This window comes from Aptenodytes patagonicus, chromosome 1, assembly GCF_965638725.1.
Source record: "Aptenodytes patagonicus chromosome 1, bAptPat1.pri.cur, whole genome shotgun sequence".
Classification (NCBI taxonomy): domain Eukaryota; kingdom Metazoa; phylum Chordata; class Aves; order Sphenisciformes; family Spheniscidae; genus Aptenodytes; species Aptenodytes patagonicus.
Genome location: NC_134949.1, coordinates 164,802,708 through 164,924,603, shown reverse-complemented (window position 1 = coordinate 164,924,603; position 121,896 = coordinate 164,802,708). Strand labels below are relative to the sequence as shown.

General features: G+C 41.8%; 5 protein-coding genes and 1 long non-coding RNA gene across 19 annotated transcripts; 4 read left to right on the top strand and 2 right to left on the bottom strand.

Annotated features, from left to right (window-relative positions):
* Positions 1-256: 256 nt before the first annotated feature.
* LOC143172161 (uncharacterized) lies at positions 257-6,965 on the bottom strand. Its single transcript, XR_012997308.1, has 3 exons — positions 5,866-6,965; positions 3,611-3,752; positions 257-2,612 (listed from the first exon to the last, which is right to left on the bottom strand). It is a non-coding gene; the product is annotated as an uncharacterized LOC143172161 (long non-coding RNA).
* A 284-nt stretch (positions 6,966-7,249) lies between these two features.
* Positions 7,250-14,382, top strand: TEX30 (testis expressed 30). Of its 6 annotated transcripts, none has more exons than XM_076361402.1 (6): positions 7,260-7,330; positions 8,212-8,430; positions 9,269-9,499; positions 11,006-11,057; positions 12,613-12,818; positions 14,002-14,382. In XM_076361402.1, exons 3-6 carry the CDS (start codon positions 9,377-9,379, stop codon positions 14,173-14,175), a joined length of 555 nt encoding a protein of 184 aa, XP_076217517.1. In that variant the 5' UTR covers positions 7,260-7,330; positions 8,212-8,430; positions 9,269-9,376; the 3' UTR covers positions 14,176-14,382. The 6 variants fall into 6 exon arrangements, with proteins under 6 accessions (XP_076217503.1, XP_076217497.1, XP_076217517.1 ...); XM_076361410.1 differs by lacking the exon at positions 7,260-7,330 and adding an exon at positions 7,355-7,449; XM_076361388.1 differs by lacking the exon at positions 8,212-8,430 and having other exon boundaries at positions 7,250-7,330; positions 9,327-9,499.
* A 2,015-nt stretch (positions 14,383-16,397) lies between these two features.
* Positions 16,398-28,205, bottom strand: POGLUT2 (protein O-glucosyltransferase 2). 2 transcript variants are annotated; one of them, XM_076361368.1, is made up of 10 exons: positions 27,853-28,205; positions 25,407-25,612; positions 24,783-24,988; positions 23,966-24,043; positions 20,261-20,433; positions 18,756-18,993; positions 17,964-18,173; positions 17,526-17,615; positions 16,883-16,987; positions 16,398-16,666 (listed from the first exon to the last, which is right to left on the bottom strand). In XM_076361368.1, exons 1-10 carry the CDS (start codon positions 28,029-28,031, stop codon positions 16,649-16,651), a joined length of 1,503 nt encoding a protein of 500 aa, XP_076217483.1. In that variant the 5' UTR covers positions 28,032-28,205; the 3' UTR covers positions 16,398-16,648. The 2 variants fall into 2 exon arrangements, with proteins under 2 accessions (XP_076217483.1, XP_076217490.1); XM_076361375.1 differs by having other exon boundaries at positions 25,407-25,578; positions 27,853-27,986.
* Positions 28,206-32,082: 3,877 nt separating this feature from the next.
* Positions 32,083-46,742, top strand: BIVM (basic, immunoglobulin-like variable motif containing). 2 transcript variants are annotated; one of them, XM_076361348.1, is made up of 11 exons: positions 32,083-32,146; positions 33,510-34,113; positions 35,599-35,725; positions 36,642-36,737; positions 36,830-36,934; positions 38,805-38,899; positions 40,181-40,313; positions 41,434-41,505; positions 42,375-42,458; positions 44,420-44,516; positions 45,449-46,742. In XM_076361348.1, exons 2-11 carry the CDS (start codon positions 33,624-33,626, stop codon positions 45,737-45,739), a joined length of 1,590 nt encoding a protein of 529 aa, XP_076217463.1. In that variant the 5' UTR covers positions 32,083-32,146; positions 33,510-33,623; the 3' UTR covers positions 45,740-46,742. The 2 variants fall into 2 exon arrangements, with proteins under 2 accessions (XP_076217463.1, XP_076217471.1); XM_076361356.1 differs by lacking the exon at positions 41,434-41,505.
* Positions 46,743-48,257: 1,515 nt separating this feature from the next.
* Positions 48,258-63,832, top strand: ERCC5 (ERCC excision repair 5, endonuclease). 2 transcript variants are annotated; one of them, XM_076361328.1, is made up of 16 exons: positions 48,258-48,322; positions 48,788-48,908; positions 49,551-49,726; positions 50,242-50,357; positions 50,462-50,554; positions 51,387-51,447; positions 52,370-52,513; positions 53,443-53,650; positions 53,927-54,877; positions 55,288-55,520; positions 55,902-56,021; positions 57,756-57,969; positions 59,676-59,820; positions 60,647-60,849; positions 61,775-61,857; positions 63,174-63,832. In XM_076361328.1, the coding sequence occupies exons 2-16, from the start codon at positions 48,821-48,823 to the stop codon at positions 63,735-63,737; spliced, it is 3,399 nt and encodes a 1,132-aa protein (XP_076217443.1). In that variant the 5' UTR covers positions 48,258-48,322; positions 48,788-48,820; the 3' UTR covers positions 63,738-63,832. The 2 variants fall into 2 exon arrangements, with proteins under 2 accessions (XP_076217443.1, XP_076217451.1); XM_076361336.1 differs by lacking the exons at positions 48,258-48,322; positions 48,788-48,908; positions 49,551-49,726; positions 50,242-50,357; positions 50,462-50,554 and adding an exon at positions 50,567-50,902.
* A 1,688-nt stretch (positions 63,833-65,520) lies between these two features.
* Positions 65,521-83,320, top strand: LOC143172051 (protein-lysine methyltransferase METTL21E-like). Of its 6 annotated transcripts, none has more exons than XM_076361309.1 (6): positions 65,727-65,814; positions 66,499-66,607; positions 67,534-67,618; positions 78,640-78,797; positions 81,324-81,441; positions 82,358-83,320. In XM_076361309.1, the coding sequence occupies exons 3-6, from the start codon at positions 67,549-67,551 to the stop codon at positions 82,780-82,782; spliced, it is 771 nt and encodes a 256-aa protein (XP_076217424.1). In that variant the 5' UTR covers positions 65,727-65,814; positions 66,499-66,607; positions 67,534-67,548; the 3' UTR covers positions 82,783-83,320. The 6 variants fall into 6 exon arrangements, with proteins under 6 accessions (XP_076217403.1, XP_076217393.1, XP_076217424.1 ...); XM_076361295.1 differs by having other exon boundaries at positions 66,499-66,633; XM_076361301.1 differs by having other exon boundaries at positions 65,761-65,847; positions 66,499-66,633.
* Positions 83,321-121,896: the final 38,576 nt, after the last annotated feature.

The following is a 121,896-nucleotide window of genomic DNA, read 5'->3' as shown; positions in this document are numbered from 1 at the left end:
ATTGATTTAGAAGTGCTGAGGAAAAGAAGTGCCAAACACGTCTGGGACTAAAAGCTGTCACGTGGACTCCAGTAATTTGTTGCCCCTGCAGCATCTCATGGAAGATTTTCCACTTGGCACTAACAGAGTCCTTGTAAAAGGAAGGCAGATTTTGTGACATGCAACCCATAACTTCAAGTGGAGGTCAGGATACCTGACATGGTTAACTTCACATAGCAAGAAGCTCAGAAAAGAAATAGGCCAGGACACATTTAATGGTGTACCAGAGAAGCTCTTACGAGGCTCAGCTTTATTTAAAATCTGGATTTTAAATGAGCCACTTGTACAATGTGAGTGTTACTACCTGCACCATTCCCAAATCTTCTCTTCCAGCCTATCAAAGTCTTTGCAATGGCTGTAAGAGCCATTCCTGTACAATTTTGTAACAGCTTTGATCTATAATTTCAGCTGAGTTCCAGATGACTGACCCCAGCATGAGAAAAAAACTAGCCTAGTCTGACCAGGTCTTTCAGCCTTATTCAAAGAGCATTCTTCATTTGGTCAACATACAATATTCCATTTTCTACGCATCTCTTTCGTAGATTTTGCAACCAAAACTACAGAGCACAAACAGGTGGGGTAGCGATCACTGACACCATGCTTAACCATTGCTTTTCAGGTAGCTGTGAAAGTTGTGAAGCACACTTGTAAGAACTGAGGTGACAGTACAGCTGATCGGGATTGGAAGCTCCTGAACAACATTGTTTCTGTCTGGCCTTTCCCTGGGAGGGAGATTGTGGAAAAGAAAGGAGGGTGAATGTAGGACAGCTGAGATGGAAAAAACACAGTATACAGAAAGTGGGGAGCTTCTGCTCAGTTGAGAGTATGGATACAAGGACCCTAGAAAAGGGTAAGGGAAAGGCTTTTCGGCTAGTGATGTGGCTGAGAACGCAGGAGGGCTGTAAGGCAGGACATTGTCTCTCTACAGTTGATTTCTCCTGTACTCAGAAGAGCAGGTCTTGTAAATAAAGACATTTGCACCAAAGATACTTGACTCCAAGACAAATGTCATCTCTTCAGATATGCTCAGACTGGTTTTAGATATGGCAGTAAACGCAAGACTTCAAGAATGCCCACCTACTTGGACTACCAAGTGCAGCAAGATGTGAACTCCTGAAAGCACTGATGCGTGGAGCACACGCAGAGATGAATTCAGTAGTTTGCTGAGCACTGAGCATAGGTCTGCATGACACCAGGAGGATTTAAAGTAGCCGGCAATAGCCATGTAAGCGTTCCCCCACGTAAGACTTTGTGCATAGTCAGGTCATGTCCGAACTGTCCTTGGGGCACACTGTGAGCTAGAAGACAGCTCTGAGCAGTACCAGGACTTCTGGCTGCCTAAAAATTAGACCTTTCAGTCTAACTTCAGTTCCCAGGCTCTACTAAAGCAAATACACAATCTTTGTATACACTGAAATCTACTTAAAGATGAACACTATCCAGAATGGATTTGCTAAGTTGTGTCAAACCAAACTATTTTTCCTCCTACCCCAGTGTAGCAGATTTTGTGAACAGCAGTAGACGTTGACTTTCATAAACTTTGCCACTGCTTCCGTCTATCAGACTAGAGAATCGTAATATAAATTAAATTTCCAGCAGCACGCGTGCAAAGCCAGCAAACACTTCTCAGTGATGCAAGTGACATCCTATCAGAACAGAAGAATAAATCAAAGAGGGTTCCACGCGCTCCTTTCTGGAACTCACTATGTTTAGAAGTGTCTTGGATTACGGAGTAGATAATGTACTTCTTAAACGTACAGGTAATGTGAGGCTGAGAGGGATTGCTGGAATGCTTCGGAGAACGGGGTTAGAAGGCAAACATCTGCAAAAATGAAAGAAATGACCTGGAGGAATGATAACTGAGGAAGGCACAACAGACATCTGCAGAGTCTCAGAGTTACTCTGCAGTTGCTCATGCTCTGACAACTTACGGATAAACAAAGGGCTTAATTTTCTAATTTGTGTGAATCTGTGTGAGCTAAAGGTAGAGAGAGGTGCAATGTCATTTTCTGCATCTTAGAATGAATCAATTTACTAGTGGAAGTGAAAATGGCCCAGGACGTTGCAACAGGATGCAAAATGTACTGAGTTCCCACATTCAGGGGCTGTAACACGGTGTTTATAATTATAAATAGCAATAATCTCCAGATAAGTAACTCACTTGGATGACTGATGACATGACTGCAAAGGGTATCAGTTTTTTGGACTGAGAATTAAATGTTAAAGAGTTTCAGATCTTAACACAATGTTCAAAATAAAGGTAATCCTAGCAGTGGCAATAACGTTCTTTACCATCCCTAACCATGCTAATCTTCCGAAGAAGCAACAGATACAAACAGAGTGAAACTTCAGAGTGAAAACATACATGGAATTGAGTTCATCACTCAAAGATTGTACCAACATGCCAAAACTATTAATTCTTCCCTTACAGCAGTGGGAGCAGAAAGGTCTGTTCCACTGGCTCCTGGCCAGGTCAGTTCACCGTCAGCCAAGGGGAGAGAACAGCCAGAGCCACCTCCCGCCAGCAGTCCCCCGTGCAGTCCCAGCACACGAACGAGTTGTAACAGCTGTCACTGGAAAACAAAGTGGTTGCATTTATCAAGAACAATGAGGGAATACAAAATCCCTAACAAAGACCCTGAGAAATGTATAGCATCCCAAAGCTGCCATCCAGAAGCACGCGTTATGATGACACCTTCCTTAATTAAACTAAGGACCTTCCATTTAGCACTACAATTACAAAGCCAGAAATGTTCCCAAAGGGTCTCGTGCAGTTCAAAAAGGAAAGTTTTTATGCATTGCACATTTGTTACCTGACGTTATCCGTGCTCCCAGAGTTTGTGATCAATATAATGCTACAAAAAGACACCAGTCCCCCCAGTACGTCACAGTTTCATAAAAATCAGTATCTAACAGATACACATTACAGTAAGTGTGTTACTGATATGTTACAGTATGAATAGGCTAATTAATGACGGATGGACACAATGAGAAAGCTGAGATCACAGGAAAAACTAGAATAATAAAACAATGACATTGTTACCGATGTCAAATGAACAAATCACCTAATAAATACATTTTATCAGCCCGAGTTACAGAATTACCACTAATAGAAATGGTTTCAGTTTGGTTTGGGTAATTCACCTTCTGACTAGCCTAAGGTCCCAAGGGAAGTTACAGCCAAGGCAGTTTCTGACCTCCCTGGCGGGCGACATCCACCTCTGCAGAATGCGAGCACCTGGCTTGCTCTTTCACCCTTCCCGGAGAAAGTCGTCCAATGCAAACAGCCGAGTTCTCCTGCTCATCGTAAAGACATGGGGATTTACACGCGCCATGCTAAAATCCTGCATTTTTCTGCACCTTATAGTGGTTCTGCCGTATCGCCTGCCCATCACTTCCTCCTTCGCAGAGGACCTCAAAATCTTTTCAGACCCTCAGGAAGTACAATACAATAGCTAAAATTAGTCAGCGTTTTGGTTATCACTACTTTTTAACTCAGGAAACTCTACTGGGTAACCACACAATAGTTTGCTGATCACTTTCAGAAAATTAGTAAAGGTGCTTTTGATACCTGTGCACACAGCATGTGCGTGTGGTGCTGTGTATCCACATCCTCAGGAAAAGAAAAAATGAAGGGTCTTGGTCAAAAGTCAAGGTCACTCTCAATTTAGAGTGAGAGTTGAACTTTTTAAACAAGCACGTATGTCTCCGGCCTAAAACAAACAAAAAATATTTTTATGTTCTTTTATTAAGAAGTTTGAGAAAAGAAAAAAAATGGTCTGTTTCTGATCCCCACATGCCCTTCAGCCTTTAGTTATTTTGCAGTGAACTGCAGAAAAACACGTATTATTTTATACTTTTATAATTATTTTTATACATTTTTCTAAACAAATCTATTCCAACACAAGATTAGTGGGAAAGGTCATCTCTGTTGATCCTATTGCGCATCAATCTAAGTCTCTGGTATGAAAAGCTGTATTTATAAGCCAAGGAAAAGAACAGGGATTGTCTGATGCACTACCGAAAGTTAACAGGTCCCAAGTTTAGATTGGGGATAATGTCATTCTTTGACAAACAGCCACTGTTTCTTCAAACCCAGCTGTCTTCGGCATATCAAATCTGTCAGAGGTGCTTACAGGAGTGTATAGGTTATTACAACACACAACATATATTCTCATTGAGACATGTCAAATCACGTACCTTTCATAATTCTCACATTTGATGACAAATTTAGATTATTACGCACCATATATTGTTTTCAGAATAAACGTCTATTTCCAGGAGCGATGTAAGGTTAAAGTTATAAAATGATGCTGTGCATCTAAGAAACCATGTTTTCTTAGATGTTTAATTAAAAACACTAATTCAAAAGTTCAGAAAAGATTTATAATTGGTATTTTCAAAGGTGGGAGCTTAAACTTAGACTTTTAATTCATATTTAAGCATGTAAAGAAAAGCATTATGATTTTCAATGACTGCTGGCAGTGAATACTTCTAGATTCCAGAAGAGTTACTCAGCACGCCTGAAAATCAACCAGAATCTATTTAAATGTCCCCCTAAAACCACAGAAACCTAATTTTGGGTAGCTAGATGAGCGTTGCCTTATGTTGCAAAATTAAAAACCAATTCCTTCACATTTAAATCAACAGATTTCATTACATATGCAGAAATTCATAAAAACAGAATTTATCCATAAAATATACACCCATGAGTTGGAATCTAATATATACATATCTAAAGTTCCTAGCCTTTGACATTTTAGCAATACTTGGGCCACTATAAAGGACCCTTATCTTCCAGAAGGAAAGCTATTGCAGAAAAAGCATGGCACAAATAGACTGCTCCGACCCTATTCCCATGGACCAGAGGATTAAAGAACAACGGTCTCTCCTTCCCCCGCACATTCACACGTTCATTTGCATTGCTCAGGTATTAGCTAGCCTACCTCGAACGCTGTGCTTATGCAGAGACGAGTTTTAAGTATTGAAAGAAGACCGGGGCTAAGAAAATGAACAGAGAAAATAGAAGTAAACTGGTAGCAGCTCGCTGTATGCAGAAAGCATAAGAAAACAGTTTTCCAGTGGGAAAGGGTTACACATGGGAGAGATTTAATAGGATACGTGTTCCACAAGGCCTGCTCTGGAAACAGCATGTGAGTAACGAAAAGTAGGAGAAATGCAGCAGGTGGACTAAAGAGTGAGGAAAAATAAAAGAAGAGAGAATGCAAAAATCAGACCAAGAAAGAACCAGACCACCACCAAAAATATAAACTATACCAGACCACGTAAGCATCCATTAAGTATAGGAGAGAAAGCAAAGAAGAAGAAAAAACTAGAAAATTAATACGAAGTTTTCCTTAACTCTCCTTCTTCTTTCCTGCATTCCTTTGTTCTGAATTGAGGTTGAGGTTGTAACTGCTTTGAGAGAACAAATCTTCTTAGTCCCCTTTTGCCAAGTATCTCATTCATAAAGCCTTAATTGGTGTTAAGTATTAATCGGAATAGTGTGATCTCCACCCAAGATAAATTAATCTGGCATTACTCTGAAGCATTTTCTTTCCCCTAGTCTGCTGGACTCCCCGAATGTGAGCTATGGCTCAAGGAGCCGCTACCTCAACACCGTCTGCAGTTCAGCTCCCAGTGACCTGAAACGCGTACAACGCGTACACGCAGGCTGTGCTGGTGGCTTTCACTCAGCTTTACGCTTCCGCATCTCACTTTAGCTTGACATTTTTTAGGCAAGGTGGAAATTTAGACAAATAAAGCGTCCTGTCTTTTTCAGCTTGATTACAGCTAAACTTCTCCACTTCTGTCCTTAACACTTACATTTTTACGGTAATAAGGCCCGGGCCGGGAAATTGCCTGCGAGGCTGGCAGTCCTCAGGCGGCAGGGGTGGTCACTGAGATAGCGGGTACGTCCGAGCTGCTCTGCTGGGTTTTCTCAGAGGGCCGCAGTATTTGGATCCCAGCGTTTGACAACATGCAGCCGGCAGAGTGATGGCGAGACACTCGGAGCACAAGCCAGAGCACGCTTATTTTCCAGCAGGTGAACATGTGAAAAACAAAGTTCCACCTGGTGATGGCATCTTCAATCAGCTAAGTAATAAGGCATCCTAATTTATATGAGTTTTATAAACTGATAACGGAAGAAAACATGGTATCTGATTATATACCTTGCCATAGAGGATTTTAGAAGGGTTTTTTGATGTATCTGTGAAATATCCAATATATAAATACCACCAGCATTGTTGTAGAATATTGGTGCTGTCTTCCATCAGTTAAAGGCTGTGTTTCGAACACACTAGTTTTTTTTATTGTAAAGCACAGCCCAGGGGACCGCTGTATGTCGGTACCTAAAACACCAGCCATGTAGCCTGCCTCTCCTGCTTCTGAATGCCACGTAGACCCCGTGTGCCGACAGCTGCCAGAAAAACCACCCGATGTCGCTCTGGACATCCGACTCATAGTAAGGGTCGTATCCGTACTCCCTGAAGTCGGCAGGAACCTGATTTTCCAAGCGACTGCTAAGCAACAAGTGCCTGCGTTTCTTCTGAATTACCACTAGCAGACTGTATTTTCCACTTGTGGATGAATAAACACTCTTCACGGGCAGTGGCGTGAACTCTCCAAACAGCATAGCTCAGACGTAATTAACTCAGCACCTACATAACCACCATTTTTAAAATTCCCTCTCCAGTCACTATGATTATTAAGACGTTTCTTCTTGATAGACCAACAGTTTTTAAAAACGTAGTTACTAGTGCCCGATGCCCCCACGATGCGCGCTGAACCACATAACCTGGTACTTCAGGCACCGTCGACACCCCACAGTCACCGGGCGCTTGCCGGACGCGGCCCAAGCGCTCCGGTTTCTCTCGAGGCCTAGTCCAGGGAGGCCTCCCGCCGCCTCCCCGCACGCCTCAACCCAATCCCCGTTCAAAATTCTCTCCGGCGCAGCCCCCGCCTGCAGCCAACACCTACCGGTGCCGCTGCCGGTGCCCCCTATCCCCCGCCCCCGGCCAGGCCGGCCGCGCACCCCGCTGCCCAGCTGCCGCCAGCCTCCCCGCCCCGCCATTCTCTCTCCCCGCAGGCCCCCGCGCGGGCCGGCCGCCTAGCCCCGCCCTTCGCCCTTCGGGGCGGGGCCTTGCACACCTGTGGGCCAATCAAGCACCGCGGCAGCCACCCTCCGGAGAAGCCCTCTCAAGCGGCGGGGCGGCGATGGAGCGGAGGGCTGTCATTCGCGTGGCGTCACGGGTGCGGGGCCGGGAGCGGCATGAGCGGGCAGGCAGAGGTATGGCCGCCGCTGTCGTCGTCGCGCCTCCCGGCGCGGGGCCCGTCCCGCCCGGGGAGAGCTGAAATCAGCTGCCCCTTCAGCCGTGGAGGAGGCCGGCGGTTAAGGGCGTCTGGCAGGTCGAGAGGCGGGCTGCTCTCCTCGGCGAGGGGTCCGTGAGGCCCCGAGCCCGGGGGTAGCCCGGCGGCCCGGCGGGCCCGGGCGCCCCGCGGGGTCACCGGCACTCGGGGCGGCGCCGGGCTGCTCTGGGGTGGCCGCAGGGTGCTTGGTCTGACCCAGCAGCTGCGGCTGAAGGCAGAGCAATCGCCCGTGTGCCTGTTTTGCCTTCGGATGTGTGAGGTCCTGCAGCCCGTGGCGACTGCCGTTCCGCTCTAAGGAACCCCCAGAGCGGGGGAAGGGGGGTGGGGTGGGTGTGCTGCCGCCTCTGCCTTCCCAGGAGAGGTGTAAACGTGGCTGTTGGCCAGCTGAGCCCCGCCTGGCCGGGTGTCTTCACTGAGCAGCGGCCTGGTGGTCAGGGAGCAGCGGCTCTGGCTGTTCAGGCTTCTGCCCGTCTCTGTACACACGCGTAGGGCTGCTGGCTGTCCCGCAGGTCTGGCTGCCGCTCTCTGGCATCCTCCACCCGTTTCAGCTGGGCAGAGACTGTACAGGTAGCAGCTTCGTGAGGCCACTGACAACCTCCTCCTTCCCTGTGCGCGGTGCCCCTGTAGGACCACTGCCAAGGAGAGCCTTTGGGAAGCAGCGGTGGCACGAAACAGTGTTTCATCCCAGCCCCAGGGTGTTTTCCTTTTTGCTTTCAGAAGCTGCAGCACGTTCAGGGCCACATGTGCTGTCCAGTCCCCTTTCATTCAGCTCAACATCAGCTGGTCTTGTGTCTCGTTCAGCTCCTCTTGATGTCTGTCGTGACTGGAGGTCCTCCGCCAGCCTGAAGCTGGCTTCGTCTGAACTTGTGCCGTCTCCCTCCTGTCCCTGGGGAAAGTTCAGTCTTTGACTCTGTGCAGGCTGCCGCTCCGCTCAGTGGTTACCACTGTGTGATTCGGAAATGCTTGCTGGGCTGTGTCTTCATGCCTTCTATTTCTGTGGTTTAGGCTGCTAGTTAGAGAGTAAGTGCTTTGCTTATCTTAGAGTATCAATTATACAAATAAATGAAATATTTATCTTGTGGCATCTGCCAATATTTATTATTGAACACTTAATGAAAAAAGTAATTCCTGTGGTTTTTTTTCTTGTAGTTGCATGTAATATCTAAAACTAGTGTATTCAAATCCATTTTTCATAATACTCTGTTTTGGTCTTTTCCCTGTGTAATCAAGCTTGTACATGGATCCTACAGCTACAGGATTAAACAGTTGCTGTCAGCATGGAGTTCTCTTAATCCTATATACTCCATATGGCTCTATAGACCCAAAGTGATTTGGTTGTAATAAATCTTTAGAAGCTTCCTTAATTCTTTTATTTAAGAATGTCTGTGATAGATGGGAGATAAAAATACTTTTTCCACTACAGGAAGCTGTAATTGTAGAAGAGTTCATATTTCCTATTTATTTTTAAGTCTTAGAGAAGAGTTAATTTTTCTTATTGTGGAAGACTTAATATTCAAGTCAATTATGGTAGTTAGCTCTTGAATAGCTACATATAGATATATAGAGAAGGTAAGAAGCATTTCAGTTTATGCCTTGAAGCATCCTTTGAAGCTAGGGATGCTTCATTTTCTAATGGAGAAAATAAAGTGTGGAGTGATGAGGTGACTTGCCCATTATTGCGTGGAAAATCTTTGAGCCAGAGGTAGAGTTACTCATTTAGTGCTCTTAAACAGAAGAAATAAAAGTGGACTTGCAATTTGGGTTTCTTTCTTAATTGTCCGATTTTTCTTCATCATAATGTGTAGACTGGGAGCATGCTTTCTTTTTTTTTTTTAATTACACTGTTTTTTGTTTCTAGGTTAAAGTGAAAATACCTTTTGGAAACAAGTATCTTGATGCTATCTTTTCTGTCCCAGAGAAGAAATCAACATATGGAGTGATTCTTACCCATGGAGCTGGCGGAGATATGAATTTCCCTCACTTAGTGTCTTTGGCAGCCTATCTTGCATCCCATGGAGTTCTGTGCCTGCGGTTTACTTGTAAAGGCCTTAACATTGCTTATAGGACTAAGGCCTTCAAAACAGTTGTGGTAAGAAGTAAAATTATGCCAAAGCTTAGATCCGTGGGTGCACAGGATTTAAAAAAAAAAAAAAACCCAAATCCTGTCTGCTTCTGGTTTTCTTAAATTACCATCAGCTATTAGTCAAGCAGCAATGGGAAAATTAGAAATGATGGTTAGCTGGATGGAGCAGTGCCCATAAGCAGAAACAGCAGGAGCAATTTTTATACTGGCAATAGCTAGAACAGCTGCAGCAAATACATGGGTTAGAGTTCAGGGAGAGAAGGAAAAACTTGAGAAAAGAATGTGAAGAAAGCAAGTATGTCTTGTGGAAAAACAGCTGGAAAAAATGAAATATTTAGGATGGAAACAAGAGCTAGGTGTTCTGGGAGGGCTTGGTGAGGGGAAGAGGGTTAGGGGATACAGCTTTGGGAGCGGTTTTGAGAGGAAAGAAGCTGACCTGGGAATTGTGCTGGGTATCTGAGGGTTGGCAGCTGGGAGAACAGGACTTTGGGGAAAGAGTAGGGGACTCTGGGTCGCAGGAGGAGTTGAAGCAAGAGAGATTGGGAGTACCATGTGGGAGCCCTAGAACCTAAATAGTCTTTGATTTCCAGATCAGTTTAAACTGTTATATGCGTGTGTTTCTCTCTTGCTGCTGTTGCTGCTACATTATTTAAGATGCTCTTGTATACCTAGATTTTGTTAAAATGAGCAACCTTTGTTATAATAGTATCAGCTTAGAGTATCTTCCTGTTCTGGAGTGCGTAGGAAGGAGTGGAAATTTTCTCCTGATTAGCCACTTTTACTGTGGCATGGGAAGGTAGCATTGAGCATCAGACATTTTTATCAGGGAACTAAGTCCAGTTCTTAAGGAATTCATTTGTATGATGTCATTGTGATTATATGTACATTAATTTGAAGTTAGACTTTGCTAGCTTTAATGGGGATCTGTTCTCCATTCTTTTTTGAAGAAGCATAACGTTGTTAGTGAGTTTATGTTAATATGCTGCTGTGTAAAGGTAATTTAAAGGCCTCTGCTAAGATAGTATCTGATTAGTTATCTCCTAAAAACTGAAAAATTTGTTGCTGAATTTTATCTTCTCTGTCAGACATAACTGATTGTGTCTTAAACTGAAACATAACTGATATGTGACCTCAGCCTCAGTGAAGGGCATTTTTGCAAACTTATTTTGCCTTTTGACGGTCTAAGAGTGTGCATGCGGTCTGTCACTAGAACTAAGTTGATACACAGTAACTGTTTTACCTTTTGGTAACTTGATAGGGCATCTGAAATTTTAGACTTGCTGAGAACTAATGTGAAATTGCTTATGTTTGTTATGTTGTTACTGCAGAATGTTATGAAATCATTTGTGTGAAAAAACAAGATAGCAACTTGTATGTATCTGTTCTTTGTTTAATCTGCAGTGCTGAAAGAGTTTCCCATTTTGTGTTTAGTAGCTGCAAACAAAAAAGATCCCTGCCTCTCAGCTGCCTTAATTCTGACTTGCAATGTTTCTCTTCATCTTATTTCTTCAGGAATACTTAAAGCTTTCTGATGATTATAAACTTTTGGGTGTCTTCCTTGCAGGTATTGTTTTTACTACCTATAATTTTCTCTCTTATACTGCCTCTAATGATAGCAATCTGTAATTACTCCATTTTTTTTAAGTCTGTCCCACTTTGGTAAGAAGTGAGTGAACAGATGTGGATGACAGGTTTCGGTTTGAGGTGGGCACTAAAAGCTTGCTGTCTAACTTGGGAACAAGCTGAATAAACTCCCACTAGTCAGTATTGCCTAGGGAGAGCAATTCAGCTATCTGCTGGGAGGACCTCCTTTACAAAGAGTTGAATGCTCTGTAACCTTCATTAACTGATTAGCAGTCCACTGGCTGCCACGGGAACGCAAGTGCCAAGCCCGCTTACAGATCTGTGTTCGGGTGTCTGAAAGCCACCAGCCCTGTAGCCGGTGGCTGCGCGGGGCGGGTGTGCAGCTCGGCTCTCTCGCGGCTGGCTTGAGCAGCACTGCTTCTCGGGTCGCAAATGGGAACATCCAGCCTGCGGCTTTCACCGCGTTCTCTTGGGGGCATGGCTGTCTAGACTTATTCACCCTCCTCATGGTGCCACAGATCTCGCTCCAGAAGGAGGAAGGAAAGAGCAATAGGCCATGTTTTCCAGGAACTTTGCGAGAAAACTTCCTTGTTGCTTGTAAGTGACAGGGCATGAGTTCTCCGATTATCCGTGTGTATTTTTTAACTGTGGGTCTTGAAGAATTTTGGTTAATGGTAAATGGAAAACCATTTTGCCAAAGCAGGTTTTGGTAGATAAAACCTAGTGGCAGATAGAAAATCAGTTCTATTTATGTGAAAAAGGGAAGTAGATGGGTGTGATTAGCGATAACTTGATACGGGAAACCCTGAATATTCTCTGACTAAGCGAAACCAAATCTGCGCTGATGCAAGTTAATCCCACTGGAATCAGCCACTTCTAACACTCAATTACAGAGCATTGTCAGCTCATATGCCTCTTCTTTGAGGAGGTATTTTGATATCCCCTTGCTGTTACTGACTGACCTCATGCTACAACTTCACACTTCATTTCCCCCCTCGCCTCTGCCTTCTAACTTTTACTTTTAGGCTGAAGTTTGAGGTGTGCATACACACTTGTTGGATTTGTTTTGGGACTAAGGCACGTAAAACTTTGTTTTTAGTTTGAGCAGATTAAGGTTGCGTGAAAAAAATGATACAAGATAATAGCATTGCTATTTGGAATTTCAAGGGTCTGGAGCATAGGACCTGTCCCTCTCTTCCTCCTGCCCCCAGGATGGGCTGTTGTTCCTTCCAGTATTGCAAAGGATCCTCCTCCATTTATCTTATCTTTTTTTGTTTGTTTGTTTTGTTCCCTTCTTTTTTTAAATGGGGATGTGAAAACATAATATAACCAGACAAATATTTTAGCAGAAAATATTGAAATTAGGATTAATATTTTTCATGGAGTAGATGAATAAAAGCATGCCTAGCATCTTGTACTACTGGTACACTGAAATACACTCAGTTACATTGGGTTTTGGAGTTGTTTACTCGAACAGAATGTAGGTGAGGTGACAGCAGATACACTTTTTTCCTTTATTTTAACATGGGAGAAAGGCCGTTCCATGGGCTCACGAGCTGCTGCCTCTGTGATACGTCATCTTAGCCAGGAGGACGATGATGACTTCATTCAAGGTCTAGTATGTTTATCTTACCCATTGCATCGACCAAAACTTCAGTCCAAGCTCCGGGATGAAGATTTGTTATTTATCAGGTGTCCGGTGTTGTTTGTCTCAGGATCAGCAGATGAGATGTGCGAAAAAGTGAGTACCCTTGTAAATCCTGCTATGAAGGGGCAGTATGGAGGAATAGGAATGAGTCTGAGTGACGTCTGTACTGGTATAGATAGCTGTGACTTTGGTTAACAGCCTTTTCTAAATATATATATATTGTCTGAAGGAAGCCTTGGATAGGAAACTTCATCGGACATAAGGAAGCCTGGCGGTGCTTTCTTTTGCTGCTTAAAACTTCTGGATTGTGCTTGATCATCTACTTTAGTAAACTCATCTTTTGGCCGCTAAAATACTGCTAATTTAAATGTTGTCTTTTTTATAGGATAAGATTGTACAAATTAACTCGCTCCTTCCATAGGCCACTTTTATTTGCTCTTCTGTTTTAACCATTTCAGGTTACAAAACACAAACACTGTGCTGTGCTACCAGTCCACATTCGTCACGTTTTCATGACAAATTCTAGCAAAGCAGTTCTACCCACAAGTCAGACTTCTGTGGTAGAAAGTGGTATTTTTGTAGAGATGAAGAACAGGTGTGCAGAGATCAGAATACAGTGGTTTTCTGCCTTGTTTTCTTGCAAATAGGTATCTGTTGTTCTTGAACGGTTCAACTTGAATTTGGGACTGTGTGCAACTGGCATTTTCCATGCTTGGACGGTTTCTAAGGAGTCATAATGCTTTCATGAGGAGGCATCACCAAAATAAGTCAGGCTAGCAACCAGCAGATCCTTGGAGTGCCTTCTTAATAGGGAAATCTTTAAGACTTGCGGAGCTGGTTCTTAGATCTGTTTGCTGAGAAAGTTGAACAGAGTCAAAGCCAGTCTCTAGGGAATTGTATTGCTACTCTGCCACTGTAGACAAATCTGACGTCAGAAGTTCTGTCATTTTATTGCTAGTACTACCCGCTGGCAGTAAAAGTGGATTCCTTCATCCTTCCCCCTTCGGGGGGAAGGAGCCCGCACAAGGTTGTGACCTTTAAGTTCTAATTTTCTGCTCTTCTGTGTTTGAGTGAGGGCTAACCTTTGAGCGAATTCCATTACTGAACACAGCATCATCATATCTTTTCTATCAACATGTTTTTAATGTGCACGCAGATCTATTTTCTTTTTAAGAGCTGCCTATTATGTGTTGCACAAGCAAAGCGAGAGATATCTGAGTTGCACAGTTTGTAGCAACTGACTCTCTTAACTTTTTCATTCTTATTGTCTCCATAGCAATTGCTAGAAGGTGTGGCAAGCAAAATGAAAGCGCCTAAAAAAATCCATTGGATTGATAAAGCAAACCATGGGATGGCAGTCAAAGGACGAACAACAGACGATGTCATGGAAGAAATAAATGCGCAAGTTTTTTCTTGGCTCAGAGAGAATATTGAACTGGAGCACATGTGACTTGCAGTGTTTAAGCAGTATCTTCATTTAGCTTTTCCTACATGCAGCCAATTAGAGTTCGTTATTTCTGAGAGGTATTTTTTAAAACACGTATTTTCAGAGGTCTAAGTGTAAGTGCAAATAAGATACTTTTGTGTGAATGAAAAAAATGATGCAAAACAATAAAGAACTTGTCGAAGGAAGGACAGAAAATTACCAAACATTTAATACCATGGCAGCATTGTTTTCTGTGTTTCTATGCAAATAACTGTATATAACACTCAGTGCTCTGCATTAACAACTAAACGCTTGTGACTGATATTTGAAGTAATATATGGGAAAGAATCTGTTTTGACAGCAAATCTTTAGATGCATTTCATTTCTGAGTATATTACTGTTGCTATACTTGTTTGAAACTAAAACCTACTGATCTGTAGAATCCTGCGAGCAGGATCCCCTGAGGCCGGCCAGCATGGGTTGTACTACTCTGCCTTGGTGCCGTATCCTGGTGCTCCAGTGTGCTTGAACACCTGTGACACAGGTAGAGGAATCTCTTGTCACTTACAATGTCGCTACCCTAAGGAGCCAGATTCTCGGCCTGTGCGGGGTGGAGGAGGAGGAGGTAATGTAGGCACGGTTGTGCATGAGGAGCAAAGAACATGGGTCAGTTTTGAAAAGTCACCCTCCAGCAACTTCCCTTGCGTAAAGGACTGATGACAGAGGCCCTTTGGAGAGATGGGCATGGAAGACTATTAAATAAAAAACGATTGATAAAAGACAAATGTTTATACTGGTGGAGGAACTCTTGGAGGAGGAAGCAGTTATGACGTGTTGCACAAGGCTTCTGTCAGGAGGGCTCAGAAGAGGCAGGTGGGGGTCTGGACCTCATTACCCATTAGCAGAAGGAACTCGGGTCTTCAACTGAGCTCTGATGTTGCAGAGTGGATGAAATACTTCGGGTGTGCTTGCAGCTGCAGACATCCCCATTATGGGCTACGAGTAACCTGTTGGTATAACCAAAGGTTATGGCTATATGCTAACTGCTTTCAGCCAAGTCATCAGCGAGTATCAGCTGAATGGTGACCCTGAGATGGAATGGCTGGTTGGTCCTGAGCAAAGCATCTTGTTTGTTTCTCCTGAGATGGTGGTGTCATCTCCACTGCCAAGAGCTCCCTAAAACCTGCTCTGGTCGTTCTGCATCTTGCAGCTTGCTGCTGCAGTGCGACCAGTTGAATGCGAACAGGCAGCTTTAGCCTCAAGGTTGTTCTTGGGAGCAGCTTTGTGTGTGACAATGCAGAGCTGCTTAAATGTATGCCGAGTCAGCCCTGGTGAGCCGAGAGGATGTCTATGATGTTTTGGTCAGGTGCTTAGATCAGATAGCTTTATTTTGGGGTGCTCTATTGTCTAAAAGATCTATTTAAGACTCTAGGTTAGTATAGTTAAATTATAACATATATTGTTTACCACATGATCAAACAAACTACGCCTTACGCTTGCTTTTACTATAGTAAAAATAACAGGCAGGTGAAAGTTAAAAATCAGATACAATATTCTTCTGTTGTTTCTCACAAGATGCCTCAAGAACGCTGATCTCTCAGCAGTAGCGTTGTTCAAGAAGCACAGCACACATCTAAATGTTTGCAAAGAAAATAACCTCATGGTTTTTAAATTGACTGGCTGTGTTACAGAGAAAATAAATCCTCACTTTGGACTGGAAACATATGCGCTAACCATAGAATTCGATGAATTTAGACGACTTTAAATCCACCTACGGATCATTTTCAGATGATGTTGATATGCTCAGAAAGTAACAGTTGAATTACTTAGTATCAGCGGAAAGCAAGTGTTTTAAAAATAGACTAGACTGTTGAAACAGGGATCGGTTTAGTTTCAGTAGTCACTGCTCAATGCTACTTAATTCTTTTCGTATTGCCAAAGAGACCGAGTTTCACAGACAAAGCATCTGTGAAAAATCATATGGAACTTAAAACTTTTATCTAATATTCCTAAAGTGTCCAATAGCACGGTGTTTTTCCTTCAGGTTAAAAGGATGTATCACAAACCCCACGTCACCGTCTTTGAGAATACTGATTCTCTCAGAAGGAACAAAGTTATAGTCTGAAAAAGATGACAATTCTTACCTGCCCTTTTTTGCAGGACATGCTTGTGAATAGACCCAGTGTAACAAGCATGAGTAAAAAGTATCTGCATTTCCTAGGTATCTCAGGACAGTAACACATGACTGATACAAACATGGTTTTTATTTAAAAAAAAAAGTTATAAAAATGTTTTTGAACAAGGCTCTGCAACCACTGCATGATAAAAAGGAAATAGGGGGTGCTTGGTTTTCTTCCATATGTAGATCATGATACAGTAAACTTCATAATATCTATTGACATTATCCACTGGCATTTTAATCCAAATTTTTCTTCTTTCCTTAAGAAGGCATTCTGAACGTAGGTAAATATTCAAAGAATTATCTTATTTCTTTCTGTCAGAGTTCATCTTTGGCCTGTAGTCAAGAAAGAAGAAACGTTTTTCAGTTAATTGGAAACTCAATTTTTAACTGTCTAGTCCTGCAAATACATTACGAAATGTTTCCAAGCTCGATAGACGTTAATGGTCTGGTAACTGATACCACGGGCTATTGAGCAATGGCTGTTCCGATTTGGTTGAATATGAACCGAGGGCATCCAGCATTTTATGTTGAACAGTGTACGTACTGTACCTTTTTTCTGTGGCAAGTACATGGAAAAAGGTCATCATCAGGCTGCTGCACTTTCTCCATCCCATCTCTGATTTTTGGCTCGCTCACTTGCAAGCTGGCATATTCCTAGTTTTAAAAAAGGAAGGTATCGTTAATTCACGAACTTGTTGGATTGTACATCTGGTTGTAAACACCGCACCAACTCAGCTGAGTAATTCTGTGAAAACTCTGGGGCTACACAATCTGTTACTCCACGCTGTGTCACAGACAGGGTAAGCAGATACTTGACTGCAGACAGGAGCCCCTTCGGGTGCCTCGCTGGAGTTCTGGTATCTCGGTGCTAATGCACAGGTATTTTCAGCTGTGGTTCACAGCGTCTGCGTCTGATGTGGAATTCTTTGATCATTGTGGGAAACATATTCTTGCAGATTAGATCAACGTTGACGTGATCCGATTGCTCCTCTGAAACCGCCAGCGTAGTCTTAAGGGGTTTCATAGGAATTAACTGCATGCAGTGTTTGTAAACAAACTGAAGTTCTAACTTGCTGCTGCTTGCTTTGTGGCTTCAAGTACTGGACTGGCCAATTTCCAGCAGCTCCGTTGCCCTGAATTCTTTCTGTGGGATTTCTATTTTTGTGGTAGTAGCCGTTAAAAATACACTAACCTGGAAAAGTTTGAAATAGTAACAAAAAATGTGATCCCCCATGAGATTGTTTCTTGCAAATTCTTGTCCAGATTTTGCAATATTTTTTGCCTGTCAAAGAAAATAAAAGTTTTTTTAAAATTCTCAAAAAACTGTAGCTATTTCAGTATTGATTCTGGAGTTCAGTATAGTGTTGACAGTTTAGGATAACCTATTTAAACATTCTTAATTTTAGAAGTAAGGCATTTTTATGAAAATACTCTTAATTTTTCCAAAGTTCAATTTAGTTTCCAATTAAGGGCAGTATTACGTATTTTTTTAAAAAGTATTTTTCTTATTTGTAGAGTTGATGACAATAATTTTTAAGTCCTCCTAATAGATTCCTTTGTTTTAAAGAAACGCACTTTTTGCTCTATTTTGTCTAGAAACATTGCTGAGTACTTCTAAATGCGTATTTACCTCTTCATCATGCTCTTTTGCCCACTGTAGTTTTTCTAGTAGATCACTCAGGTCACTTTTAAACGGAATATAATGTTTCCATGGCTGCAGCTCGTTATAAAAATGCTCATAGTAGATGGAGTCTTGCTTTAGCACCACGCTGTTTCCTGCTAGTAGATAAGGCAATCTGTATGCTGCCACAGTGCCATCAATATTAATTTGATATTTATACTGGAAAGAAAATGACCATAAGTTATTAACGAACAGAAGATCCAAGTAGCTTGGATTATATTATTCTGAGGGCACTGGTATTACTGACTTGCCGATATTGAGCAATGTAGGATTGGCTAGGCAAGCATCAATGTTTAAGTAGCTTTTATTATTTAGTTTGGAATTCATCACAGTGCTGGGTACACAGAGATGCCCTCTTCATCAATTAAGTTCTCCGGAAATTCTTAGACGCTCATCCTCGGGTGTGAGGGTAGGTGTGCCACTTCATCCACTGATTTTCCCACTATGTTAGTTATGTTAGTAGTCCTGATCGCTGAATCAGGAAAAAGAAATAAAAAGGAACTTGGAGTTATATAGATTACACAAGGTTCTACAGAACCTTTAGATGTAAATCAAACATTATTATCCTCAGCGTAAGAGCTACACAGCAGTTAATCCCACTGGAGGGATGCCTGTTCATGCTTGTTATTGGTGGTGTGCTGAAAAACTGAAAATCACTTTATTATCAATAATATATACAAAGTTATTTGATAACGGGAGGCACCGAGAACCTAGTTCTATGAAAAATGGTTAGTGGCTTACCTTAAAAAAATCAAAAAATGAAATGTGTTTAACAATGGGGCCATAGAGGCTTTCATCATGTTTAAAAAAAAAAAAGTTTGTGAAAGCAGCATCTATGATCTCTGGGTATTTTCTGCTCAGTTTTACAAGTTCAAGCCTCTCTTTGCAGCTGTCGCGTCCTCTCCAGAATGCCGTGGTATTCTTGTCTTCCCATGAAGGGCCAGTATTTGCTTGAACTGACATCATATCCAGGCTGACTCTGGAGGAGAAAGAAGAGATTTAATAGTGAAGCCTACTGGAAATTTTTTGAAGTGCAATTACTTAAAGAGTTTACAGTACCAGTAGGGAAATACAAAGGATGAAAGTAAGTCTAACCACTCTTTCAAGATTTCTTTACTGAAAAAGTGGTTAAACATTGGAAGAGGCTGCCCAGGGAAGCGGTGGAGTCTCCATCCCTGGAAGTATTTAAAAGACGTGCAGATGAGGCGCTTAGGGACATGGTTCAGTGGGCATGGTGGTGTTGGGTCGATGGTTGGACTCGATGATCTTAGAGGTCTCTTCCAACCTTAATGATTCTATGATTGATTCTAAGTCATGAGCACACCCGTATATGTATTGTATCAGTATTTTTGCAGCGATAAAAATAGATAAGGAATGTCAAGTTCACAGGCCTGTGGCAAGACAGCATCAGTTCGACGACGATGTGGCATGTGGAAAGAGTACCTGTCAGTTGTCATGGAAAAAAGTGGCTGAAAGTGGATATGGTTGCCAGACAGATGAAGGTGATACAGGGTAATGCAATAACTGATAATGGTGATGAGGCAGTCATGATAGTCCAAAGCAAGGTTTTTATATAACTAGCTTAATACAACATATTTCACTTCCTTTGCTAACTTAAAACACATAAACTGGGGGGGGCAGGAGGGAGCAAATTTGGGAAAAGTCTTGATAATAAAGGAACCTGAACTGAATGCAGTGAAATAATGAACAAGTTCAAAGTCGGTAACAAACATCTCTTAGAAGCTGGCTTTGTAGTGTTTCAAGACAGCGACAGGGCAGTTGCGCGGGCCAGTTATGATCAGTAATCAAAGTGGGAGGTCCTAGGTCGAGAATGCTGGCTACAGAGGGCTTTAAAAGGCACAGAAAAAAGATTCTAGGAAAATCAGGAAAAAAAGAGACCTGGCCAGTTGTCAACATGTTCATGGGGGGGAAACAAAGCAAACAAACAAAATACCTACTCTTGAAACATTCCATCTAAGTGCTGTTTTGAGTGACTTGACCATGTTTAGATTAATTTTGATTTTTTAAATAAAACAGTTAAGTATTTTAATGTATGTCATTTACGTTATATAATACATAACTTGGTTAATGTTAAGATATTGATTACATGGTTATTGCCTACCTACAGGGTGCCAATGTCTCAATGGATAAATAAAGAGTAAAACAGTTAATACACTGCTAATACAAATATCTTTTTGGAAGATCATTCACTGTAAATTTTGCGAAAGTTTTAAGCGATTGCTTACCGTCCCATAGTCTCCAAAACTGAATCTGTCAAGTCGTATGTTGGCATGACAATGTCTTTTGACTCACTGGACCCACACCATGAGAAGATGGGGTGCAGGTTCTGTGGGGACTTCTTTTTCTCCAGAGGCCAGTCCCCCAAATTAACAAAAAATTCTACATCTGGCATTTTCACCTAAACAGAAGCAAAGTAGGCACAAATGCATTTTAATACAAAGCAGTATTCTTCTGCTGGCATCCTGCATTTTGAAAGCAACCTCACTAAGAGAAAAAAGAGCCAGGTCTCTAATATACTTAATGTACCTGTAATAAATTGTTAAAGTTTAGAAACATGTTAGAAGTACTGAGACCAAAGAGTAAAGCCTACAAGATGACAATTTTTTTTTTTTTTTTTTTTTTTTTTTTTTTTAAAGATTTGCACATAAATACACTCTCTTTCTTTTTTAAGGGATAGGAACAGCCCAGTTTAGAGGATGGTTTCTTGTTACACTTTACATGATTGGCTGCCCAATCTTTGTACCAGGCTAGCACTGGGATCTAGTAAGCAATCGTATAGTTCCAAGGTAAGTTGAACCACCTTGTTGAGTAAATCAACAGAAGAGAAGTAACAGAAATGAACAGCCACAATGGGAAGACCACGTTTAGTCAGCGCTGGAGTTAATTATTAAGCATAACATCCTCACTTACTTAAAATAATCGGTATATGGAACCATATCTGAAATCACTGTTGCAGCCAAAAAGCAAGCAAAATACTGTTGATGGCCAGGAAATGTTGTAACAGCAGGACAGAGGGCATAATTTTGCTGCTATATGAAACTTTGGTGCACCCCCATCTTCAGCATCGTGTGTGGTTCTGGCATTTGCAAACAACGTAAGAGAAGGTACAAAGAAAGGCAGCTACTATGATAGGGATGGACCAGCTGCCTTGTGAGGATAAGCTGAAAACGGTGGGACGCTTCAATTTGGAGAGCAGAAGGCTGAAGGCGACATACAGTTGAGTTTTACAGAACCCTGGAGGCATGTATAATGTCAGTGCAGAACTGATGCCGTATCTGTTCTTAATTCACCCTCTTCATGACATTAATTTTTTTAAAATATAAATCTCCACTACATCCCCCCAGTTGCCTCTTTCAAAGCAAAAGAATCCTGGTCAAATTACCTTGTCTTTGCATGCCCGAACAGCCTTCTTGCTGTGTAGTTCTTTTTGAGAAAGTGAAATGAGAACTGCACCGTTTTCACAAGATAGGCATGTCACAGATTTTATGCTGTGACATAATCTTTTTTTCTTTTGTTTTTGCCTCCCTCCTTAATAAGTCTTAATTGGGTATTTGACCATTATGAACATCTGATTATTATACTGGCGTTTTTGGAAAACTGTTGGAATAACTTCAAGATCTCTGTCCTGACGACTAACGGCTAATTTAGAGATCGTGATTGTCCAACACTACTGACACCGAGAACAGCTGACGTCCATCTTCCACAGAGCAACCTTTTGGATTATTAAAGGCTACGTTCACGTCTTCCCTTAGACACTGTTAGATGAAACAATCCCCGCTTAAATGAATCTTCATTTGTATGTCTAGTCATTCTTACCACTTCCCTGTGCAATGTCAGTGATTGAACATTCTTTCTTGAAGCATGACACCCAAAGGCAGACACAGTGGCATAACCGATCCATTACTAATCCTGAGTATAGTGGAAAGGTTACTTTACATTTCTTTCGTGTGTTTGTTCTGCTGATGTGCGTGTTTAGCTTTTCACAACAGCATGCTACTGTTGGCTTGTGTTAAATTTGTGATACTGTAACCATCACACTTTTCTGCAGAAAATAACCACTCAGTCCCTATTTTAAATAGGTGTCATAACTATATGACTTATCCAGCCTTTGTGTAGTAGCCTGCCCTCGTCACTTTATTTTATCTATTTTTCCATATAATTTCTCTTACTTGTTAAGAAAATTTTTAATTATGATGCTGTACTGTGAGGTGCTTGCAGGTTCTTTCATTTTTGTTCTCTGAAAATTCAATAAGCATGTTCTCTAGTCCATCATTCAGTCAAAATATAACTAAATTATTAAATGGGGACTGAACCTAGGACAAATTACTGAAGAATACATTTGTGACACCTTTCACCGCTCTGGAAACATTGGCAACTACTGTTTAAGTAAGGCTTTCCAAGCAGGTTACAGTAGTTTCTTCTAGGCAAAGTTTTCCTATCTCATTTATGAGAAACCTGTGAGACTTACCCTCAAAAGCCTAACTAAAATTAAGATACTTGACATCCATACAGGAAGCCTATTATCTTGTTATAGAAAGAAATTATATAGTTATTTTTTATGATAAATCCATGTTGTTTCCTACCAATTAGCTTATCTTTCAGCTGCTTATAAATAATGTGTTTATTTTTTATTAGATTTTTAAGGAACTGTTTTTAGGTGAACAACTTCATACTTCAGTAGCTCCTCTCTCTACTTTCTCTCCTTTTTAATAGACAAAGCGCTTTGTCTTTTTACAGTCAAAAATAGATATTAACTCAGATATCTTTGTATTTCGCTTACTACTCTCTTTATGTAATAATCGCGTATGTGTGTGCTGAAACTTCAGCCCTGCTATATTCTGTCACTATGTACATAATGTCAGATTTTCTTCCAAAGCTTTCCTAGGAAAGAGTCTGTGTGGTGCTTTTTGCTTGTACATTGAGGGAGTTTTCCCACGTGCCACCTGTTGGGCTTTTGGTGCTCTTTCTCAACCCTTCCCATCTTGTCTTCAACATATGGAATTTAATGGAGAACGATAGACATTCCCTATTTTTTTCAGTCATCCTGTAAAATGTACCAGCAGAGACAGAGTTTTCTATTAGATGCTACAGTACAGTGAGGCCGCACCTCGAATACTGTGTTCAGTTTTGGGCCCCTCACTACAAGAAGGACGTCGAGGTGCTGGAGCGTGTCCAGAGAAGGGCAACGAGGCTGGTGAGGGGTCTGGAGAACAAGTCTTATGAGGAGCGGCTGAGGGAACTGGGGCTGTTTAGCCTGGAGAAAAGGAGGCTGAGGGAAGACCTCATCGCTCTCTACAACTACCTGAAAGGAGGTTGTAGCGAGGTGGGTGTCGGTCTTTTCTCCGAAGTAACAAGTGATAGGACGAGAGGAAATGGCCTCAAGTTGCGCCAGGGGAGGTTTAGATTGGATGTAAGGAAAAATTTCTTTACTGAAAGAGTGGTGAAACTTTGGAACAGGCTGCCCAGGGAAGTGGTGGAGTCCCCATCCCTGGAGGTATTTAAAAGACGTGTAGATGAGGTGCTTAGGGACATGGTTTAGCGGACATGGTGGTGTTGGGTTGACGGTTGGACTCGATGATCTTAGAGGTCTTTTCCAACCTCAATGATTCTATGATTCTATGCTACAGGATGATTTAGTCTATAGAAAAAAAAAAAAAACCCAAACCCACACTCTGTCCAAATCTATCAAACTCTCCTATAAAAGCCTGCTATTCAATTAACGTTTGTGATACTCCATACACTGATCAGATAGCATTCTAGAACACGCCAACTTCAAACAAGGAAAATCCATCTGACCTTTCCATTATTAATCAAAGAACAAGAAGGGCTTTTTAACAGAAATAGCAGCAAATATGCTGAAGTATATTTGTTAAGCCCAGGCTTCTATGAAGTAGGACATACAGAATAAATGACCATACAGATGTACTCACTTTTCTTGTCAAAGAAAGCAGTATGGCATCCATGAAAATTCTGAAGCCAACATGTTCCCCATACGTCTTTATATAAACCTGAAAATAAACAAAGGTTTTACTGGTCTGGTGTTTTCATTTCAGAGAACGGCTGGCACAATTTAGACCTTTTTTAATCACTTAGTAAGTAACTGGTCAGGCAGATTGTATGGCTGTATAGATTTATGAATCAGCTGGGAAGCTTTAGAAATCTCATCTCTCTAAGTCATCACAGAAAAGCGACCAAAAAAAAAGGACAAGCTTTGCTTGCTTTTGCAGACGTTTTAGGTCTGTCTCATGGAAACAGAAACTGGTTGCCTGTTTCAGTTGTGTTCCATTGTTCTCATTTCCACACCAAACTCTACTGAAGTCAGTACAGTTTTGTTAAAGAGAATTGTAGCTCTGATCCTCAGTGGAGCTAAAAGTGGCATTTCTTTACCTCAGTATTATGCACAATGTAATTTATTGATGCATGTCAAATTAGATGATCGTGACACTCCACAGCAGTATTACTCAGAGAACAGGAAACTGAATTAGCGTTTAGGAGACTTGGGTCTGTGCCCAGTACTCACACTGATTCCTTGGAAAGTAATTTGCCTTCACTGTGCTTCAGTTGTAACGTGGACAAAAAGTACTTTACAAAGTAGGACAGATATTGTTGAGCTCATATACAAACTGCGAAGTATTCAACGACAGAGAAGCAAGCAAAGGAAGTTTCTTAAAGAACAGACTACAAAAAGCCTTTCAACTGGGAACAGCCAAACAGCCTAGTTGTATATCAGATCAACCCATTCCGTACCTCGTTGTCTTTGATGGTGTAATGACACAAGCTCTGCCTTTGTCCAAACCTCTGCGGAATTTCTTTTGCAATCTTATCTGGATCAACAATGGGAAAATTTGCTAGGTCTCTTTGAATCTGTGGAATGATTTGAGGGCAGTTCATCTCTTCCAGCCATGCACTGCTCTCCTCCTGAGGGCAGTCACAGTTTTCATGGTAAATAGGTCCTATCAGGAACACAATTATTATTTTAGTTTTAGTTAGTCACGCTATTGAGCTGTTGAGATCACAAAAGAGGGTCAGGCACTGAGCGTTTATTGCTTAGGGCCAAACCTTCAGCAACTCTAAATGGACACGTCTGAACTTTTTTTGACTCCGATGGAGTCATGCCAAGCTATATCAGCTCCTGTATGAGCCCTCTACCTGTATTTGCTAGGCAACAGCTTCACAGCATTTGTTTCTTTTTATTATTTTGAATAGTACACGCAGGATGCTTATAATGAATCCATAATTCCAATGGGATTTAATAGTCCGGAGAAGTACTGAGGTCCCGCAGAATTCTATGCTAATCCTAGAAGACATTCTGGGACAGAGTTTGTGAGAAAAAGCCACGATAGGAAATCTGTGTGTAGTGCTGCTTCTTACCTTTTAAAATATATGGAGACTTTGCGACATGTTTATCTCCAGTTTTGACTTCTATCTTCAGGTTTTTGTAGCTTGCATACATCCTGTATCTTACAAGGAAGGAACCATCTTTCCTGTCTAATACTTGCACACCAACCCGAGTGAACTGTTCATCAGGAGCAGTGATCTTCACCTGGAATGCATTTTCACCTGGTGATGAAGTGAACCTACCCAGAGAATAAGTGGGAGCTTAATAAAAAAGGAAACACACAACAGCTTTCTTAATCTGATCCATTCCTTTTCAAGTTGACAGATTTCCAGTGACTTCACTGAGCCACGCTAGGTCTTTACGGGCATATCCTAACGTTCACAAGCAAGGCGTGATTTTTCCCAAAGAGAATTTTGTTAGGCCACCTAACACGTCTCATGCTGTTAGAAGCATTAGGTATCAAGAAGGTTCCACCCAGATACTCATGAACACACCTCCAGAATCACTTGGTGCCCTACGCGTTGAACAGTGTTGGAAATACGGTCTTTGATTATATGGGAACAGAGCACCTTTAAAAATCCAGCATAGCTCTTGATTAGTAGTAGCTCAAGTGTAAAATGATAAGAAAGTAGAGAGCATGCAGATAAATGGATCTTGGTAGATATATCTTGGTGTCCTGTCCTGTAGGACAGGACAAGGGGCAACGGTTTTAAACTGAAAGAGGGTAGGTTTAGGTAGGTTTAGATTGGACATAAGGAGGACATTTTTTATGACAAGGGTGGTGAGGCACTGGAACAGGTTGCCCAGAGAAGTTGTGGATGCCCCATCCCTGGAAGTGTTCAAGGTCAGGTTGGACGGGGCTTTGAGCAACCTGACCTAGTGAAAGATGTCCCTACCCATGGCAGGGAGGTCAGACCAGATGATCTTTAGAAGTCTTTTCCAGCCCAAACCATTTTATGATTCTATAAAAAAAATACTAGAAGCTTCCCTTTAGCAGCTTAGTAAGTCTATTATTTTACATACAGAAGCAAAATGTTTTCAGATTACTTTATTTTCCAGGTATTATTTAAGGAACTAAAGAATGAAGTTAAACCTCTTAATCATTATGGTAGCTCATACAGGGGAAAAAAAGGGATATTACAGATGCCAGTGTCTTGGTAGGGAAAAAACATTATAGTGGGATCACGTAATTCAATGTGTACTTATGGCATTTTGGTAAAATTCACCATACAACAATCATAGAAAAATCTCCATAAAACCAAATAAAATAATTTGAAAAATCATTAAGTTATCACATATCATTGAGGTATTAACGAAGTTGGCACGGTCAAAATGCTGCATCTGCCAACTTTCTTCCACCCCTTTAAGCACGGTCCCAAATATGTAGGGAGAGCTTGGGATAGAGAGAGAGGTGGTGGGAGCGGCTGGACTAACGGATTACAGCCCAGCAGCCTGGTCACCTTTCCTGAAACTTGTCCAGACATACTAGAGAGCTGCCAGTTCAACTAAATGCAGGATATATTTACTCTCCAAGACAAAATGAACTGGCAGCTTCCAGACTTGCACGTGCCATGGTGCATCTAATCTGGATGACCTGGATGGAGCGCTCTGAGCTCCTGTCTAGCTTGTACAGTCAGGGTTTCTTTCCCGTAGAAATGGAAAGCCACGAGTGTCCTCTGAAAACTAAGTTTACTTATTTCGTTCCCATGAAGTTTACCTAATGGCCTATAAAGTAATTCCTAAATGACTCTACTGATCTTGTGTCTATGCGTTGAGGAGAAATACTGATGTTCCTAACAGTGGAAACAAGCAGGACACCTGAGCAGGTATATCATAAATTAAATATATTAGTTATTGTTAAGGTTTTGACAAAGCAGAATAAATCATAACTTGTCGGTTGGACTAATATGCGTGTTTTGCTGTTGAACATTTCATCCTCTTTTCTCATCTCGTCCCCTTGTGCAGTTACTTGATACTCCTAAAAAGATTAATTAGCTTTTTCTGACTGCTATACAGAAAAAGTCACGTAGGGAGCCTTCGGCCTCCCCTTTCTACAAGAAAATCCCAAGTAAATTGCTGCCTAAAAGGTGAAAGCGGTTCAGCTGGGACATGGGCAGGCAAGGCCAGCCTCGCCGAGGTTGGGGTACTGCTGCCATTCAAGGCGGGGGGGCGGGGGGGGGGCGGAGCAGGACGCTTCGCTCCCTCACAAGAAATCCAGCAATTAGGATTTGGACCCAGGGCCCGCAACTATTTAAGCGGCCGCCCAACGCGGGTGAAGTCGCCCGCCCACGCACCCGCGGGGGGGTGCCGATGCCTGGGGAAGGGCGCGTAGAAAGCTCTGCCGCTCCCCGCCTAACTCGTTTCACCCTCCTGAGCGGGAGGGGGTCGGCGGGCAGGGAACGCGACTTCTTAACCGAGCTCTCGGATTCTTTTCTGCCCACAACCTCCGTGAAAAGCAGCCGCCGCCGCCGCGCTTACCTCTGCCCTTCGGCGTCCACGGCCTGCACGTAAAAATAGCGAGCGGGGAGGGCGGCCTCCGCCCGCAGCCCGGGCCCCCATACCGCGCTGCGCTCGGGGCTCAGCCGGCCGCCCCCGCCCGCGGCGGCGCCCGCCGCAACGGCTCCCAGGGCGACGCAGAGCGGCCACAGGCCACGCATTTACAGCGCTTCCCCTGACGGAGAAACACCGCCGAGGCGCGGGAGGGAGCGCAGCCGGGACCTTCCTCCGTCCCTCACCGCGGCACCGGGGAGTCCCGCCTTCGGCGCGGCTGCATGGAGCGGGGGGGGGGGGGGATCGCGGGGCCGCTGCCGCTTCTCCCTGCGCCCGCCTGCCGGCTCGCCTCCTCAGGGCACCATCCCCGCGGCACCGCAGGGGGGCGGGGCGGGGCGATGGCCCGCCACACCCACCTGCTTCCGCCGGGGCGGGGTGGGCGGTGCCGCGCTTCCCGCGCGGAGCAGCGCTGCTGGGAGACGTAGTCCGGTTCGGCGGGGCGGCGGCGGGTTAGCCCAGGACTGCCTCAGCCCCGGAGGCTCCGAGCGGCCCAGGGGCTTCGCGGGGACCCACCTCAGAGGAAGGGGACGGAGGAAAGCCGGCTGTGCCCGTGTCTCTGACTTAGGCATTCGGACGTCTCGGTGTCGCTGTTTTCTCCGTGTCGTGAGCTCAAGTCCCCCCCACGCACTCCATTTCCGTAACGTTAGGGTGAGAAATAAAGAGCTTACAATTGGGAAAATGAGTTTTCAAACTCCTCCCCAGAGCAGCTGCAGCAGGTGCGTGACATCCGGTAGCTCAGGTCACCGTCCTGGATTGCCTGGAGCAGAGGTGAAGGGGCACCTCACCAGCCCGCTGCCACGGGGGCAATCGCCCAACGAGCGCCTTGGGTGATTCAACGGCCCTCTGCCTGCCAAATGATCCAACCTCAGGTTGCAGAAAGCTAGCGTGAAACACTGATGCTGTTCTTAACTACATTTAGAATCACAGAATCATTGAGGTTGGAAAAGACCTCTAAGATCATCGAGTCCAACCGTTTAACCCAACACTGCCAAGTCCACCACTAAACCATGTCCCTAAGTGCCACGTCTACACGTCTTTTAAATACCTCCAGGGATGGGGACTCAACCACTTCCCTGGGCAGCCTCTTCCAATGCTTGACAACCCTTTCAGTGAAGAAATTTTTCCTGATATCCAATCTAAACCTCCCCTGGCGCAACTTGAGGCCATTGCCTCTCCTCCTATCACTTGTTACTTGGGAGAAGAGACCGACACCCACCTCGCTACAACCTCCTTTCAGTTAGGTTGTACACACACATACCCAAATGCTTTTCTTTGTCATTTAGCTACAGAAGCCTCACCAAAATTAAGGCTTCCTCGTGGGAGCACTTCAATCCTAAAAGATATATTCAATTTTGCTCTTTATTGCTTTTCTCTTGTTAAGGCAAACAATACAGAAAATTGAACCTCATCATGAAGGACTAATGAATTTCAAAGAGATTTCGTATTTTGCATTTTGAAATACTGCAAAAATGTTTATTGAAAGCAGACAAAAAATAATTTGCTTTGAGAAAATTGCAAGCTGAGAAAGGACCACTTGGGTCAATGAAAGTAGTCTTTTCCAACCAGCAACCTCATTACAAAATGCCTTAAAAAATTATCAAGCTCCAAGTTTTAAAGGCATAGTTTTTGTCTCCTGCTGTTCCTATTGACATATTTCTTCAGGACATTCAGCAGTTAGAAGACTTGCAATTTCCAGTCTAAAAATTCATGCAGGCGCTATTTTATATTCATGACCCTTTAGGTCCTCTCCCTTCCCCATCTTTACTCTCTTGATGTATTTTACAGGCTGAAATCACACTCCTTCTCAGCTTATGTTTTGTTGTACGAGACAAGCCAGTCTCCTTTAGTGGAAGAGAACTTTAAAGATGTTTTTATTTAAAAAGAAATTTCATAGCTATAGAATTCACAGAACGTCCATCCTCTTCCTAGCAGGGCTGCATCGGCACATTAAAAAAAGCACAGCAGCGATGAAGTAAAGGTGACACTCTTCTACCCTCCTGCCTTTCTCTCCTCCGGCTTTTCTCCCCCACATAAGCACAGCTCGGGGAATCCGTGGAGATCTGGCACTATTTGTCAGCACCCAAACAAGTTGTAAAATAAATCATGCAACCTAATTTTAGTCCTGGCTGGCAAAGCCAACGTTGCTGCTATCCTAATGCCTGTAATTTGGCTCAGAGAAAAATGCTTTGGAGGCAGAATTGTTTAATTACTGCAAAGGCTGTTGGCCGACTAAGGCTCAACAGGCTTCCAGCTGGCGAAGACATAAGGGACGCCCTCCATTACGAGAGGTAGGTTGCCTCGGGATGAAGCCACATCAAATTCTGAATCTGATCTAGGTCTTGTCTTACTCGCGTTCAGGGGATGGCAAACTTGGCTGTGCCAACAAGCGTTAGAGGACTTTTGCACCTTTGCTCTGCCTAACCACTGAAAACTATCAAATAACCCTTAACATTTGAGGAGAAATTTGATTCTTCTTTCCATTATTTGCAGCACCTCTCACAGAAACTATTGCTGGGAGTAGGGGCTCTGTGGGCACCATGCTGTAATCACTAGCATTGAATCTTCTGTCAGCAGGACACCATGTACTTTTTGATCTTTCTCTGTTTTGGTTTGTATTTTAAATTTGTAACTACTTTGCTATAAAAGCAATCATTTAATATTACAAATCTGACTATTTAAAAATAAATACATTTTAAACAATTGTGGCAGTACCGGAAGCGCTCCACTCATGTCTTCAGTGTCACACGTTTGTTCACGGTGAAAATATGCTGACTGCAACGAAGATGAGACAGGAAATATTGCCAGCAGTTCCAGACGCTGTTGCCCGAAATAATCTTTTGTTCCTTTAGAGAGTTTTCCAGAAGCATTTTTGTTACATGTATTCTTACTACGGTCAGGGAAACCAAGAGAAACCTGGCGCAAATAAAAGGTCCGGACGTCTGTCCCTTGCTCCCCAGGAGGAATCCAACGCTCGCTTTCCCGCTCCCACACCTTCCCCACCCTCAATGGGAAGACGTAGCCATGTTAGAAGCGCGACACCAAGACCGAGCCAAGACTTGCCGTGAGCCCAGCCGAGCCTAGCCTAGCCTACTTTAACCTGAGGGCAGCTCGGGGCAGGCGCCCCGGGCACCCTGCTGCCCTCGGAGCAGCGGGCACAGCAGAGCGGCCTCCGGCCTCGCCACCAGCCCGCACCAGGCACCTGCACCGGGCTGTGCGGCGGGGCTCCCGTGCGCCACGACCCGCGGGCGGGGAGGCACCGAGCCCGGACGGGCCCGTTCGGGGAAGGCAGGTGCCACGGGGCCCGGGTAAGCAGGAGCGGGGGATGCGGCGAGGGCGGGGGGGTGACCCCGAGCCTGCCGAGGTAGGCGTTTCAGCGGCCGGCTGCCCGGGGCTGGGCAGCTTCACTCAGCACCTGCAACGCTTTGGACGGCCGTCGGCGGTGGGTGATGTGTACCGGGGTTTTCCGCAGCCGCGCACCCGTCAGTCAACACGGCTTCGCTTTGTCAAACGCACTTGGAGCTTCCCGCGCCGAGCGGGCACGGGCCCAGCGGGTAAACCCAGGCGTCTTACTGCTCTGCTCTGCTCTCCTCTCCTCTCCCCCAGGCGCCATCTCCCACTCGCCCTCCCATTTACGCCTTGCCTTTCCCGAATCCCCGTCCAACACCCGGAGCCTCACCTCGGCGGGCAGGTGAGAGCTCTCCCCTGCCCCGCTCAGGCCAGGGAGGAGCGCAGCCGCCAGCCGGCGTACGCATCGCTTCTCCCGCCGCCCGGCCCGGCCCGGCGGCCGGGGCCCCACAGAGCGGCCCGCCTTCCTGTCCGAGCTGCTCCTCCCTTCCCCCGCCCGCCCGCGGGGCAGCAGCGGACGAGACCATAAGGGCGCATACGGGGGGGACGCCGCCAAAGAGGTGCCTCTCACAGCGCCGAGGCGCGGTCGCGGCCCAGTCGGGAGACCTGCACCCTGTTCCTCTGAGGCACCGTGAGGGCCCGCAGGGGGAGCGCGGCCGCCGCCGGGCAGCCCCGCGCCTCCCCCCGGCCGGCTGCGGGAGTTGGTGCCGGCCGGCGGCGGCGCTGAGGAGGCGGGGGGCGGTGGGGGCGCAGGTGAGCCCGCGGCGCGGCACCCTCCTCCCCCCCCCCCCGCGCGCCGTGTCTGTTTCCGGCGCGCTCGTGTCCCCGCTCCGCCGCGGCCGGGGGAGGCGACGCAGGCGGGCGCCGCGCCGCGCAGGTAACGGGCCGGGAGCGCGGGCCGCGCCGCCGGGCAGCGGCCCTTCCCCTCTCCCCCCCACCGCCGCTGCGCCGCCGGGCGCCCCCGCGCCGCCGGCCCTCGCAGGCGCTGAGGAAAGGAGCGGGCCCACCCTCCCGGCGGGTCCCGGGCCCCGCTGCCGCCGAGCCGCGGCCCCTTCCCCCAGCCCGGGGCTGTTCACTCTGGAACCGACTGGCGGCAGCGCGGGGGGCGGGGCCGCAGAGCCGCGCCGAGGCCCCCATTGGCGGCGCCCCAGCCCTCCCGCCCCTCCCCGGTGCTGAGGCCGGCTGTCCCCGGCGGCCGAGCCCCCACGGAGCTGGCGAGAGCGGATCCTGCCGGGGCCGCTCGGCAGGATCGGGGCTGGGCGCCGCTCGGCTGCGTTCAGTGCAGGCAGCGGCGGAGTACGTGCGTGTGTTTTGGTGTTTCCGTGTAGCCTTTCAAGTAGAGCCCTGCCCGCGTTTGGTTGCGAGACCCGCTTCTGGCAGGGGAAGGCTCGGGCCCTGCTGGTGCAGTTCAGTGGCCGGCGGCCGGTGTCCCAGGAGCCCGCTCTCGGGGGAGACTCCTGCCGCCTGCGGGCCGGCTTTCCCGTCCGCGGCGTGCGTCTTCGCACCGCGGGCGTGCCAACTGCTGAGAGGAGGGATCACACGTACTGTCAATTCGCTCTTTAAAAAAGATCGTTAAAAGGAAGCCAGCCTTCTGAGTTTGTTTTTGGTAATTCTGGGCTACTATAAATAAAACCCGATGCTTTTCTTTCTCACATCTTGAAGAATAGGAGGCGCGCACAAATAAAAGGGGACCCTTAACAGCCGTTTGAGGAAAGCAGTGAAACAGATTGAGGGCAGTGTTGTCAATTTACAGTCAAGGGAGGTAATAGTTACTGTAATTTTCTGTAAGCTTGAACTTAATTTGCAGCAAAATTATGCAGGATTCTTGAGAATCAAGTGAGCTTAAGTTGCTCTTTCTGTGACTTATTAATTTGTATGAATTATTTTGGACTCCACATATGTAAGGTGTTGTGACTGTAAGGAGTAGAAGTGATCAACCACAAATACATAAATGTAGGAAGCTTTTCATTTTTTTTAATTTTATTTTTTTATTCGTGTGCTGGTTTACAAGTGTAATTACTGACAGTGTCTTCTTCATGGTATTACTATGGGGCTGTTGGCACCTCACAATAAAAAGTGCTGTTTGTAGAATTCTAGAGGTGCCTAGGAAAAGACACGGTGTAAGTTGTCATGTATCTTGAAGGGTATTTCAGCTCTTATTGGATATGAGTTTAAAGATAAGCTTTGTGTATATTTTATGTTGATTGAGACACCTGTACTAACTTACCATTTTCTTTCAGGTACCTCGTCAATACCTTGCAGAGGCAATGGAGGCAATGATGCAAACTCTGTTGTAATTAAAACATAAAGAAAAACATATTCTTAGCTGTACAATACTCTTTCAGTATCGTTCAATGCCTAACATTTCAGAAGATGAAAAGGAGAATGGTTCTGGAAATAATGGAAACACTGAAAACAAACCTGGGAAAGAATCCCCAGAAGCTTCTCTTCATGATCCCGTGAAGCCATACTGCATGTCAGACTCCTCCGCTGCGTCCTTGGTGTCTAGGGGAGACGGGCATTATCCATGGGGATGTCCTGTGACTCATACACGAGAGAAATTTTATACCATCTGCTCAGACTATGCTTTTTTAAACAGAGTAACATCTATTTGTAAAAGCCCAAGTGCTTCAGTTAGTGCCTGCCTGTCAGGCAGTGCTGCCTTAAACGTTGGAAATAACACACCTAGCTTACTCGGCATTCAAACTGGTGCTTCAGAGATAATCTACAGTGAAGAGACTAACTTGGAAAGCTTGCCTGGCGATCTTGGAAAGCTTCCACTGGCATGGGAAATCGACAAATCGGAGTTCAATGGCATGGCCACAAATCTGAAGAACAAAGCAGGTGAGGTGGTGAAGATTTGATGTGGTGATAGGAAAAGGCTTCATGTTTACAACTTGTTTGTGGAGGGAGCTGGTCAGCACGTGTATCTCTTGGGGAAGTGCTATAGGAGAGCCTGTACGTCATTTCAAACAATTTGCTCATCGGGAAAGGAGGGAGAGATGGAGGAGGAGTGAAAGTCAAGTGTCGCTGCCTGGGGAAGTGGCTCTAAAACAAGGCTGGCTTCTACTTAACTGTGTGTGGGTTTTTGTGGGGTATTGTTTGTGGTGACTTTTGGTTTGGGTTTGTTTTTTTTTTTTCCCTTGGGTTTTTGGGGTGGGTTTTTTTTTTCTTTTCTTTGAGTAGGACCTAGTGCATTGTGCAGTGATGACTTTCACCTGTTAAGTACCGGTTTGTCACTTGCAGAAATCTTTCAAGGTACTTCAGAGATGTATTTTGAAATTAAAGACATAGTTTATGGCAAGAAGTAAATGAAATCATTACAGTGTTATTTAGGAAAGCAGTTGTTTTCTGTAACAAAATTGTATATATTTTGATTTCCTATAGGCATACAGTGTTAGGGAGCCCATTTCTTTAAAACTGTCTCCTTTGGTGCCTCCTATGTTCTTTCTCTGCTTAGTCACAGATTGCAGCTGTGAATCAGGCACTTGCACACACACACTTGGTTTTCTTTGTCCTGTAATCCCTCTGCTTAGCTAGAGCTGGCTGTAGATTTTTTTTCCATAATGGGTTGGCTAGCTAGTCAAGTTCCTGTTTTGTCTTATTAGTGTGAAACCAGTTTAGCAAAACTTAAATACGGTTAGCAAATTGTCATGGCCTTTTCATGTGTACATGTAGTGTCTTTAAAAATAAGAAACAAATGGTAATATCTTACAGGATGGTAAGTTTTGCTAAAATATATGTGGTATATTTCATTTGGATATGATGGCTTCAAAATGGGACAGAAATATTCCTGCTCTAGCACGTGGCCCAACTCTTCATTTTCCACTGTCTTAGTGGCTTACAAAAAGGAAAAGACCTTGAGAGTGTATTATTCTCACTGGATTTGCATGTAAGTTTTCATCGGAAGGTGTAGCTGGTTACAGAGCTTGGCTGTGAAAAACAAGTGTTTCGTTATGTTTCCCTGTGCATTTAATGTTAGGAGATGGGAAGTCCGTGTTGGTCTGAGAGTCTATTTCTGGGATGGCTGATTTAACGCATTAGAATAATCAGATTGACTGCTCTCTCTAAACAGTCGGGCAGGTCATCATTCATTCTATTCAGAAAAACACGACGTTGTTTACGGAGCTAATGGCAGCTTTACAAACCTGTTGACAATCTTGATTATGCATTTGGGCTTTTTCCTTCAATTAATGTTTAGTCCCAGTTTGCACTTACTGACACAACCAGTGTCTCTATTTGAGGTGCATGCTGTTACTAAAAATATTTAAGAAGAAAGATATTAAGGGTAAACTAGGCATTCATTTGTTTCTGAAATCTGTTTTGCAGGCAACATGAAGAAACAAGTGACAAAGAAAAAATCCCTAGACAGAAAAAGCAAACAATACAGGGAGTGTCCTCAGCGTTCTGCTCTTGAAGACGTGAAGGAGAGGAAAGTGTTGGACCTCCGGAGATGGTAGTATTTATGAATTGTATTTAAGATTATCCTCGTACAGTTTGTCAGTAAACACTGCTGCTGGTTATCTGATTTCAAACTTCTTAATAATGTCTTCATGGGTTTTTTTATTAGAAATGGGGATATGTTAAGCATACATAAACTAAATCTCATACTTTCTACAAGAAGAATGAGAGCTTCTCTCCCATCTGTTGAAATTCTAAACCCATTTTTCTTTCTGAACATTTTTTTTCTTTCAATAAGGAAAAAAATTTTGTGGGGATTCATTGCTAAAAAAAAAAATGCAAGTTTGTTAGCATGGTCAGGCAAAAAGTAACCTTAAACATAGTACAGATATGTCTTACTCCTGATTTTTCTTTTGACTGGGAAATACTTGACCAGAATCTGTCAGTTCTATACAGCCTATATCATGTGAATATAGCTCACTAAATTCACTTAGTTTAATGAATCTGTCTGGTTCTTACTGTATACCTATGACATCAGAAAGTTAGAGTTAGCCTAGGGAATCTGCGACCTGGAATGACATTCATTAGTAAATTGGTAGAGATGCAGCTTACTACAAGTTCACATGTAAGAAGAGACTGGATCAAACTGTACATTTTATTAGTACAGAACCATTTTTTCCTACAGCATCATTTGTACAGAACTCCCATGGGACTGTTAGAAATTTGACTGATTTGTATGAAATAGGGTAGTAGTATCTGACAAACTTAAAGAAATTGGTTAACATATTTGCTCTCTTTTTTTTTTTTTTTTTAAAGAATGCACTCCCTTTTTTTTTTTAATACAGGTGAAGTAAAAACATTTAATATAACATGACACTTCAGTGGCATGGCATGCAGAAAAGTAGTTCAGGTTGCTCTTGTAACTAAATCAAGAATGCTTACTAACGTGTTTGGGTTTTTGTTTGTTTTAGGTATTGTGTTAGCCGACCTCAATACAAGACTTCCTGTGGAATTTCATCCTTAGTGTCTTGCTGGAATTTCTTATATAGTACACTGGGAGCTGGAAGGTAAGTCACACATAGACCGCTTTGCCTCTAGAGAGTCTAAAATATATTGCTAATTACTTTATTAAACAATACTTTTTCCCCCCCCCCCCCAGTTTACCACCTATTACTCAAGAAGAAGCTTTGCATATACTGGGCTTTCAGCCCCCATTTGAGGAGATTAGGTTTGGTCCCTTCACTGGAAATACAACTTTAATGAGGTATGTCTGATTCTTTTGATGTAGCTAAATTGTTAAGGTATGCAAAAATAACATAAAACTAAGGTAGCACTTTTAAAAATACAGTAGTAGTTCATTTATTTAAAAAAAAAAAAAAGTGGCTGACACAAGTTAGTCCTCTTAAGTTTTAGAATAATGAAGCATACCTGGGTACTCTGACAGTGCCCAAAGAAACCTTTCAAAGAGTTTTTTGCGCTAGTCATTTTGTATAGTGCAATGTTGCTACACAGATCAGGTGAACACGAAATTCTATTTGATTTTTGGTTCAGTTTGTTTAATGGTCGTGTAATACTCTAACGAATCCAGTCTCCTGGTTAGGAAATTTTTTCTTTACCCTCATTTTCCTGTTTTTGAAAATGCATGTTAAATGCTTGTTAATGTCACTGAAACAGCCTGAAAAGGCAATCGATATACTAGTAGCTTTATGTAAAAATTAATTTAAGAATTGAAAATGAGATAGTGAGTGCTGCACCTTTGCTGCACTGGAGCTGTTCAGGAGAAGGAGGGGGGGGGGAAGAAAAAAAAGAAAAGATGGGGCTGGAGTCACAGAAGACTTGGACTTTCAAATTCTGTTTCACTTCTGCTCTGCTGTTTCCTGATCTTGATCACTTGGGTCTAAAATCTTTGTCTTTTTTATCTTGTTTTATTAAACTCATAAGGAATGTTAGGATTAAACAGGGCTGGGAGCATATTGTACTTGAGCGTTGAACATCTTGACAGGGCTTTGGTATGTTACCCTTCTGTGAGATCTAAAAATTTTGCAGTGTTCTTGCCTGTTTCATGAGTTGCATTTGATCTCGTTAGTATTTTTGAAGGCAATATATAAGGTTTGGCACAGAATGTGGGTGCTGGATTTGAAAATGTGGCAGCAGTCTGTTCTTTAATGGTAGCATACTGGCTAGATCGTTGAAGAGTGTCATGAAAATTTCCTTCTCTGCCTTGGGAGACTTGGATCCAGATTTTGTATCTCTTCAGGAGTATGTCAGGGTATAGCAACCCTTATAGACCAAGCTGATAAAGTGTTCTGTCTCTTTATATCAACAGTCTATACAGCCAAAAGTTAAACTTGGCATTCTTCTTCATTTTCCCCTGTGAGTGCCCTAAGCGCTGCAGAAAAGTTACCCTTACTAGGTTTTTTCTGCCTGGTCAAATCATTTTTAAGTACTTGGCAGACTGGAAAACAGGAGGGCTGAGAGCCAAACCCGTCACCCGACATGGGTTTATGATTGAGGTATTGTCTTCAGAGAGGTGAATTCGAATCTTCTAATGTGGAAAAGTAAATATCTGAGACAAAATCTTCTTGGCAGACCTGTCCTCACGTACTGCTGCTGTGAGGAGTTGCAGTATGGGACTCCTGTAACACTTGGGCATGGTGAAGCTTACATGATAGAAGCCCAGCATGATATGCAGAAGGTCTCACTTGAAGGGTCCTGCCTTCTGATGTCTTAGAAGATTCCCTTTGTGCAGCTTACAAATCATGGTTGAAGCTTGGCATTTCAGAATGTGAGTGTCTTTCTAAAGGCTGAGTAACTGAAAGTTAGAGGTGACTGGACTGAATACAATAGGACCAACGTTTCAAATCCAGCCCTTTGGTTATTATGAATCTATGTCGGGTCTGAAAAAGCAAGATGGAGGAAAAGGCTTTGAGTATTTATATATCCCTCTAGGGTATGTTAAGTTTTGTTTGTATTAGGGTACCATGGTCATCTACAATCTATATACTACTGAGGTAGGTACTTAGTAGCACACCGAGACTTTTTTCTTAAACTGTCAAGCAGAGGAAAAGTGGGAGGAAAGACAATTGCGTTTGATAACTCTTGAGTTACTACAATCTTTAAGCTTATTGTTTCAGATGGTTTAGGCAAATAAATGATCACTTCCATATCAAGGGATGCTCCTATGTTCTGTACAAACCTCATGGGAAGAACAAGACAGCTGGAGAGACTGGTACGTAGCTAATCCTAAAGCATTCGTCTTGCGGTATATAAACTGAAAAATCCTGCAATGTGTAGCATTTGACAGGACAAATTCTGTAAGTGGTACTTCCAGTTTGAGATAAGCTATCAAATAGCTCCAAGTTGCCTGATGTTTCTGGTTTTACTTTTCTTTTGCCAAACCTTTCATTTGTACTTTTATTTATATAAAATATATTCTGTGCTATATCTTCTGCTATCACAGACCTGGAATTTTAAGGTATCCAGGAGGACACTGCACTTCCAGTTCTGTGTTGGTGTCCTGGAAGATGTGTTTGCTGTAATGTCCTGGGGGAGCAGCATGTTTTTATTTCAGCATTTTAGAAATCTATGTTGTATAAAAACTTAGAATGTACAGCACAAAAGTATTAATGTCTTTAATAAATGTTTTGTACTTTTAAAAATGCAATTTTAAAGTTAGTGAACTCATCTGTTCTGCCCGAGTTTAGCTAACATCTGTCTCCAAAAGTTAGGTGATTATGCTCAAGTAGCTTATGAAGCTGCATTTTTAATGTTTACTTTTAAGTGTGCTACCTGAAGAAAAATTATACTTTCATATACAGTTTATTAGCCTTTGGTATAGCCTGGGTAATTATCTTCCAACTGGAAGGTTCTTTAAAATGATAAAACCGTGCTGAAAAGTTTTGGGGGAGATTATTAAAGTGGGAATCCCCTTTTTGTTCATGGTATCCCACTTGAGAATTCTTTCATGTTTCAGTGCCTTTCCTAGCCTTTTCCTGAAACTGAGCACTGCAGTCACATTACAAAATATTGTGTGCCCAAGCATGGGAGGTATTCCTGAAACTAGGAAGCTCCAAGAAGCTCATGATACCAAAACGTTTGAAAGCTTTCAGGGATTTCAGCAGTATCGTTGATACGTGCTACATCTGACTTGGGGCAGTGGGACTGCATTGTGTTGCAGTGTGTATTTCCTAGGTTAAGAGATACTTTCGGTTCTTTTTTTTTTGCAGAACAAGTAATTTTTAACATGACTTTGGTCTAAATACAATGTATACTTTCTATTGCATTTCCCTAATACAGACTGTGTGGCAGATGTTATTTTTTTTGTACCAGGCAGGAAATTAAATACTAAGAAGTTTGAAATCAGAACTGTATTTTGTGCATGCCTGTCAGGTCATGTCCTCTAATTTAAAAAGCAGTGTAACTATTTTATGATATCAAATAGGTCTTTTTTGCTGAGGATGTTATGCAGGACCCGAAGCACTCTGGACTGTAACCTGATCTTTCTTTGTAGCTGCGGGGGCCCTTGCAAAGCTAACACATGGACTGAAAGATGAATCAATGGCCTACATCTACCATTGCCAAAACCATTATTTTTGCCCAATTGGATTTGAAGCAACCCCAGTAAAAGCTAGTAAAGCATATAGGTAAGATACTGTGTTTATGCTTATTTTAGTGGAGGAAATGTACAGAAGAACTTACTGCAAGTTGATACCGTTTTTCTCCCTAAATAACATGAGCATAAGAAGACAATCCCTGACAAAATTAGCAGATACCGATAGTGGGGAGTGCTAAACAATGGAAAGAGTAGGTCACTAGTGTAAGGTGAGCCTCAGTCTTGCACTTTGCTTACCAAGCAGTCTACCTTTGGCTGTGTTGAAGATGTAGAGTCACATCAAGGAATGGAGAATGCTAGCTCTACTTTTAGAGTTCAGAATGGTAATTGTGTGGAGGTAATAAAGCGTAATCATCTGAATCTAATTTGTTCCCAGTGTGAGACTGTGACCATGGGGTTAATGAAAGCTTTTAGTATATGAACAAAAGAATACAGAAGTTTTTTATTAAGACTGCATTCACTGACATGCCATGTGAGTGAGGAGAGTTTGGAAAATAGGTCCCGAACAGAAGTCCAACACATCAGTCTGATTAAATTTTACCAAAAGGTTAATGGCTTGCTTACTTGATCAGTTACTAAGAATCTGCACTGGAAGAGCAAAGTAAAAAAAAATTGTTTACTGGACCAAAAATGCAGTTTGAGAAATAATGTGGTCCAGCGTGTGGAAACTTAACATGTCTTATATCTATTTTGAATTTATATTGTTTAGTAATGACTGAGAGCAAAAATTTCAATAGTTTGCCCATGGTTGAAATGGATTCTCAGTCACTAGTGATGTTATTTTTAAGTCAATATTAGATTTTCTTCCTAAAAGCAGATCTCTTCTGACAATGTAACATGAAGTAATGACTTCAAGGAGCTTATATAGCCTTATTTTAGGCTGGAGGTCAGACCAGAAAAGCATCCTGTTCTCTTCATATCTTCTAATATCTTACTGGGAGAAATGATGTTTAGGTTCCAGAAGCACTATTAATAGGTTCTGCAGCAGTTCTTGTTTACCTGTTTTTGCATTCTAGTTACAAAGGAAAGCTTTTCTTTAAAAATCAAGCTAAGAAATGTTTTAAGTTCCAAAAGAAATGGGTAGATAGGTTGCTAGGCTGAGTTTAGGAGACAGTTCCTAGGTCACCCACAGACTTCCTGTATGATCTTAGGTTGCTGGATTTGGACTCGGGAGACCTGGGTTCAGTTCCCAGTTCAACCACAGACTTCCAGTGTGACTTTAGGTAAGTCAATTAATCTATCCTGTGTCTTGGTTTCCTATCTGTACAATGATGGCATACGTTGTTATTTTACAGGGAATTATAAGCAAACAAATTATTGCAAGCAGTAAGGCCATATGCTGTCTAATTCCCTAGGCAGAAAGATCTCAGTTTTTGTTACAGTTGAAACTGAAGTAGTTTTTCACGGGATAATTATACACAGGAAGTCACAGAACAATCCTCTATATCTCAGCAGTCTGCCCTGACGTCTGTCACAAATTTTGCCTGACAAGGTTACGGCAGGTTTTGAGTTTCTTGGAAGTTGCTCACAAACTTGAACGAGTATTGGTTGAGGGTTTTGTTTTTTAATATGTGGTATTGGATGCTTAGGAGGAAGGGATTGAAGTTACCAGTTGTCTTCATACAGGTTACCCTACAGCTGTCAGTAACAACTGTCAGCTGGGGTGTAGTTTAAAAATAGTGGAAAGGGCTCTTCCGTGACTCTGTTAGATATCACGGATGGGGAGGAAGATGTTTGTTCCACGTTCATGTGGCTTTCCACAACTCTTATTTCCATTGTTACATATATATTTATATTTGGATCTTACACTAGGCTGCCTTTCATCTGAGTAACACTATTTTTTAGGAAGATCTGTCTTTTTCCCAAGTAATAAGCAATAGCTTCTATCTTGCTTCCAGGCCTTGTGAAACAAAAAGTTTCCCTGTATGCAATTCCAAACACTATTTATAGCGCAGGAGCTGGTTTTTAGTTTGGCTGAGGAAGCAATTTTAAATGTTAGAAAATCCTAAAAAGAACAACAGAATGTTAATCTCTCTTTTTCTTTTTAGTATGCACAATAAATCTTACTAGGATTGTATCTTCTATTGAACAGAGGTCGTGTCTTGCAGCAAGAAGTAGAATATTGGATCTTAATTGGAGAGCCGAGCAGAAAACATCCAACAATACACTGTAAAAGGTATGTTACTTGGTAAAAATTTAAAACAATATATTTTCTTTCAAAACAAACTGTATTTCTCTACTAAGGGTCACCAAGCGACTTTATAGGTTTGTTTGGTTTTTTTTAATGAATATACTATAGTTCTAACAGAAACAGGTGCTTTAGTGAGAAACTTCATGTTTTGACCTCAAGGCTGGCTCTGCAATTTTATATCGCGTGGCAGGACACGTGTGGGCTGCTGGAAGCCACAGCCTGTTTCTCTTGTTTGAGCGTGACACAGCTCACATTAGTCAGGAAGAAAAGACACCTCAGCCGTCTGCGGTCGTGCCAATTGCGACGTGCAGGCTGCGTGAACTTTGGAGGAGTTTATGCCGCAGTTGAGGACGTACACAGGCTGCGTCTGGGGTGTGCACAGGATATTATGCTGCTACCAAGATCTCCTAGCTCAGGCGCAGGTACAGCCTGTACTCTGTTGCGTTATTAGCTTATCTGTGCATTAAAACAATACATTTATGGTGAGGTCTGGCTCATACGAAGCTGGTGTCTAAACTAGACATACAGACTAGGAGAGCTAGAGGGCGCTATGGAGAAAGTTTGTCGATGAGTTATATTTGTCATGCTAAATTAATAGAACAGCTTTCTCAGCTTTACTTGACGTGCTAGTTCATAATGCCTAGTATTAATTTCTGAAATGAGGGAACAGTGCAAAAGAATAGTATTCCTCAAGAAACCAATTCCGTGGCCAAAACATAGGTTTTAGCAAATAGCTTCTCTGCCACCCCTTGAGTTAATTATGGAGTGATTTTTCTTGGTACATTAGGAAAAGAGCTGTGGGGGGGGGGAAAAAAAATCACACAATTTACTCTTTGTTTCCTCTTCTTTATTCTCTAATTATTTTGAAAATTGTTTGAAAGTGATTATCTGACGGTTTCATGGCCAGTCAGATCTATCCCAGTACCTAAACCCCAGATACCTTCTTTTTTTTGTTTTGTTTTGTCAGTGATGTGATTATGTCAATAACTGTAAATAGCCGGATACTTTGGGCTAATGAGATCAAGTGCAACAACATAAAAATCACATTATGCATGCGGTTGCTGTGCTGAGAAATGGCGTACTATCCATCCTACTGACAGAATTTTGTCCTGTGGTATGAGCTACAAATGGCACAGGAAAAGGTTTCTGAATATAGAATACAAACCTTTGTAATATTATTTTTGATGGCGGAGATGTTCTTCCTCCTGCTACAGTCCCAATGAGAGCTAGCAGAAAGTTCTGTGCTTAAGGTGGGAGGACAAAGTTTGGGGTAGAAATGGATTTTCTGAACTTGGAGGGTGATGTTAGAGAGGAGCAGGTAATTGGACGTTGACAGAACTGAAAAGGCGATGTGTAGGCTTAAAGAGGTCTGGAATATGGGGATATTTGTTGCAGTTGGGCTAGAAGGAGCTATGAAACTCTGAAGAGCTGAGTGAATGGGGAATGATTGAATTGATAGTTTATTACAGATGGGAATTAAATAGAGGAGTGAGTTATGGTGAGAGCTGTCTGGTAAAAACAGATTTGGTGGGCAAAAAAACCCAAGGGTTTGAACAAAATAATATAAAAGGGTAAGGGAGGATTAAATAAAGTAAAAGCTAGTGTTTCTCCTTGCCTGAACTGCGCTTTGCTTCTTCCTTTCACAAACTGACAAATTGGTAAGGTGAGCAACGCAACTAATGACTCGAGTGCTCTTACTCATTTTGGAAGGTGTTTCCCAAGAGCAGGAATAATCACTGAATGCTTTGATTAAAAGTGACGCTTTTACGTCTAGCTTGATTTCTCTAATACTGAGGCTTTTATATCTTTACACGCTCGTTTATCTTGAAATCACTGGTAAGACTATTTAAAGTTGCAGATCTGTGTTTGCATGTGTGTGTACATGAGTCTTAGTGGTGCTGAGGTTTCATAAATGTCAGCTAAGTAGTAATAATCTTATTCTGTAGGTGGGCAGATATTGTCACTGACCTAAACACCCAAAATCCAGAATATCTAGACATTCGACACCTAGAGAGAGGATTGCAGCATCGAAAAACAAAGAAGGTAAGGTAAACATACTAAGATGGGAGGAAATTCATGGTAGATTTTTGGCAAACTTATTCATACTTCAGTAGTGTAAGATAACGTCACTAAAAGTGTTGCTGAAGACAGAAGTCAGATGTGGGTACTTACATACCAGAGTCATTTATATTTACTTGCAGGACGAGGTACAATGCAGCAGTAGCCTGGCATATGCTAGGATGAACCAGGATATCTGCCTACACAAGATATTTGGTCACAATATTTAACCTTGGTGGCTTAAAATGTAGCTGCAGCAAGTATAGAAATACTCTACAGACAAATTACAGACAGATCCTTTTGGTGCGTGGCCTTCTAGCTACATGCAAGCAGGAAAGAAAGTACAGTAGAGCAGGATCAAACATAAAAGAATGAGGATCAAACATAAAAGAATGCACGTGTCTGTTGCGTGGACTTACTGTCAATACATACAGCTTTCTTTCCTATAGATAGGATATATCTCGTGGGTGGGGGGATGTATTTTTGATTTGCAGATTGAAAGTCTGTGAGAAATAATAGGCTGAAGAGATGATTTCAAATGTGGAGACCCTATGGAAGACCGTGTCAGCAAGATGAGAAGGGACCAGAAGAGATAATTTGTGTGAAAGTGGTTGGAGAGTAAAAAGACTAGCAGGAGATAAGTTACACTAGCCCACGAAAGTTAAAAGGGATAACTTAAAAAGATGAGAAAGAAGGCAGTAACTGAATCTGGGAAACAATCAAAATTGATTGAGCCAAATTGTTTGTTTGTGGATATAGTTTTGTGGGGGGGTTTTGTTTGTTTGTGTGTTGTTGCGGTGTTTTTGTTTTCTTTTTTAAAGAATTCTGTTACCCGCCAAGATGCTAATTTTGTATATCTATGTATGTTACAAGTGCGCCTGTGTGCATTTAACGAAGAACGTTTTTACTTTGATTAGGTTGGAGGAAATCTTCATTGCATCATTGCCTTTCAGAGACTTAACTGGCAAAGATTTGGTCCTTGGAATTTTCCATTTGGAAACGTTAGACAGGATAAACAATCCCAAACACAAGGCCAAGGAATTTCCAAATCTGAGAGTGAAGACAATATCTCCAAGAAACAACACGGACGACTGGGTCGATCTTTCAGTGCTGGCTTTCATCAAGAATCTACGTGGAAGAAATCTAATCTTCGTCAGAGGAGGAACAGTGGGTATCAGAGTTACAATGATTATGATGGAAATGATTAAAATTAACTTTAGATAATAGAGTTGATATATTAAAGTTAGTTTTAATCAAGACATATTAGGGATCTTTAGTCCTAGAACACATATGAATAGAAATTATGGTATAAGATACAGCTTCATAATTATTAAATAAATCTGGTGATACGGTTGCAATGGATGAGATCTGAAACTGTAAACTGACAGATAAGCACAGATTATTGTACTTTTGCAATCAAAAGTCAATATGACAGCAAAATCAATCATTTCTTTTGAAATAATTGTACTAGGTCCTGATCCATGAAAACAAAAGAGCAGATTGAAATTAGTCAATGTAATAAACAGACTTCATTGAAAATACTTAGTATTTGAAAGCATGAAAATTTATTATATGACTTTATAAAAAGGGTTATTCTGCAAATGGTGTAAGGGTAAAAGTAAACATTGCCTTCCTTTTTAACACTCCATTTTATTAAGGCTGCCCATATCCAGTGAAAATAAAAAAATCACATAGGTTAGGAAACCCTGTCAGATTTACAAAGTGAACGTACCTTCTCCATTTAGTTCCCAGTAGACTTCTGTCAGTCAGGTAATCATATTTTGTCAAGTAGGTCTCGGTTACTTTCCCCTTCGCTGGATGCCTGTTTTAGACTGAGAGGAATCGCCTGTGGCGGGGAAAGTTCAAGGACGGACCTTCTTTATTGCTTTTGCTCTGTGGGTACAGCGGCTGAATTCTTACCCTGGAGCCTCTTGAGAGCACGGACTCACTTAACACAAGCTTGTGAAATTCAGTATTAAAAAGCTGCATTTACCATTAACCAAATGAGCCGGCTGAACACTGCGTTCTGTTGGCAGTTCTTTTCCTTGTTCAGTCTTAAAACTTCTGTCACTTTGCTGCTGCTCTTTTAATTTTCTGTGAAAGGGATGCAAGTGCCGAAAACTGCTGGCAGCCCTAATGATATTATATACCTCTCAGCCAGCAAACAATTCAAGCTTCTTCAGGTGTCTGTGTGCAGTCTCTCCCCCCCCCCCCCCCCCCCCGATTTGAAATGTATCCATTTGTTTGCTCAAACACATCTCAACAGTTGTAACTTCTGCATACAAATGTTCATACCTGCTCAAGGATTAATTTTTTTGACATAAACAGATTTGTCATGGAATGCAGGGGTTTTGTAGGTTGCTGCTTTTGTTAACCAAAAATGGGAGACTTTTAGACTTTTGTTCTTTCAATAAAATTTGTTTTCTATTTTGTTGTTTGCTTTTCGTTTGTCTCGGGAATGGCGACCCTACGCTTAGTGAAGATTTTCAGGAAAGCAGGTAAACGAAGGGTCAGAATCGCAACCCCTGCTTAGCGAAGTAATCCTGGAGGTAGGATCTCTTTGCTCATAAGGCTGTGCAGCCTCTGTGACTTAACCTCTAATATTCTTCCCAATAAACTTCCCAAATTCTGCAGGCTGATGACTGAACAACACCCATAGGCTTTGAAAATGTAGGTATTTTCCAGATGAACTATTTTCAGACTTAGTTTTTGCAAGCTGGATTTGGGCTGAGGACACAAATCTCTTTAGAATACTCAAGCAGTGTTCTTTAGGGTACTTCAAGGCTTAAATGAGTTATATAAACGTATCCAAGTTTTGCCTGATAATGATAGTTGCATTGAGGAACAGGGAGCCACCTCTCCGATACTAGCTTGCTGCTATTCTTAAATAGGTGTGTTGCAATGGACATTATTTTCACAGTCACTGTTTTGCTCTTGCTTTGGAGACCGTCGCACTTCATCGTGAAGTAGGCGGCACCGGCAATTCCTTCCAGCGTTAGCAAAAGAAGGAAGATGCGTGTCCTCAGGGACCTGCTGCTGGGACCTAGCGCAGGCTGCCTGCAGCTTTCCCTAGGGATTCCCTGGTGGGAGAAGCGGGGTGCAGCGAGGGGCGCTGGGGATGCGGTGGGAGCGGAGTGGGGAGAGCGCGGGCCGCAGGGAAAGTCATGCTTAGGGGTCTGTGCTACCTGTGCCCTCTGGCTCGTTTTGTGAGAAGCCGGGGAGGTGGCTACGCGGCTGAGCGTTGCCCAAAAAAAGAAAGGGAAAAAAAAAAAAATAGCGGCTCTTTTCGTGAGGTCGTGTTCGGTACCGCACCTCCGGGCAGGGGAGGACCCGGCGGGCAGCCGCCGGCCTACCTCGCTGTGGCCCGCCCGCCTCAGGCGACAGCGCGCCGCTGCCGTCCTTCCGCCGGGGATGTCCCGCAGCCGGCTGCGGCCGCGGGGGTCCCGCGGCGAGGGCAGAGGGACCCGCGCGCCCCTGGCAGCTGCAGCCGGAGGGGATGACGCCGGGGCGCGTGAGGGGCGAGCGGGACGGGGAAGCGGCTCCTCGCCCGGCCGGGACCCGCGCCCGCCCCGGCGCCCGGCTCCGCCCCGGCGCCCGGCTCCGCCCCGCGAACTGCGCTTCCCGGCGGGCGGCGGGAGGGAAGCGCATGCGCACGCTGCGCGGGGAGGCCGCGGGCGGGAGCGGGGCGGCGGGGGGCTCCTCGGCCTGCGGCGGCCGCTCCCCGTCCCCGCGCCGGGCTCCGCCCCTCGGGCGCCCACCCGCTCCGCTGCGCTCCGCGCCCGCCGCCGCAGGTGAGCCCCGCTCCGGCGGACGCCCCGCCTTCCCCTGCCCTGCCCCGCCGCGGCCCGGCGGCCTTCCCCTCCCCTGCCCTCCCCTTCCTCGGGCCGGGCCCCCGCGCCTCCCCGGGTCGGCGCGGCCCCGCGGAGCCCCTCAGCGTGTCCCCGAGGCGGAGGGCGGCCGTCCGGGACCTTGGCGGCCTCTGCGGAGCGGAGGGCCGAGGCTCCTGGCGCTGTCTGATGGCCGGCCGGCGAGCAGCTGTAACGCTGCGCTTGACCGGATTTTTTTAAAGGTTTTTCACGTACCGAAAGCTGAGGGAATCGTCCGGAACCGGCCCGAGCGGCTGCCGGGGCGGCGGGGCGCCCTCCCCAGCCCAGCCCGCCTCGTTGTTTCTGTTTGCAGTGACAGTGCATCCTCGTCAATAAAGCGTACGTGGATCGTATAGCCGTCGGGTTATTCCTTCTTCCTATTCCTCGTAGGTTCTTCTCTCTCGAAGCAGCTGAGAAAGGACAATGGGAGTTCAAGGACTTTGGAAACTGCTTGAATGCGCTGGGAGACCGATAAACCCAGAAACGCTAGAAGGAAAAATTCTTGCTGTTGGTATCCTTCAAAAGTAAAGCTGAGGAACCAAATTTGTGAGGGAGATTATTTTAAGTATTTCACTTACTTCTACGGGGTTTATTGTGCTCAGCTTTTTTTTTTTTTTATATTTTAAATCATGACAACATTTTGATAAGTAGATTTTATGCTTTATAATATGTGGAATGCTAAGCCTTTTTTTTTTTTTAACGTTTTAAAAAAGAGACTTTTTTAATAGATGCCTTACACAAGTGTTAGGCTGTAGGATTTTGTGCTTTATAAATAAATGCGCTGCTCTGAGTAGGACTATAACATGAACAGGTTTTAAATACTTTTGCATCAACTTTCCTATCATATATACTTGGTTAAATGCTGGAAAGATGTGGAAAGAAGCTATCCTTCATTTATTTGTAAAAATAACTGGGGGGGGGGGGGGTACTACTTGCTGCACGGTTGTTTCAACTCTGCTTTTTGTCCAGGGAGAGAGGGGCAAGAATTTATTATTCTCCAAAGTTCACAAGTATTTGGATAATCTTGGTTTCGATAAGCCAAGCCTGGAACATTGGGCAAAAGCCACTCAGTCAAATATGTGCACTTTATAGAAACTATTAATATGGTATATGCGCAAGACGACACATTTTTTCCTCTTAACGGTTCTTTAAGATATCAGTATTTGGTTGAACCAAGCAATAAAGGGAGCCAGAGATCGTGGTGGTAATTCCATACAAAATGCTCACCTCCTCACTCTGTTTCATCGACTCTGCAAGTTACTGTTTTTCCGAATTCGGCCCGTCTTTGTTTTTGACGGAGAGGCACCGCTTCTGAAGAGACAAACCTTGGTAAGTACCTTTGCTGAGTCACTGCAATGCAAAATAGGATGTACGTGTGCTGATACTAAGTAGCCATTTTCATTTTCCTTCTCACTCTGCTTATGCTTCTGAGCCATGAGGATGGAGGGCTTGAAGTGCGCTGCTGTGCAGGTGTTCCTTGCGGTCCCAGTCTCGGTTAGCTGTTTGAGCAGGCAGCAGCTCCCTTTTGATATATTCAGGTTTGATTTGCGTAGAAACCAGATTGCGGGGAGGTAGATGATGGCACAAGCCTGAGTCTTGCTCCAGAATGGCCCTGAACGCAACTCTTTCAAGCATTTGTACCCAGAAGCTAAAAACTGTTCCCGAGTCCCACAGAGGAAACCGACGTAGGGAGGTTTAGAGGATCTGAAGGCTATGTCCCCATTGACGTAGGATGAGTTAGGAGTTGCTCGTAGAGTCAACACACAGAATTATAACAGTAATTCACTGGATGTGTATCTTCGGCATCCAGCAAAATCTCGTTGGTGTTAATCGTATTTTCACAGGCTAAGCGAAGACAAAGAAAGGAAGTTGCTGTCATTGATTCCAGGAAAACTACAGAGAAACTCTTGAAAACATTTTTGAAGAGACAAGTTATCAAAACTGCTCTTATGGGCAAAAGGCAAGAATAAAAATTATTTTCCCCTGGTTTATAACTGGCAGGTAAGTTTTTATGTAGCTCTTAATCACTGGTTTGTTTTTTTTTTTCCTTTTTCTTTCCCTAAGCAATCAAGTTTTGCCCAGTATTACACAAGTTCGAAGAGAAGAAATTGATGATATGTATGTCTTGCCTTCTTTAGAGGATGAAGAGAAGAACAGGTAGGTAGAATTAAGAAAAATAGCTTAAATGGCTGTAATAAACTCAGATAAAAGTGTAAACCACATTCTTTGACGCTGCTGAAAGGCCTTTGACCCATGAGACTCCATAATATATGAAGTATATTTCTTTAATTTATATTTTATTTCAGTTTCTTTTTGGAGAGTTTGGTTTATAGCTCTGGATACAGAAGCCTTCTAGTTATTTATGGGAAAGTAGCAGAAGAAGCTTTCAGCCCACAGGTTAAATTTCTACGCCGGATTCATGTTTAAGGATGAAAGTGCTACCTCAGTCTCCGTGGCCATATCTATACGACTAAATGGAACTGATTGTTCAAGCGTGGGTAGCTGGTGTGTGGCAGATTGATTCCGGTTTGCGTCCCCTCGTTCAGTAGTGTGGGCGTGTTGAGCAGAAGTGGGCTTTGTATGTACTTGCCAAACTTGTGACATCTTCTTAAATAACACTGAGTGGGAATGCGGAGCTATCCGTTAGATTACTCTTTGCACATCTTATATATGCTTTTATATACTTTAAATGCTGACCAAGTAAGAATCAAGTAACGATTTAAAGAGCAACAGTTGTCTCAATCTAGTTTTAACTGACATAAGTCTGCCTTCTTGCTTTCTGTTCAGACTTTTTGACTTGTGTATGTATTTATACGTGTATGTATGTGTGCTTGTACGTATATGCGTATATAGATGTGCATACTTTGATGTTGTGTGTGAATTTTTGTACTTATCAGGGAAGGGATGACTAATGTCCTTTTGCTTAAAATAGGAACTTTATTTTCCTAAGTAAATATCTACATCTTTTTTTTCTCTTTGTAATTTTTAGCTCGGAGGAGGAAGATGAAAAAGAATGGGAGGTGAGAATGAGCCAAAAAAAGATGTTGCAGGCAAGTGCATCCTAATTGCCCTGTTACTGTGAACAATTCTCTCATTCATGTGCTATGCTTAAAAGACAAATGAAAAGGTTAAAAAAAAAAAAAGTGTTTGGAGGTATAGGTCTTACTATAGCATTACTTATCCAGCAAACAAGTTAATTTTCAGTACTCTATGAATTCCTACTAATGAGGAAATACAAATGTAATTTTGTCCACTAGAATACAGCAGAATAGGAATTTCTTACGGTATGTGGTTTGTGGAGTTTTTTTTCCTTTTGACTACTTTCTCTGCATGTGTGGAGAAGAAATTGTTTTTCGTAATGGTATGCATTTGTGCACATGTGTATGCACATATAAGACAGCATATTTAACAGAACTCCCGTGCTTCTCCAAATATGAATTGATGTTGAAGCACTTCGGTCCTTGAGTTTTAACAGATAAATTCTGTATTCCCTTCTGATGTCCTGATCTCATGGGAAGAGGAGAAAAGAAATATATAAACTAAGAAAGCGGCATAATGAGTAATAAAATTATATCTGCTTTCATCAAAGTAAAAAAAAAAAAAAAGCACTCTTGGAGATACTGTTTATCTTTGAAGTAGTTTGCATTCAGAAGGAGAACCTCTTTGGAAGGATAAAATCAGACTAGCTGAGGCTATAGAACCTGCTTCTGTGACTAATACTAAGTATCTTTTTGTAAAAAGAATAAAACTAAGTTTCTCTGTATAGTGTACTTCAATAATTACATACTTTATTTTATTAGGTAGTAGTTACTTTTTTTTTTCCTTAACTGTTTTCTTCACAGTATAGGAAGTAGCAACAAAGCTTTTGTGTTTTTTTTTTTTTTATTGTTTGGAATGATGCTCTAGATATTTTATTGTTCTTCCTGTGCTGTAATATAAAATAGGTGTTTATGTTGTTTTCCATTTTTATAGGAAGAGTTATGTGAAAATCCTCATTCTGTAGATATTGAATCAGAAGATTTCAACACGCTGCCTCCAGAAATAAAACATGAGATCTTGACCGATATGAAAGAATTTACAAAGCGAAAAAGAACATTATTTGAAGCAATGCCAGAGGTAATATTTAAAGTAGTTTTCAAGGCATCAGAATGGATCTATTGCCATTAATGCAGATGAAGACTATGTAAGAGTATCACGTCTGGAAAGCTTTACCCCCAGGCCTATTTAATAAGAGATGTTACGTTGAGGGGAAAAAAAACCCAGTGAGATAATGACTCTTAACAGAGCCTTCCTGTGTGTCTATTCAGAGTCCTATCTCTTGATTTCTACTAAAATTGGCAGAACTAATTCAGTTTGGCAAGAATGGAAAAAATCATGGTGTGTCTCGTGCCTCATCAGCATTATGCCCAAGATTTCAATTGTAAGAACATACTACTGGTGTGGATAAACCGGGCGGAATGAACGCAGCTTGAGTTCCAAACCCTCAGGTTGTTAGGGGAGCTGGCAGCTGGGAAAAGGCTTTTGTAACTTAGGCAGATGTGTTACTGAAGCCATTCAGAGACAAATGGGGAATCCTATAGTGCCACTTCTACAACAGCTTTTCAGAGCACAGTTAGATTTTAAAAGTACAATATGTGTCAGATCAAATGATAGTTTGCGCCCAAGTGTAAGCTAAGAACCATCATCTTAAAACCATCCATGTGTGGATTCTGTTATAATTGCATTGTTTTTAAGATGGGGACCAGCTCCGTGAGCCAGCTAAGTTTTGTTGGTCACATCATTGAGATCTCGTTGTGTTTAGCCAGCATTCAGAACTGCTTAATGGTACCTTTTAGAATTGTTGTGTCTTACTGGGCTAGTGTTGCTGTCGCTTGGGAGCATGGCAGTCGGTAAAAGACAAATGTTACCTGCTTAAAAGAAATTCTTAAAAGGCTCTCCAGAGCGTGGTAAATGAAGTTGCTTAAAAGGTGCAGCTAGTGGCATTTTATTTAAATTGATTTGGTTGTTTCATTTGTTTTTTTTTTTTTTTTTTTTTTTTTTTTAAGGAGTCCAATGACTTTTCCCAGTACCAGCTTAGGGGTTTGCTTAAGAAAAGCAACCTCAATCGGTGCATAGAAAATGTACAAAAAGAATTGAATCAACAGCACTCGGGTGAAATCCAAACACAATATGAAAATGAAGGTGGTTTTGTGAAAGAAGTGGAATCTAGGAGGGTAGTCTCTGAAGATACTTCTCACTATATCCTAATAAAGGGTACGTCACGTCTTAATTTTGTAAAACCTTATGTTTGGTGTGTGCGGTCTGCAGCTGTCAGTTATAAGAAAAACCTGAGTATTGTTTACAGGTGCATGTAGCTGATACTTTGTATGAAATGTGCATTACTGTTAGGCATAATTAACTGTGATCCATAAACATGTAGAAAACTGTTTTATTAATCTTTACATAACGAACATCATTATATAAAATGGAATGTTAGTATAAAGCAGTTTTGTACTAAAAAAAAAAAATCAACAAAAAACTTTCTTTCAGGTATTCAAGCAAAAGAAGCTACAAGTAGAGACTTGGAAGCTACTGCAGGACCCTCACCAAAAATGCTTGAATTTACTAAATCGAATAAAATCAATGAATCTCCTGCTAATGCAAAGCTAGTTGCATCTGACAAGTTGCAGACAGAGAAGGATAACAATGTGGGGACAGCACCACCCTCCCCTCGGACTTTGCTTGCTATCCAGGCAGCTATGGTAGAAAGCAGCTCAGAAGAAGAACTGGGGGATGAAGATACAGGACGATTGAACGTGGACCAATCTGTAACAGAGGAAGGCCGTGTGTCTCCAAGAACGCTACAGGCAATTCGGCAAGCTCTGAGTGATGACGATAAAAGGGAGGAAGTTGTTACTGTTAGAACTGATGGAGTGCTACCAGCAAGATCAGAAGTGAAGGATTTTCTGCTTAGTAGCTCAGATGAGGAAGATCAGGTTCCTGAAGTTAGGGAGGGAAAAAAAATACCTACATCTACAATCCATTCGTCAAACCAAGTGATTATGGAAGACGCTGAATTTGAACAAAAGGGTCAAGAGTTGGAAAAAAATCATATTACACCCAAGGACAGCAGTATATCCAGAGCAGAAAATTATTCTTGTATTGACAATACTAGAAAAGGCAAAGAAGATGCAGACAAAGAAGAAAATGGTTCCAAAATGGACTTAAATTCTTTGGGAGATAAGGATATAAACTTGTGCACGCAGAAGCCAAGCTGTTCCCCCGTACAAGCTAGTATAGGGGCTTTGATTCATGCTGAAACAACAGACCTTTCTAAAAATGAGGAAAACCTGAAAATTTCTGAAAATATAGAGGAAGTAATTTTGCAAACAGAAGAGAATGTATCTGAGGTACAAAAGGATATTAGATTTTTTCCAGAAGCAAAAGGTCCTGAGGAGGAAAGAGAAGGGATATCACAGTCTGAAGACAGTGATTCTGATGGTATGTTCTTAATTGTGTAAAAAGATAAGAAAACAGGACCTTGTTGTATTTGTAGTCAGTTGAAGTTAACCTTTTCTCCTAGTAAGGAATGCTTTAAAATACATCTATTCCTATGTATGTAGGAGGTGGGAAGAAAATCTGAGCTATGTTTTTCCCCTTGGTGTTAGGTTTTATCATTGAAACCTGAGTATACAATACGGAGAGTCAGGAAAGCATGCTGTTGTGTACATTGAACTTAACTGGTGTATTAACGGTCAACCACTTGGTTTCTGTAATTTCACAATCCTTATATCTATTTACTGCACATAGGGGGGAAAAAAAAAAGAATCACTTCCCAAGTTAAAAATGCGTACAAATACTTCTTTTTAAACAAGCAGCAGGAAGCTGAAATCTTTATTTTCCTTTAATAGGAAGCTTTATTGAAGTGGATACTGAAATCAGTAATGAGGCTGAGTTTCCCGCTAAATGCGATGAAAAACTGGGTGACGAAACAGCACTTCCGGAAGTGGAGACAGCCAGACGTGATATTGTCACACAGGACTTGCTGAAGGAGTCTGATGAAGTGCAGTTGGCAAATGATCAGAATGTTGAAAGAGATGATGATGGTAAAGATGCAGCGGATGAGTGGCAAGACGTCAGTTTGGTAACTCCTTGTTACTTGTTTTGAGCGAGTAATGAAGTGCTCTGTCCCCAAGTAGTTTTTAAGGAAGACTATTGGACAGCTTCTTACTGTTTCATTGCTTTCTCATATATGTATCTAATTTTATGGGAACTGATTTTTCTTTAAAGATGATGGTTAACCATAATGTCTCTGAAATCAGAGGGGAAACTTTAAGGTTTTAGCACTCATGAGTAGACCTATCTCTGGTCTTGTAATTTACTGCATTAGCGAAGCTATGACAACTTCCAAGTGTGAATTAACGGAGCAGATACTACTAGAATAGTTATAGTGGAGACTTAGTGCTTTACTTAACTAAGTATACCTGATTTGCTGAAATAATGAAAATCTTGTTTTATTTTTCAGGAAGAACTAGAAGAACTAGAAAATGACCTTTCTGCTGAGCAGAATATGCTTCAGGCTCAAAAACAGCAGCAGGAACGTGTTGCTGCTTCTGTAACAGGACAGATGTTCTTGGAAAGCCAGGTAGTATTTGCTTAATCATTTTGATTTGATATAGCATGATGTGGTCCCCCCCCTCCATCCCAGTCAAACATTTTCTCAAAAGCTGTTAGTAATTTTGCTTAATTATAGGTCACCTTTTTTCCTTTTAGGAGCTTGTTTTCCTCAGTCTGCTTGATTTAAAATTTTGAAAATATCGAGATAGTCTTGAATTCCAACAATTCTAAATAACTGTTGTAACATTATAAAATAATAATAAAATTATTAATAAATCAACATTTTTTTTAAGCACCAACTTTTAGAGGTTGGGCCAGTTTGATCTTTGCCTGCTGCTGTGAAAGGTGCAAATTGAACAAAAAAAATATTAGGAAGTTACATTCAGCAGTTACATGGAATTGATGTAATCTTGGTGTTAGGTAAATTGTGATTTTTCCCCTAGGGATTAAAAGATAAAAGCTTACAAGAAATCTGTATGGTAACCCGGGTTTACGCCCTGGGTAACTGATTTTAAAGAATCTCAGCAGTAATACCTGCATAAGCCTGTAACTTCTGTTTCAGTGTTAGTGTTTAAAGGTTAATGCAGTCTAATGGAAGGACTACTTGCAATACAATGTGTTGGGGTTGACATATCCATAATATAGCAGACTAGTGATAGTATCTACGATGTAGTAAACTTATTCTAACAAATCAATGCTGAGAAATATATAAATGCTTTTATTTTCTTTGCATAAAAGGGATAATTTAGATAGTCTTAAAATGATTGAAATTTTTGTTTCCTTTGTTAAATATTTGCTCATACTTGTTTCTTCAGACGATTTTTTTAAAGGCCAGTAGATTGTGCTTTTGTAATATTACGTGCCATATAATGGTAGATACACCATTATCTACCATTGTAAGTCTTTTGACCTTGTGCTTTTGCTCTTCATTACAGTAAAAGTTTTAAGCCTTGAGACTGACTTTCAGAACACAAAAGCCAGCTGCAGTTAGAAAAAAAAAAAAGTGTGTCTATGTGCAGATATATGTATACATATCAAATATATATTTAATAAATTTTACACCTTAGCTTTTGCAGTGATTATTGCATCCAACTTGGGAGCAGGAGAGTAAATGGAAAGCATAATTTCTGGAGATGACGTAATCCAGAATTGTGTAACTAACACAAGCCTGTAAACCTAGTGTGTGTGGGATATTTAACTGAGGTTAAATAATGTATTCCATAAAAGTAAATTGTGTAAAATGCATCAAAATGCATGTATATCAAAACACCATCCAAAGGATGATTGGTCTGCCCACTGTTTCCTGCTTGATATTAATGTTTCTCATATGCTTTCATACCACTTTCTGAGCTAAGGTGATGACTTTTTTTTTTTTCTTTTTCTTTTTTTTTTTTCCTTTTTTATTTAACCTGCATCTGTCTTTCATGGAGCCCACATAATTGTAATGCACAGACTTTTCTCCATGTTATGGAAAGCACAATACTTAAGTATGCTTGTGTAATTAAGATAGCAGATTCTCAAACTGTGTAGTAATAGCGTGATCAAGTAGTGCTTGACTTACGTGGCACTGTCTGCCTGAGACGAGCGAGTGGGATTTCCCCCTTGACTTAACGGGGCTTGGCACTTTTTAGCGGAAATTAAGATTTGCTGTGAAAGATTAAATACCTTCCGAGTGTGAATCTAGCAGTTCCAAGTCAAGCAGAAGTCTCATAGAAGTTCATTCTTCAGACGAAATATTAACTGTTTTCTCTCCATCCTGCAGGAGCTTCTCCGTCTGTTCGGCATTCCATATATTGAAGCTCCGATGGAGGCAGAGGCACAGTGTGCTATATTGGACCTTACTGACCAGACCTGTGGGACAATCACCGATGATAGTGATGTTTGGTTATTTGGCGCACGACATGTTTATAAAAATTTCTTCAGTCAAAACAAATATGTGGAATATTACCAGTATGTTGATTTTCAAAACCAGCTAGGTAAGCCTGAGGTATTGATTTGTTAAATACAGTCTTTAAAAAGACAGCGCTGCCACGTATCTTCCTGAAGTTGTATTTTCTACAGAATTTTGTGTGTCTGTTACTACAATGACTGTTCTTTGGAGAGTCTCTAAAGACATTCAGTGGGGTTGCTGTTTTTACTGCCAGATGACTCCTCCGAATTTGCAGACACCTGCATTTAATACACTGCGTTAGTGGGATGATCATCAAGGCTGTAGGTATGAACTATGGTATCGGTTTCTGGGTAAATGTCAATATGACTTTTCTGACACTGTGGGAAAATTATATTCTGATGTCATCAGATTTATAGTCTTCTGGAAACGGAAGTTAATTTTGGACATACTGACACGTAATGTGTTAGAGGAGGATCTGGCATATGCATATGCTCTGTAAAAGGTTTTTCATTTAGTTAATACTGACAGCTTTTTTTCTTTCAGATTGCTCTTGTACCAGTCTAATAAAATTGTTGCTAATTATCTTGAACTACTAAACTTCAGCGTCATGTAGTGTATCAAGGAAAATATGAGCCAATTTTAACTTTTTCTTATGCCTTGTTTAAGTGGAACTCTTTTAAAATCAGTTTTGACGTTTTCAAAGTTGAGAGAGACTATAGACTTTGAAATAATATTTTAATGTCTTCAGCATGTAAAATTTCACAACATTTTTATGTGGTGAAAAATACGTCTTTGGTTTCTTGAATGAAACATTTTTTTTTCCCCTACTTATGCCTACTTAGGTATGCTACTGTAGCTTACTTGGAAAGGATTGCTGTAAAAGCATGTGTATGATTTTTAGCTGTTATTAATGTAATAAACCAGAGCTTTTATTTATTTAGTTATTGGGGAAAAATAGTCACCGTCAGTCTTTATGTCACATTCCTCTGTAGTCTTGTACTTCTAATCCTTTTCCATGCATTGCACAATTCTTCTTTCTTGACAGTTGATGGATATCCTGACTAGCATGCCATGGTCTTGCTTTGTGTGCTTAGACACACATCCCTCCTTTTCTCTGCTGAATTTTGAAATTTTTAAAATTTTTTTTATATATATATTTAAAAAAAAAAAACCAACCCTAAACTCCTGAAGCTAGTCACTGAAAATCAGTCTGGTTGCCTCAGATCTTACAGCGTACCAAGTAGAAGTGGCCAGCTGAGTTCTTCCTTCTTTCTGGCTGTTTCACAGGCTCTTTTGGTCTAGTTAGTAACTGCACTAGCACAGAGCAAAAGGCTTCCAGTTTGGGAACACTTTTAAGAAGCAGAGGCATTGATATTATGGACTAGAATTCAAACTGAATGTTTTTATTTCTGATTCGGGGGTTATTAAGTTCAGGTCAGCATTAGATGAGAACAGGACAGTAACTGGAGAAATACATGTAAAATAATATCTCTTAGCTCTTAGAAAACCAACATTTCCCAATGGTCTTTACATTGTAACATTTTAATTTTGGCGAGATGTATTTGCTAAGTTAGCACAACTACTGGTGCTTGAGCTGGCGGTAGCATATTGACCCTACTCCAGAATATAATTTAGGAAGTTCTGATGTTGAATTAAATGTAATTTTACAGAGTTAATGCCTTTGTGTTCCTTTTGTTTTTTGCCTTTCAGATAATACAGTATTTTTTAATGTGTAAGAGAACAGATGCTGAACCCACTGGTTTTATTTGGTTTACGCATTTTCTTTTACAGGGTTGGATCGAAGCAAGCTAATTAATTTGGCATACTTGCTTGGCAGTGACTACACTGAGGGCATCCCAAATGTTGGCTTTGTAACAGCGATGGAGATTTTAAATGAATTTCCTGGACATGGCTTGGAACCTCTCTTAAAATTCGCGTATGCTTCATCATATTTTGCTTTTTTGTCTCTCCATAATATGAATATTAGTGAATATACTTTTCTGCTGCTTAAGCATACAACAAAACAGATGACCATCATTAAGGAGACTAAGTTAACTGTAAAATATGTGACTCCATCATATCACTATTTGAAATGGCAGGTAAATAAGGTGAGAAGTTGATACAGCAATTACAGTGAGACTAATGAAGACAATAGAACAGCTGTAGAACTGTGCGGCTGCCTCTGAGTTCATTGCAGAGCTGGATCCGTAGTGGAGTGGAGGTTTATTCTCCCTGAGTTTGTGAGAAGGTGCTGTAGCTTGCTCGTAGAGAAAAGAGACTTGATGAGTGAGGAATGGATGACCTGGAAAGAGACAGACAGGTAGGCTGTGGGGAAGAACAAGACTTGAAGAGGGCCAGGCCCGTTGTATTGGCAATGGCGAGGATGGTTGGAAATACTTTTTTTTTTTCTTTTCTCCCCCCCCCCCCCCCCTTGCATACCAAAAAACCTCCAAAAATGATCATTATGTGTGGAACATCCTCCCCAAGTGAGGCTGAATTTTAGAGCCTTCTGTTTAGCAGCCTGTGGGGAATCCAGGTGATGTTTGCTACTGTGGCTTACAATGGCTGTGTTTAATGTGTATGTTTTGTCTTTTCTACTTTCAGATTGTATTTCCCTTTGGCTATTTTTTTATTTGGAAACTTTCCTACCTCATCTCATGTAGTAACTGAAGTAGGGAGACTAAGGCTATTGAAATTAGCATGGTGGCTCTTGATATTCCAAATCATATTTTATGGAGGCAAATGAATACTCTGTTTTTCAGTGAGTGGTGGAATGAGGCTCAGAAGAATAAGAAATTGAGACCTAATCCACATGATACCAAAGTCAAGAAGAAACTGCGGGAGCTGCAGCTTTCTTCAGGTTTCCCAAATCCAGCAGTGGCGGAAGCATACCTGAAGCCTGTGGTGGATGAGACAAGGAGTTCGTTCATCTGGGGAAAGCCTGATGTAGAGCAGATCAGAGAATATCCTTTTACTATATGGCAAGACTTGTTAGCTACAAGTACTCGGATTAAAGTTCATAAGGCTAGTTAGTGAGTCAGTAACGGAGTGTCAAATTCTTAACATCTCATTGGTGTGAGGGGCCCCCCGCCCCACCTGCATGTGCTCTCCTGCAATGATACCAGCTCTGGAATGGAAGGGAATGCAGCCATGGATGTGTGGCGTTCAGGGCTGCTTTGCCCTCCTGAGAGGGTGGGCTGCTTCACTTTGCATGCAAAGAGGGTCTCATAGCTGGACTGACTAGTTTGTTGTGACGTTACATTTCTGTAACTGTGCTGTGCCTATTTCTAGACTTAGAGTGGGATTGTTTGCACGCTCCTGATGTATGTTTCCCATCTTATACAAGTAAGTTTCAAAACCTAGTCAGAAATGGTGATTCAGTCTGCGCTTTACCCCTAGTTATTCACTGCATTTCTTGCAATAATGTCTATTTCTTGCATCTGTTGCAGCTTGAGCTGCAGTGAATTGTTGAAAAGTAGATGGCAATGCATGCAGAACTAATAGTGTTTTAAACGGTAAATGTAACTTCCAGTGTGTGCAAGCGTAAAAATAAGGTTTACTTACAGGTATTTTGTCTTATGGCAGTAACGTATAGCCAAATGACTTCTGTCTTCACTGAGACATGCTTTTGGAAATGTTGATATTAGAGAAAAAGTTCTTTAACTAATAGATATGTAACAGCATGATTAAGATATGTAGCGTAATACTGGAACCATCCGCATAAGTCAGTTGTAATAACTTAAGAATATTTTATCTGGTTTTGCAGTAGAAAAAGGTTTGAAGTAGAGCAACTTTCCTCCAGGCGTTGTTTATTTGAGGAATTTTCATTTTATGTGTTTACAAAATACCAGTAATAGCCATTTTGTAAAGTTCCATAACTTTTTGCACATTCTGTCAGGATCACTTTGGCTGGACCAGGACAAAGATAGATGAAATCCTTTTGCCTGTGATAAAACAGCTGAACTTGCAGCAGGTAAAGTATAAAACTATGTATAGTTTAAAGGGTAACTGGAAGATTGCAAGAGAAGCATTTTAAAATGAACAGCAAGGCTTTAATCTAAAATACATTTCTCAGAAACTGAGATTCGGCTGTATTTTTTTTTATCTTTACATTTTTAAAAGTCATTAAACTTATTTCTCTAGGCTTTGTTTCTGTATGATTTGGGTGTGCTGTGAGGCACTCTACATAATTTCAATTGTTGTTTTCAAATGTTTGTTATCTATCAAGTACCTATCTTAAGTCCAGGTTGCTGTTTGTTCTGGTTGTAGCTGAAACTACAGGTACCTCAAGTACTTCTAAAAGACAGCGTGCTGTCTCTAAAAATGATTTATAAAAATGCCCCATAGATTTTGGTGAAGTGAGACTGACCATTTGGTACCATCTATATCCTTTGAGGAGGTGTGCAGACTGAACTGTTGAGCAAGTGCCCGTTAATAATATTACTCTAATGTCCACATAAATGTTCTGTCAACTTTAATAAAACTTAAAAGTGAATAGCGCATGCTGCGATACTGTGAAAGTCAGTTGTAAAACTGATCACGTAAGGTCAGATTCTTTTCTCCTTTTGCCATAAGCAAGATAGATGCGTAGTCTAAACCAGTGTTCTAGGTTCTCTTTATCACTCAGAGGAGTGAAGGGTACCAAAACCCGTAGTTAAATCCATATACTTTCAGGTTGACTGGAACATCCTTTGGAAGTGTCTGTCTCTCTCAGACACTTTTAGGGAGAATATAGAGGACTAGCTTTGTCTATGCAGCAAGCCTCTGGTTGGATAACACAGACCCATTGTGTGTGACTACTAGTTCTACTCTTAAATCTTTATACTGAAGCAGCATGCGTTACAATGAACTTGAGTCAAATGACCACATTTTGTTGCACTAGCATATGCAAATGTAAAGTGCACTTACAACATTTGCTTAGTAAACATTCTGTTCTTTTAACAGCTTGCAGCTAAGGATGTGTTTGTAAGGACATACTTAAGAGCACTACGGGGATTCTCTGTATTAGGGTTGAAAATAGCAACATATGTCTAATCGTCAGCAGCACAATGTTTATAAAATTTCACTGGACTTTGCTTATTAGTTTCTGTAATGGTTCTTGTGTAATTTATAATAAAGTATAGGTATTATTATAATAATGCATCTTATTCGCCTCTATTAGCATGCATATTAATTTCATTAGTCTTCTGTCCTGCTTTAATTTGGGATGCTTTATAGTATAGCTGAGATAACAACTGAATTCCCATCGCAAAAACATCCAGAGGTGTTTCTCTGCTTTATTTTTGATAGACTCAGCTTCGAATCGATTCGTTCTTCAGACTAGCACAGCATGAAAAGCAAGCTATTAAAAGTCAGAGGCTGCGCAGAGCTGTGACTTGCCTGAAGAGAAAGGAGAAAGAAGCCGCCGATGAAACTCAGGAGGCCACTGCTGTTACGGAGGTGGAACTTAAACAGCACGAGGAGAGGAAAGGGGAAGGTACTACGGGCTGCGCAAATCGTCAAGCTGTGGCTACAGAAGTCCAAAGTGGAAAGAGAAGAAAATACTCAGATTCCAGAAAAGAACATTTATATGGAGGTGGCTTTATTGGGAATTTGCATCTTTCAGAAACTTCCAGTGACTCCTCAGTAGAAGAATTGGAAAGCAGAGATTTAGGCAAGAGCAAAAAGAGGAAAAATGTCTCTGCAGTGGAGACAGCAGATCATAAAGAGAAAAAGGGGTGCAGCAGCTCAAGTGGTGAGGATGAAGAACGGGGAAGCGTAGTCATGGTGACTGCCAAACCTGTGTTTGAGGGCAGAAAAAAGAGATCACAGAGTAAGAGGGGAAGAAAAAGTCTTAAAGAAAAAAAGTCTTAAAAAAGAGAGACTGTGCGCGTGTTTTTTTACGACTTAAGCTTTGTAAATATTCTAATGAATTTTTGATAAATAATAAATTATCCCTATTTGTCATGTATTTCTCGTGCATTTTGTGTCCAGAACTTAAATAGGAGGAATTTTAAACAATGAAAAAAATAATTTTAGCACATTTACTCATAAAGACCTAGATTTGACTTGATATAAGTTTTCTGTTTTGAGATTTTAAAATTGAGCCAAAACATGATGCCCATTCATTTGCATTCTGACTGAGGTGAGATAGCTATTAAAAATCACGTGCAATCTGTTGCTTCCTTAACTTCAAACTTAAATGAAATTTTGAAAGCAACTTGGATTATTTCTAGGTGCTAAGAGAAGGAAAATCAGCTCAAATAGTGTTGTTTTCCTTATTCCCTTCACTATGCCTGTCTGGAAAGTTTTGTGCTCGCAGCGATGTTGCTTATCGAACCATTCATGAGACAATGTAAGCGCTCATAAAAATCTCACGGAAAATCGTACAGTACAGTAAGTCCTTACGTAATCTGAGGTGCCGTAATCGTTTGTGTTCTGAACGCGAACATCGTGTTTCTAGATTTGGAGTTGCATGACCACGTCCAAAGACAGAACTTGTCTGCAGAAGTGATGTTCAGAGGTACCCACTGGTTGCAGCACTCGTGTCGGATTAATTTGTGAGAGAAACAATGCGTTAGGCTCAGGCTTCCCCCCACCTCACCTGTCTCTCCGAATGATTGTAGAATTTATTTATAGCTCCTGTGGATTAAGACAGAAAAGCACTGAATGCTGCCAGTCATACTTGGGTTCTTACATTACGTTTTCGTCCTCTCTCTTGCTTCTTTTGTCTTCTCATTTAATATTTCTACCTCATTTTGCATCATTTCATTGCTTAAAAGTCCAAGCCCATACAATGAAGTTTCGTGTGAAACGTTAGCCTCCCCTAAAAGGATAAAGGGCTGAGGTGAACTGGGTAGGATTTGGCCCTTACAGTTGCAGAGTGTCTAGTACTTCATGTACAGTGTTTACTGGGCAAAACCGATCCCTTTTGATATTACTTTTGTAAAAGATTATCATATTTTAAGCAATTTCTCAGCCTGGACGGCCAGTTTACAGCAGTGTTTTGTAAATCACTCATTTGTATTACTGAATTTTGCTTTAAAAGCGTAGATCAGGTCTTGGTGATTTGTTTGATAGTTTCTAAATGTAGAAGAGCTCCTATTAATTTCTTCTACCAAGTATGGTAAAGTACAGAGACCTTCGGTTCTCTGTAGGGCTTGTTTAGTATTTTTGTGCAATAATTTATTATTTTACAATGGCACCTAGAAACCCCGGTTGAGTTTGAAGCCTAATTTTGCTAAGAACTGTCCAAAGTAAGAGACAGTTCCTGTCCTGAATTGATTACAGTCTAAATGAGAGAAGTCTTAAAGATACCTGTGTTTGTTCCCATGGCGGTAAGTGGTTGCGATCTGGGGAGCGAATGTACCCCTTGTACATACAAAGGAGGAGTGATACGTGTATAATTCCGCATGTTGACAGCTGTCTCATGGGGTAAAGTGGGCTAGGATTTTGGGGGTTGTGTACCTCGTTACAGTTCTGCATTCCAACGTGAGCACGTGTTTAGGTACCCCTGCCACAAATGCACCCCTGCCCCCCTGTAAGTTGCGCTGGGTGCTTGGAAGGCCCCTTTGACTCTGAAGAATGGTATGTAGCTCTTCGGTTACTTTTTAGTAACAGTGAGTGGTTACTAATGCCCTGCCGCTATCTTATTTTTGTAAAAAATACTCCGAAGTTGGTTACTTCGTTGGTTGGAGCTCCCTTGACTGGGGGCTTCCCGCTGTTGCGAAATCTGCTCCCTTACGCAGGGGACGCGGTGTGCGGTGCCCACTTCGTGTTCGTGCCGCAGCTGTCGGGATTTATTACTGCCTCTGGCAGGGGGATGCTGGCAACGCGTGACACACGCTTCAGAGCACGGTTCTGCCTGCGACTGCCTGGGAGGGAGACGACCGGGCAGGCAAGGACTTTTCTGTTAGCAGAAACCGTCTTCGGAAAGCTGCAAGAGATTCGGGTAATACTGACTGAAACACAGCGGATGCCAGTGGTATTTCACTTGCCTGCGTCTTTTACTGTGACTTACTTTGTATCGTTTACTTCAAACAGCATAACGTGGCAACCGAGCTGGTCTGCGCTGTTTAGTCGCTTGTAGTACTCCTGAATTCGTATGTTAAAGTCAGACAGGTGGTTGTGCAGTTCAGTGTACCTCAAAGGATATTTTTAGAAGGAAAAAGAAAATGTAGAGGACCAGAAAATACAAAGGTTTTCCCTTTTAGGATGAATTTATAGTGCAACGTTGCTTGTCCTTCAGAATGCAAAGGGACTGATTATTAACCCGTTATTTTTATCTTCTAACAGGAAGAAAATTTGTCTTTTTTATACTTCTGAGGTAGATGACAAGCTGATGGGTGTGTGTAACGTTTACTGCTTAATGTCCCAGTAGTTTCTAATGCTACTTGTTATTCTGCAGATGCATACAAAGACTTTGCATCCCATTGAATCTCTTTTCTGTCCCCCATGTAATGGTGTTACTGTTGCTACGTTCATAGCTAGACATAAATATAATAATAGTGTTTTTGTTCGATGTGTTATGGTAATGTGTAGAAGCCCCCTAAGTTATTTTTCACCTTCAAATAGGTTAATGGCTGCTGGCACTGCGGCAGTAACATTAAACATTAAACCTGTGTGTCTTTTGTAGGGTAAAGTCAAGAGAGTACGGTGCATCCTCTCTAACAAGACAGGGCTGTTCTGTACTGTCCTCTTTCGTCTGAAGTTTTGAGAGGAAAACCTGCCTGAGGCTTTGCACTGTGAGGAAGTTTTCTCGATATTCAGCGTATGTTTTTACTTTGATTGCTTTTTTTTTTTTTTAACTGGATAGAGATACTCCTTCGCCCATTGCCTTACTTAATTGCATCCCTATTGGGTGTTTAGACACCTGTAGATTATTAACTGTATGCTGCCTGTAACCATTCCTGCAAAAATCACTCAGATTTCCATAGAACAGTGCAAGAGCTTTAAAAATTACCAGAGCACTGATTTTTTCTTTTTTTTTTTCCCCCTGTGAACTCAGTGTTTTTCTGATTGTAAAATATCAAGAATTGGAGACTATTGGTTGTCTGTCTGCTTTTCTGCAGACAGCTGAAAATTGTTTTGTCCTCTGTCATATTTTTCCTATTACTTTTTTCTCCTGAGTCTGCATGTTCTGTGTCTGTTTGTACAGGCACATACACATTCTGTTCCTCATGTTGGCTATAGATCTTGCTTCCTACTTATTCTCGTGTGCAACTTTTACTAATAGGTCGTTTCCTTCCCTTCTAAGCCAATTAATTCAAACGAGGTTAGATCCTTTTGGTGCAGTTTTTCTTCTCTTTCAGACATTTGTTGCTACCTTTCCTTTCAATCATTTATAAGCCTACCAACTCTGATTTGAATTTATTCTAATTTTTAAAATTTCATAAAATAGTTTTAAAAGTTTATCAAAGCTCTTTTTTTGTTTGTTTGTTTTTTAATCTACTTGGTTTTTCCCCTCTTTGAGAGTATAACAGTTGAACTAGTTTGATGCTTCTGGTTCTTCTATGCTTTGAATATTGATATTTATGTGTCTACATGTCTTTATTATCAATAGAAGTAAATTATAGCATAATACATGTAAAAATTTTTTTTTTGTGAAGTGTTATGTGAGGAAAAAGAAAAAGTCATTTTGTTCAGGCAGGCTTGTGTTTCTCTGTCCCAGGTTTTGTGGCATAGTATGGATTTGACAACATCACAACATAATCATCTACAAAATGAACTGATAAGAGAATTGGAAAGACAGGAAGGTAAAATGTTTCTTATTTCACTATATTTCCTTGTTGCACTTAGGAATATTATGAAGTATAAGGAGCAAGGTGTCTTGCTGACAATAAGCTATCTTCTCATCCATTTTTTCCGAAGAATTGTGTTCATGGCACTTGTACAGAAAATACAACAGATAGCGCTGTTGTAGTATTCCAGCTATGCAGTAAGTATCTGCTATACCGGCATACTCTGGTCCTGGCAGTTTCCTACCAGTGCCTGGCACCTGGCCTCTGGCTATTTGCCTGCGACTGGTTGCAGGGAATGAAGCCGTGACTATGATCAAGCTATTCAGGAGAGGTTTGTTTGCGGGGTGTCAGTTAGGGAGAATTGGTTATTACAAGCTTGGTTTCTGTCTAGACAGCCTCAAACCTAATCTTCAAATACCTTCAGGGGCTGTTGGCAGCTTTTTCTCTTAAGCAAGTTCAGGGCTGCACATCTTTCAAAATCCTAAAGCATCACGAGTAATCTTCTTTTTAGGGGTCACCAGGAGCAGACAAGGATTTAGGGCAAGTGTGTGTGTTGTTTTGGGATGGAGTCTAGTTACGTTCTACAGCTGAATGCGAAAGAAGGAGGGTTTTTTAAAAATTATTCATAATATTTTTGTTTAAAATCTCAGCTGAGTCATGAGCCAGGCTTTTGGGCTTCTGCTTTTTCAAGAGAGCTCAGCGTCTGATTTTGCTTTGCTACCTGTTCAGCGAGGCAAAGTGGAGCTTTGGGCATGACTGCAATACTTAAAACTAATTATTTGCTTACTGGAACTAATACTTGTTATTTGGTTTCAAATACTTTTTTAAAGTACCCCAGACTGATGACCTTCTCTGGAAAGCTGACATTGCACAAGAAGATGGCTGATAGGGATTGGTATAGATTGCTGTTCTACAAAGCACTGTTCAAGTGCCTTAGTCTGGAGATTTTCTTTAATGCATTTCCCTTTCCTATTGTGTAATTCTGACTTGAACAAAGAGCTCAAGTTTATCCTATGCAATGAAGCATGATTGTTGGGGAAATAAATATCTAGAAGAATAAATATTAAAGACAGAACTATTAAAGACTGAAATATTGATGACTGTCATTACGTATTCCGTAGTAGATGAGGACTGAGGTGAAGTTTGCACATGCATTTCTATGCTTCTGCAAGCTTGGCTTTCTAATATTGATACTCTCTTCATGCAGGGTTCAGGGTGGGGAGGAGTGAGTCTGCATGTAATTTCTTTAGCTTTTGAATTATGAAAATAAATTGAGTTCTGGGACATCGGGTCAATATATGCAAAATTAGTTGGTAGGGGAGAATCTTTAGATCTAGATGCAGAAATATATTCCACTTAGCTAACAGAGTAACTGTGTTGCTAGCAATAGCAGGTGGTTCTATTCCATGTCTAGAAACACTAGTTTAAGAGGATGAGGAGACATGAATGGAAAATGGGATATCTTTACAGTTTCATCTGACACCAGGCTTTGGCATGTTAAATTCCATGCCAGGTTCTGAAGGTGAAGGGTGCTGAATCTGCTGCACGGAGACTTACCTGCTCGATCGCCCTGAGCCTGTGCCTTCCTTGTTCTCACCCTTTTCCGCCTTCCCCATTCCCATTTCATTAACTTCACCTACCCAGCCTCAATCTCTGTGTCTCGGGGTTCTTATTCCAGTTCAGTTTCTCTGCAAGTTCCAGTCTGAGCTCTTTATATTTGGTGCCTTCCCCTTTCCTTCTTAACTGGCTTGTCACAAGTTCTCCAGATTAAAACTCCTTATTCTTGTTCGTGATTCCCATTACTACGGGTTCTCAGCTTACAGGTAGGTCCTCACCCAGTCTGATCTTTCCTCTGGTGTCTTTATGCAATCAGTTCTCCATCACACCTGCATCGTTAGATGTCTCTCTTCTTTCCTCTCATGATTTCTCTTGATCATTAACTTTAACTCTCCTTGGCTAAACTTTTCTGAGATCAGATGCTGCCACTCCCGCCTTCATTTCTTGGGATACTAAATTACTTTGCCACAGTTGCATTATATAAATTCACCCCAGAATAATTTTATCTCTGAGACAACAGGAGGAGAGCAAGTTTGCAAGGCGTACTTGTCCTTGACACTCCATCGTCTCACTTCACTTGGCCATGGCTCAGTTTTTAATCCATAAATATCTGAGAAAATGCTGACCTGGTAACCTTCACATATCTCCTGGCATTTAAGAAGGGACACACTCCTACTCACCCTGCTTGACAGATGTCCGAACTGATGGCAATTCCTGCCATCATTTCAAGTGTCTGGGTGGAGTCCAGAAAGGTGCCTTAAATGGGACATAGTTGGAATAGAGGTGAGTGAGAAGCAGCCTAACCCTGTAACTTAGAAGTTAAAATATTCAGCTGGGAAGAGGGAGTGACTTAGTGTCTCATTCCTGTTTCCTGGGTTACTTCTAAAGATACTTATCTTTCTCACTCCCTTCCCCACTGACACTTTTCCTTTGACTTCAAGACTTTGCTGTAAAATGTGAAAAACATCCTGCGACCAGAGCGTGGAGCCCAAGTCTGCCTCTTCACAACTGAGTGCCCAATTCATAGCTGGGCTTTTCCTTGCTTGTCCTTCTAGTATGATTCTTGCAGTCCTGGTTTCCTGATGGCCCACCTCTGGTGGTGATGGAGGGGAGGGGAAGCACCTGGTTCTGTAGGGCGGCTGGAACACACTCCTTGAGTGAGTGAATTATGAATTTGAATCCTTCTGAGGAAGGTCCAACACCCAGGTCCTCCATTTTCTGAGTGCTTAAATTGCTGAACCATTCTTTATATAGCGGACTTTGCAATTAACAGTGCTGGTTAAAAAATGAGCCTATTTATGCTATATATAAATGATACTTTTTCTATATCTTCCCACCACCTGCCTTCCCTTCTTTCATCTTCCCTTTTTTTTGTCTCTTAGCTTTGAGTTATGCTTCTATCTTTAAAAAAAACCCCAAAGCCCAAAAACCTAAAAAACAGCCAAACGTCTTCCATTAATTCTCATCTCAAAAGCATTAAAAAAACCCCCATACTCATGGAAGTCACACCATTAGTTACCTACATTTTTTTCTTCACTGCAGGATTGACCTGAAATATCAGAACTCAAATTCTACTCCTCTTAGGCAACAAGCTGTCTCCAAACAAAAAAAGACTAAAAGAGGTAGTGTGGAATAAGACTTGAGTATAACCCAATTAAGGAGTGACTAGATCTAAACTGCACCTTCACAGGAAATCAGAATAGTCTAAAAATACCTCTTCTCTAAATTTACCTCTTGGCTATCTTACAGTAACTTATCTCTGAGCTCTTTTGTTTGAAAGTGGCAGCATTCAAATACTATAGTAAACATCAGGTGTACTAGTTTGAATTAACACTTCTCTCTTCCTTTACTCTCCCCCCAACAAGCAGACCCGCTTTTGTTGAAAATTACTAAACTCAAATGGAAGCTTCTTGTGTATGAGTAGAACAGAAGTTGGAGGCAACACTCAAATAATCAAAGCATGTGTTGACTCTGTAGAGAAGTCTGTAACATGCTCTTCCCTCTCAGCCATGTGCCTGTCTTTTCTGTTTTCACATCTTTCCCCCTTACAGTAGCTGCATTTCGACAATAAATTCAATATTTCTCAACTGCCACATGAAAAAGGTGGTATGTTTGCATGGATTGGTGTTGTTAGGTTACTTTCAGGTCCTTTCCTCAAAGAAATGTTTTTGAAATCCAGAATTATTGGTAGGGGAAAATTGGCAGGCATTTTGCTGAGTCCCTACTGTTCCGCTGGCTCTGGTACCTGGCGTGTTCTGGCATGTTGTTACAAGGATATAAGAGCTGTCAATGGCACAAAGCCCTCTTGACCGGGCAAGGTAAGAGATGTGAAAGATTAGACTAGACAGTGGCTTACAGTGTCTAAATTACTCATCCAGAGCCTTTCTATCCATCAGGAAATTGGCTGTCGGCCTTTTATAATGTACATTAGGCCATCTAATATAAGAACACAGTCTGCTTTTGTAGTCAAAGGGAAATCATTTAGTTATCTTTAGGGATTAAATAGCTGCTGAGCCTAGACCTGAAGATGTTTTCAATGGCAGACAAACATGATGAAGTAACAAGGGAAGTACTTGGCACATTTGAATTCATTATGTGTTCATGAGAAAATCTGACTAAGGTACTTCTATTTTCATCTTTCTAATGGTTTTGGATGACCCGTGACTTGGATGGGGCTGGGATATCAGTGGTGCGAATTTCAGATTGAAAATCCACCTCTCAAGCCTGGGTAAATACATAGACTGGATACTGTGAGCATACCCTTCCTGTTCTTGTCTCTTCATGCTCTGAGCTAAGTGCATCTCGCCTCTTGGCTGAGAAGAGGCTGCTCGTGGGTGGCAGTTTTGTATTTCTGCATTTCAAAGTATAAAGTTTCAAGCATTATATTACCCTGTCGTAGTATCTCAAATTAATCAATATAATATACCTCATCATTGCCATCACTTCAGCAGGTTGAGCTTGTAATGAACGTACTGGAATGTCTACACTCGGTTATATGTTCATTTCCCTCTTTGTGGGTACGGATGAAGTAAGGAAAAATTAATTATGTAGTTTAGATAAGTACTGGAACGGTACTTTGCCTTATATTCTTAGAAAGGTGTAGGTTACATCTGACTTCTGGAAAGTCAAGGGCATGATTAGATTTCCCTCCTTCCTTTAAAGGTCCTTAGGCTGGAATGGAATGGAATGAAATAGAAATAAGTGGAATGAAATAAAGATACTAAAGTCATACCACCTGGAATTTGGGGACTATTCTGTGATTCAGGACGGTAGATGGCTCCACGGAAACATACATAATGCTTGCAAGACCAGAGCTCTGATCCTGAGACGTCAGTAGCTCAGTAAAAATTGTGAGATTCCAGAGTCCCTTAGAATTGGGACCTGATGTAGATTTGGGGTAAACTTCTGAGCCATTGGAAATACCCAGATGGATTCACAGGGCTACCTTCTGATGATTCCTATCAGTGTAGCAATGTAACTCTTCTCCAGTCATCTCTTACAGTTACAGAACTGGTTGCAGATCTGTTCTCTTACTGACCCTTCTGCAGGTATCTTCTTGACATTGGGATATATAGATAGCTTTTTTTTATATATATATGTATATATAATATACATTACATACGTTATGTATATATTATATATAGAAAATGCATCTTGAATCTTTGCTTTGGATGACTCCTATTCCATGTGTCCAGAGTGGGGAGATCTGAAAAGTCCTGGCTATCATGAATTCTTGGAACTTTCTCTCATGCATTACTCAATCAGTAATGTCAGCACAGGTAGTCCTCCTGTGTTCATCAAACTCAGAGGCAATTGCTGAGAAGTCTTAGAGGAACCATATACGTCTTCACAGCTGTTGCTACGTGGTTCTTAAAATATTTGTGAGTACATGCCTAAATGGTAAATTTTAAATCTAAACTCTACAGATGAGAGTATACTGCTTCTGAAGAAGGGAGAATATGTTGCTGTAGGGCTGAACTTTGTCAGGTCAAGTTCATGCTGAACACTTGGATTTCATTCTTTTTGCCAGCTGGAGAAGATCCATCAAAGCAGGAGAGAAGCAGAAGACGGCTGGGTCTTATTTCCTTATCACCTTGGGCTGTGACACCATTTGACCTCAAGAGGTTAAGTAGGGTCAGACCAGTAATCTGTATTTTTTCCCCTATAAGTTGTTTTAATGAATCATTGGGTGAGATTATTGTTTCTGAATTAATGCTCTCCTAATCCATTAGCAAAGTACTCGGAGGATGTTTTGTTACTCTGTGTGCTATTTGTGAATGAGTCTCAAAATGGAGATGTTGACTGCTAGTATATTCTTCACAGCTTTTATGTGGAAGGGTCATTTTACTTCCTTTTTTAGCCACATTTTAATTCAGGTATCTAGACAGTTTGTTTGTTTTTTTTTTTAAGTATAATTTTAATTCAGCCCCCTTGTCTTTGCTGCTTTTCCCGCATTTTAAGTGCTGTTTAACAGTGCCTGTCTCTGTTCCCTTTTTATTCAGTGGAGAATGCATTAATGTAGGCAGTATCATTAGTTATGCAGTGAGAGATTTAACATATGCTATTAATTGATGGAAGATACCCAACTGAATTTTAAGGTTACCGTTTCCTGATGGGGCTGTATACTCCCACACATGATTTTATGTGGCAATTGGTGTAAAGGGAACAGCTGATCATGTAGCGTGTTTCTAAACAGGTACTATTTCTACTCATTCCAAGCAAAAAGTGTGCAGATAAAGACAGCCTAAGGCCCATCCGTGTGATTTGCTTCATTGTTAAAGAAAAAGATGCTGCAGTTTGCAACTTGTTCTATTCTGACCTGGTCTATCTCCTGTTATTTTCCCTCTGCCTTCCCTTCCCCACTTAAAGGACTTCTCCAACTCTGTCTCAGCAGAACTTACGTCCTTTTCTTTCTTTAGGTTTTGTTCTAATATAAAACATTTCATTTGACATTTGAATGTCTCAGCAAAATTCTCTGGTTCCCTACACAAGATTTTGCAGCTTGACACACGTTTCTCTAACCTCCCACTGACTTCGCAACTCCAGTCTTCCACATGATTTAGTATGTCTCTTTGGAAGACTATGTTCGCATTTCAGTTGTAATAACAATGATTGCTTTGCCTTTGAGAATGATGTTTACACTGTTTTCTTAATGATGTGGTTGATACAGTGCAAGATGTGTCAGCAGTATATGACTTTTCTCCCTCAGCCCTGATATTAACTTAAAATCAAGGGAGTTCAAAGAACTTGCTCCAAAGACGTTAGTCTTTTATGATAAAAAATACTTTACCTGAAATATTTCAAAGAATGCTATAAGAAATTAACCTATTAAGCAGAAAGTCTTAAGAACCATAAAGACATTCAAATTCTATTTCAAGAAGAATTTGGGGCATCTATAGATGGGAACTTCTTTGTGAACATAAGTTCAAGACCAAAGGAGCGCTATCTGTTTCACTAACAAAAATGATCTCAATTTCTGTATGTTACCTGAACAGGATCAGACTGTCTCATCTTCATGTAAATAAGGTTCTAGCACCTGAAACTCCAGTGGTTTCTGTGTATATATGCTCATGCAAAGAGATGAATAGGCTGAAGAAAGTCATTCTATGTATATACCACTTCCATGCCTCTCCAAATCACGGAAAAGGAGTGAGGGCAAACCTACCTGGTCAAACCCAGGCAAATGAAGAAGGGAGGAACCAGTCCTAGCAGACCTTTAAGTTCTGACAGTTTAGTATGGGTGCTCAAGTAGTATTGCTGGAAATGCCCATTATGCACTTCCATTCTTACAAGAATTGAGAGCAGGTCAGTCAAGCCTCCTCTTCTCTCGTCTGACCCTATTCTACTGATGAGTCAGCTCTTGTCTTAAAATGTCATTAAAATCATTAAAATCCATTCATTGAGTCATAATTCCAAGAATTTTTCTTCCTGAAAAAGTATCCTGGTTTCGGCTGGGATAGAGTTAATTTCCTTCCTAGTAGCTGGTACAGTGCTGTGTTTTGGATTTAGGATGAGAACAATGTTGATAACACACCGATGTTTTAGTTGTTGCTAAGCAGTGCTTACACTAGTCAAGGACTTCTCAGCTTCCCATGCTCTATCCACTGAGAAGGCTGGAGGTGCACAAGAAGTTGGGAGGGGGCACAGCCAGGACAGCTGACCCGAATGGGCCAAAGGGACATTCCATACCATGTGACGTCATGCTCAGTACATAAACTGGGGAAAGCTGGCCGGGGGGGCTGCTGCTTGGGGACTGGCTGGGCATCGGTTGGCGGGTGGTGAGCAATTGCACTGTGCATCACTTGCTTTGTGTATTCTTCTTCTTCTTATTGTTATTATTATTATTACTATTTTATTTTATTTCAATTATTAAACTGTTTTTATCTCAACCCATGAGTTTTTTCACTTTTACTCTTCCAATTGTCTCCCCCATCCCACCGGGGGCGGGGGGTTGGAGAGTGAGCGAGCGGCTGTGTGGTGCTCAGTTGCTGACTGAGGTTAAACTATAAGAGAATAGGGACTAACACAGAGATAAACACTTCCAGGAGAATAACTTCCTATCAGCTTTTTGCACCTGTTACGAAGAAACTAGTTTGATCAAAGTACCAGCAGAACTTTCTCAATGTTTGCAGGTATTAAAAGACTTCATCTCATTTGGATTTTGCTTACTCTGATAACAATTTTCTTGTTGTTTGAAAGATTTCCCACTAGTTTGTTATTTTTCTGTTCTGACTGCTCTGAAGGCAGTTACAGAAAAATTAACTTCTTTCCTTTCCCACAAGAAGTTTAGTTATTCTGAAAGATATAAAGCAGAAAATAGAAGAGTGCCTTTTGCAGTATGAAGGGAAACTTGTATGTAGGTAAGCAAATCAGACTAAAAGTCCGCACTTCTTTTTTTTTTTTTGTCAGCACTCTTTGTCAGAACCATTAGCATCCTGGTCCTGATAAAATTTCTCGTTAGGGTTTTGAAGCCTGTCTACTGTATGATGTCTCTGATGAAAGAAATACTCTTTTTGATTCTCTACAATAGTCAGATCTTCTTAAGAGGAAGACAAAAATATAAAAATTATGTCAACTTCTCCAGATCACCTACCTGGGGGATTACCAAAGGGTAAGATGGCCAAAGATTTATGTGGTGTTATTAATCAGCAGATTTGGGATTCTTCTTTCAGGGGCGTGGGCAGTTTAGCTCAGGTAGGGAGCAGTGGCCTACAAATTCTGTTAGCGTAGGTGCTATGCAAGCCTTAAGTAGAAAGATTGCTGATACTGTAGGGAATAGGTGGGAAATGTTTACTGAGCACTAGAGGGGGTATCTGTAATACCGCTAAGGTTTTATAGATCTTCTGGCAGAAGCTTTATAAGTTAAGACTTAAAAAGTTATGGCTTCTCAACAAAATTGGATCCAAAACAGATGTCAAGGGAGGAAGAATCAAGAAAAATGGTTGTAATGGGGAGGTAATAGAAGGAATAGCTTTTTACTTCCACAGCTAGTAGTGATCACAGAATGAGATCAGACTGCTCTAAGCAATCAGAGAAGATTAAAAGCAGGCTATATCTGGTATGCCTGGAAACAGGATGATGTGTTAAATACACTTACGATATGTGTAATAAGACAGCTTCATATTAATTCTTTCATAAGAAAAGATTAATTTTGTCGTGGAGCAGCATTTCTCTGGCACTTAACTCATGTTTGTGCAGGCTTCCCTGCTTGCAGGCACAATGATGCATGTGTTTTCTCTCAACTTAACATTAGAGGCTTGCAGAAGAGGTAATGGGCTGCCACATACTGCTTATTTCCTAACATCTTAAAATATCATAGTTTCAACGTTGACTATTTCATTTAAGTTAACTTTATAAAATTATGCTGTTTATATTTTTTCCAGTAGCATATGCATTACATTATTTTTAATTTTGCTGTATCCCATGATTAGGGTGTCCCCCCCCCCCCCAATAAATTCTTGGAGTACGTTGCTTGGTTAGTTGTTTGTTGTTGTTGGGGATTTTGTGTTTGTTTGATTTTTAACTTTCAGATTATGTCTTAGTGTCAACATACTAACATTGAACATGAACATTTTTGCTTTTTCTTTCATGTTTGTTGCTATTCTCTAGTTTCCTCTGATGCTTAGAGTAAGTTGAGTTACAAGCTTAAAGCACTGGCTAATGAGCCTGAGCATCTCCCTGATGTGATTTTGTTTGGTATCATCTCTTTCTTTGTTCACCCCTGCTTTTGTTCCTTGGTCCTTCTATCACAAGGAAGGGAGAGACTTTGTCAATAGATTATGGCAGTAAAAATACTGAGGCATATGGCAGAGCAAATGACAGCACTTGAGGCCATCATGTCCTGTGACAGCAGTGATTTGAGGGGGAAGAAAAGGTGAAGAATCTTCACCAGACCAATGTGTTTTATGCTGATGAAAACATAAATGTTTTCATTTTTAGTAGCCATTGGGCCTGCAGTTTCCGTGCAGATCCTGATCTTGATATCTGTGATTTCGATGGTAACTGCAGGCTTGATACAGAAACTCTGCTTTGGACAAGGTGGTAACCCAGTTATCTAAATCTCTAGCGTGCTTTCTAGGAGGTGTAGCTTGTAAACATGTTTTGCTTTAGCTAATTTGCCAAGAGATCATAGTTGGCTGTGAAAGCAAATTTCCTGTGAAAACTTGGAACGATTCTACACTTCGCTAAGAAAATGCTCTGGACAGCTTCACTTACATGTTTTTTTTGTAACATTGTGGTGCAGCTTTGTGTGATGATGGCAAAACTGAAACTGGCTTGGTATTCAGCTAAAAAAGAATAAGTCCTCTCCTGTTAGAAGAGTTATCTGGGATTATGTTAGCTATCATAAATATCCTTTGCTTAGCAACAGGGATGGCATTCAGGATATCAAGCCAACTGGAAAGAATCCCTCTGACAGGGCTCTGTTAGGGTGGGTGGATAAGTTTTCCTGACAACACTAGTGCTTTCACTCCTGTCTGTCATAATTTGTGTTGCTAGGATCTGTTTCACAAGTTTTGTGACAGACTTATAAATGATACTGTGGCTCCTTTTGTTTACTGTCAAAAAGAACCATAATGTGGGGAAAGTGAACAGTAAAAGGATATGGAAAATAATAAAATCCAGGCACATAAGACCATGAGTGTCTATACTAGGGCAGCTGTTCTTGAAGGGAAAAAGAAGTTAAAAAATTTCCTTTGAATTGCTGAAATGGAAAGCAATATATGGTAACATTCCACTTTACTTTTTATGAACTCGTCTTCTTCAGCAAAACAGGAAAGAAATTATTTAGTCATAAACTGAAAACTTCAATTAGAATTCAGGAGACTTTCCATGTATCATGCTAACCATTAATGGTGAAATGTATTTTTATTCACACACGAAAATCACGTTCTTGCTTCCAAATCAGCTTTTCAATATAAATTGGTAGTTTCATTATCAGTCTACTCAGCCTGTTTGACCTTTCATACTTTTGCTTCCAGGGGAAAAAGAAGATGAACAGATAGTTGCAGAAATCATGAGAAGGCGTTTTTTTCCTGCTCTTATAACTCATAAGTCCTGGGAAGGCTTTCACTTTGCTGGCCATGAGATAAGAATTACAGAAGCCACTGATTGTTACGGGGCAGTCGTCTGGCCATCGGTACAATATTTATGCAGCATTGTTATTTTTTAGTTTTGGAGTTTTCTAGCACTTTTAATTTGTTTTGCATGATAAATATGTTTTGTTGTATGTTGTAAACCCAAGGAAAACGTTCTGTGCTTCTCTGTCTCTGCTCTGCAAGTCCCAAACCTGAATTTAGCCTGGTTACGTATGGATTCCTGGTTCTCAAAACTTAAATGGTATTCCTTGTTTGTGCCCCTATCACACAAGATGTATGATGTTGTGTCCCCTCCTCACCTACCAGTAACTTTTGATCCTATTGGCCAATTACAAGCATATTTCGAAGGAAATATGGCAGTCTTATGATGATTACATTTCCTGTACATTTTATAAATACAGATGGCTGTATAGCAGGCAGATCCAGGTTATGGAAACAGCTGTGATATGAGCTCACAAGGTATTAGCACTCATAGAAGTTACTCAACTTACTCATGTGAGAAACAAATTTACCTTGTAAATACGCAGACAAGGGAAAAAGTTCAGCTGGAGCTTTCAGTTTCTTAAACAGCCAGAAATCTAGTGGGAGAGAACCGTTGTCCTTGGCTCTTGATATAAGAACCATCAACATGCCCACCATACAAAGAGCCTTCTTCAAGGTTTTGAATCTGTGCAACGCAGCTAACCGACTGTTTTGAAATAATTAAGAGCGAGAAAACCCACTGCGGTCAGGGAGGTGCCACAATGCACCATTGACACTTGTGGCATTCAGAGAACATCCCTGAAAGAGAACCATCTCCAGAAGCCCCTATAAGAGGGAGAGGACTAAAACCCAGGAGGCTCCGTTTCTGTCCCAACGGTATCAGCCTCCTAGGATTGTACGGTTTTTAAGAAGTATGGCCATAGTTCAGCTGAGAAGAGTCAGAGTACTTTGCTGTTTTGAACTCCAAACAATTTTTCTTGTCTTAGCAGACCTGGACAAGTCATTTATACTATATCTCTTAGTGGCCTCAGTGCATGTCTTCAAGGAAAGGTTGGCTGGCGGCCAATTATTCTCACAAAATCATGGGCTGTACTGAAAAGCATATTTTTTTTCTGGAAGGGTTTAGCTGGTTTTGCTGTGGAAGGAAGGCAACCATTCTGTCTGTGTCTTTTCATGTTTTCCCTTCCTGTCCCATCCAGCAGTATTTGAACTCTTCCGAAAAACGTCAGCCAAATTTGTCGAGAGGGCAGAAACTTTAAGGAAAATAAAGTTTCTGCATGTTTCATGGAAAGGAAGACAGATTTCAAAGTTTCCCTAATTTAACCCACAGAAATTTTGATCCTGCCAGCCAGTTTCTACAACAGAATATGGAAAAGCTCTGAGGGAAGGAATTATAGGAATAGATGGAACTAACAGGAAATCTTAATATAATGTGTTTTTAAATGTCAGTCAAACATCAGACACAATCTTTAGGAACCTGGCTTTAATTAGTCCTGGTGCTCACAGACTTATTTCTGTATCAAAGCTTTGTTGGTTATGAGATATATGTAAGTTCGCATAAAAGACCCTACTCTTTTTGCTCTGAATTAAGAGGTAGAACGCAAAAACTTTGAATTTCTAGCATGTCAACATTGGGTCAACAGTCCTCCTGTTCCTTTCCTTCTACTTCTTAATTGGTTTAAAGCAAAACTAAGAGTGTAATTTTGCTGTACCAGACTAAACCACTAATAATTACCTTTCCAAATGGTCATCTGTATTGCAAAATGATGTGGCAACCATCATACGTATTTGTCAATGGAGACTATATAATTATTGAAGTCTGGGAAAAAATGTGGGAGCCAAGCTGGAAACTATCTTTGCCACAGAAATAAAATTAGCAATTTCTATTTCAACAGTGAACTATAACTCACTGGTCAGTATGAGACAGGGCAGAAAAGCTGAAGAAGCTGCTTAATCACAGTTTATAAATGCATATATAAGGAGTCTGTTGTAGAGGGCTCTTTGTGGCTTTGTTTGCTATAAAAGTTTGCTAAGCTTAACAAGGTAAGCACATAGAAACTGAAACTGAACTGAAAGAAAAGAGGTGAATTTATTGGTCCCTTTTGAATCATTATGGTAATTAATTATTGTTAGAAATAATTAACTATTGGAAGAGCTTAACAAGGGTTGTTGTGGATTTTCTCTCACAAGCAGTCCTTATATCAAGATGTCTTTGTGAAGGACACGTTTTAACTCAACCAAAAGTAAGTGCAGTTATAAGCAGGAATTGCTGACCGGAATTTTATAGCTCATGTTATGCAGCATGACAGATTAGGCAATTGCAGTTGTTCCTTCTGGCTTTAATGCTTTGCAAGCCTATATTGAGGCATGTTGTGGCATTTATTTTGCCAGCCTATAGAGCTCAAAGATCATAATGAGCTGTGATCCTTTAGGGACAGTGCTTGAATGAATATTGCTCATTTGAACAGACATGAATTTTTGAACAGACAAGAATTTTTTTGCATGCTTTTAAATGACTGCATATTTAGTGAGGGGATTTATTTCATTTATTTGTTCAGTATGTTCATGGATTTCCTCCCCTACAGGCTCTTGTTCTGTGTTATTTTTTGGAAACGAATTCTAAGCAATACAATTTGGTTGACAAAAATGTGATTGAAATTGGAGCTGGAACTGGGTTGGTCTCCATAGTAGCCAGTTTACTGGGTGAGTACATGCCGTTGCTCTTACACTCTTGGAAACATCTCTCAGATGAATACTGGAGGACAAAGGAAGTGGCTCAGTTCTTCTAAAAGACTGTTGTTTGAAAGCTTCCAAAAGCAAGAAAAAGTAAATTCCAAAAGGCTTGTTTGGAAACTTGCTCTGTTATTTTTTTCTGTAAAGCTGTGAGTGTATTGATGCAATAAAGGAGGTCCCAGTAGATGATGATGTCATTAACGGTGTTAAACAGGGGACCAAAATAAGAAACTAGTGGCCTCACAGGATATCAGTGGCAACCAGATGTAGGTATGACTCAGTGCATCACCTTCCATTGACCAAACAGCTCTTGGATGCCAGGTCACTTTCTTTCCATTTGTGTTCAGCATTTTCTTTCAACAACCGATCAGCAGCTTGATTTTTCTGCTACAGACGCTGTTGTGTTTTATCTCATGGTAGCCTGTTCTTTCTCAAGAGTAATCCAGATCAGTGACTTTGGAATTTTAACAGAATTTTTAGCTTTCTGTAGTCTGAGAAAGCTTCTTCCTATGTGAAAAGGAAAAAACCTGAGGCAATGCTTAAATCTCATGCTGACTTCTTGGAGTCAGTAACTGGTATTCTTCAATCCCTAGTCGCTCACTGTACTTTTAACCAATATGATTTCAAGATGCAGTAAGTATCTGATTTCTCCCCACCCATCCCCAGCTGGGTTTAGATGACAATCTGTAGAGTAGAACTACTGGGAACCAAATATTTATTTTAAGCACAATGGCTAAGAGGTATTGGGAGCATTTACATTGTTCTGTTCCCCTCAGTGAGAGCTACCTGGTAAAATCAGTTCCTTGTGCAGTGGCTTTTGTGAATGGGCTTTTAGTCAAGTCTTGAAGTATATTCAAAGATTATGTTTGTTTTCTCCCTGTCACAGGTGCACTTGTGACTGTCACTGATTTGCCAGAACTGTTGGGAAACCTTCAGCATAACGTTCTCCAAAATACAAAGCTGAAATGCAAGCACCAGCCTTGTGTTAAGGAATTGTCTTGGGGAATTGATCTGGAAAAGAACTTTCCTAGGTCTTCCTGTCACTTCGACTACATTATGGCTGCTGATGTAGTTTACCACCATCCCTTCCTGGATGAACTCCTCCTAACTTTTGATCACTTGTGCAAGAATGACACTGTTATTTTGTGGGCTATGAAGTTTAGGCTGGACAAAGAGAACCAATTTGTGGGCAGATTTCAGACACTGTTTGACTTAGAGGTGATTTCTAATTTCCCCAGTTTGAACATAACCTTGTATAAGGCAATGAGGAAAGGCAGGATGAAAGCCAGACCTTCCAAACCGATGGTCTGAAAGAGAGATACAGGGAGGTGAAAGTTTCAGCTGTTCTGCAGTTTGTTCTCTTTTTTAATAATTTCCATGTTAGTAGTTGCTAACAGCTGCATGAATGACAATTTTAGAGACAGCTAAAACGAAACATCAGATTCCTAGTGCATCCCTAACAAATTCCTAAATTCAATTTGCCAATAGTTGTAAACACAGAAAAAAATGTATCTTTGATGTTTTCTTGACTTTTGTGTGCTAACCTGACAACACTAATAACTTTTACAAGACTTACCATTACTGCTATGGGTCGTGTAATGAATATTTCCAATAGCTTTCAACTGCAGCTTTGAACAGTGTCTTATAAGATCAACCAATCGTTTAAAACTTAAGGCTATAATAAATCTTTGTATTTAAAAGTTGTGGTGTTAAATCTGATCTTTCCCCATTCTCACTATCGAGTAAATCCTTCCTTTGAATAGCCTTTATAGGACATTAAATTAGCTGACCCCCCCACCTGGGAAATATACTGTCATAATAAAGGGACAGAATATATTAGTTACCCTTTCATTTAATGATTATGCTTTCTTCCCCTTCCATTTTTTATTTAGATTCAGGGATTCTTCAACAGACAGCTGCACACATGAGGCAAGAGGGAGTTAAATGTTTTGTTGCTTGAACAAAGGTCTTGGATAAGAAGAGTACAGCATATCACCAACTGACCTTTGCAAAGACCTTAAATTCTTGGAGGTCTGCTCCTCCAAAAATAGACGGTTATCTGGACCTCAGGGAACAACAATGGAGAAATGACAGTGGTCATCAAGAGAGGAGTCCAGCTGGTGGTGACTGGAGGCAGAAAACTAAACCAGCCTGATACGGTGTGGCTGATGCATGGGCAGGCTTAGATTTTTTTGTTTTTGTTTTCGTAGTATAGGCAAACAAAATACTTTTCTCCTAGCCACTCAGTGCTGCGTGTTCCTGTATTCAGTGGTCAGATTAATGTCCTTGAAAGCCTATCAGAGAACTTTCTTTTGGGAATCGTAGAATCATAGAATCTTTGGAAAAGACCTCTAAGGTCATTGAGTCCAACTGTCAACCCAACACCACCATGTCCACTAAACCATGTCCCTAAGCACCTCATCCACATGTATTTTAAGTACCTCCAGGGATGGGGACTCAACTGCTTCCCTGGGCAGCCTGTTCCAATGTTTCACCACTCTTTCAGTAAAGAAATTTTTCCTCATGTCCAATCTAAACCTCCCCTGGCACAACTTGAGGCCATTTCCTCTCGTCCTATCGCTTGTTACTTGGGAGAAGAGACCAACACCCACCTCGCTACAACCTCCTTTCAGGTAGTTGTAGAGAGCGATGAGGTCTCCCCTCAGCCTCCTTTTCTCCAGGCTAAACAACCCCAGTTCCGTCAGCCGCTCCTCAGAAGACTTGTGCTCTAGACCCTTCACCAGCTTCGTTGCCCTCCTCTGGACACGCTCCAGCACCTCAACGTCCTTCTTGTAGTGAGGGGCCCAAAACTGAACACAGTATTTGAGGTGCGGCCTCACCAGTGCCGAGTACAGGGGCACGATCACTTCCCTACTCCTGATGGCCACACTGTTTCTGATACAGGCCAGGATGCCATTGGCCTTCTTGGCTGCCTGGGCACACTGCCGGCTCATGTTCAGCCAGCTGTTGACCAGCACCCCCAGGTCCTTTTCTGCTGGACAGCTTTCCAGCCCCTCTTCCCCAAGCCTGTAGCGCTGCATGGGGTTGTTGTGGCCGAAGTGCAGGACCTGGCACTTGGCCTTGTTGAATCTCATACAGTTGATTATAAGAAGATTAATAAAATGTTTCTTTGCACACCCTATATTTTCTGATTCTGTTTGTTATTGAGTGTGAGAGACCTTCAAGTCCCTTGCAGGCTAGAACAGCAAACCTAGCTTGTGCTAATGTCCAGGCAGAGCTTTGCCACCTCTGCTGTAGCAAGCAATTGCTCTAGTAATATGAGGGCTCTGGGGGCTGTCAGTCTTTACCTTTTTAGCTCCTATTTGTATTCCCTCCAGGAGTTTTTTATGTGTAGTCAGATTTGAGCATTTTTTTATGATGACTTCCAGAACATACTAGTGTTTGTACCTTTTCTTGTGACAGATGCATGTTACTTATTTACTCTGCTGCCTGGCACAAGTGTGGGGCAGAAGTATGATAAATGACTGGTATAACTGGAATGTTATACTCCCAGCCAAACATTTGGTTTTCTTGGGACAAAGGTTCCCAGCATTAGAGATGAAGTGGTGCGGAGAGAAAAGTGTGAGCTGCCAAGCTTTTCCAGTGGGAGCTGGGAATCCCATACGTGAAAGGAGGTGGTAAAGAGAATTTTGTGGGGAGGGCGGATGAGGATGTGGCAGGAGGGACCTGGAGTTGGAGGGAGGATTGCAGAGAAAAGGTAGCTGTAGGGAGAAGGTGAGATGGAGAAAGAGAAAGAGAAGAGGTGGCAACGGTGATACTGACTTCAAGAAGGGTTAGGAATCATAGCACAAGGGTAGGCCATCTTTCTTGCTACTGACTGTAAGGGGGGCATCCTTGGTGAGCTACGGAGGATGACTCTGTGATAATACTAGAGCAATCAGTGTGTCTTAGCCCAGGACAGCAAAATGAGAAGAAAGGAAGCCAAGTACATTGACTCTACTTTCTGGCTCTCCTGCTGGGAGATCACATGTGAGATTTTGGCTTGGAGGTTATTAATGAAAATCTTCTAATCCTCATCAGTTAGTTTCCTGTGACAAGGTGTGTAGGTAGAGGTAGCAGCTTTTATTGGATCAACCAGTACAGCTAGAAAATTAGACTCTATGCCAGCTGGTATGGAGTATTACCTCTACTTATAAACGTTATTATGCTTATGTCCTTAGATCATTACAGCTGTAGAAAAATACAGCTACATAATGGAAATATTTTTTTTCACACTGTGTAATAGAAATGGTTCCATTTAACTGGATAAAGAAACAAACATGGATCTCTGCCATTTCTAGATTTCCTCTCCCCGCTTCTTTCCTCCTAACTCACTTGCAACCATCAAATCCACTGCAACTGAAACTCCAATCCTTGCATCCTAAAGGGCATCTCTGTTTACAAATGTTTCATGGATAAATGGATTGGCACTGTAATTAATGAGTAACAGCGAAAATAGCTTCTGAACTCCAAAGTGATGAAGGCTAAAGAGGAAAAGGAAGACTACAGCAAAGTAGCTGAGTGTGATCACTTTTAAATAGCTGTTCTGCCCATTAGCCCTCCTATTTGGGCCGCAGGCTGTTCCCTGCTGAGCTCCTGCTGAAGTCAACAGGAGATGTGTTTGTAGAATGCATTCAGGATTGGGCCCTTTAGGCCCAACAGCTTGTTAATATTTACCGTAATGTAACATTAGTCCTCTTTCTCACAAGCCTGTCTAGCACCGCTGCGTGAAGCTTCCTGGGAAAGCTCTAGGGACTGGCTGCTCTATTGTACAGCCACCTTTTGTCCTCTGGTATGATGGGCAGGTTATTAGCCATGACCAATGGAGGGTGAGGCTGTATGTGGCGTTTGCCTATGGAATTTATTTCTGCTCTTTGAGAACAAGTCTTACATGAATGCCAAGTACTACTGACTCCTAAAGTCAGTCATAATTTTAATAATCACTTATTCTTTGTTCTAATATTTCAAATAGAGAATCAAGTTGTCATTCAGTGCATTATGTTGCTAACACACATGGCATTTGTATCTGTAGTTTGTGAAAAGTGAAGCGAAAAAAAGATCAGTTAAATTTGTGGGTGAAAGAGCTCCACCTATGAGGAATGCCAGAGAGGCTGCCTAAGCTGGTAGGTTTTACAGTGTCTTATAGAGTGTTATGATAATCATACTAATTGAAGAGACAAATTGGGATGTATGGTATGGGTTCAATAAATTCCTTGGATTTTCAGTATTCCAACGTAAGAATAATTTATTGAGCAACAATATGTTTAAGTAACTTGACGGTATTTGTTAGATTGTCCACAAACAATATGCTTTTCAAATGCTAATGTTTTCAGGAAGGGTTCTTTTTATATAAAGTATATATAAAATCATTACAGTTATTTACTTTGCTGCTTATTGTATAACATCTCCATCAAGGTCTTTCACAAATTATTGCCTTTTCCTTCTCAGAATTAAAGTAACAAACACTTTCAACATTGTACGGTTTCCATATGGTCATATTGAATTTTTGGCTCCATCTTGTTGAATTGTGTTGTTGCAGCTCTGAGTGATTTGGCTTCATTTGCATTATTAAACCCACCGATTTGGGCTTTTGCCTCTTATAACAGCTGTAAGAAAAAGCTGTAGCCACTGAACATTTAGAAAAAGCATTGAAATGACAATACAGATCTACACTGCAAACTTTGTTTTCATTTAGAAGCAGAAATGGAGGCCCAGCCTAAGAAATGCAACTGCCAAAAAATACTCAAATAACTACCTATGGCTCAAATGGCTGTTGAATGATGAACAACCTATATCGGCTATTACACAAGCACTAGTCAGTGTCAGGTGAGCAAAGAAGACTAGCTGCCACATGTGTCCTCCTTAATGGTGATTGGCGTTAAAGATCCACTGAGTATGTTAGCACATGTGACACAATCATCTGAAGAAACACTGCATTTACCAAACAACAGAGGATCCTGAAACCTGAATGGGTTTAGAAGACCCAGATTCAGCTAACACCCTTTGAGCTCTGGAGACCTGAAAGGTACAGGATTTTTGCCACTTATAGGTAACTAATACTGCACTGGTAACCATGAGGTGATCTCAAATAAGTTCAGTGAGAAAGAAAGATAGATAGATACCGTCAAGATGTCATTGCTCCATGGATGTACTTTGGAAATGGATATGTTCCTTCTTATAATAGCTCTGTGACGTCAGGGAAATATTGTTACACAGGTGTAAAGCAGAGAGGGAATGGAGCTAAATGTCAAGTGATTTAACCTCAGTCACAGTGGAGAGTCCAGTACCAAAGTTCTTTCACAGTAAAAATAACATTTCCTGTGCTCTATCTCATTCAAATTTGCTCACATTAAGGAAAAAATTTAAATTAATTTTATTATTTCATAAAAAAAATGTTTTCCATACCACTCTGAATAAATTATAAAACCCCTAAGAGTATAAGCACTCAGCAATAGGCAAGAATAAAATCTCAAATTTCCCTTTCGCATAGGTATGCCAACTAACCATACAATACACAGACTGTATTGGCTACTGTGGAATTTCAGAATCATTCAGGTTGGAAGGCACCTCTGAAGGTTACCTAGTCCTACCTCCTGCTCAAATCTGGACCAGATTCAAAGTCTGAACAGGTTGCTCAGGTTCTCCAGTTGGTGTATGAAAATCTCCGAGAAAGGAGATTTCGCAACATATCTGAGCAGCCTGCTAATTTCACTTCCCCGCCCCCTCCCCCCCATGTATCCAACTGGAATTTCTCTTGCTGCAACTGAGCATCTGTCTTTTGTCATTTTGCAGTGCACCTCTGGCTTCATCTTCTCTATAACCTTCTTGTGAGGTAGTAGAAGACAGCCATTAGATCCACCCCTAATCTCCCCTTCAGGCTGAACAAACCCAGTACTCTCAGCCTCTGCTTCCTTCGGCCCCTTAACCATTTTAGTCCTTCTCCTCTGGATTCTCTCTAGTTTGTTGAGATCTTTTACTAGTGGCTCCACAACCAGACGCAGTACTGCAGATGGGACGTCATGATGCCATGTAGAGGGGTAATAATCACTTTGAATGATCTGCTGGCTACACTCTTGCCAATGCAGTTACCTTGCATCAACTGCAAGGCTACACCGCTGCTTTTGTTCCTGTTCCATCAGGACCTCCGTACTCTTCTGCAGAGGTGCTCTCTAGCCAGTCAACTCATGGCCTGTGCTGTTGCATGGTGTTATTCTGTTGGACTTCATGTGGATTTTGTCAGCCTATTCCTTCAGCCTGTCAAAGTCCCTCTGAGCAGCAGCTCTGCCTTTACCCCCGTTTGGTGTCTTAACAGCATTTCATTTCAATGTATTTAATCCATTGTCCAGGTCATTGATGGAAATGCTTAATGATATCAGTCCCTGTCCTGACCTCACCTGCATCACTCCTACAGGCTGCTAGCTGGGCTTTGAGCTTTTGCTGACTACTTTTTGAGTCTAATAGTCCACTCACTTTTTCAACCACTTCGTAGTCCATTCATCCAGTCTGCATCTCTACAATTGAGCTACAAAGCCTCTGTAGGAAAAAATGTGATAAAATTTATCAAAGAAAAAGCAAATTATATCCATTGTGTTCTATTTATCCACAGGACCAGTCATAGACAGCAATTAGGCTGTTCAGGTCCTTAGCAAATTTGTATTGGTTGTTTGCAAACATATGTGCTTGGAAATGTCTTCCAGGAGGGTTTGTTGCAATAGTTTTCCTGGGGACTGAGATGAAGTAGACTGGACTGTAGTCCTCTTGAGACTTTCTCTAGTTCTTTTTGAATATGGGCTAATATTTACATTTTTCCAGCCATTGGGAGCTGTCTCTGACTACCACCTTTCAGAGCTGGTAGACAGCAATCTTACAGTGGCATCAGCCAGAAACCTTGACATCCTCAGAAGCATTCTGCCCAGTTCCATGGACTTCTGTATGCTCAGTTTACTTAAGTGGGCCCCAACTTGATTGTCCTACCCTACTACTACCTCCTTCACTAAACTCTGTCACTAAGCACAGAGATATGGAAATCCTGAGAGTTGACCTTACCAGTAAAGACCAAGGCAAAGAAGGAAGGGATTAGCGCAGCCTTTTTCATGTCCTATGTCATTCAATTCCCTGCCCCATTCAGCAGTGAATTCATATTTTCCGTCTTCCTTTTGTCGTCGATGTACCTATAAAACCCTTCACAACCCTGTCTTCTAATCCAGCTGAGCCTTGGCTTTCCTAACTCCACCACTGCATGTTTGAGCAACGGCTCTGTATTCCTCCTGGGTAGCCCATCCCTGCTTCCACTTTCTGGGTACTTCATTTGTCCCTTTGAGCTCAGTCGGGATATATCTCTTTTTCATACCAGCTTTCTGCAGAGCTTGCTCGACTTTCTACGTGATGGGGTAAACCAACCTTCTTTGAGGAGGTTGTTCCTGAAGATCAGTCAACGTCTTGGTCCCTTTGCTCTTCAGGGCAGTCCACAATGGGAACCTACCTACTGGTTCCTTGAGCAGTCTGAAGTCTCCTCTCCTGAAATCTAGTGTCTTTATTCTACTACTCACCTTCCTCACCTTTCTCAGAATCTTCACTTCCATCTCAGGGTCACTGCAGTCAAGGCAGCCACAGGCTATCATAACCCTGACCATTATTTACGAGTAGCAGATTCAGTAGAACACTTTCCCTATCTGGCCAGTCCAGCACCTGCATCAAAAAAATTGACCCCAAAGTACTCCAGAAACCTCTTGAATTGCTTGCAATGTTGCAAGTTGCTTTTCCAGCATGCATCAGTGTTGGTTAAAGTCCTTCGTGGGAACCAGGGACCATGATCCTGATGCTTCCTCAGACTGTTTAAAGAAGGCTTTGTCCACTACCTTGTCTCTATCAGATAGTCTGTAGCAGAAGTCCCTGTTGGTCTCCCCTCTGATCCTCCCCATAAGCTCTTGGCTAGCCCATTGCCTCATAGATAGCAGGGTGACATGCATTTGAACCTCTACCTCACATAGAGTGCAAATCCCCTCCCGTCTTTGTCCTCTCTTCCTGACCTTGTTAAAGACCTGTGGACCACAGCACTGCAGTTGTGCTGTTTATCTGAAAGACAAGGCTCTAAAATATACCAGTGTGACTCTATAACTATCTTTGAGGAAGAATGGTAATTGGAAATAGAGAGACAAGTAAATCAGGATTACTTAAGAGATGCTGCAGACTCTTAGGAGCTATCCAGATGTCAAGTCTGAATGCACTGAAATCCTGAACGCTCATGTTCTAGGAGGTCCATAATTACATGAGTTTTCTACAGAACATTATTCATCAATTGTTAGATATGATTAATCTCTAGTATCAGATTACTGCATTATTGAATTACCCAGTTTATATATTATCAGATTATTATAATTATTACGAATTAGCTATAGGCCATCTGTCCTCTGTGTTATTGACTCTACTCACATTCCTTTCAGGCTTGAAAGCAGTTAATGAAAACAGAAAACGTTGTTGCTCTCATGATGCCTGTGTTTATTACACCCATGTGTGCAGCAATGACTGTTGCACTCCAAGGTGCTCAGCCTTGGCAGCAGAGTAAAAGGGTCATTAGATATTGGCTGCGTTCCTACAAGGAGTCAATCAGCTTACAGTAGCATTAGCACTCCTGTATTAATTGGTAGAAGTGTATGGGCACTCTGGGTGACTGAACAGATTTCTTGATGGTGGAGGAGACCATCTTTGTTTGGAACACGTGATTTCTCATGATTTCTTCTACTGATCTCTCAAAAGAAAATTGTTAGCAATATTCCCCAAGTGGCCTGAACAATCACAAAAAGTGGTCCCGATGCCCCGACAGTGAAATCCTGGAATGCTCTGCTGTCATGCTGCTGTAAAAGGTAAGACAGACATGTGGCTCCATTCCAGTTTATTGAACCTCTTACAGCTGCAGTTTAGTAAGGTCTAGTCAGGAAGAACAAAGATCTTTTTTGTGAGTCTCTCACTGTTGGTCTCACATCAACACCAAACACAGAAATTCTCTGTTTCTACCCTTTCTCCATAAATGTAGTTGGTCCCCCATATTTTTTTCTCTCTTCCTCACAGGTTGTAATGGTTGGGGAAAAAAGGGATGACAGAGTATAGAAAGAGGAGGAAAGAATAGATCTGGGATTCTTTTTCATGCATATGGTACTATTCTTTTTTTTCTGCCTTGTAAAAGTTTGATAAAAAATGTACATGCATTTTAAAGAGTGGTCTGAAGCCTCTTCACTGCAACTTCCCATCTGAAAGCCCTTTGTCATTCATGCAAGGTTTAGCTTACCCTTGGGTCTTTGGGGTCCAGCCCCATGAGTCCTATGTTCCTGGATGCAGAGCAGTCCAGACTCAAAAACAAAGCGGAGATTGTTCCCACCTAGCTCAAGGATGAGAAGAGGCCTTGAACTTCAGTCTTCATCTTCTCAAATAAGTGCTGTAACCACTAGACACTTACATAAAATTGTGTACCACCACTTCCCAGTCTGGATCAAGAGACACCTTCCATTTCCTTCAGTGGGAGAAGGAGATACCTAATTTAAGCAGACTAGATCATTGCCAAGGTGTTTAAGTTCTGTGTAATATAAATGGAGAGATGGAGGCACTGATGTTAAGTGCATTTGAAGACTCAGCAGATCTCTGGAGGCATTGCCTCTCTGCTAATTGTCTAGGGAGTCTTGATAATAATACTGAAGGGACTGGATTTGTCCTTGTACCTTCAGGTGAGTACCTAATATTTCAATGAGATAATGCCTAAGTCAAGCATGTTAGTTAGGAGAACTTAATTTCACTTTTTAAAAAATTTGTTAGGTTTCTCTTAGTCCTTAAAAGAACTTACTCAACCAGTTCATTTGATAATTAGTCTTTTCGTCCCAGAGGATCTTCTCTCCAGGTAACACAGCACTTCAGAGATAAGAGAGAGTTCAGCTTTCTTATTCATATAAAATAGAACATCCCCTGAAGTTGTGGCTGTTCCAAGTTGTTGTGGTTTACCCTCAGCCAGCAACTGAGCACCACACAGCCGCTCACTCACTCTCCACCCCCTCGGTGGGATGGGGGAGAGAATCAGAAGAGCACAAGTGAGAAAAACTCATGGGTTGAGATAAAAACAGTTTAATAATTGAAATAAAATAAAATAATAGTAATAATAATAATAATATACAAAGCAAGTGATGCACAATGCAATTGCTCACCACCCGCCAACCGATGCCCAGCCAGTCCCCAAGCAGCAGCCCCCCCGGCCAGCTTTCCCCAGTTTATGTACTGAGCATGATGTCACATGGTATGGAATGTCCCTTTGGCCAGTTTGGGTCAGCTGTCCTGGCTGTGCCCCCTCCCAGCTTCTTGTGCACCTCCAGCCTTCTCAGTCGGTAGAGCATGGGAAGCTGAAAAGTCCTTGACTAGTGTAAGCACTGCTCAGCGACAACTAAAACATCGGTGTGTTATCAACATTGTTCCCCTCCTAAATCCAAAACACTGTACCAGCTACTAGAAAGGAAATTAACTCTATCCCAGCCGAAACCAGGACACAAGTAGATGCAGATACCAATAATTCTGCTGTTAAAGCATCTTTGAAACCTGACTTACATTACGCAGTTGATGTTTCTGATATCAACACAGTTCCGCTTTTTTCACCAGCATACAGACAAGTGTTTTGACTATTTAGCGATGTTTGTGAGGCTTTCACTGCATTACATATAAGCTTTGGATATATGGCAACTGCTGATTAACTAGTACTACATGCAGTGCTGCAAGCCCCATTGGATGCAGCCAGCACTTTCAGTCTACATATTTGCTCCTAGTGTGATACTTGAATTTTCTTGACAGGATCCTTCCAGTCTTCCAAAAAGTGTGAAGCTAACCGCTCATTTTTCTGGAGGCAACCCATTTAATTTTCACATGAAGGAGACTTGTGCTCCACAGAAAACTTCCACTTAACATTTGTATCTCCAGATATCCTTATTTTACTTCAGCTGACCTGATCCTTAGACCATCTCAGATCTTTTATGCTTCCTTATCTTTGTCTTCCCAAAGCCAAGTCTCTCCTCTCCTCTCCTCTCCTCTCCTCTCCTCTCCTCTCCTCTCCTCTCCTCTCCTCTCCTCTCCTCTCCTCTCCTCTCCTCTCCTCTCCTCTCCTCTCCTCTCCTCTCCTCTCCTCTCCTCTCCTCTCCTCTCCTCTCCTCTCCTCTCCTCTCCTCTCCTCTCCTCTCCTCTCCTCTCCTCTCCTCTCCTCCCCTCCCCTCCCCTCCCCTCCCCTCCCCTTTCTGACACCATAATCTTCTGATACACTTTTTTCTGAGTGCAAGTATCAAAAGCATCTCATTCCTGTGCCTGAGAACTAATTATCACAGAGAAATGCTACACTTGGTGTAGTATCCTGAGGTTGCACAATGTTGTTTGTGTCTCTGCTGAATCCCAAACCCTGTTCTCCAATCTCTGTTTACAGGGATTCTTCTTATGAGGGCTCTCTGCAACAGGAGGGCAATACCTTCCTTGGTGTGCAAGAACTCTCACTTGATCTTGTCTCAGTATTTGGAGTTCATGTCACCCTTCTGCTGTTCCTTGCCATCCAGGTTGACAGTGGCAGGTGTCTCTTCCTTCAGCCAGAAAGTTCTTTCCAACCAGCTAACAGCCTGTGCTCTCCTGTGAAATGCGATCCCCATATAAATGTGCTGAAGCTCTGGGAAGTAAGAAATGGGAATTGTGCCATCTTTTTACATGTTCAGGGTCACCTTGTGTCAATAGAGATGCACAGCATGACCATAGTCTGAGCCTTCCCTCCCAGACGGACCACCATCCCAGTGGTCAGGGGTCCATCCATACAGGGGACCAATACATTGAACTGTGGTCTGTTGTCAGTACATTTTCCCAAAGCCAAGAGCACGGTAGTGACTGGGCTGAATGATGAACAGAAAGATTGTGATAACATCTTACAAGCGTTGGATGTAAGGTGGGTTTTTAATAATGGGAGAACAAGACTGTTCAGGAAGACCCTGGTTGTACCTGTCTACAGCTTCAAGATCTAGAGGACTTGCCATTTTGATGCAAAGGTGGGACAAGATCCTTGGAAAACCAACTGTGAGAATTAGAAGTGGACTCTGTCACTGTTTAAGCAACTTTACTGCCTCCCTTTTGGGCATTTATGGGCTGCTACTTGGAGCTTTGTGATATTACTGGAACATGTGAGTTTGATGCTGCCTCTGTTGCATTTGTCCTTCAGTCCTTTATTCAACCAAGAATCCCCTCATCTCTCAAGGGTGTGTGCTGCTGGGAGTCACCTGTACCATGAATGAACCTGCAGGCAAGCTCTTGAAGCAGAAAGAAGTAATATCTACCCCTTTTAAAGATGTAATCTCTGTAGGTACTCTGATACTTGCCCTATCAAGGCCTAGAAGGATTTCCTGGAAATCTGGCATTGAGATGGAGGGACGTGAAACAATGCTTTTATGGCTGCAGGTACTTCTGTGGAGGGGAGTGGGAGCCTGTGTATGCCCCTACAGATATTGCAGAAGAGAAAAAAAAACGTGTTACCACTGCTTGTGACTATGTACGTGAACTCAATAGCGCCACATTGAAAAGAATCATAGAATCATAGAATTGTTTAGGTTGGAAAAGACCTTTAAGATCAAATCCAACTGTTAATCTAGCACTGCCAACTCCACCACTAAACCATGTCCCTAAGCACCACATCTACATGTCTTTTAAATACTTCCAGGGATGGTGACTCTACTTCCCTGGGCAGCCTGTTCCAATGCTTGATAACCCTTTCGGTGAAGAAATTTTTCCTAATATCCAATCTAAACCTCCCCTGGTGCAACTTGAGGCCATTTCCTCTTGTCCTATTGCTTGTTACTTGGGAGAAGAGACCAACCCCCACCTCGCTACAACCTCCTTTCAGGTAGTTGTAGAGAGCGATGAGGTCTCCCCTCAGCCTGCTTTTCTCCAGGCTAAACAACCCCAGTTCCCTCAGCCGCTCCTCAGAAGACTTGTGCTCTAGACCCTTCACCAGCTTTGTTGCCCTTCTCTGGACACGCTCCAGCACCTCAACGTCCTTCTTGTAGTGAGGGGCCCAAAACTGAACGCAGTATTCGAGGTGCTGGCCACGCTATTTCTGAAACAAGCCAGGATGCCATTGGCCTTCTTGGCCACCTGGGTATGCTGCTAGCTCATATTCAGCTGGCTGTTGACTGACACCCCCAGGTCCTTTTCTGCTGGGCAGCTTTCCAGCCACTCTTCCCCAAGCCTGTAGCGCTGCATGGGGTTGTTGTGGCCGAAGTGCAGGACCCGGCGCTCAGCCTTGTTGAACCTCAGGATCAGTTAGAGTTGCTTTTCCATGACTTCATCTTATCTTAAAACCATACTTTTTTCATTTATGCCTATTAACAATCAGACTACTGGCTGTACCAGTATAGGTCCTTGAAAACCATTAGCCTGGTAGTATTTTAGTAGCTTGGAAACCATAATGAAGAGTGCCACCTGCAAAAATTAGTGCTGGGTAAGATGGTAGCTCCCATCTCAAGCCAAATCTGAGGAGGTTGAGCTTGCTGGCTTGGCAATGTGTGTGCACATACGTGGCAGTACATGGCAAGGGTTGTTAACAGAATAGGATTTGTCATATGTGGGCTATATAAGGGAGTGCACCGTTACATCCCTTCTCCCACAAAGTTCATCAGTCCAGCATGGGAAAGGTTTATCACCTGAAGAAGATGTTGCACTCATCAGAAGCTGAAATACATAAAATTTTTGAACTGTAGTATCAGAAAGTATTTAGCTTCTTAGTGTACACATTTCTGCATTCTTCTTCTGCCACACATTTGCTGTTCATTCTTCTAACTTGAATTTTGCTTTTCCATATTTTACAATTTTTTTTTTAACTTGTGTTGTTTTTCATGTTTGATGAGAAGACATTAAATTTGTCCCACTAAACTCTAAATGCAGAGATGCTATTAGAAGGATTTAAAGATAGATAAACGCGCCTTGTTTAATTAAAGGCATACCAGCTAAAGAAATAGCTAGATAATGAATTCTTTAAACTTCTCTCTTGTAGCTTAATTCGAGATAACATAGTTAGTCTTCAGCTTTGATCCAGAAGTACATGGATTCAATTTCTGTCTCTATTCTAGACCCACCTGTCACACATAGATAATAATCAGGGATAGTTTCCTGAGAAGTGTGAAAGGCTCATGTTGGCCACTGGAGGTCACTGTAGCTCTACAAAAAAAAAAAAGAGACCCGTTAATTAACAACTGACTAGGGAAAGGTTTAACGATTGAGTGTTCTGGGACTTTCTGTGTTTACGGTGTGAAAACTGTGGGATAAAAACAATAAAATCCTATTGCAAAATGTGACATATTTTGGCACATGTTTTTTCAAATTGTGCATGTTTAGGATTTATTTTGAGCAAATAGTGTAGGAGTCCACTTCCCACGTGCTCCATCTCTACATGCTGTGAAGATTTCAAGTGCTTGGTGTGAGAGAGGAGGCACTTGGCTAGTGCCCATCCTCTCATCTTTACACAGGGAAGGGATTTTCTATCAAGAAGTATTTCCAGCCTGGTGTGACTGTTATCTGAAGCCTCTTCTTCCCTTAGCTGGCCACCTCTTTGGGAGACCTAAACCATGAGGAAATAGGAAACGTAGATTACTGTTTTTTGTGATTTCTTGAAATTTCCCCTTTGTCCTTCTCTGTGCTCTCCAGACAGTGAAGTGCAACATCTGCCTTCCAACAGGCAGATGACGTGCTCAGCCACAGCAAGCCCTGCTGCACCCAGGCTCTTGGGGCAGCTCTCATTACTCCTGGTCACTGGTGCACAAGCGAGGACGGTAACTGGCTACAGCTGCTCTGTCACCGAACTGCCTTGACATAAACTTTCTACCTGCTGCGTGTATAGCAGTGACACCAAGGGAGGCTGCAAAACCTATCTGAAAAGATGGTTAGACTTTCTGGCCTTTATCCTGCCCTGAGCTCCTTGCTGCTGCAGCGGTACTGCCATCAGCTGATGAGCCAGCCAGTTTAAAGCCAGCTCAGGAAGGATGAAATTTTGGCAGTAATACACAAAGTGCTTTCCTGCAGCAAAGCACTTTAGCATATGCTCATGCTCAGGCATAGCTATGTCCCTGGCTTCAAATGGTGTATAAGAATAGGGTTGGAGAATGTAAAAACTTTTTAAAAGACGCAGAATTGGTTAAGTGCTTGTACAGGGTGCTCATGAAGCTTCCTGTCTCTTGTAGTCTAATAGCTGCTCCATGGAGAACTCACACAGGAAGACATAGATCTTGCCTCAAAAAAGCCTTCAGCTAAAGACAATCAGTCAACAGTTAATATGAAAAGTACAAGTGAGGGAAAATGCAGAGGGACTGAGATTCTGCTGCAGTAGATCCACATCTACTAAAAGCACTGAGGTCGAGGTTCATCCTACCCAAGGTACAAGCCCCAGTTTCCTTTTACAATTTAGCTCTGAGGGGATTCTCTCTCTCTGCCTCCTTTGAACTGTGCAGAAGAAAGCATATGAGTGAGTGAGGGTTGACACCTTCCCAGTAGGAAGTGCCCACCTTTAGGTGACTGTCTTGCCTGGTGGTGAGTAAGATGAGCCGTGCTATCACGAGAGACTTGGTTTGGAGCAATCCGCCTGTTTCACCGGGAAACCTGTTGTAAGCGAGGCAAGCTGGCAGACCAAATGGCAGAAAAGTTCACAAATGTGGTGCCTTGCAGAAAGAGGCCACGGTTGCTCACATCTCTTTCTCTGAGGGAGGTGGTAACAAGCCAGTTTAATAGAAAATTCATGTGTGCTTAAGTGTTGGTTGTTTACTATATGTATTGACATCTGATAGTTTATGCAGATAAGCCTCATGCACATGTCTGGACACTGGACACTGGACACTGATAATGCAAAGGGTGGCTGATAGGCTTGGAAGACAAGTGTGTTGTGGATTAAGATAAAAGATGACCAAATCACGGAGTGGAAGTCTATAGATTAATCTGTTTGCATATATACTTATACTGCATGCACTCAGCATGTCACGCCTGTAATGGGCTCATGCAGAGAACAACAGCCCTGCAAGGTATGTGGTGTAGGTATGTAATATGTCTGTAAATGTACTGCAGCTGCTGGTTTTATGTCTGTATCTCAATAAAGAGGCAACAAATTTGGAAAGGGCTTGAGATTTTGATGGTCATGTGTTGCCTCATTTTCCCTGGTGACAGAATGTCCTAAAAACCTCATTGTTTCTTGTTAGAGATGCTCAAAATGGTTACGAACGGGGCCTTCATGAGTGTCCATCAACCCCTCCCTTAGGAATATTGCCACTTAGGTCACCTATTTTTAAAGCTGATGTTATCTGTTAGAGTTGTTCGGTGTCTTCATGGACTCGCACAGCATCTCTCACTCATCTAAGGAGCTGTTAGGACGTTAATATCGATGTATTTGACTTCACTATGTGTGCAAATGGAATCAATACGTCATTAGAATTGAGTCCTGAGCCAGAGTTTGAAGGAGGATAGAGAAATATTATTGCAGGACAGTTCATTGCACGTGTCCCATGCACAGAAGATAGCTAGTGCAAAAATGCCTATGAAGACATTTGGGGAAAACAGGAAAATAGGGGAATAGGCTCATGGCTGGTGGCATTGCTGGGCAATGGTACCACAAGATGTACGGACCCTCTGGCACAAAGGGGTTAGTTACTAAATCCTTGCCCGTCACAAGGCTTGTCTTGACAGGATTATAGACAGAAGGGAGAGGCTGGTACAAAGGACACCATGTGAGGGTCAAGGTATGTGCTCTGCTGCTTCCAGCTGGCAGAAACTGGAGAGGTTTAAAATGCTGACTTTGAAGTTTGATCTGATTTAGTAGCCTTCTGAGTTTGTTTCTTTGAAAGGCAAGTGTGGGAAGAGAGCTTATTTGGGGCTGCAATTTTCCTTCCACTGTGCAAGCCTACGTTTGAGTCACATCAGAGACAAGCAGAGAGCAGTGGCACCAGACATGCTCGGAGGGGCATGGCGAAGGCTGCCAGGAAAAGGTGTCTGGGCTGTATGTGGAGGGCAGGCTGAGTCTGGATGCTGTGCCTGGGTTTCCTGGACAGACCTGGAGAAAAAAGGACAAAGAAGCTGCCAGGTGCAATGGTGATCCCCAGAGGGGGGAGCATGTGCATGCACCAGTCCGGGGGGCATGCACAGAAGGGAGAGTCCCAAGGGGAGGCGGGCGCAGGTGCCCCTGCTCAAAATAGAGAAACCTCCTTCATTCCTTTTCAGAGAGAAAATGGAAATCATGCACTTAACTCATCAGCCAACTCAGTTGTTTTCAAAATGTTTTGTGTTTACATCCTTTTTCTACCATTCGCTTTGTATATCAGACAGGGAGAAAGATTTCGGGAGAAGGCAGTTTCCAAGGGATTTGCAGCAAGGATTTCACTGTAGGACAACTTCTCAAAGGGAAATTTTTTAGAAAAGTTAACATTTGATCCTGACCTCCAGTGTAATTTGGAAAATCAGGTCTCTAGCTGCTGATTAGAAAGTGTGGTTGACAACTCTGTAAAAACCAGCCATGCTTTAAACAGGAGATCTGGCATCTGAAAGACATTATCCATCAGTCTGTCCTTAACACCACATCACCGTCTCCAGGAGAAGCAGGACCAAACACGGAGCGATATACCTGGAGTTCAACTTCATTAATTATTGGTAACTGGCTGAGTGATTTTGGGCAAGCCTCTGCGCTCCTGCCTCTGTTTTCCTATCAGTCAAATATGTTTTTCCTGCCAAGTGCTATGATGTCTGCCTTCTCTCAGACACTCCAGTATTTTCAGTCTGTTTACCAGTTCCTCCCTCTGTTTTTCCAGGACAGCTTCTTGACCTGTTACCATACACTTGACAGGGATATCTGACAGCCATGGCATAAGCTGCCTTCCCCTCCTAGATCTTCCAAAGGAGCCTATAATGCATCTCATTCTCTGTAAGGCTGCGTGACACCTCCGGTTTCACACGGACCCGTGTTCACCACAGTGGCACATCTGAGAACAATAACCAAAACCTGCTGGGTCTGTGGTTTCAACCCGCTCATGGTGTCCCTGCTCTTTCTAGCAATACCAATCCTAATGTAACGGTAGGTGTGACTTCTACCCAACCTTTAGCTGGTGGGGATGAGCAGATTAAAGCAAGTCATGTTTGCGTACACTTGTGAGCCTGGTTCAGTGAAAAGCTTGTGCTATTATGGGTCATGAAACATAAGAGAGGGAGGTGGTAGTGATAACTGGATGTGTCAATCCATGCCAACAGTTTCACCAAGTCCTTTTTTGGGTCCTTCGTGGCAGGTTGCCTTCGGAGGAACAATTCAGTCTCTCGCTTTCTCTTCCCCTTTAGTAGATTCTGTCCTGTGTAACCTGATGTGTTGTTTCCTTTTATTCCTCTGAACTATCTGAAAGTACATTGTCTCCACCAGGACAATTTGGAAGCACAGGCAGGTTGTGGGGGTGTCACTGTCGTCCAGGAGAGGTCGTGGTCAGAGCCCTGCTCAGCTCCAGGGCGCAGGCATATCAGTCACATGAGCTGCATGAAGTCCTCTTTTTATCAAAACAGGTGAGCCTTATCTGCTGGCTGCCGCAGATGATCAAAGAATTGCCAACAAATGCAGGAACACCATAATGGTCCTTGCCAGGACACCTCTGCAGTAAGAATGAAGCTGTTTCCCTGCTTCATGCTCACGCAGAGGTGGAAGGACTGCCCTCGCTTTCTATCAGAGGAGCTCCGTACAAGACAAGGGAAGGGGAAAGTGCCTCTGTTCTCCAAACCTGGCTCCCTTTCTGCTGGGACAGACATGCCAGGACAGACTGCCTACCTCCCTGTTCTCTCCCTTCTCCCTGCCTGCTGGGATTCCCTGTCCTGAGATTCTGGGCTTTTTTCCCAGCCAGCAAATGCTCTATTGCACTTGGACCTTGCTCTGCTGGAACTTGTTTCTGTCAGAAGCTCGGAGATGTGGCCATCATCTGCAGCAGCTTGCACATTCTTATTTTTAACATTATAAATTAAGAAAACCCTCACCCCGAACTGAACAGTTTGTCAGCTCTGAGCTAGCCACCGGTTAAGACACATCATTCCCCCCCTCAGCTTGACAAGATTCGGCCATGTGGCAGCAGGTGTGACAAAGATCCAGAAAGAGGGTGCAGATGGACGTACATGCAATCATTCATGTGCTTATGTCATGTGTAGCTCATTGCTACGGTGGAAAGTCACTTCCATGGCTTATTTATCTTGCGTGGGCAACGGAAGCATTTTCTCCGATTGCTCACGGAGCTGTGTGTTCTTAAGTCACCGAGGGTGGGCAATTAGCAGGGCTTGTTTCTAGCTGTTGGGATTTTGGTTGCAACATGTACAATTTTGGACATGCTTCTGAAAGGTCCTCTCTCAGAATTAAAAGATCACAAGGAAATTTCATATTTTATTTTTTTTTCTTAAAAACAAACAAACAAAAGAAATCTTTCTGTGTTTTGTTAAAAAAATTGCTGAGGGACGTATCCTGGACTGCTGTTCTCACTCCCCCTTGGCAGATACTACAGTAACACATGATCATGCATATCCAGCCCATCTTTCATTATACATTGTACACGGTGAGTAATAACGTCTGACTGTGGGCCACAGTTTAGAGAACATAAAGTTGGGCAATTTGCAGTAAAATTTGGATTTAGACACATTACTGCTAGTCTCCATCATTCCCAGTAAAACAGGCAGTGGAAAAACACATTAAAATAATAAATTGTCCACTGAAAAAGCTGTAAATCCAGACTCTGGTATGAATTTAGCACCACAGAACTGCCTTAATGAGCCATGGGCTGCCACCTACTGACATGCTGTTCAGCAGGAAACTAAAAGCAAGAAGGCTGTAATGTTAGAAATGTTACGGGATTCACTGGCAAGCTGCAGAGGTATGAAGAAACAGGTAAGGAGGAAAATCATTAGTCTGTTCATGTTCGGAGCAGGAAATAACAGCTACAGCTCAGGGAGGTAGTGTTGTCATACTGTAAATGCTTAAACATCACATAACTTTGTGATAAAATATTTCCTTAGGATTTATTTGCCACTGCCCTTCACCTTGCAAAATGGGCATGATACTTGGTCGGTGCAGTCGCACCAGAGGAATGAGTACTGAAAAGAAAGGAGGCAGGTAGGCATTCATTTGGCCCAGTACAACCTGAAAGGGTTCAAGTTTGAGTCAGTATGCTCAAAAGCAGAAAACAAGAAGAGCCACCACTTTTGCTTTTTAGACAAGTCTCAAGATTGTGAGGGCTTGATTCAGCACTGCTGAAATCTTCGAGTTATCAATACTGTAGCTGTCCAAGCAATTGAGATGGGAATCAGAAATGTATATATTATTAAGGGAATTGTTATTATTTAACATTATAGATTTAATTACCTTAATAAAGGAATAATTATATAATATACAATTGCATTTTGTTATTAAGAAGCATTTAGATTTTAATATTTAGATATTAAAAGAAATGCAAAATTCTCCTTTTGAATGGGAGGTTTAAAGAATTACGCTGGTTATACCACCAGGGGAATTCAGCTTCTTCATGAAAGAACCCAAGCTTTAAACAGCACAGCAAAGGGGTTTAAAATGAAAGCAAAGGTAAATTATTTTTCACTTCCATTTTATGTCTGCCGTTATGGGAGGTACTGATGAATGTATATTTCCCAAAACATTTTCACAGTGTGTGCAGGAAAGGGTTAGAGCACTATCTCTGGACTGGGATTTATCTTGCATCGTTTCAGACACTTACATTGTCATCTTCTACATTTTCTGCTAGATAGCAGACTTCCTGAGTGCTTAAAATAGATGCTTGAAAATGATTCACCTGTCCTGCTTTAAATGTCTACCTAAGGATGAGATGAGCCGTGTTCCTCGCCGTTGACGGTGAAGGGAACTGACACAGCAAGTTCAGGCGAGCCCACCCCTTCTCTCATCTGAGTCCTGAGAGCAGACACGGTTGGAAACAGCGACAGAACATTTCCCCAAGTACCCTACCACTTTCTCCTGCCCTGGGTTTAGAAAAGCTATGCAGAAAGGGAGATTCAATTTCTCTAACCAGGTCTACGTGATCTCTGATGAGCAGCTGTGAGAGCATTTGCCAGCACAAGGTGCCTGTTGGTGCCCAAAATTTTTGCCTCCTCCTGGGCATGCAGCCTGCAGGCAGCTCGTCGGGGTGGTGGGGATCTCATGGTCTGCTCTCCTCGTGGGGTGCCCTTCACTTGTACCCAGGCAGTGCTGGCAGCTTCTGCCCGTGCAGACTTTGGCTCTTGGTTTAGCGTGGCAGTGGGCCAGCTCTCAAACACTGTGCAGACATATTTCTCCTTCTTCCAATTCTTGGCTTTTCTGTTGTCAGGAGAATCAAAAAAGACCAACCGGGGTGATAGTTCTTGTGAGGAGGACACACAGTCACCAAGATCCTGACTGAAACAAGCAATTATTTCCCAGGTGAGAACATTTCAATGACAAGCCGCCTTAGGATAAGAGAGTAATAGGAGCGGAGTGGGGGACACAGTCCATCTAGATGAGAATACGCTTCAGAAACTTGCAAATTTCAATGAAAAAATAATGAAAATTCAACCTTAATTTTTTTCCCTATAACCAGCCCCCTCACATCTTACAGCTGATTAATAATTTGCTTTGACATCTGAATTGCAAAAAGAAGGCGGAAAAAGGGAAACTTATGGCAATATGCCACCTAATTATATCTACAACACAAAATCACTGCTTCAGCTGCATCTGACAAACATCAGGAAAGCTTTAAACCTAACTATGCATGAAATTTCTAACAGACTTCCCACATGTGTGAAAATTGCCTGCAAAACATTAAAAAGGATAAATTCTACACTTTATTGTGTTCTAATTAAATAAACAATGAGGCACCGTATCTTTTTTTTTTTTAAGCCTTAGATTCTTGTGTATCTCATTATAATAATTAACAATACCACTGCAAATGAAAATCAGTTTTGAGAGAGCTGATGCCCAAGTTGTCATGAAAAAGAATAGTGAGGAGAATTGTTTTCTACTTGGAGAAAAGCAAGCTGTGAGATTTCAAAAATAATTATCATGACTGTGAAAAATCTGTTTGGCAGCTCATCTCATTTGTGTCTCAGGGTTGCCATTCTTTCTTTTCAATGATCTCTTGCTAGGTCTAAATACAGACCTCCAGTCTGAAGTTAATTCCCCACTTCAACTTTTAAACTCACTTTTGAAGAGAAGTGGGAAAGAATTATGTTTGGTGACTTCCATGATACTCGGCATTTAACTGCACTTCATTTTCATTCCTGGATCTAGACTTCAAAGTGCCACAGAGCTATTAATCCATACTCCAGTATTTGCCATTTATTCTTACTATAAGTGCTTGTTTTGCTGTGGTTGGCATCAGAAAATGCAGGCTAGCCTTAGCAGGGGCATCAGGAGCGTGTATCCAAGGACTTCACAGTCTGAGGTCTTGCTTTTGTGACTGTTTGTGCAAATGCTTAATTTTACTCTCCTTAGTAGTCCCAATGTATGCATTAAAGTATATTATTTTTTAATGAAAAGGGAAAAATGAGGAACCCTTATAAACAGTTTCAAATGTTAAATCTTGTCGTAAAGAATCCCTCGATGCTTTATAACATAGAAAGAGCACTCTGTTGATCACATATAGCACTTGCATAGTTTGTTTTTAATGTGCTGCTATGGGGAGTGTCAAGGGTATTCCTATAAGGGGAACTGGAATAAGAAGTGCTTATTATGGGCTCCTGTTAGGACTAGACACTTGAAACAAACTTGAAACTATGCTCTATTAAATTTTATCTTGGATCTGCCCCCTGGGAAAAAAAAAGAACAAAAAACCTTGGAGGGTTATAACCTCCTAAAAAGAATGGGCTTGAATGGAGATGTTGCTGGTATTTTTCTAATCTAATTGAAAACGTATTATTTTGTGAAAGACATGACATTAAGCAATTTTTTTCTCCCATGCTGCCCATTTTGCTTGCAAAGATTACCTTTTAAAAGGTAATCCTTGATGGCAAATCTCTTCTGAAAACATGCTGTAAGCATGTGCATGGCTAGTAGCATGGCAAAACGCGGTCAAAAGGAAGCACAGGCAGACGGGGAAGAAGGTCTCCCTTCCCCCAGCGAGGAAGAGGGGCAGAAAAGCATTTGGAAAGATGGTTTTTTGCAACAAAAATTTTCTCTCTAAAGCTCTGGTTGCAGAACATGACACTTGTCAAAAAAGGGCCTCTTTCTTTTGTTGTGTTTCTTGGTCCCACCTGTTTGCTGCCTTCATTTGTCTTTCACTACGTTGACAGTGAGCTTTTAGTGGCAATGACTGTCTTCTTGTGTAGGTGTGGGGTTTTTTATGCACGTAAGCAGAGGGGGATGTGATGCTTTCTGTCTTAGCACAACAGTAATTAATACTGAGATGACTGGCACTGGATGCAGCAGGGATTCTGCCTTAATTTGAAAAAGCATGTTGAAAATTTAACACATATATCTGCAGCTATTGTATAACGACAAATTTGAGATTAACAGTGAAAGTCTCTTTGGTTTATACAAGACTGGTTATGTCTGTTGACCTGTCCATAACTGCTCCATGAGGTTTTTTACATTTATATTTGCATAGATTTATACTGTATACTTTGGGGGACTTTTTTAAGAGATTTTATTACTCTCGCTATTTCTCCACTTATGGACAGAACTTCAAAGGAAGTTTTCTTCATAAGCATTAATGTGGTATAATGCTCAGCTTTTCCACTAGAAAGAACTAGAAGAACATGGAAGATATGACTCTGAACCCTTTGGCCTGGAGACAAAATATCCCACATCTTGGGCAAGTGCTCAGACTGCCAGGCAGTGATACAAAATGAAGGCACTGATCCTTCCCCCCTTGCCCTGTCACTGATGGACTCTGGGTGGCTGACATGTGAAGTCTAGGGTTTGCTGTCCTCAGCTGCGGGGTCCGAATTCCGTCTTGGTGCCATAGGACTGTCCTGCACCAAGTTACGTGGATGGTGACACATGACAGTTGCTCTTTTGAAGCAAAGCAAATTAAATGTAGCAGAGAGCAAAATTCTCTTTAGAAAACTCTTTTTATTCCAACGAACACATCCTAATTGCTTGCGAGTGGACATGAATGTACTGAAAGGAGACCCCGCTTATAACATCTGAAGGTTGAAAGCCATCCCTGGTGCTCAAACCCCAACGAAACACTGTTTTCCTTGCTTACAGCTCTGAACTGCTCTCCTCTCCTGTTACTGTATTTAGTGTTTAACTGAGACTAGTCCATTATCTAGCAAAGCAACTTGGGAGGCAGTTTTTAATAACAGGTACTATAAGAAATAAAGTTCATTGTATTACAAAGCTGTATGTTGCAACCCGAATGTTATTACTGGCGAATCAACAACAAAACCCAAGTGATGATTTGTACATTCTGCTCTTACCATCAGAAAATGAATTTTGCTCTTTAAGTTTTACATACTAATTTTCCTCCTCATCACATGCTAGTCAAAAGTAGCAGACCAGAAAGGCACTGCCATTTCTTTGCCTGGACATTAGAGAAAACTCCATGTACGTACGTACTTCTGTGCAAAGCGTCAGTTGAGGCATTAATGGCCATTGCGTGAGTTTGATCCCTTGATGACTGACTCTCTCCATTTGTAGAAAGCAGAGCTGTCTCTGTCCCTCCATTTCTCCTGCCATAGCTCTGGCTCATCTCTTAGACTTTTGTCACCCCATGTCAATCACCAGCTTTGGTCACATGAGTCTGTCATTTCAGTAAGTGCGGGAAAAACTCTGGTATAATGGACAAGCTACAGAAAATGATGTGTACAAAAATCACACTATTGATTTCAGCTGTTTTGAATGTATTCTCCACCAGCAAAAATAAAATGACCTTTCTATGGCTGCAGTCAAAAGTTATTGATTCTTCAACCAAAACTTTTGCAACACTGTAAAAATTTGAAACATAAATATATTTATTATCCATGATTTTCAAAACAAATGTGCATCTTAGGGCATTGGGGAGAGCAAAAAGGCTTTTCATACGCTGCTGAAAAAAAAGTTAAAGGATTATTTTTTGGCCTTTTTACCACAAAGATTTTATTTTCCTTACAAGCCTATAGATATTGTGCGACCACTAAGTATCTGTTTATTACTTTTATTTCCCCTGTTTTGCTGCAGCCGGGTGGATACTGCCACCCCCACTTTTGCTGCCTCAGCTACCGCTCCGTTAGCAAGGAGTGCTGCTGAGCCCTGGGCCAGCTCTCAGCGCAGCGGACTGCACTGTGTTTATCCAGACAGCGTGGCTCCCCAGAGACCTCCTCAGATCCTCCAGCTCTGCTACTTGGCTTCTAGTGTCTGGACTTTAAGTATTTGTATTTAAAATGCACTGTCTCCCAATCCTTACAGAAATGGGACAAACAGATACACAGTTTAGTCCTGAGTTTGAGCATGAAATACTTTTAGCAGTCTAGGCTATAAATCCTTCGGCTGGATGAAGGGAGAGTTTATCAGGGAAAAGATTAAGTTTAAACCCAGCGTTTCCATGTTGATAGCGGCATTATTATTGCCATCAAGCACATGCACTGCATATCTCACTAGTAAGTAGCTCTAGCGTATCATTCAGCTTCAAGGTCTGTTCAAAGGATTTTTTGTTGTGCTCTCGTTAGCTTTGGATTGACCTTGCTTTCTTCCCCTTAAGTTTTTGTTTGTTTGAGGGACCAGTTTTAGAATAATTTTATAAGCATTTACAAAGACAAAGCTAAATCTACTCAGGCCATCTCATGTCATGGTGCACAAATGCTCCAGCTGAAAATTAAGGTATGTTATATCGTTATATTTTAATTATATATATTTATATACATTTCAGCATGTTAATATTTAATATTTGGTTTATCTTATTTAGGTGTGGCTGTTGGAAGGGGAAGAGCACTGGTATTCTTGTTGGCTGAAACTTCATTGCAAGCAGATACTTATACATTCACTCTTACTTTCCCTTAGCCTCTGCAGTTAACCTGATCCAGTTGCCCATGGTGCTTCTTGGTGGCTAGCCAAGGCCCTGGGGTGTGGAGCTGGGCTTCTGTCCAATATGTTTGGATGATTTGTGGGTGCACATCCAAAGAATACCTGCAAAACCTTTTTTTTTTTCAGATTATACAGTGTGACACCTTCAAGGATTTATATCATGTCCTCTTTTTTGGCCTCCAACAGTGCTGCTCTTTCTGAGACTTCTCAGCAGTGTCTCTCTCCCTCATTCTTATCAAGGGTGACACTCTTTCTTAGTCCTACCAACAGTGTCGCTGTTGTTTAAGACCAATTGTGCACTGCAGCTGTTTGTCTTATCACATGCTGAAGGTTGAAACTACTGGACTTCTACAAACCCATTGTTCTTTGGCCGATTCCACAAACTGCACCTGGTCAATATCATGCACAAATGATCTTCATTCTGCTTGTTCAATATCATGCACAAATGGTCTTCCATGGACCTTGTGATCAAAGCACATTCACCTTCATCAGCCGCATAGTGATCCTAACGAGTAGAACATGCTGGAGCATTTGTTGATGAATGAAGTTGTTTTAAACATAATACCTGGGTGGTGTTTTGGTATTCCTGAATATAGAAGACCAAAACAGTAGTATATTTGCATAAAGCAAATGAATGAAATTCTTCACAGTCCGTCGTCTTAGTTCCTTGTCAATCTTGGTTGGTCTTGGTAAAGGGTTTGAAGGTTATTGGCACAGATCTCTGCATATTGGGTTTTTATAATCTGGCATCCTTAAATGACATACTATATACTTTTAAATTACTGTTGTTCTTGCTTGTTTGCAGCCCTCCAGCCATTTCCTACAGGTATTTCAGTATTAACACTTTATCCACCTCTCGCTCAGCCTCAGAATTATGCAAAGTAGGGGTTATCCCAGGATCTGACTTTAGGTATCTACTATAGGTGCCCAAATTAGGAATCAGTGTAGACAGTTGTTGTGGTTTAACCCCAGCTGGCAACTAAGCACCACACAGCCACTTGCTCACTACCCCCTGGTGGGATGGGGGAGAGAATCAGAAGAGTAAAAGTGAGAAAACTCATGGGTTGAGATAAAGACAGTTTAGTAAGTAAAGCAAAAGCTGCGCACGCAAGCAAAGCAAACCAAGGAATTCATTCACTACTTCCCATCGGCAGGCAGGTTTTCAGCCATCTCCAGGAAAGCAGGGCTCCATCACGCATAACGGTTACTTGGGAAGACAAACACCATCACTCCGAATGTCCCCCCCTTCCTCCTTCTTCCCCCAGCTTTGTATGCTGAACATGACGTCATATGGTGTGGAATATCCCTTAGGCCAGTTGGGGTCAGCTGTCCCAGCTGTGTCCCCTCCCAGCTTCTTGTGCACCCCCATCCTGCTCGCTGGTGGGGTGGGGTGAGAAGCAGAAAAGGCCTTGACTCTGTGCAAGCACTGCTCAGCAGTAACGAAAACATCCCCGTGTTATCAACACTGTTTCCAGCACAAATCCAAAACATAGCCCCATACTAGCTACTATGAAGAAAATTAACTCTATCCCAGCCAAAACTAGCACAACAGTCCAGGGAAAGAGTTCAGATGCTGCTTCTGTGTGCAAACAGCCTAGGTTTCCAGCTCAGGAACCTGCCTTAGTCTCCTTAAGCTGGATCGTACTGCAGCAGGATGGGGCTGCTCACTGTATGGTTTGAAATTATTCAGTGGTTAAACATGTTTAACTATACATCATTATTTACTGAGTGTAAATCAGGTGAACAGTTTTCAATCATGCAAATAATCTGTCCTATCTTGCACATTTGTTTAAATGAAAACCTCCAATTATGGTGGGGAACTGTTGCATTTTGCTTGGCAAAGTCTTGGTGATAACTTTGGTGGCCAGCGTTACAAATATCATTGCAGTCATATAAAATCATAAATTACCACTTGAATTGAAACTGTATTTGCTGAATGATTTTTCTTTAATACATGGGACTTCGGATGGTTTGAAAAATGGACTAATATTGCTCTTGGTTGTACAACATTGATCCTCAAAAGATGAAAAACCTCTCATATCTCCTTTTAAAAGCCTAGTGTGTTGCCATAAAATGAATTGTTTCATATGAATGTCTTAGTTCTATGATTAATGATAAAACTGAATAATTTTTTTTTTATGATACAGGAAAACGTTTAGCTCTATCCAAAAAAACCCCACCAAAAGGAGGGGTGGGAAGTTCATTAAATGGGCAAGAAAATTTGAGAGATAAGAATTTTGTGGTGACCAAAGATTACAGTTTTGCAAATTCTGGCTTTTGCTTTGGTTACTTGTCTCTATATAATGCTCCCATTAAGTGTAATTTGTATAACTGTGATAATGTCAATGGGTGTAGAATGAAAAATGCTGCAGAAAAGTAGGTTTTGTGCATGTAAGTGTGTGATGGCTTTATGACTTCATATATGTTGGGAGTGGGTTCAGGCAAAGAGTTTGAGACATGAGCTTTATAACGATAGTGTCTGAGGAATCGCCCTCATAACACAGTAGCGCCTCACTCCAGAACAAATGGAGCTCCGCTCTCATGGCTTGCTCCGCGCAGCTCCCTTGCTCCTTGGCTCTCTCTTAGCCTAGCCATGGCTTCAGCTTTTGCCACTCCTGTTACTCTTCACTCGCGGCTGCAGCAGTGCCCCAGTGGCCCAGGTTCACCTTTAATGACCTCAGGCCGTACCTGAAGCACACAGAAGTGGTTACGGTGCAACTCATAGGTGCCATTTGGGATTCTCCAGGGTACCTGAGACACTGGCCTGGGCCTGGCAGATATGCCACGGGACTTAGGAGAGATCTGTGTTCTTCCAAAGGGGCAGGTGCAGGCCAGGTGGGTACTCTGGGGCATCCGAAATAGTGCTGGCTACCAGTGCTCAGGCAACTAAATCCCACTGTCAGACCCCCTCTATAATCAAGGGGGAGCAATAATCATTTTTAGAGGATGGTTCAAGATACTAGGTAAGTTGAATCATGCTGCTATTTCTTTTTCTGTCGACTGCAGACAGACTCTTCAGATGATAATGCTCCTAACGCTAAGCATCTCAGTTTGATTAGGTCTGGGTTTGTATATCTAGCTGTTCCAGATGACACGGTAACTGTGCAGAAAAGCATATGCTGATTCTAATTAGTTTCTGATTAGACCCAGGCAAAGTGTTTTTCTCTGAATTACGTATTTACAAAAAAAACCCCTACCGTTTCAAGGTGGCTGAAAATAATTCATGATATTTGTCTCAGTTTTGCCAAAAGATTGGGTTACATAAAAGTGACAGCAAGCTGTAAGGAAAAGTCAGAGGAGTTTACTTTGATCTTTTTCAAAATGGTTGTTCCCACATGTGTCTGCTGGGTGAAGTTCTTATACTGACAGGAGCAGAAGGGGACAGACACCACATTGCCAGAGGAGGAGGCATGTGCTGCCTCTTCTTCCTCATACCCCTGTGGCTTGCCTGCTGACAGTCATTCAAAGCCTTATTCTCTTTATTCTTCAAATCCTTATTAGAAACTTGTTATCCCTTGACGATAGTGGATTGGCTGGTAGACTGAAGCTGTGGTACATCATGCCAGTTTACACTGCTTCTCTCTGCTGCTGGTTTGTTTTTATTCACTCGCTGCCTTGGAGCAGATGTCAGCTTGCTGGAGGCAAGGCTGGCCTCCCTGCGCTGGGGCTGCACCTCTGCCACACTCAGGGTGCTGCAGACAAGGGTTCACCTTCTTCCCCTGCCTAAAGTTTGTCTCTTCTCATCCTTCCCAGGGACGTGGGGTGAACATGAGGGTCCTCTGATAATGTTGCCTCAGCCTCTTCTGCTGACGCCGCTACTTTTGTACATTTAAGCCAAGAAAGACCTGGCTTAGAGAGGGGATTGGGGCTTAAGTTTCCCTCTTATTGAGTCATTCTCATTCTGCATTGAGTATTTCAGAATAAAGCAGAGCAGAGAGGCATCAACGGGAAGGATTACAACCCCATCAAGAACAGCCCACAGCTTGTTCATTAGGAAGCTCTCCTGGAGCAGAGCGATTCGTTACGTGGGAACCACATATCTCTAATGTGGGTGCTGTAACCGTTGGGCTGCTGGCCACAAGACGTGCTGCCTCCTTCAGCAGGCTGGCGAGTCTAGCCGTTTGTTTTCATTCCCTTTCCCTTTTTTTCCTCTGGAGAGCAAATGTCAGGATGACAGCACATTTTTCAGGAGTATGGTTTTGCTGGCTTGTTTTGACAAGGATTGGCGCATAGCATGGCTCCATCCCTGGGAACGTGTCTGCGTGTGAAATAATGAGCAGCAGTCATTGCAGAGCTTTCAAACTCTGCGCACAAAAGGCAGGGGTAACCTGAGATATCTCAGCCTAAGCAGCCAGGACTGCCGAGGATTTAAGAAACACCTAATTCTCTCCATTAGTTACACAGGGAATAAACAACGAGTCTAGGGGAGAAGGACTGCTTCCCTCAGTGCTGATCCTATCTAGCTGCAAGACGAATGTCTAAGGAGGGAGGGCCAAACGCTCTCCCCCCACCTTCACTGTATGGATCGGCAAATGCTAGAAAAAGTGGATGCAGTGACATTAAGATACAGTAATAGAGTATTAGTAAGAGACCTTGGGAATTCAAGTCACTTGGGAACTTGAGTAAATAGCCTTTTAAAGGCTTTCTATGTATCAACAGGGATTGCTGTAGAGGGGATGTTTAATTTATTTACTTGCTGTATTAAATTAGATAATTTACACAAATTATCAGCCATAAATTGGCCATGGAGGGAATCAACCCAATCTCTATGAATTAGTTTATGTGTGACCTGTTTTAAGATACCTGATAGGATTTTGATGCATAATTAATTAATTAAACAGGACAAATGTTGTCACTCTGAATGAGGTTCTAACTTACTCATCTTATGAATCACAGCTGTAGGTGTTCATCACATTGGCCATGCACTACTCTGTGATATACTCCTCATCTGGAAGACTGCTTGCTCTCTCAAAAAATCTATAAAATATTCTATTTGATACCCATTGACCCAGTTGCTTATTTCTATACTGCTGAACTCATTTCCTCTGAGGTAATCGAGTCAATAAGTTTCTCATTATTTAGCTGATCCAGCTTTGGCATTTTAAATTTAGATATTCAATAATTTCTAGTCTATCAGCTTCTAACTTTGATATACACATCTGTTTATTACTGTATATTAACAATTTCCTTATTATTAATTTTGATGCGGTTGATATTTTATCACTAAGAAACACCTAACCATTACTTGTGAAATTGCCCTGTGTTTTGAATTATTTTAGTAATGGATTTATTATTAATACATATAAATAACCTGAAATGTAAAATAGACGTACAGACATTTATATACAAAATTATGGATGCTAAAACTCAATTTAGTGGAAAGCTGAAATAGTTATTTGATGGTTGTTATGGCTAAAGAATAGTCAGATATTTAAATGTCTGTATTATGATGACATTTACAAAATTATTTGTAACTATTAACGTATGTATTCAGCAACTAGAAGAGGGACGGGTACTTAACAGTAAGGAGAGAAGATAATGATATACAATATTTACTATATAATTTTAGACATAAATTGATAAGCATGTGTAAGAAGTTGGTGTGAAAGAGAGAAAGGAGTGTGAAGAGAAAAACAGTCCTACCACACAGTGTCCTCATTTTCCAAAATACTTTCTTTTTGTCAAGGAAGTTGTTCTGCCTCTTTTTTTCCTCTCCATTTAACTGTGGAAACTTTCAGCATGGAATCCCAGAAAATCCCTTTGCAAATCGGTATAAAAAGTCCTTTAGTTGCAGCAGGTCTAGAATGCTACCTTTAGAGTTCCCTGGCTTTTGACACTTCAACCCCCTTGTCTTCAGGGATGTGGCTGGGATAAATTAGCACTGGAAAGATAACTTTCGAGGCAACCTTGAGCTAGTGCTAGCTTGCTAACTTGGGCCCTGAAGCTGTCCTTTAGCTGGAGCTATACGGAATTAGTGCACTCTGTTTGGAAGCTGTTTCATGGTGACTCGTGATATAAACGTATTTTTATTTAAGCGCTTTGATCATGCTGTTGTCCTTAAGACGCAATTATCTGTAACTTTGGTGTTATTGGCCAACTTGAATGTGCGGTGCAGTTATATCCTGACTGCACAATGATTGAGAGGCACATGCAAACTAATGCTCCTTTACCACAGTGTCCTGGGAAAGGAAACCCTTTCCTGTGGTCTAGCAAGCAGAATCCTCATGACTGCAATTTTCTGAGGCCTGAGCCTTGCCCTGGCCTGACATGATCCCAAGATGAAGGGTGTTACAGTACACATTGCCCACTGAGGTTCTGCCTTTGCTGGCCTTTGCTGCTGAACCACAAGCATTTATTGACTTTATTTGACAACCTGATGTTCATGCTTTACCCTTCTGAGTGCTAAGATACTGCTTGTGAATCTAATGCAGGGGGTGAGTCTGCTGCTGGAACCAGAAACGTGGTGAAAAATACAGCTGCAGCATGAAATACTAGAAAATCAAGGAGGTAGTGACAACAGGCCAGGCACAAGTCAAGCCAGCTTCTGGGAAAGGTCAGTCCAGTGCATACAAGAGGGGAAGAAACCTTGGGCCAATGAACTCGCATAAATTAACTTTTGGCACTCCAGTCCCCCTTGGGACTTTAGACACTGTACCACTAGCAAAATGCAGACAGAAGCTTCAATTCGTAGTCTCTTTGTTTAAAAAAAAAAAAAAAAAAAAAGAAAGAAAAAGTTGAACAGAGAAAAAGGCCACCTGAAGCGCGTAAAAGGGAAGAGATAATGATTGCTGAGGAAAATCTTTCCTCCGTCTCACTTCTCTCTGTGTGTTGGAAATTTCATCCCAGTAAGCCATACTTTCTTGTCACAGGCTTTACTTTGATGCCAGCCCCCCTGAAGAACAAGATCTATGGACAATAACCTGATAGAGTACCTTCTGCAAAAAGAGGACACCATTCCCAGTCAAAATCTCCTCCACTGCTGTTCTTCAGACTTAGCGATCTTATGTGATCATCAAACCCTTCCCAGAGTCCTCTCAGAGCAATTTGTGTCCTGCAAAATGCCACTTACCTTCCAGCTCTCTGATCCAACATAATGCAGTTGTTGCTTCCCCTGGTTTTCTGCAGTTTTTACCTGCAGTAAGTAGTACTTAGGTAGTACCTAGTAGTACCTAGTACCTAGGGTGGAAGTAAATAATGAGCTTCAGGTCTACAAACCAGATCTCAGAGCTTGGAAGCTCTGAGGTGTTAGCACTAATTCTAGAAATTGAAAAGTCTCTTATTCATATACATTCTTGTTTTTGTTGGTGAGCATAAAATACATCGATTAGCGGGCACTTTCAGAGTGCTCTTCTCCTACCTGTTAAGGAACAAGGCAAATTAAAAGTTAAATTTGCCTTCATGTATTGTGTATTAATAGATCAATTCTTACCAAGTACCAGTGGAAGAGAGACAGCACTCAGATTGTTTGCTAATGTGTTTCTAATATAAGGCAGCCCTTGAAATGCGACATTGTATTTAAAAGTGCCCTAAAAACCATTTAGAGAAAAATTTAGATGGGATAAAAATGCTGATGAAGTGTGTATAAATATTTACATGTTTGTTAAGAAGATGAAATTCAGCACTAATTTTACTGCTGTGGTAACACCAAAAAGGGCAGGATAGTTTTATGGTTATTCTGAACTTTAATTTGAGTGACCATATGGTAAGCATCACTGAGCTCCAGGTCCTCCACTGTCCTTGGAGAGCAGTATATGTAAAGATGAGATTTGTGATCATGCAAACCACTCTGCACTGACAGACTGTGTCACTGGCAAATTGTCACCAATGACTCAAGACGAAATGTCTTCCCAAATTGCCATTCTCTCTGTGCTTTGCGCAGTTTCAAGAATACAGCCTGTGAGAAGGCAAGAATGACAAATCAAAACATGCAGAGTAACTTAAATTCAGTGTCATGAGGGGATCAGGTATACATGTGTACCGTGGAGACATCTATGGCTGGGTTCCTCAGGTCAACTTCCTTTATAGGCAACAGGGAGGAACAAGCATCTCCCATCCTAAATAAGATGTCAAGCATAGATCGGACAAACCATATCTGAAAGCACATCTGCTAACTAAGCACTCGGGATGACTAGCTTAGATGTAGATTGTAGACATTGGAAAAGTCAGATGAGGATGAATCCCGCTACATCTGACTTCTCATTTTTCAGAGTATGAACGTTACGGCAATACTTATTGCAGTAGGTGCTTTTGATCAGTCCCAAAAGTTATTTGCTTCTGGCCCTGTCTTTTCTGTTGAGGTAAGCATATGTGTAGCTTTTCTGAGTCTACTTTAAGTAGATAAATGTTGCACCATTCCAGTGTTGTCCCTTACTGCATTAAAATTTGTCATTTTCCTTGAGGAGAGAACTGAGCATACAGTGTAGAATTTAATTTCATTACACTTCTAGATGTGTGTATCAGCAAAAGCTTGTTTTATAGAGCATACTTTATGCAGAGTTGAGGGTCATGAAATATGAGATGGTTTAGCATTTCAGTGGAAACCATATACCACATTTGCTATGTCATTATGCTGCTGAAGGAGAATAAGAGAAATTAGTTCACCTACTTACTGTTTATCAGGTACCCAAATGCTGTACTGTTTACTGCTTTTCTGAGCTAGATATATGTTTCTACATCTTTAGAGGAAAAAAGGGATTGAATCTTACTGAAACGTCTTAGCTTCTCAAGTCAGGTGAAATGTAGGTTTGGCAAGCTACAAAAATATAATTAGAGGGGGCAATACACAACCCTACTGGAAGTTTAGATCCTTCCGCTACAAAGACATGCATTTTTGTTATAATGGACAAATCTCTTTGTAATGAAAGCAGAGTAGTCTCAAAGCAATTCAGATGCATTTCTGTAGCAATGATAGAAAGATCGTATGACTCAGTCAATTTTTGTTGCATACAAGATATCAGGGCTTTTTCACCCAACAGGAAATAATTTTGTTTCATGCTGTTTATCATCAGTGTCATGCAATCTATCAGTCTCAGTGTCTCATATTTTCCAGCACCAATTATGTGAGGACTCCAAAGCTCAAGTCCCCAGTATTTCCTGGAAGCAAGAAGCTGGGGGAGAAAATGAAGAGATCCATCGTAAGCCTACGTAGCTCACTCTGGTTCCTGCATTATCCTGAACTTAAACAGGGGCCTTCTGACTCCTGAAGCAACGTTCATCAGTTCTTTGCTCTGGGCAGCACTTGTTTCACTAACTTGAATCACCTCAAAGTCAAGTGCCTGGACTCTCTTTTCCAGTTAATGAAGAGAAATCGCTACCTTCACAGTGTGATTCATCTCTGCTGGTTTAGACATCTCGGCTGGGGCTTGCACTCCACCCACCTGTTTCTATGGGATCTGTGGCTAAAAGACACCAATGTACTCATGTGTATGAGTTCACAAAAAAAAAAAAAAGAGAAATAGAGAATCTTTTTACTTGAGTGAGAGAAAAAGAACATCTTTTTCAAAAGTGAGAAAAAAGAGCATGAGAATCAGTATGTGTGTGAGAGAAAGAAGATGGCTGAAGTGAAGAAAAAGTGAATATTACCTAACATATTAAAGAGCAATCTCACTCTGGATCTGCTTCCATTTAGTTTAATGGTAACAATCCTGCTTACTTCATGGAATAGGATAAAGCCAAAGGCAAAGACAGCATTGCAAATGAACATATATCCATTAGGGAATTAAAGATCACTGTGATAGGAGTGTTTAGAAGACTGAAAAATCAGGCCAGCTTTAAACATTAAAATTTAACTTTACTAAATTAATTAATTAACAGCATACTTCTCAATAATGGCTAAATCTTACACAATATTAGTCATCACCGTTTTATATACAAACCTGTTAGTCTTCAACACTTATCCTGAATTAGCCGTGAGTACGCAAAATCAAGGAGCTGGTGCCGTGTAGTTAGCATGGATGGCTACGGTCACTGATGGTCCTTTGTCACCAAGGTTGCAGTGATCAGGCTTGAGAGCTCACCCATGAGAGATGTCAGCGCTGAAGTGGGCTTGTCTTCTACAATTTACCTTGCTTATGCCTCATGTTTTTCTGCTATTGTCCCCTCTCTCCTCCCAAAAAGGGATCTTCTCTGCTCCCGATACTGTTTATCTTGTTTTTGATTTTGCCAGTCATCCTTCTTGTGTATTTGGGAGAATGTCCTGCCTACCTGCTGTTCCTTGTGCTTATCTTATCCTTTGTCTAGCAGCTTTTTGTCATGTATTAATCCTACATACAATGACACACATCTTTCTTTGTCCCTATGATGATCATCTTGCTTGCATACTTGAGGTAAAACGGTTGCACATTCTGTCTGGCTATGCCATCACCATGTTACAAAACACTTAAATACAGTTGCCAGTTATACTATTTTAGTGCTTATATTCATGATCAAGGCCAAGTTAATATTCACTATACCCAGATTAGTACATTTATAATTTGTAGGGAGTCACAGACCTCTGTATTGGCTACTAGCGAGTGTCTGATAGGCACCAGTTACAGTTAGGTGTTCTTACTGTGATGACAAAAAACTACAGGGATGAAAGGAGGTCAGAGCTCAAGCATAGAGAGATGTCTGTCTTATCACCTAAAACTACTGCCTGAGCAGCTGGGTTCAAAGTAAAAGTCAGGAAAGTCACAGGAAGGAAGCTCATGTATTAAGGCCGTAAAGGAAGAGAGACATTTCTAACACACTAAGGTTGTTGCTTACCCCGGTCCAAATAAAAACTTGGGAGTCCTGACTCCTCAGCAAATCAGAGATACCTTGGACACTCTGTACGGCTTTCTGTAAAATCTCAAATCTAACCCAAAGTCTGAGTTTTTAGTTTGAAGGGGCTTTGAAGTTTGCTTCTAGACCTAGCAATTTCTCAGTTAAGGACCATGGTCAATAGGCACGAGGATGATTTCCCTAAAAACTCCAGATCATCTCATTTAAGCCTTATGCAAGTGACCTTCTCCTATTCTTAGTAATTTGGAAATACTGTAATATTACAGACTCCTTGTTAGTTCCCCTCAATGTATACCAATGTACGTACAACCGGCTGAACACCCGGCACCATGATTACCCAGGAACCCAAAGTCTGTCTCCTTTTCCCTTGTTCTGCTCCAGGCTGACCCAGGTGTCAGCTGGGTCTAAACCAATCCACACAACAAAGCATTAGTTCTCATCACAGGGGCTGATGCATCAAGTTCCAGATCTAGTGGGGATGAAAGCCAACAAATGAGGTAGAACTGTTCTTCTTAAGTAGCTCATTTAAAGCACTTTTTGATGAGGTTAGGGCACTGGGGTGCTGTGTTCATAACTACCTGATGTGCAGTGAGGCTAAATTAAGATTCTTATGCTTTTTAACTGCTCACCACTGTGAACGGTACAAACTGATACAGTCCTTAAGAATTTAATTTGGATCAAAGGCGATGCCTGTAATGTATCTGGGAACGTAAACCTTGGGCAGTTCTGACCTCTAAATTGTCTAAATTCCAATGAACAGTAGCTATAGGACTATTTTATTTCATGATGCAGTACTCACCAGTGATTATCTTGAACTTTATCCCTTTTTGATTTTATAGAGTTAACAGTTGATGAAATCAGAATAGTACAGTGCAGGCAGTATTGCTGGAACTCGTGTAATGATTAGCTTGACAACATACCCTTAAAGTGAACGGCAGAAATTTGCTCCAAAATTTATTCCTTTTTTTCACGCATCCGTGACAGGAAGAAGTAATAATAAGTAAAGAATAATTTTGTGAAATGAAGCTTCAAATTAATTCTATACTTTCTCTCTCTAATTTCTGAGTGGGCTCTGTGAAAATCTCTCTTGAAACTCAGGGATAGTTCACACTTTCTAACTTTGGGTACTAAAACTTTAGGTACTCAGCTTAGGAAGTAGTGTCCCTCTCAGTCTGAATCTAAACTCCCTTTAGAGAGAGAGAGGCTACTTTAAGGGATGATTTAAAGCAGAAATATAATTTTGAGTGCTCTGAGGGTGCATACAGGAATACAGCTGTCTCATGGTATCTCGCCATGGCTTGTTTCCTCAGCAAGGGAGCCACATGGCATGTACAAAAGCAGAGCCTGTGGCAGTCAGCAATGCAGGTATTACTCACACTGACTAGGGCTCAGGAGTGAAACTGGGCGAGCTTCGACGTGGCAATACCTTTATCTCCCCATTGCGCATACAGGAAGCTTAGGAAAACCAGGCTTGGTTGGAAATACTGAGTGTCTAAAAGCAGGTGGTGGGAAAGCCCTCCGTGTTCATTGTTGGTCAGTGATTTTCCAGAATGACAAGGCAGGTGATTGTACCATGCCTGTTTTGGTAGTATCTGATGCTTCATGCAGCCCTGTGCAAGTTTTAAAAGGAGCGACAATACCTACCAAATGAAACTGCAGCTTTTTGTAATCACTTTGCCCTCCTTTTGTAGAAAACTAGATGGCTACATTAAAAGAGCCAGCTTTATCACATGGAATATTTGGGGGAATGATGTAAACTGTTAAAATTACCGTGAGATAGAGGTATAGCAGCTGAGGGTTTCAGTTTTGACATAGTTGCATATGCTCCTCTTTCATACCAGTAGGAGATCAAGATTAAATCTGACATGTTTTCTCTGCATTAATACTGCTATCTAATTTTCCTTTTTTTGGCACAAATATGTATACTAATAGTACATTAAATGTTCGTCTTCGAGCTTTTTGCATTTTATTTGAAAGTGAATATACTTTCACAAAAAGTATTGTCAAGTTAAAAATGATTTAGTACTATAACTTTCTTCTAAGCACTAGGATTCATTATTTACATGACTGTCAGCTTCACTATTATTTAAGGAGCTCTTATGTATTCAGTTTTGGGAAAGAGCATGAAGGAAGAAGGTTTACGGGAAAGTCAACCTGTTGCACTGAGTCATATGCAAACATCTTCCGATCACACCTGATATGACATCAGCAAATTTCAAGGTGCGGGAGAAAACACAAAAGTGGGTGAGTGCCAGAACACGCTAGAGAGAATGGAAAGTTAATGCGAGACTGGGAATCAACACAAGCTAAAATGCTCATATTTAGTAGGCCAGGAGTGTGCTAATTCACATACATGCAGTTCATCCTCTTGGCTGGGATGTGGGAATGTGGCAATTGATGCATTTGCTTCTTTCAAAACGTCATTCCACCACGAAAAAGCAATTCTTTCCTTTCCTGACAATTAAGAACCATAAAAGCTGCTATGTATAATTCAGAGGTTCACTCAGAAACGCCTGATGGGTTCTTGTGTGACAGCAGGCTCTGGAGGTATCCCCTGCCCTTCAGGCTGTGAGGCTGGGGCTAGCTTCTCATGCTAAAGCCCGCTGGGGCTTTCCTGTCCGTCCTTTCACATGTTGCTGGGCAAT

Coding starts and splice junctions, on each gene's coding strand:
- TEX30 (XM_076361382.1), top strand. Junction 9,500..11,005: donor AGGCCTTCAAAACAGTTGTG/GTAAGAAGTAAA, acceptor TTATTTCTTCAG/GAATACTTAAAGCTTTCTGA. Junction 12,819..14,001: donor CAGATGAGATGTGCGAAAAA/GTGAGTACCCTT, acceptor TTGTCTCCATAG/CAATTGCTAGAAGGTGTGGC.
- POGLUT2 (XM_076361368.1), bottom strand. CDS start 28,031: ATGCGTGGCCTGTGGCCGCTCTGCGTCGCCCTGGGAGCCGTTGCGGCG. Junction 24,044..24,782: donor ACACCATCAAAGACAACGAG/GTACGGAATGGG, acceptor GTTTATTTTCAG/GTTTATATAAAGACGTATGG. Junction 17,616..17,963: donor CAAAAGAGCATGATGAAGAG/GTAAATACGCAT, acceptor TTTCTTTGACAG/GCAAAAAATATTGCAAAATC.
- BIVM (XM_076361348.1), top strand. CDS start 33,624: ATGCCTAACATTTCAGAAGATGAAAAGGAGAATGGTTCTGGAAATAAT. Junction 35,726..36,641: donor GTGTTGGACCTCCGGAGATG/GTAGTATTTATG, acceptor TGTTTGTTTTAG/GTATTGTGTTAGCCGACCTC. Junction 38,900..40,180: donor CAAGACAGCTGGAGAGACTG/GTACGTAGCTAA, acceptor CTTTCTTTGTAG/CTGCGGGGGCCCTTGCAAAG.
- ERCC5 (XM_076361328.1), top strand. CDS start 48,821: ATGGGAGTTCAAGGACTTTGGAAACTGCTTGAATGCGCTGGGAGACCG. Junction 50,555..51,386: donor GAGGATGAAGAGAAGAACAG/GTAGGTAGAATT, acceptor TGTAATTTTTAG/CTCGGAGGAGGAAGATGAAA. Junction 55,521..55,901: donor AGTGGCAAGACGTCAGTTTG/GTAACTCCTTGT, acceptor TTTATTTTTCAG/GAAGAACTAGAAGAACTAGA.
- LOC143172051 (XM_076361278.1), top strand. CDS start 65,686: ATGCTGGCAACGCGTGACACACGCTTCAGAGCACGGTTCTGCCTGCGA. Junction 67,619..78,639: donor AGAATTGGAAAGACAGGAAG/GTAAAATGTTTC, acceptor TTTTGCTTCCAG/GGGAAAAAGAAGATGAACAG. Junction 78,798..81,323: donor GGGCAGTCGTCTGGCCATCG/GTACAATATTTA, acceptor CCTCCCCTACAG/GCTCTTGTTCTGTGTTATTT.